The sequence below is a fragment of the Mchenga conophoros genome, linkage group LG1 (assembly GCF_057382185.1).
Source record: "Mchenga conophoros isolate Kocher_MC1m ecotype Shallow Benthic linkage group LG1, M_conophoros_male_GT1.1, whole genome shotgun sequence".
Taxonomy (NCBI): Eukaryota; Metazoa; Chordata; class Actinopteri; order Cichliformes; family Cichlidae; genus Mchenga; species Mchenga conophoros.
In genome coordinates, this window is record NC_140526.1 from 30884615 (window position 1) to 31012792 (window position 128178).

Sequence of the window (128178 nt, forward strand, 5' to 3'; positions counted from 1 at the left end):
CCTGACACGAAGTCGGAGCCACGGTGAACTGCAACAGATGAAAGTGCTGGCAGCAAATCATCCGGATTTTAAAGTGTCTGTAAAGTGTTTTTTCTCAAAGCATTTCTAAACATGCTAGTTTTCTCTAGAAAGCGTGACTTATTTCTATTTCCACACAATCACAAAACTATTTTAGTGGGTGGGGGGGTCAAGAACTGGAGAAAAGTATCATCAAGAAATTCAAAGAACAGACGAAACCAGACAGAAGCAAAAAGTTTCAAAGATCCTTGATAAAAAAAAAAAACTAATGATACCCCAGAACCCTGAACGGGACTGAACTGTGAGGTTGCATACCAAGAAAAACTTCTACAGAAGAGACCCCCTCAAGCAACTTGAACATAATTCAAAATACAAGTATGCTGAGGACAACCTGGAGAAAGATTTTGCGTACTGGAAGCTCATCCTTTGGTCAGATGAGACGACACTAGAGCTGTTTTGCCACAGAGAGGCTGTTTGTGTTTGAAATAAAAAGGGAGCGGTGAACAATGCAAAGAGCATCATCGAAGCGAAACGTGGTGGGGGTGTTATGATGTGGGAGTGTTTCAGTGCACCGGGAACTGGGAATCTCGTCAAGGTGGAAGGAATCATGAATAAAGAAGGATATGTGAGATTCTGAAAGAAAACCACAAGTTTCAGCAACAAAACTGTGTCTGTGTTGTCGCTTTGTCTTCCAACACGACACTGACCCCCAACATGTGTCACTCCTGGTCAAGAGCTACCACCAGAAAACCAAAGTGAATGTTATTGACCGGACTGTCAAAGACACAGGTTCATACCAGACCACTGAATTTGGAGGAGATTGAGAGATTCGCCAAATAAGAACGGGCTGGGATTGCACAGGAGATGTGTGTCTGACTTTTGTCACACATGCGTATCCTTGTGGTTGTTTCCTAGCTAAGAGGATACACAAATGACTGTTAGCATCAGGGGAGTTAATCATTTTGTCTCTGGTAGTTTTTGTGAAATTATTTTGTTTTCAAAGTAACATAATGTCAGTGATTCAGCTTCTTCATCACACACCAACCACCCTGCTGTTAATTCTGCTGGTGAACAAGGGAGAGGAACTAATCAGAGTAGATGAAGCAATATAACAAGCATGGCATCATCCAATTTTGAGCACCACCTGTTTCAGAAGCAGGAACTCCAAGTACAATTCCTGCCACCCTCCAACTTTGATCCGTTTAGCTGAAGTTATAAATTAAATTAGACATAAATAGGATAACCTGTTTATTTGTCATTAGGGCTGAAATGATGCCCAACTGAATTTTCTAAATGAAAAGAAATGTAATTGACTCCTTTCCAACAGCATGCCCTCCTCACCGTCGAGCCAAGTTTCCAGTTGTAGAAGCAGCAGGACCTTTGTGTGCTTGCTGAGAGACTGATTGGTCTGAGGGCACAGGGTCCCATCCTCCACCGCCACCCCCATCCCCACAGGCCTGGAAGAGGAATTAGTGCTTCGCAGCACTTCAGAAGAGGTGGTGGCAGGCTGGGGAACAATACAAACCCGGTAACAGCTTATGGCTCATCCATCTCATAATCTGTCATGGATCGCTGCCTGTCAAGCCATGGTGGTTGTACAAAAGGAAATTTTGAGGAATGAGTGGGTCAATATTTGCTCATTTAAGACAGCTTGACCGCAAAATCTGACGCAATGGTCGCTCGTTACTTCAAAAACATCCTGGGATTTAAGACGGTGTTTTCATCTCAAGCCATCAGGACTTTCAAATGGTTTGTGTGTGACTTGAGAAGCCAGATGCCACTTCTCATTTAACTCTTGGCATTTCCCAAACTGCTGCACTATTAATTTCTATAGCTCATACCCACTTGTTCACAGTCCTCACAGCTTTTTTTGTTGTTGCATGAAATCCCATTCCTTCATCACAACTGATGTTGATGCATAAACTAAAAGAGCACAATTGCTATCTTTTCCATTCAGTGTAGAATCTACATAGTCCACAGATCTAAGGTTGGGCCCCATTGGAGGAGGGAAGGCGCATGAGTCTTTTGAAAGCTTATATTCCCTCAAGGGCAGTGAGAAATACACACAGTGGGAGCGATAAGAAGTGGATCTCTTTATGTGACCACAGCTCAAGAAGAGCTATGACCTGCTTGCACCTTAAAAGATGGGCCACCGTAAATGTTCATATCAGATCTATAAATTACCTTCTCCACAAATAATCCTGATCGGAGAAATAAATAAATAAAAGAAACTATCTCAGATTCCGAAAGCCTGCTGACCTGACTTCCAGGATTCACAAAGGGAGTGCAGTTGCATCAGTTCAATTAAAAATGGATTTCCCATCACAAACGGCTTTCAATTGCTGGCCATTTCTAAAGATCCACTGATAAGAGGTCAATTTAATCCCTGACCTTTGACCTTGCTGTGCTCCTGAATGAGATGGTATCTGTAGTGACACAAATGGAGTAGGTGATACTTAAAATTATGGCCATGTTGATTTTTCTCAAAGTCAATCCGACAGAAGCGCCGAGGGAAATTGCTCCAAAACTCCAAACTAAACAGACTCTGGGGTCTTTAAATCAGAATAAAATGCCCACCTACAGAATCCCCCACCAAGAAGTCTTCACAGCTTTCGGGTCTTATTAATTCACATAATGCCACACTGTAGACATTACTGTAGACCATCTGTCTTCATGGCCTCCTCTGTCAGGAGGATTAAATCTCTGAACATAGTGATTTGTAAAGCCTTAGACTCTTGAATATGTAAAATAGTCCCTTCCAGGCTTCTGTTTTCTCAGGAGCAAGCACTGTAACAGATACATAACATGATTACTCTGGATTAACTATTTGCATATTGCTATATGATAGACAATAAATACAAACACTTTTTTTGCCAACAGCTTGTTTGTATAAAGAGTTGCAGATGTGTGAGAAAACTGCTGCCATTTGAGGACACGAAAGATTAAAACTTTTAGGAAGGGGGGGAAAAAAATCGACTGTCTTCTAATCACCAAACTGACAATAAAGCTTTTGTTCTCAGTCTCTTTCATGCAAAGATGTCTTTTGCAAATGCCTCATGACTGTGGTATGATTTCTGTTTGACTAATTGGGTCAAACCCCAAGTTTGTCCCAAATTAGATGCTTCATACAAATTTAGAACATGCAGTAAAAGATGTCATTGCTTTCATGCTTGATCTCATTTTGCTTGTCAGAGGAGGGGTGCGTTGCTATGAGCGCAATCTAGACAAAAGAGTACATCTTTAACAGTCTGAACCCCCACCCCACAGTTTCCTTTGATTGAGCCTTTTTATGCATTATTTAGGTCACGTATTTGACCTGAGATTAGTCTAGGAAGCAGATTGGTCTTACAACTTTGCTTTAAAATAATCTCCCCAGCATAATATATCCCATATTACTTTACTGACGTCTATGTTCATTATGTTGATTAATTCTTGGCTCTTAAGTGACCTTATATTCAACAAGGGTGATTTCTCCTCGTCTTAATGTACTTTGTTGTCTGCATGACTCCAATCCATTACACGACCTTCGCTGATGGCTACGACCAGACAAGTCAGGTCATCAAATCCCAACAACTGCAACTCATCTTCTGTCCGTCTCATTCTCTCGCAACGCGGGGTTCGCTCATTCACTGCTTCCTGTGAAAAAGAGGAGTGTACATAACGCTGTAACACTTTATAATACAGCCCCCAACTAAAAGCATAATTACCCTGTAATTCAATGGCATTTCAATGTACTTTATGTGAAATAAGAAAGTAAATATATTTACCTACAAACACTTAAAGGTAGGTAAACTAGAAAAAGAGTTTCACAAGTTTTACAGGAAACAAAGAAATGATTATACTGTAAATAATTTTAAGTACTGCCAAATTTCTTGGTAGTTTTGCTGAAAAACAAACTATATTTCCCCATCTTGTGTTGTTATAGTAATACTGTAATAGTGGTATTACAGAGGAAAAGAAACATTCCTTTCCTGTGCAGTCCTTTAAAAGTTATGTTTGAACTGTGAAAGGAAAAAATATACAGTTAGATTTACATAAGGTCACACAAGTCCGCAAAATGTGATGGCGTTTATTTTTTCATGTAACTTGGTGAGACTGAGAGTCCTTTTTCATATTTGGATTGTACAAAAGATTAATAACACAATATCCACCCTGCACATCAATATAATTAATATTAAATAAAGATGTAAAAGGGAAAGCTCCATAATACAGCCTGCCCCTTGAAAAGTACAGCGTATTTATAAAGTAAGGTGTCGAAATATAGTTTGTTTATATGTAAAGTTAGCATAGAAGGCACCTTAAGGACAAAGGTCAGTCTTTCAAGGACGCCCGTTTTGGACTGAGAAGACAGAAGGTTTGAAAGAGGAGTAAAGGAGACCATCTATGTCCACCGTGAACGACCATCATTAAACAGAGGTGTCGGCTTACGACATCAGCTATGAGCCACCTGCAATGCAGTCCTGAAATCCCTTCCCAGGGGTTTCAACCCCCATTCACACCTTGCCTCAGGTAACCTCAATAGTTTACGTGATAGTGGGGTGGGGTAAGGTCTAACAGAGGTTTCACCTGTCTGCCCGGGTGATGGGGATGACCCACGGCTTTTTTGACACCTCAGCTTACGTGACTACTCACAAGATCAATAGTAGGTTAACGACCCTCAGGACCACCTCCAAAGAAGACAGCCTCCTCTAGAGGTTTATTACACGGGACTGAAAAAGCCTCTTGGATTCCTCCTTTTCCAAGCTGTGAAGGCTACCACGACCTGGATGACCAAGCGCCTACACAGACAGAAAGAATGGATGGTTCTAAAGAGCTCGCTGAGTTGGAAGATGGTGCTGTAATAGGATATCACCATTACAGCAAGTCAATTTGTAACATTTCTTCACTTGTCGATGTTCCACCATCAGCTGTAAGTGGTGTAATTCCATACCGGAAGTGTTTAGGAACCACAGGAACTCGGACACAAAGTGGCACATCATGTAGGGTTACAGAGCGGGGTCACCAACTGCTAAGGCCCATTGTACATAAAAGTCACTAATACTCTGGTGACTCAGTAAGTGCAGGGTTTCAAATGTCATTAACATCAGCACAAAAACTGTGCACTGGGAGCTTCATGGCACTGGTTACTATGACGGGAGCAGATCCTGTAGGTGTAACATGCTTTTGTCCATATAGTTTATATGGGTACAGATAGAGAAAATATTATGCATACACTTAGAGGCATAAAACTGTGGACTAGAGCACTTTTTTGTAGTCTTGCCTATGGCTAATTACAGCCATTTTTACACTAGACCCAATCTCTGACCTTTGTGGGGCTAACATCCTCAAAGAAGAAGCTGGTGTGCTGATGGACGCAGCAGATTGCTGTCCCTCCCTGAGCCTGGGTCCTGTTTAAAGCACTTTCTCTATTATTGTTGGAATATAAAGAGCTTTGAGGTGACTGGTGTTGTGATTGGTGCTATCTAAATAAAACTGAATTGACTTGGATTAATAAAAACTCTCACCATTCCCGCCATCGCCATTTTCATTTGGTGCTAATATTTTTTAAGTGGTACTAAACACAAAGTACAGTCAAAGACGATGGGATTGTAATGGTTTCGTGAGGAATTTAATTGTAAACCAAATGAAAGATTTCAACAATGATGGCGCTGAGAAACAAGGTTATTACCCTTCATTCTCAAGGGGGGAACGAATGCCTGCATGTAACAGATTCTTGTAACATTTCAGTCAAAGAAAACAATAAACAAGTTAATGTCATGCACTAGAAAAAAAAAAATCAATCTGAGCAGATGTAAATGTAACAAGATTAAATCAGCAGTCTTAACAGTACATGTCACATTTGTATCTTTACATTTAGACTTAATCTGTTCAAAACACAAGATGTTATGTAAAAAACATTAAGCTGAGATACCTTGCAATTTAAAAGATGTATTGTTAGCACAAACATTAATGATGGGACATTTCAGTCTGGAGCAAAGTGAGGACTAAAATGTGAAAGCATTAATGTGTATGACAAAAACAGTCCATTCAGTAGGCTTTGCCTTTTTAATCTAGGTAAGGACGATACATTTTTATTTTCTGTGACTGTGTTATTTCATGTCATTTTATTCTGTTGCATCAGTTTCTTCAACAAGGCTGTTAGCTGATATGGATTTTCAAACATGTGCTAAAGAACAAGTTTCTTACAGATGGGCTTTGGGGCTTTACAGATTCTTTTATAGAGTAATGGAAAGATGATCACATGAATCAAGCCAGCCCCTCTGTGATTCCACATGGCTGGCTGATTAACCCCTCTTCACTGATGGAAAACACATGGCGTCCACACAGCTTGTTCATTTCAGGTTTTAGCTGGTGTGACGCTAAGCAGCGAGAGCACTTGGTTTGGAGCCATACAGCCTTGAAGGGCAGCCTTCATCAGAAAGCTGTCCCCCTCCGGTCCCCACTGGCCACTGACTGTTATTTAGCTTTCCAATGGAGGCTGGCTGTTCCCTCGGGAGAGCAAGAGTGTGCCTGCCAGCAGGAATGCATTGGAGGCAATAGAGGAAGATGGAGGATGGTAAGTAGCTGCTGCCGCTGTGTTTCCCTCTGTGTGAAAATGAGTCCATTAATTCAGCCCCCTCCCCTGCCTCTCTCCGAGCCCTCCCTGTGCCTGTTGTCTCTGTTTGTTAGCGAGATGATTCCTTCTGTCATGTCAAAGGCAACATTATCATATTCTTGTTGCCTGGGAAACCAGCACTGAGCGAGACAACGACTTAAAGCCTTCATGGTGTTTGAAGCTGGTACACATGAAAGGTTATCCGTGGAGCTGGGAGAACTGGATTCATGACATGTCCAAGGGTCTTATTGTTGGAATCTTTTCCTTTGCCAGCTTAATGTTTTCTGAGAAACTCCCCGTCAGTTGTTGTTATAGATTCACTTCAGCAAAATCTGAACCCAGCTGGCAGTCACTAAGGTAACATGTCCAATTTGCCTCAAGCGTGAAGATCAAGTTTTTGCCTCCGTGTTGCTTTCTTGTGTAGAATCACAGTTTTTACAGATTTAAAAGTGTTGTCATTCAACAAAATGCACATTTGGTTCCCCTTTTTTAAAACCGAGTTAGAGTACATTCATCATGATGCGTCAGTGCTGCCACTTTCTAACGACAAAACATCCCTATGGGCTTGTACAGGTTGAATAAGTCACATACTAAGTGTATTTGATCATTTATAAGCCAGTTACGTGAACATTTGGGTTGCCAGGTTGTGACAAATCCCTTTGGTCAGTGTTTACCCCTGTCCAGACTCCAGAGTAACACCTGCTTTATTGTTTTAGGTAAGCTCTTTAGTTCATCAGGTAGACCGCTCCACTGAACTGTTCAGCCACTTTCCTTCTGGAAAAGGCTGGTAGGGAAAATATGAACAATACTGCACTTTTTAAACATGTAACATTCCAGGGCAGACCAGGATTACTCTAAAAACCATTTATCAGTTTCCCCCCTGCAGATCTGATGGCTTATTACACGGTGATGAATCCATATGTGACTGCCTAATAATAATAATTACTAATTCCCTAATGAATTTTTTATACACAATTAATTCAGTTTTTTTTACATGGTCACTCCAAGCTCCGTTAATAAGTGTTGGTATGTGTATGTGTGTTATTACTCTTTAACAGGCTAAGTGTGATTTAGTAGTTTTTAGAACAACGTTTACCAGCAAAATCTTGAAGTAATAATTTTTTGAACTACTTAATCAGTGTCTCATATTGTTGTCAAGAAAGTTTGGTCCATTTTTCTCTACAATGTCCCTTTAATTCACTGAGTTTGTGGGCTTGTTTTCACCATGTGTTTGACAGTTAGTATGAGGTGTTTCTGTTGATTTGGTATTTGCTAAATATGCCGCTGTTCATTACTGAAAAACTCTGGTCTGGATACTGTTTGAAACATGTTTTACACATTTAACATGCTAACTGAGGTCTCTAGAGGCTAAAATGTACCACCTGGATCCCCCCCCCCCCCCTCCCCCGTTTTTACAATTTCCCTGAGCATTGTAGGGTCTGACCTTGTGATGAATTTGCTAGGACGTCATACTACTTAGAAAATCGTATCTACACACACCTGAACCCCTCAGACCAGCAAACTGCTAAAACATCTGCGCTTAAAGAGGCAGTCGGATTTGCTGATGATTACTTCAAGTACATTTGATTGGCAGTACTTGTTTGAGACTGACCCTCTTAATTCCTATGGAAGCAGTAAGGGGAGCTAGAGTCCTGTCACACGACTGATTTAAAAATATACCTATGATGTTGACCTTTTGATAGGCCAAGAGTAACTGGCATATTTTTCGGAGTGTACTGACAATATCATTAGTTGTGTCTTATAAACACATGATGAAGGCCAGACAATTTATGTCTGACTTCCCATTATCACACAGTCATCAACAAATCATCATCATCAGATTATTAGCATTTCTATCCCTGAACTGTAATGTAGCAAAAAAGTGGTCTATTGTCTACTGTTTGGTATTTTCTAATGTTTTAGACACTTTTATGTGAAGGCATTATTTAAAATATTTTTAATGTCAAATCACATCATTTTTAAAAAAAATGAAGAGTCACTTAAGTGAGTAAACTACAGACAATTTATGGAGGATTATTGGTGTCTTTTCTGGATCATGGAAGGCTGCATTTAACATTTTGATGTTTTGGGCTGCTAGTTGATTTTGGTAATTGTGCTCTGTCCTACATTTAACAATAAATCTGAAATCGGTGTTATTTATAGGAAAGCAGTATTATTTATAGATAGCTTAAAGAAGCCTTACTCCATTATAAGAACTGAGAGAGGAGAAGATTGAACCTATGACCTCAGTATTTTTTAAAATCCTGGCTACGGCCCTGTCTCTGTGTAAAAACCACAGCAGCGGCTAGAACTGAAAACTAACACACACACACACACACACACACACACACACACACACACACACACACACACACACACACACACACACACACACACAGACAGTCACAGTCCAGGCTGGTTAATCCAGTTCCATGCATTGTACCTGACGTATCCCAGTCCATTCCGAGAGGAACTTCTCTATCCTGGATTTCCTAATCGCTGCTGCTGGTTGGCTACATTGTATCAGTTCCCACACGAAGAACCAGCACGGCGCTCATCCAGAGACGGTGAATACGGAGGAATTAACCTGGATTGAAAGCTATTTGCTGTGGGAATAATTGACAGAGGGTCGCTGGAGAGGACCGGACTTGTGTCTGGCTTGAGACGGCACCGATAAAAATGCGCTCGGGACTCGGCTGTTTACGCTGTGGACGGTATCTCGAAGTGTGATGGCAGAAGTCCAGTGAATCGCTGGCCTCCCCTCCTCTCTTGTGTTGGATGTCTTGGGGAGTGCGCTGCCACTGCTTTCTGGTGCTTCAGATTTTTTTTAGAGGTTTTCTTATAAGTAAAGCATAATTACCGTTGATTTGTTCTTTTTATGGAGCATACACCACCATGGGCAGACCACGGTTTGGAATAGGAGTGTCTAGCTAAGTCGGTAAGTAAGTACATTTTTTTTCTTCTTTTTTTCTTCTTATTGTTGATAGTGCTACGAGTCGTTAGCCATTTAACGTTAGCCTTGTGTGCATGGCAAGCTGGCTAGCTTTACGTTATGTAGCCAACACAGCATGCAGCAGCAAGCAAGCTAGCCAAGGCTGACTGCACTCTGAGCTCATTGTTTGTCTGCCAGAGAGCTAACGTTACACTTAGATTAGCTCATTACACCGAGCTAAGTTAGCTCTATCTGCTTCTTGAACTTCAGCTAACGTGTGAAAGTGAAGCTGGTACCGTAACCGTTAAAGCACTGCTAACAGATTCTTTAAGTTGAGCTCACGGGTCGTGACAGTTACCCTCGGGGACTGCAATATTTATTAGCCCCAGAATACACTTGGCTGACTTCACTAATAGTTTTTGTTTTTAAACGACATGTTTGGAGATAAAATATGGATCTGGGCAGATTTGAAGCTGCAAATTCCGCCAGTGAAGTGACCACAGTGTTTCCCAATCTGGGTACCGGGGACTCCCAGGGGGTCTCGTTAGTGAATTGCGAGGGGCACTTAAGTAGACATGAAAATGAAAGCCTGATCTTTTAACGTGCTACTAGTGATGATTTAGAGCAGAGTGTGAGGATCTGTGTGAATCTGTTTGAAACCACACGTATACTGGTGTTAACACACACACACACACACACACACACACACACACACACACACACACAGAGCAGTGTAAACAAGTGCTACAACTCTTGTTACAGGTTGTGGCTTCAGACAAAGTGCTCTGTATTACAGCTAAAAATTTTACAAAATGGTGGATCATGTTAATATGTAGCTATGGTAAGGACTTCCATGGAAACCCCCCCCCCCCCCCCCCGAAAAAAACAACAAACTAAAACTAAAAAAACTAAACAAGTCACGTTTTGTCAGCTCATGTTCTTGGGGGTGTCCCATCTCAGTGAATTGAGTCATTCAGCTCAAGCACAAGATTTCCTTTTTAACAAGACCACTGTGGGCTAACCCTGTGCTCTACCCCATGGTCTGTGCTGCTCCATGGACTGTAACAGGACCACATTAAAGACTAGCAAAGTAGTCTCAGTCTAGTACTTAGCTGCAGGTTAAAGTGTTCAACATATTCATTAGTCAAGATACAAGACTGCAGTAGTGTTAAATGTATTTTTATTTATATATATCTCAAAAATGCTCCAGTGTGCAGAATTTTATTATTATTTTTTTAACAGTATGGGTTCATTGGGAAAAAGTGAGACATGGTTTTAATTGTTGTGCAAGCTTGCAACATAAACGTGTCACAGGCTTTGCACAATCCTGCTTAATGTGTACGATGACCTAGTGCTGGCAGTCAATTAAATATGATTTGTTGAGGACATTTGTCATTTGTATTGCACATTTCTGTTTTTGCAAGCACAACCGCTAAGTGCTTACAATACAACACTCAAGGTCTTCCATGTGGCATGCCTAAGTGTAAGGATATCTGGCGTGGGTGGATGATCTCGCAATGAGATATTTGCAAGCGGTTGCAGAACCCCAAACTTCAGATATTATTACAGAGTACTCGAGGTAGATGGATAAGTAGGTGAAGCTGATGTCATTTTCCAATAATAGGTTATGAGATTGAAGTACAGAAATGAAACAAACTACAATTTGTCCACCATGAAGCCTTAACAATTTAAATTTAGTGATAGAAGTAACTATCTTCTTACTTTAAGAGCGAAATGCTGTCTGAGCCATCGACTGTACCATCCACCCAAGCCGTAAATGAGGTGAAACCAATGCAAATGAGTGGAATGAGTGGTTCTTTTGTTAATGAAATGTATTTGTTTACACAAAACTACTATAGTTGACAGTAACTGAATACTCAATCATTAAACATGTCACTGGTTTCTCAAGAGCCTCAGGCATTCCTGGCTAATGCTTCATTTACTATTAAATCAGGTTGGATACATTGTCTCGCGAAAACTCTGGACACCATTTGAAGACACTTTTCTGCACTGTAATATTAAGCTACTTTGGAATAATGTGCATGAAGCGTTTGTTCCCTATTCGGCAATGTGGGACGTGTTGGAAGTTGTTTGAGTCCAGGCCAGTCTGCAGCAGACCTGTGGCTTTCTCATACCAGCTTTTTGGCATAGAGGTGTAAGAGTTCCTCATTTAAGACTTGGTATGCAGTCATTAAGGCCTGACGGGACTTAATGATTTCAAGTGACTTATGTGAAATAATGTCAAGTCAATAGAAATTCACGCACGTGACCCAAGGCAGCATAAAATGCATTCGTTCTGAGGTTTAGTGACGGTTCATATTATTTTCAGTGCAACTAGCCAAATAACCTATATCAGAGCGGGCAGCAAAAGGATCACCTTAACCAGACTAACATTAATTTGCTAGTGGTTCCAATAAATGATTGAGGTCTTTTACGCTTGCTGGAAGAGTGTTTGGTCACTACGTATTATTACCGACTTGTTTTGTATTGATTTCTTTTTGAACACTTTGTTTTACCTAGAGGTTTATTACTCATTCTTCTCATGTCTTTGTCACATTGAAATCAATACAAAAGACGGTAATATAACAGTGTTAAGCCCAGAGGATTTGCCCTGAAATTGAATTCATACATGTGAAAGCACTGGTGTCCCTTTTAATAATAGCAATGTTTCCACAGAGCAAACATGTCCTTTGCTATTTTTTTCTTTTGGTGGACAAAATTGAGCAATTTCACTGTAAGGCATAGAGCTGGCATAGCTTTCATTCCAGCTCAGTACCTTTTCAAAGGCAGTTCCTCTCCATCTGATTACCTTTTCTTTTTTTTTTAAGTAGTAATTTGTTTTAATCATTATAAGGGTGTTAGGATCCTTGTTATAGCATGGCAGATAGATTTTATACAGTCTGACAGACCATAGCTTGTGAAGTGACTGAACACGAGAGCAACGCCACTTGAGGAAATTCCCATTTCCTTATTCAACAGTATGATGTCCTTGATAACTCAGCTGCTGGTATGTAATGTTTTTAAAGGACAGCAACTGGCTGTAAAAGTTACTAATGTACGTGATGGCACTGGGCTTTGGCTCAGATTTGTTTTGCGTTAACTGTGACCAGCCTTTCACCTTTTTAAAAATCTGTTGTGCCTCAGACTATATACCAAAGAAACACTGTGCAAGAAGAGCATTAAAAGTGTTTGTTTTGAGGTCCAGGGCATTAGATTAGTCCAGGACAAGGGGATTATGTTGGCTTTGTAAGGCTGCCGTCATGTTGTGGCCACACACCAGCTGATAGCAAACTCAGAAAGGATTTAACCTATATCCTCAAAGGTAGCTGGTCATTTGAAGGCTTACGGTGCCTTTTATTTTCAAACCACTTGAATTAAGCCTTTTTTACAGGTGCACATATATCCACATATTCAATTATACTCCTGGGTTTTACATTAGCAATGAAATGGATCATGAGGAATGAGACTCATATGGATTCCAGTTCCCTTTGTGAAGTGGCGAGTGCTTTAATGCAGTTAGTGTCAATAGGCAGGTTGTGATTAGATGAAAATCTTTGTACTTTAAAACATACATGCAGCGTTTCTCCAAGGTTAAGATTCTTTTGAAGCGATCCACTCTGAGTGATGGGGGGATGGGCTTATTGAAGCACTGCAGGGAAGCTCTAACATGGAACGCTTGAGTGCCTTCAGAAAAACAGCATTACCTACATGACCTGACCTCCAAATTGTAGTCAGTAATTGTTAATGCAATATAGCACTTGGTTAAAATAGCTACTTACCTACCTACCATAGTGCATACTGTGTTCCATTGGAACAGCTAACCTGCAGAGGTGCAGCTTTCGCTATTTCCTTTGCATGTGCACACAGTTGAAAAGGAGTGAGGGAGACACCTGGGACTTCATTTCACACTTCTAGCATGAAGAGAAAGTAGCATAGGCTTTGGTAACCCAATATGTTCTGATGGCATATTTAAATCCTTTTTTTGGGGGGACAACAACTTAAGAAAACGGTTGATTGTTTATATTTTTAGCCTGTGCCGCTGTGTGTTGCACACTTGGCTACCTGTGAATTTTGACTATGCTGTATCTGCTTGTAACAGCTGACTAGGTCTGCAGTGAGTTCAGACTTTGATTAAACAGTTCCTGTAATCAATCAAGTGCTCCGTGGAGTGTCCTGTCTTGTTTTCGTAGCTTGTGGAAAGACAGGTGGGTGGACGGTTCAGAAGTGCTTATGTAATTTCCATCATCTTTCGATATGAACATGACTGTCGAGATTATAATGTAAAAGGCCGCGGCAAGGCTTAAAAGCTGCGCTACACCTGAAAACTGCGAAATATTACTGAAATGCGTAATTATGTAATGCAATTATTAAAATGGTGGGTTTTTTTGTGTTTTTGTTTATTTTTTTATTTGCTTGTTCAAGCATAGTAAATGCAGGACAATGGAAACTGACAGTCAGAATAGATGGCAATATTTATTGAGCCATCCATTGTGTGGGTGGGCTAGGGAAGCTTGTAGTGGGGGGAAAATGTGCCTCATCTGGCCCCCAAAATAGATTTTATATATGAAAACTGATTGTGTGGATGTTGCCGCCGTCTCTATTTCCTGAGGCTACCATTTTGTTGACAAAGTTGAGGATGTGACAATTGTCGTGCGGGCTGTAATGTTGTATCAGAATATGCAGCTCTGCTTCAGGTTTTGCAGCTTTCATTGGATTTCTCACTTGTGAATTGCCCATTACAGCGGGGGAGGGGGGGGGGGGGGCACTTTGAATGCTTGTTGCACAGCTGCTGTTTTGCCAGAAACCAGTGATCCATCTTTTCCTGGGATGTGAGCCCAGGTTACACTCAAGTCTCTCCCACACAGGCTATAAAGATATTGTCAGCTTTTGTGGCGCAGCACAGACTTGAGTGCTGCAGAAATGCTGTCTCATTTGCTTTTGGTTTGAAGTATCGTCCCGTGTGATTGTAGAAAGGAAAGCCACAGCAATTATGGGGGTCGATTCAAAAGGATAGTTGTGTTTCTGTTATTACAAAACCTTTGGGGTTTTTTACCACACCATTGCATTTAGTGCTGCCTTCACTCCTCCATTCATAAGCAGTGTGACCTCATTAATCAGTGGTGCATCACTTGTTCCTGACAGTGGTTATCTTTTCGCTGCTACATGCACATCTATAAATGGTTGATTAAAATAGTAAAGAAAATGCTACAATATAATATTATTTTTTTTCTAAGTTGCTCTACAGAACATACAGCGTATCCATTTTTTGACGCGAAGCAATTATGTCTTTCCCAGATATAAGCTCGCTTTTAGCTGTAGGAATGTCATGGTCTTTTATGAAGATATGTTTTTGAGTTGAGCTTAGTGTAGAGCAAGAAAGGTCTTTGAAGTAATGCGCGGGAATTCCTCAGAGCACATCAATAGTGTAGCGTGGTGGCAGTGAGTGGGAGGCTCTATCCCTGTTGCCCTAATCATACAGCAGAATCCACTGTCATCTGTAGAATCAAAGAGAAACTGTTGTCGCTCTCAGATGACACCAGCCTTGCTTGTTATATTGATGAGTAAATGAGAGAACATCCACAATTGCTGCAGTCTAATGTGAAAAACACGGATGATCAATTGGAACGGCAACCACTTTCAAAGAGCACCATTTCCTTCGTCAGTCTAAAACTGTGCAAGTGTTAACAGAGATCTACTATCCTGTTTCATCCCTCTGCCCGGGCATGCATGGAAACAGATGTATAGAGTTTTAATGTTGTTTTAGTTTGAAACGCATTCCCATCAAAGCGGCTTCGGTTTAAAGCCCACCAAAGGGTTGTCGTTCGAGGTGCACGGCGATCATGTCCAGTTCCTTTTTACTGTGCATGGATAAAGAATTAACTGGGATTAAAGGCTGTAGTTGTTTGATTTTTGCAGGGCTCAATATATCATGGGGCTAGTTTAGTAGGCATTATGTATTTTCAGCTGTTCAGTAGTGAAAACATCACTGAAGAATTTAGTGCTGGATCTTCGAGCAACAGTAATAGGCCAGGTTTTTATTTTTGCTTTAAATTGTACAGTGATTTGAGATGTGCTTTACACTTGCGTTATCGGATAGAACAAACTGGAAATGGATGTATTGCAGATTTATTGGTGTTGGTGTAAATGTTTAATGTGTTGATATGAATTGTTTTTTCTTTGATAGAATTTAATACAAAAAGATGTTGAGTTAATTTAGAAACGTTATTATTAGACAGCTTGTTGATTAGAAAAGTTTAATGTAGTAGTTAAAAATTTAAAAGGAGCTTTCTTGTGCTAATTGACCGATATCACTGTTGAAAACCTTTGTTGTCTAATGGCTCTGTAACACTAGAATAAAAAATTAGGAAAGCTGGCTTCTTGGTCAGTGGAGTCCAAAATCTTAGTGAATCCATTGACCTGGTTTGCTACTGGTGACGGATTTCAAGTACTTGTGGCGACCACTTTCTGCCAGGGTCGCCTTTGGGGAGGGAACCTGTTCACAAAAATTTGTGTTTTGATTCAGACTGACTGCAATCACTCTGAGATTAGCAGAGGTTTGGGAATAAATGCTGTCCAATTTATAGACACAAATCAATTGCCAAAAAATTCGCAATTGATCGGAGTCAGTCTGTGCCGATGAGTTGCTTATCTGTGATGCATTGTTTTGCAATAGGAGACGGCGCTCAACTGGTTGTCATCTAGTTGCGAAGTGGTTGTAATCTGGTTATATTCTCATATAAAAGCAAGGTTGCCAAACATCTATCATTTTGTAGTTAAGCCCCGCCCTGCCATAACTACTACATCATTATTCAGGGGGAATTTCCAGTCTTGACTGGACTTTGTTTAATGTGATTTCTTTGTGTATGTAAACAGCAACAGATTTGCGATTGTTACAGATTTCTTACAGTGAATCACTATATTATCGTAAAGAGATTTCATGTAATTGCCAGCTTCACCCTATTTAATCACAAACTGGTTCTGTTTCATTGCTGTTTTATCACCATCTTGACACACCAAAGTCGCTTTGAATAGTGGTTACAAACCTAGTCTCCATCTTTGAAGCAGTTCATTGCACAGAGACCCAGTCATTTTTATTTTTTGGTGCTACAGTCTCCCTCCACTGTTTTCTCTAGTGTCACTGTAGCATAAAAGTCAGTATCAGCATTGGTTCCAAAAACCCAGTATCAGATGGGCTTTACAAAAAAATCCCAATGAAATCAACCAATCTTCTATACAACAGTCAGCTTTGGCACGTAGTTACAGGAAATCTTATTTGGGGCCTCAGGCTTCAACAGTACTAGTTGTTTGGTTACCCTGGGTGACCACATTTGGATCACTTCCAACTATTTTGTGTAGTCTGCTGGCAGTTTTTGTTAACTGGCACACTGATTCTTATGTCCTTTTTCTACCTAGGCCAACCAGATTGGGGCTGTTGTGTGCTGTTGTCAAAATATGCTTAGGTCTATGATAATAATCAAAACACAAAACAAGTAATGAACAAACATCAAACAAAAACAAAGGGGAAATCAGATCTGCAACATTGTGTTGGTTAGCAACATTATTTTGCGCTATGGGAAATTTATAATGAGACTCTTTGGCTGATAATAAGTTTATCAAAAAGATAATCACCAGATTACTTTGTGTAACCAAAAAATCTGACGGAAAGCACCACAAAATGCAAATGAATTAAAATACTAAGGCCAGAAATCAGGAAATTTAAATCTAATCAGCCTGCAGGAAGTCATTATTATCTGTCCCTGTTCATTTTTCCAATTAATCTGACAAGACGCTGGAACAAATTCACTTATTTGGACAGCAAATGTAGGTCTTACCCCGATAAAACTGTGTTATGCGATTTCACAAACGATCAAGGAAGATCAGTGGAGAAACCCGGTTACTCTCAAGAGTAGAGATCCTATTTAAGGTCGAGATTGTGGGCAGAGAAAGCAGTTAATCAAAAACACGCAAATGGAGCAGCACTCGTGCATAGTCTCGCAAGTAGTAGCTCTTGTGGCTTTAACATTAGTGGTTTGAACTGTCCTGACTGGTTTGCAAAAAAATATGGGTGTGTAATGTTTCAGTCAGCTGCTTAGGGCAGATTTATGCCTTTGGATTAAGATGCAGCAGTGTGAGGTTAACACAGGCTGTAAAGGGTTCATGGGAGTAATGGAACAGCTTAGTCTTCACCATCATTTTCTATTTCTTTGAGAATGTAAACAACATGGACATATTTGCTCTTTTTTTTTTTTTTTTTTTTTTTTTAAATCACGTAAGCACAGCATAGCAAATACATGAAGGTAAATGATATTACTTGGTTGGGAAATAAATACACAGCATGGCACAAAAATGTACAACACATCCATCTAGTGAGGTAGCAATGCCACGACAGCCAACGGGTTAAAATCCTACGCTGAACCATAAATCACTTCCCACGCCGTAGGCATCTACAAACAGGAGCAGAGAAACAACTCGCCAGAGAAGCATAAATTCAGCTTTAGTGTTATTAGTAGCGAAATGAAATATTAGGATGCTCCAACGTGTGAATATATCGGACTAAATATACTGCAGCTAAAAAAGAGCACACATGGTCTGCATATTGTGTGATTGGTTGTTTTAGCTTTTACTTGTAACATACAGTAATCTGCCGGAGAAAGCCTGTTTGCTTTGCATTTTAATTTGGCAGCCGCTATAAAAGAAAATTGATGATGCTGGGGAAAAGGGAGAACAAACAGGCATGGGGAATAGGAGAGGTAGATGGAGAATTGAAGGAGAATCATTTGCATTGGTGACAACACGAGGACAAAGCAAGCAAACCTCAGCTCTTATACTTTTCTAAGTGATGGTGCGTTTGAGCTCCGACATAGCTGAGTTGCATTTTTGGAGGCGGAAACACATTTCCTTTAATGGATGACCAAGTGGTCACGGTGGCAGCAAATGTGTAAACAAGGATGTCAAATGTCCAAATAAGGCGAATGTATTTAAACTCGCGTTCTAAAGGAAAGCTGGTCTAGACCTCTGTCACATGGTCCAGCATGGAAGATGCACTGTAGCTCCAAATATTAAAAACTATATTAAACAGTATTGTTTAAGGTTAATACACAGTGAAAAGTGGGACCACTCGTTAGCTATAACCTATTATAGGTATTGTGTAATAGACAAGTCAAAGAAAATGATTTAATGTAGCTATTTTCCCCATTACAGAAATGCAGCATAGAATGCATTTCTTACCTCGCATACGATTTCCAGCACTGCAAACATTGGTGGTGATAGAGTGTGCACCTTAGGCCTTACTGTCAGATGTTACTGCCCACGTTTCTGTGTGTGTTTTTATGAGCAGTTGCGTTGTGAGTCTTTATGCTTCAAGTACAAAGTTAAAGTGCCCTTTAAAACAGAGGCAGCCTATTAATTTTCCCCAAGGAGCCACATGAAAAACTGGGACTGTTGTGGAGGGCCACGCCAATAAGCTTATAAGAGATACAATTAATATTAAGCAGAACTTAGTGTAGCCTGTTGGTCCCAGTTTCTCATTTGGCCCTTTGGGGAAATTGATTGCCCACTCCTGATTTAAGATGTGATTTTTACATAGTGTGCTGCAGATAATTTGTCAGCAATAGATTCCACGCTGTCAAAACCAGTTCTCTGATCGAGAGTGAATTGGGTCCAAATTATTGCTTACTCTTGATTCTTGTCATTTTTTGCACATGACACTTGTGTCTCTGAGGGACAGATCAGTGCAGCATTGATTGTGGGTAGCCACCATGTTAGAGTGACAATGCCATTTGAAGCCTCGCTTGTTGACTCGGCCCCTGTTAGGCAGCTGCTGGAAGAGAGGCAGGCAGTTATTTGAGGTTAATGGTTGTCCTCAGCCTTTCTCTAGTTGGACATTCACATGGCAACACCACAACTGTCTATGGTACAAACAGTAGTGCAGTGTATTAGTCACTCACCAGTGGCCTGCTGTTTTCTCATAGTTGGACTTTTGACACTCTGTAGGAGCGGTTATGCCAGTGTTCACTGTGGTGCTGTTGTTGCTTTATTACTGATTTCTATTGTTCAGTCATCCTCAGTGTAGTAGGTTAATAGAAGATTCCTCGTGGAATAAACTAGTATAAAAGCCTGAAAGGTCCAGAGAATTTGCGAGTAGATACCATTAACTTGACTGAATGCACTGTGTGCAGATGGGTATTTCACTTTTCACTAAGAATTTGTTGGAATCCTGCCTGGTGAGCTGCCCGTGCAGGAATGCATGTAATAAACAGTCGACAAAAGACTCTAGGGAAAAAAGTAGTGTCTTTATCTTTTCTGCTGCACACACACACAGACACAGAGAGCAGTGTTATTCAGGGACTTTCTGCTCTTTAGCCCGAGGCCATGTTCCTTTCACATCTCTTCCTTCTCCCTCATTTGTCAGTCAGTATTTAAGTTAATAAAACAAGCTTATTTTAGCTCGCACATTTCAGCTCCTTTTTCAGTTTACATTCTGGGTCGAGGAGGAAAACCTTAATATTGATTGATGGGGAAATATCATATATCGGCTATTCAAAATAATACTTTAACATTTCAGTCGGTGCAAAGCGCTTCAGCACTGTCTCTCACTGGTATGTGCATACTACACCTGATTTAAAAAAAAAAAAAAAAAAAAAGTAAGACATTATAATTTTGCATTCTTACTTGTGCACCTTTTCTCTTGTGCTTTTTTCCTAAAGTTTTCTCAGTTTCAACCTGAAACCTTGATTTTTATCTTTAAAATGTTGGGAAAATACACAATGTTCATTATTAGTGATCTGAAATTAGTGATCTCAGGCATCTCTGTGTAGAATTTGTGGATCGGTGTTTTGTGGATGGCTTCCAACTACTGCTCCGTCCTTACAGGCACCTCGCTTGACGTGTCAAACTAAGAAAGTCCAAAGTCCATGAGGCTCTGCTGCAGGAGTGTTCTTCCAGAATGATAATTGTGATATCTTAAAATGAGGGTCCAGATTCTCTCTTAAGTAGTAAACCACGTTGAGATCTGGTGACCATGATGGTCATAGCATGTCAATCACATCATTTTGCCACCTATTGAATATTCAGTGAGACCTCGTGCTCTCTCAGTGAGGCATTGTTATCTTGGAAGAGACCACTCCCATTTGCATAAAGTGTTTCATAACAGGATAAAAGGTAATGAGGGTTAGCCCACACGTCTACATTGTGATGAGTGACTCATCACTTTTTTCCTGTTCTCTATAAACCCTTCTCATGCCTATGGTTTTTGCAACACTAAACACACTTGTGTAATGAGAGGGTTAAGCCCTTCAACCCTCATCTTGAAATCCCTCTGTATGTAATTGTTATTCGACTGTTGTTACTGACAGTATGATTGTGCCCTGCATTGGAATTTTCAGCCAACTGAGAAAGAGTTAGTCCGTTGTTTTTTGGTACTTGCTGCATAGTCATCAGATATTCGCTGTTGGCAATATTTACCCAAACATATTTACCCAAGTTTTCCATAGATGTAAATGCAGATGCAATTTCCTGCCAGTCTGTGACTAAAGCTCCTCCCCGCCATTTTACTGAAACTGAAGTCTTGCAGATTAGCAATTGCAAGTTTACATGAAAGTGTTTGTGGTAGCTGTGATTTCTGTGTACTGACTGTCCTCTGATTTAAAAGTGTGAAAAAGGAAATGTGCAGCCTTAGTGCGTGCAGTATTGTCTAAGTCAAGAAATCAGTCAGTGATCTAAATTTGATGACTGACTAAAGCCTGACAGCAGATACTCGGAGTAAAGTCTCAAAGCGAGGAGGAGCTTGATCGTATCACTTTGACTAACCACCTCAAGCTTCAGCCCTGCTTTGTTTGATTAAATTAGCCATTCTTCTTTGCTTTACTACAGCTAAATAATCAAAAAGAATAAATTGTGTGTGTTTTCTGAAACACCTTTTCTTGAATTTAGTGGAAAATGTCATGATGTCAAGTAAATTTGTGAGGGAGAATTCGTGAGGTCATATGGAAAGATACCCAAGGTGCTAAGGGAATCCAGCTACACTAGGTTAAGTAATAATATGTTGAAGCTGGTCTCTGTTGATGTTCCAAACAAAGTTCTTATAAGGATGTCAGCCACTCTGTAGCCAACACTTAACAGGAAGTTATTTTAAGCTTAGAAGACAAAGACAATACCTTGACGTGTCTGTGAAGGTTCTCAGTCATCCAGGTCATCGTAGTCAAAGGAGCTTGCAAAAGAAAAGCGTCTGGACAATACCTTGACTTTCTCTTGTCAGTGGGACATAAAAAAGAATCACCAGACAAATTTGGTCAAAACAGATTAAAAGGTTTCGGTAGTGTGTACACAATGTTTAACCAGAGGTAAATGAAAAATACACTGGCCTTATTGTGACAGCATAGCTGGCACAAAGCTTTTGGGTAGTAGGGACCATCATCTGTGACATTACAGAGTTTTTATTGCGTATTTGTTTTGTAGTGTTTCTTATTCTCGCCTTAAAGGTTAGATTAATGTGTGGGGGTAGGTATTAGTTCATGTAGTTCACATCTGTGTATGCACTGTGATCATTTTATTTATAGAGCACTAACCACCATGGTTTGACTGTGGGTTTAACAACATATTTATAGTTTAGTATATGGAAACATTAAGTTTCCACAGGTCATGTGCATGACTTGTGTGCCTTATTGACATCACCCCACTTTGAAAGCTGCTGCTACAAGAAATTAAATATAGAATTAAGATGCTTTGTTGTCCTAAAGGATTGCTGGGTGTATCCAGTGTATATCCAATGCTAAAGGAGATGATAAAGAAAGCACTGAATGACCTCTCCTTGCATTTTGAGATTTCAGCCAGCTCTTAGAGATTTCACTTATATATTTCAGGGTCATTTCACTCAGTGGGCAGACTCCCTAAGCAAAATAAAAAAAAGAAGAAGATAAAAGGCTGATTTCCTACTGCTAAAGCCTGGGTTGTTTATTTTCAACAGCTCACTGACTCAAGTTTAAGACCATCTCTAAAAAGCCAACGAGGTGCTGAAAAGAAAATGCCCATTAAACAGAAATCATACCCCATCATGTCGAAAGCAACTGAGCACAAGTGAAAATGATATTGAGGAAAAGGGCTGATGTCTGTGTGCTTACCAGTAGATGTTATTAAGTTGTATGGACTAGTCCTCTTGATAAATGTTATTAAAATACTGAAATGCTGGTGCTCTTGGATACACTTTCTATCATTTGGCCTTGTGTGCATTTCTCTACTGAGCTCCTGTTTAAGTATTTATGGTATTTATGGTATTTGGATTAAAAACACTGCCAATCAGGAAGTTGCTTCCACTTAATGTTTGTTTACTTTTTTTTTGGTTTTGAATATGTCTATTTTTGAACCTCTGTTGATGGACGTGGATCTTTTGGTACCTAGTATGACAAAATGTCATCTTTTTCCACTTTGATTGTCATGTAGGAACACTATGTTGACAGCAAAGTAAGACAGATAGTCAAGACCAGACATTAAATTCAGCACAGCAAACACGTAACGCGAACATACCCTGAGGTTTTCATTTTACCAACATCGCATATCTTACTTTGGTGGGGTTGTAGATGTCAACCTAAAGTCAACACAAAGCACTTCAAGAGCTCTCTTATCTACACTTGTTATTCTCTTTCGTCTGAATAATTTAGTTTCGTTTAATGAGTTTGTGCTCTACCATTGCAATAAGCATTAGTAAACCAGTTTCATTTAGAAATTATTCAAGTGATAGCAGTCAAAAAAGATATGTCTAGATTGCACTTGATTTTGTCTAGTTTGTGTTTGATGTACTCGATAATGTTGCTAAGCAGCTCTTTGTAATGTACTACTTGATCCTTTTTATCTCACAGTCTTGCTGAGTGGTTGTCACTTGCCAACAGTCTGTCTGTAACCAAATTAGTTTAGGCTTGATAAGACTACCAGAGCTGTGGAATGAAATTTCATACTCTTTGTTGAATTATCTTGAACCCCTATAGAAAGAAGACCGTTTTGTGTCAAGGGGAACCTCTTCATCAGCTCTAACTGATATTACCACAGAAGTTATTGCTATGGTCCCTTCTGTTTCAGTGTTTAAACAGCTCAGATGCTAAATATACTGTTGCATTGTAATGCAGATGGCACCATCTTTTTTTTCTGTTTTGGCTTAAAGGGCTCCATCGAGTGTTTTAAGTCTCACTACCTTGTGGAGGAATGTAATGTTGTCGAAGTCAATCATCATTACCACAGAGGAGATGTTACTCTTAAACAAGGCAGTTTGTCCTGCAGTATTAACATTCTAATTTTACCGCTTTGTCCTTGTTCGTGCAGTCTGTGTAGCTCTTTGAAGACTGATAAACAAAGCTGTGATTGGTTTTATTTTTTATTTTTTCCACTGACATTTTAAGATATTGGAAACAATTCCACCATGAGTGTTGTGCACATTTTTAAAAAAAGGAGAAAATAGCCTAGATGTCTTTGTGCAGGTGTTCTCATTGACTTGTTAGTGTTGGGGATTGAACAGATATATCAGCTGTTGGTGATTCAGAGTTCGCAGCTGGTAGTTTTTAGGCGTTAGAAGATTTTACATGTGTGTTATAAAAAGAATTGAAAGTTGAATTGGGCTGCTTTATTTTATTAACTGTCTAGATTATATTGTTCTACCACAAAGTGCTGGTTAGTGGAACATATCACTCAACCCTGTTCTATATGAGGCTTAATGCTAAGTAGTTATTTTTAATGAAATGCAGAGTATTGGTTTAGTGTGTTCTTTTAAGTGATAAGATGTTCTTTCTATCTTTCACTGCTAAATAGGTGATAAAGCCCCTGGTGTGGTATTTGTGACGACGTTCCACTTTCATGTTGGTGTGCAGAGATGACAGGCTAGATGAATACTTGTCATCTTGAAGTGTTCCTGTGCCCCACGCGCAAACATATAGATGGATGCAGTAATGTATTACTAAAAATTCCTTAGCAATATCAACCCTAAAGTCTCTCCACTGGGAGATTGCGCAGTCAGTGTGCCTATTGTGCAGCTGGCCATGGATGCAAAGAAGAGTGCCATAGTAGATGCCGCGACTGCCGCTACATCAGCTTCCATTGAGACAGAGTGCCTCAATTATAGAACGGAGAGAGCAGAGATAATTAGAAGTGTTTTGAGAATCTTAGAGACTAGCGTTGGTAATTCAGAAATCATGGCATAGTGGAATGGCTCGGCATGTTAATGGAGTTGCTCTTGTTTCTGCTCGAGTCCTCTTTGAGCAGAGGAAAAATCAATATGGCTCTTTGTCAGTGTTTTAGGATTGGGGGTTTCTTACTCTCTTGCCAACGTGTGCGTGTTCTTTTCGCTCTCTGCATCAGCTCTAACCACAGACAAGCCACAGTGTGAGTATTTATTTCTTCTCTTAGGTGAGTCTAATTTCCTTTTAAAGTACCCACCACTCTTTGACTACTTGACAAAATTCAGATGATCTTTTAGTGCATTTTTATTGATGTTTTCTTTTCCATGAATAGCAGTGAATAGTGTTAACACTGTGCTGAGGTTATTTCTAAGAGCATTTCACTAATACTTTGTGACAGGCAGAAGAATTTGATTTACTGGGGCAAGCATTTCCGTTATCAAATGACCGTAAACGCACTTGATGTTCTGTAGCTTTGAATCATCTGAGGAGTATGTTTATTTCGAATAGTTCAAGCCTGATATTTATCTCAATTTGATTACAATTCACGCAGAGTTGCCTTAATCTGTCAAGTACTTAAACCTCCAGATCAAGGCTTTATTCTTTCTTTTAATCTATTGATATCACTATCAAAGGAGGGGGAGGGGCGTAAGCTGTAAAAATGCAGCACCTTATAAAAATTAAAGTAGTTGTTAGCCCCGTCTGTTGTGCCATTTTTCATTTCTTTAATCTGGCAGCTTTTGTTGTGCAGAGCGATCATCTCAAAATGCTTTGTTTAAGCATACAACATAATTACAGAGGCTTCACTAGGCAAGTAGATTTTTGTATAGCCCCCAGCTGAATCCGTTGGCAGTTACCATTTCCCCACTATTAGACATGTCACTTCAAGATGTCATCTTTTTCCATCCATGACATTTCCCCTATTACTGCAGTCATCTGCCTTAAATAGATACTACTAACAATAAGGTTTTATAATTAAGGAATTTGGTTTCTTCTTGTAACAGTTGCTTGAAACGTTTGTACTGTTACTGATATGAGTGATTGGCACTGAAGTTAGACTGATTTGTAAAGTTACAACAATGCAGAACTGGCATGATGTTCTGTTGGTTTGGTTATCAGCTGTGAGCTAGACACTCAGAAGTCCATTCACATTTCCTTCTGGAACAAAAATGCAAGAGCTTTAGCGAGGCACACGTTGGAACGGTTTGACAACGCACCAGTGCAGAGTTGGTCTTCAAAGCAGGGCGAACACTATGCCAATTTTATTAATCATGCAGGATGTATTAACTCGCTGCCAGAATCTGCTGTTTGTGTGGTCACAGAAAATTAAGCCTGCCACACATGGAACTTACAATGAGAGTGAACACTAAGCCTGGTCAGTTTTGTCCCAGTAATAATGGATCACTTAAGTTAATTATGAATGTGTTGCTCTTGTCGGTATATTTTGTGATATGCCAAATATTCAACTTTCCTCAAGTGCTTATTAACAAAGACTTAATCTGACTGGTGGCAACATATTTGCATGTCTGCATTCATCAATCAGACAGTAATTATTAGGAAACCTTCAAAATCTCTCTGGGAGTGATTGCAGTCAGTCCAAGTCAGACTGGGAAGGGTTGTCTCAGGTGACCTGTGCAATCATCTTGCAGAAGTGGTCATAAATAAAAGGTTCAATAGTTTTAAATGATTTTTTTCCTCCATGTTTTGCTCTGACATCTACAATAAGTCGCAGCAAAAATAAAATGTTGTCTCCTGGAATCTGCAAAGGCTTGTCTTGGTTTTTGTGCACGCTTTAATACACCTGCTCGGATACGGTGCTGAGAGGGTGTAATGTCAAGAAGTCAGTTTCCTAATGCATCCAACCTTTTCTGTGAGCAAATAGTTTAAATGTCAGTGTAGTTGATCACATAATAGATTTTATTTATTTAATATTCCAAAACAGTCTGTGGGGCAGCAGAGGTAAATATTTGTAGTCGAGTTTAACATTTACGTTGGCATTTCAGCTGTGATCAAATGATGACTGCGTTGCCTTATTTGTCCACCTTAGTGTTTATGTACTGATGTGACATTGATGCAAGATGTAAAAGAGTGTTACTTCTGTTCTGTCACCTAACCCATTTTACTGGAACACTACTGTGGACAATATACCTTTTAAAGCGGCGTTGTGTAAGAGCTTTAAGTTTTGCTGCCCAACAGCAGCTCTTCTACATCTGGTTTGGTCTGAGTCATTGTTCTGCCAGTCCAGAAATCGTGGAAGACTACTGCAGAAAAGACTGGAAGACTTTATATTAAGAGGTTATAGAGTGTTGAGTATAATGTATTAACTCATTCACTGCCAGCCATTTTCAAATCAGGTAACTCCCCACTGCCCCACTGGGTTTTTGAGCATTTTCACTCATTTTTGAAGAGCCACAGAAAACTGTGTGTTATGATCATATAAACGCTGAACCTACCAAAATGAAGAACAGACTCTCTTCTTTCATCCAAAAAAAAAGCTTGTTTCTACCATTTTCCATTCTTTAGTAATCAGCTGTAGAAGAGAGGTGGGTTCCACCAAAAATGCCTGTTTTGACCAAAAAAAGGGAGAAAACGAGCTTTTTGTGAAAAATACATTTCAAGCAGAAAAGTGCCTTTGACACTAATATTTCTTGCTTTGTGACACCTCTAACATATAAAATAGTTTTTCACTTCTATAAAACAGAAATAACACTGAGAAAGGTTATGTTTTATCAAAACAATTTATTTACAAATATATGAAAAAATCAAATTCACTGACAAGCTGCCCGAGGTTGTATTCTGGCCCCTCCCATTGAAAAACGTAATTGACGTCTATAGACGTCAATGGCAGTGAATGAGTTAATTAAAAAAAATCAACCTTTTAGAAATGGGAGATTGTAAAATTTATCTTCACTCATATGGAAGGCAGCTGTCTAGTGAGCCTCCATTTGCTTAGCATTGTGAGTTACTGTTGTTGGCCTCTTTACTGCTCAAGATGCTGGCTGACCCACAGACTCCTGATTCCCATCACTTTGATTGGCTGCTAGTGTTTATTTTTTGATAATCAGCTCAAGCACACAATCCAATTACACAGAGGTTAGTTTGTGAATGCGCGCCCTGAGTGAAATTAAGAAGATCTGAGAACATCTGTAGGCGTTGGGTTTTAACCCCCCCACCTCCACCCCTCTGCCCAAAGTATCCATAATGACATTTTACAAGACAAAGTAAGCATTCAAGTTGGTCTTCTTTTGTCATGTTGGGCTTCTACTAGCAGTTAAAGCCATAAGATTTGGGTTTTTTTTTAACACGCCGCAGACATCTAAACAAGGCATGTGAATATGTGACATATCACACCAATCAGGGCTGAATACATCCGGTTAAACGGTTGGGTTTCCCTACTATTATGACAACAGTTTTTTAAACAATTCCCAGATCAAATGGACAAACAAAACTGTGCTTGATGTTCTCTACTGTTTGTTACCACATTCGTTACAGCAAATGGTGGAGACAGCATAGTCAAGTCAAAAATCAAGTTTAACTCTGGTTAATAACAGTTACATTTGTTACTGTTACTGCTGTCTGAAGATCCTCGAGTAAAAAAATAAAAAGAGTCTTACACAACCACAGTGCACTAAATTGCCATCTGAACAAACTAGAATGAAGATCTGGCAGATCTTTCTGAACCTACCTGGATATTAAGAATTTATTATATTTATAGCTTTATATACCCGGCCAGTAGCTAAGCCTTGAATATGGAAAGATTAGAGAATGCCAATGCTGAAGTGGACTTTATATTCAGCATTGAATAATTAGTATTTGTTTATTTACACAAGGCAAACTGTCATTGCAATACTAAATTATGTTATTGCAAATCAAAGATTTTCCCTCGGATGTGAAGCTAGCCAGGAGCATCGACATCACTAATAAGTGGACCTATACATTCTGTGATATGGGGGGCAGCCAATTACCATTACCATTATTTTTGCACTGGATTTATGTGCCATTGTTTGGTTTAATAATAATTTAGAAGAAGTAAGCATGCAAATGAGTGTTTATTTGCTATACTCTGCTTCTGTGTTACAGTACAATCAATTTCAGCCATAAGCTAAACAGCACAGTGGTGTTGCTAGGCAGAATATTAGGAACAGATTCTAAGGGAGCCTTGTTACTGTTTATCTTATTTCCCAGTATTCTTTTTCTTTTCTTTTTTTTTCCTGTCATGGACAAATTATTTCTGCCTATTTCAGAGAATGGTCAGCTGTTTCCGAATATATGTAAACCTTGACACAGTTTTTGTTCAAATGTAACTGCAGTTACAATGTGTGGCCCATCCGTTTTGCTCTTTTGCCATCAGAATTATTGTCTAAAGGCGAAGAAAGATGCCCAACGGATTTACTTTACCAAATGGACCATCCCAGCCTTGCCATAATGGTCTATTTGATTCACCTTTTATTGTTTATTTTATTTTATTTTCACTTTGCTAAACACGGGACAGACTTGACTGGGGAAAAGGGTTGAGCCCTCCATGGAAGATGCTCCTGGAGGGCTCAACCTGAGGGCTCCCATTCTTCTTTTTTTTTTTCAAGAGCCAAATGTTGTTGGTTAGCTGACTCAGAACCTTTTTTGTGCACAGGTAGCGGTTATTCCTCCATTATATCTTGATCAGCTGGGCAGTGAGAGGGTCTGTAGTTTATTCCAGCTGTGGATTTTTCTGTGAGTCAGCATTGTGCAATCAAAGGAACTGCAAAACCCAAACTGCAGGCACAACATTAAAGATGACCAGTTAAAAGTTTGGGGGGTTTTTTCAGAGAGAGAGAGAGAGAGAGAGAGAGCTTGGGCTTGGCAGTATATAGAGACCTGGCCATTAGATGAAGGGAACAGTGGTGCATGATCACAGGAGCCTTTGCAAAGGAAACAAAATTGCTTTCATAGCATGCAGTCAGGTGAAGACAACTCTCCAGGAGGTTGGCATATCATTATCTAAGCATAGCATAAAGGGAAGACTTCACAAAAAGAACTGCAGAGGGCTTACCTTAAGGTACAAACCAAGAGCCGAAAGACCAGATTAGACTGGACATGGCTTCCAGCGGTACTGGGTCACTGGTGTTTATTGATGGTGTGACAGATGACAAAAGCAGTGGGATAATCCAGAGTGTACAAAGAAAATACTGTCTGTTTAGATTCAGCCAAACGTAGCAAAGTAGATGGGACGCTACTTCACAGTACAGATGGAAACTGACCCAAAACACTGTGTAAGCAATCCGGGTGCTTTTGAAGGTAATGAAGTGGAATATTCTTCAATAGGAAGTCAGTCACTTGATCACAATCTAGTGGAACATGCATCTCACCTGCTGGAGATAAATTAAATACAAAAAGACACCTGAACTAAAACACACAAAATAAAGGCAGTTAAAAGAAACCTCAGAATAATGTTGGTTTCAGAGTAAAGGCAGTCCTCAATTGTGATTCCTTCCATTTGTTTAATTATATTTGAGCAGCTAAAAGTGGGTTCAGCAGTCATTTTAAATGGAGCTAGTTGCTGGAGACTTTTTCCATTAAAGGAAACATCTTGTTATTGAACTACTGCTGCACAATAGAAGAAGCAGGCAAGAAGTTACAAACCATCAAATTAACGATAGCACAATTGGAAGACTGCAATCCAGAAACATATGGAGCAGCCAAAGCATGTGAAAGTCAAACAACGCTAAATGTAAAAGGGGAAAAGCAAAACATTGTGTTCAATCAATGGAAAAAAAGAGAGAGTTCTAATGTAATATAGATTAACACACTGTTACACACCCAGATCACTCAGATTCCTTCTCTTAATTCATTTTAGTTTCCACAATACTGTAAAAGTAATATGCATACACATTTTGATGCTCCCTTGTTTTGGGTCATTATGCTCACTGCATTTTGTTCACCTGTTATACAATTTGAAACTGAGAATTAAAGCGGCAATATGAGCAATTTTAGGATGTGGATAGTGGAGCTGAGTTTTTTTCAGTTTTGTTTGTTTTTTGTCAGCTACACGAATGAAATATGAAGTTAATGCGCATGGTGCATTTTCCTAGCACAAGTGCTACTGGATATCCCTCACTGTTCAAACATTCAGTGCTTGATATAGAGAGTCACAGCTATGCAGGGAATGCATTTGAGATTTTGCAGGTGTTCTTCTCTGTGAGATATGGTAAACCAAATCTCTCCTCCAGCCCTGCACGACAATTTAGAGCAACTCTGGAGAAACATCTTTCAGTCCTTAATAAGATGTGGTGCACTGAGTTCAGGATGAGGTAATAATCATTATGACTAAGTATGCACCTCAATAAAAAAAAGGAAAAGAAACCATTATAGCATTATATAAGCTTTTTTTTATTGTTATTATACCAGGAGCTGCAACAAACAATGCCCTGGGCCCCACTGGTAGTGCTATTAAATATGTGTTTATCATGGGATGCAATAATCTAAATGAATGGGTTTTCGTTGCCATGTGTCTCAAGGATCTCTGGGTTTGTGATAGTAGGATACAGTAAGAAGGTTCCTAGCAGAGATAATCATGCTTAATTTAAGGGCACGTCTCATTTATACCTTAGCTGAGTCCTTATCTGGCTGTCTGTGCTATCAAACAATAATTACCTGCTCTGACTTTTGATTTAAAATGTGTGACGTCCATTGCCGGCTATTTTTGTCAGATTTTGGAGAATTACCCTCATTTGAGCCCTTAATAGTGCAGTCATATTTTCTCTGTCAGGTACAGGTGGTAATAATAGAGTCACTTGTCATATTTCCCATTGTGTCTGTGTGTTATTTTTCACCTTTCCATTGTATTGCTTCTGTCTGCTACACTTGGTAAGCAAAAAAAGGGAAAATGAGGCTGGCCGGTGCCTCAGTAGTCATTTTCAGAGCCTTGTTTACAGACACATACTCTAGCAGTCACATGTAGAAAAACCACATTATGTCAAATCTGAATTAGCTGTGTTCCACATGAAATAATCCAGAAATCACAACCCGCTGTCCTTTTTCTACACTCTCAAGGCTAAATCACCCCTACATGGCCTCGAATAGATAGCTGAATGAAACTGGATCTGTGAAGAGAAGAGAAAAAAAAAAAGGGGGTGGGAGGAGGCTGGGGGTGCAAGCACTGTGGAAGTTACACAGCCTGCATGCCTTTCACTCAATGGGCCACTCTTTGGGACATTTCCTCAGTGCAGCTTTTTCAAAAGGGGCTTGCACTGCAGCTCCAGCAAAAGGGGCAGTACAGTGGGTCAACTGCCACTAGAGTTACAACCTCTCTTTTGTCGAGGTGTTGGACAAATTAGACCTCACAACTGTTTACCCAGTCATATAGGGACAGCTGCATCACTCCGCCCCTCCAAAACCTGCCACTGATGGTCGTTCCTTTGGGGAGCCATCTGTGAGGAGTAAGCAGCGATCAAATGATTGCTCAACAGTTTTACCTCCGTCACTGCTGGGGGTGATCATTTAACAGAACGAGATGTGTGTATTGTGTGATCCAGCTGTGATGTTTCCACTGTTTTTCTTGATGGAGCTAAGTCAGGGTACATGTTAAAATGAGCTGGTAGGTGTAAGTGTGCACCAGCATCTGTGCTGCATCCTTTAGATTTTTTTCCCCCCTGAGGAGGGTGTAACTGAACTTATAAATATAGTCTTGTGTGGGTATGTGTCATAACTGGATAATTTGGTATAAAGAATAATTCTTTGAGCTCTTCCATTATAGAAACATTTATTTCATTTAATTGTACTACCAGCAGTAATGAGGCAGAAAATATGCTAATATCTCCATGTAATCTCTTTGGGTGCTGTCACAGTTCTTGGTGGATGCCACAGGATTCAAATGAGCCAAATACACATGAGTAGAAGTCCAACATTCAGATGTGAATTTTAATTATATTGGTTTGTGGTTTTTAAAAAAAGTCTGCATTATAAATTTATAGGTTTTATGAATAAAGTAAAAGTAAAATGCTTTCTTGCCATTTATTTTTTTTAACTGGCAGAGTTTGATATCTCTAGTAACACACTGTGAATGATGTCCTTGATTTTCATCAGTTCTTGACTCACCTTTATAGAAGCACTGTTTAATACCAGTTGTTCATTTACGCATTGATTGATTGATTGTGAAAAAGGTTTGCTGAATCCGTATAGCAAATTTTATTCTGGATTTTAATCAAATTTTCTTTTTACATTTTTACTCCACTACTACTACTACTTGCATTTACAATATACATAAATTTTCACAGAACATCCCATGCAACATTTACATCTGTTTGCTACACGACATATTGCTGCCGACCAAACTGCAGTTGTTGCAGTTTGCATCTCAGCGACACATTTACATTTCTGAGAAGGTTAGGTCCAAGCTAATTTGACTGGCAGATAATTAGATGTAGCTGAAGCATAATTTTACTATGAAATGTAGCAGAAAATGAAAGCTAATCATTTTGTAGACCCACCTGACCGTAAATAGTTGTAGCAATAAGCATCAAATTTAAAGGAGCACTTTAAGCAGGAATAGATGTTTGGGACATAAGCATGAAATTCAACATTGTATTATAATGATTAGAATATTTGACTTCCTCTGAGGATATATTTTTATGTGATACAATACTAAGATATTTTAATAGCCTATAATATGTAAACACAATCTGTATGAACTCATCATTATTTACTTCTATTATTAGCATTGTTTTATTTCTGTTATTTTACACATATCTCCATTCATTACATTAGTATTACTACATAGCTTCAACTTCATGCTGACCTTAAGTTGTGTTTCTGCACCTTAGTTTTAGTCACTATTGTTAATCACCATTTTCATATAAATGTAGTCATACATAGCCCCTATATACCTGTTGCTAATACTGAGCTAATGGCAAGTTATTACTTTAGTGTCAAAATACAACTACCTAACTGTAAAACTGTGTGAAGCTGTGCATTGGTTAATTACACGGAAACATCGTTGTACTTTACAAAGCTCCTAGCAGACTTTCAGTGTTTCTTATAGTAAATAATAACCTCTTTTCACAGTCGCCCACTCACAACAAGCACGCTAACAGCTTGATTTTCACATTGAGCTCACATCTTTTTTTTTTCCTGAAACTCCAGAGGAAAAAACAAGAACCAAAAACTTGTATCTTTATACAAAAAGATTTATATAACTATCTTACCTTTTTCAAACCCAGATTTGAGTTCTGTTTTGAGAAAAGAATTTTTAAACATTCTTTTCTGACCATTTTGTTCTGCAGTATGTCCACAAATGGATACAGCTAAGATCTGTTCAAGAATGTCATATTTATTTGCCCAAAGATATATAAAAGTGATGACCTTTAGGCTACATTGTGTAAGCAAATACAACAAACTGGTGTTCTCCTGAGACGTACACTGGTTCATTCATGCTTTTAAGCTCCTCTGTTAGTTCAAGATTACCATTGTACTATTGAGTTGAAAAGGCACGGCTTCATAAACCATGCTGGGGAGTGTGAGGCCAGCTACTTCTTATTTATCAGCAGTGGCACTATCAGCAGTGGCTTGTGAAAAGAGAGCCAGTCATTCAGAACAGTGGGGCCACCTTGGCTGTCAAGGCAGGATTTAGGCTACATTTCCCATGGTTGCCATGACGACTGTGGGAAGTGATTATGAAGAGAGGGTTTCGAGCAGCGCTGTCACACCAGTGGGTATTACCATAGTGGTTTGCACGGTGATCATCAGAGAATTACTGGCTCATGATCAAACGATTTTTTTTTTTTTTTTTTTTTTTGTATCCACTGTTATTTTTGTGTCTGAAATATGAGATTAATGTATGTGTTTTCTTGCTTCTGTTTTTTCTAGGGTAAAATGTGGTTAAATGGGACAGGAACAAGTAGACCGTGAGGATTCTCTAACCCTTGCCCCTGTGTCCCAACCGTCTAAGAGGGTGTCGGACCTCACTGAGGCAATCCTGGGCCGTTGGCACTAAAATGTCCCTAAGTGGTGGCACTGCAGGCGGGAAAGGTGTGGACTCTAATGCGGTGGACACTTACGACAGCGGGGATGAGTGGGATATCGGTGTTGGAAATCTGATTATTGACCTTGACGCTGACTTAGAGAAGGACAAACTTGAGATGTCTGGCACCAAGGACGGTATGGCGGCACCACCAAGTGCAGTTGCGGCATTGCCTGACAACATCAGGTTTGTTAGTCCAGTGTCTGGCTCTCAAGGCAAGGAAAGTAAATCCAAATACAAGCGCAGTAAGAACTCTAAAGACAATAATAACAAAGCTTCAGCTGGAGATGGGGGTAAAAAAGAAACTACAGGGCGGACTCAAGGGGAGCCAACAGGCACAGCAGCAAGTGCAGCAGCTGCTGGCAACAATTCCACCTCTGGGAAGAACATGGAAAAAGTGGGAAAAGCCTCCAGAGGTGTTCTCGGCGGTAAAAAAGAGAAAGACGGGGCTAGTGGGAAAAGCAAGAAGGACAAAACAGATGGCGCCCCTGTCGTTGCAATAGGTGTCACAGAGAAGGACGTTGTCTCTCAAGCCCAGGTTGCTTTGGGAAATAGTCGTAACGCATCCTTTGAGAACACGCAATCAGCAGACTTGGCAGATGCCAATCAAATGGGGAATATTGCACTTGAACCTGTTGGGATAGTACCAGCACTGACTACAAAAACTGAACCAGAGGAGGTGGAGAATGGTAATGGAGAATGCAAGACGTTAAAGAAGGTAAAAAATGAAAAGGTACGTTTTCCTTTATTTTTGGTTTTAACTTTGCACATATCTGTTTGGCATCACTGGATTGGGTTATATTTGTCCTTGTGAAAAGAATTTTTTAATTTCTCGTTTTAGCGAAATGTACCTTTGACATTAAATAAGTTGTTTTTATTCATTAGTCTCCTAGAAAAAACAAACATATTGGCATACATGTTTTTTTTTATCCTAACTAAAGCCTGCTAAATTTGACAATATTTTCTATTTCTATCGAAATCTGTGTTGGCAAGAAGAATGCTCGCCTTGTTTATAAGGTGAAAAGTATCTTTGAAACAGCACTGGCTTTATTTATCATAGAGAAATAAAAACAGTAGTGCTTAATACTGTAGACTTCTGGAAATTGTGCTCATAAGGGCCTGTTGCTTTCTGCAGGCTTGGAAATGTACATTCCCCAAAGCAGTCTGACATGTGATGCAGAAGAAAAGACCAACTGCTGATTTCTCTTTTATTACCATGCGATGAGAAAGGGTACCCTTGATGTATAAGATGCTGAGTCCAGCTACAGGAAATGGCCCACACAGCAGTGTTTTTTTCCCCCCTGTTCTTGAAAGCAGGATTGATAATTGCCTGCTTATTTTAAATGGTTATTCCATGTTAAAAATAAATGCCAACAAGCCTCAGTTGAAATCAAAGGTATTATGTGCTTCACATGAGCCAGTAAAGTACCAGTGGCTGACTAAAATGTAATGCACACTGTCACGCAAAACCATAACATAATCCCTGTGAAGTGAAGTAAATGTCAAAATTTCTTCTTCGTTTTTTTATTATTCGCACAATTTCAACGCTGACATTGTCATACAGGAACAATATAAAGATCCGTGTAGCTATTCACCCACACTTATCTTGTTCACTCATAGAGTTGATCTATCACTGTCTCTATTGTATGCCTCATAGCAGCCTTTTCATGCTCTTGCAGTATAAAAGACAGCAGAGCAGGGAGGTGCTGAGGACTGTTTTTGTCTGTCATCGTGTTCCATTCTTAATCCCACAAGCCCCAGCAATGCCTGGTGGAGCAGTGTGTGGGGGAGGGAGCTGGTGCAAAGCACGCCTTCATCGTTTTTCCTGCTGCTCTGAAAGTGGCATGGGGGATGGGCTGTAAGGAAGCCTGTTTGATTCCTTAAATCCAGGACACCCAGACATGAGCACAAGCTGTAGAGCTGTCGAGTGCCGCGAAAGGAAATTTCAATGTGAATTCTGTAATTGCGATGTATTTCGAATGAAAAGGTTTCGTGAATTGGTTCACTGCGCTGAATAAAGGAGAGGGGTCACAACTGCTTTTAAATATCGATCTTGATTAAATGTATCCTTGAAAGTGTGATGGTGGAGGAAAGAAAGGGATGTGATTGCGTTGCTGCATTCATCAGTTTTGGCTTGAAGAGCTGTTTCATTTGGTGTCCAATGTTTAATGGATGTGTTTTTAAAAACCACACACATCAAAAGTGCATTTACCTCAAAGAATAAAATCAAACAAAAGCTGCTTTCAGCCCTGCTCTTCAGCCCCGAGCTTTTCTAGGACTTAACCGATAGAGACACAAATGTGTGACGCCGCCTGACTGGAAATTAGCCAGCCTTTAACCTGCTAGCTCTCTTAATACAAAGTTGTTTTGGATTGATGTGTGAATAGCACAGCTAATATAATAACTGTAAAATAACCATTAGTGATTACTAGTTCAAACACATTTGAAGTAGGCTACAACCTGCTGTTTGTTACATGTAAGTAAGGACCACTTCAAGGAATATTTTATTCGCTTTTTAAATATTTTTTTTAAATGTATTTATTTTATTGATTTCCTTTTGTTAAATAGCTCAAGTTTGCACTCACTGGTCAACTCATTAGGGACACCATCTGTTCCTAATGCCTGATTTACAGCTTTGCGTTAAATGTACATGTCGCAGTGATGCAGACCTCGACAGTTGCGATAGGTCTGTTTGGCAGTAGAAATGTTGCCATGGGCGGCATGATGGTGCAATGATTATCAGTGTTCTGCACAGCAAGGAAGTTCCTGATTCCTGCAGAGCTTGCGTGTTCTATTCAATTCAGTTTTATTTATACAGCGCCAAATCACAACAACAGTCGCCTCAAGGTGCTTTATATTGTATGGTAGACCCTACAGTAATACATATAGTGAAAACCCCAGCAATCATGTGACCCCCTATGAGCAAGCACTTTGGCGACAGTGAGAAGGAAAAACTCCCTTTTAACGGGAAGAAACCTCTGGCAGAATCAGGCTCAGAGAGGGGCGGGGCCAGCTGCGCGATCAGTTGGGGTTAGAGAAGGAATACAGGACAAAAGACATGCTGTGGAAGAGAGACAGAGATTAATAACAGGTATGATTCAATGCAGAGAGAGGTCTAATAACAGAGGTCTTCCTGTACCTACATGGATTTCCTTTGGGCAGTCTACCTAAAATCCAAAGGCATTCATTACCGTGTATGCGAGATAAATAAAGTGCTTAAAATATAAAGAAGAAAGCTGTGTATAAATGTATAATTAAATTTTAGTCTAAAGCACTTTGAGTGGGAAGATTAGAAAAGTGCTAGATAAATGCTAGTGCATTCCTTTCCATTGTATGTAGTGTAAACACCACAAGTATTGATTAGCACTAGGAGATCAAGCTTGAACATTATATTGTGCATTAGTTTTTATTCTGTTAGTGTAGACAATTATGCCTTTCTCATTTTCATGGCTCATAATCAATCCTTATGTAGACATAGAGTTGGTTTTGAAATCTTTTCTCCTTACTGGCTTTCAGTAAACATAACTGTTGATCAAGTACCTCAGAGATGTGTGGTTCGTGTGCAGTAACTTTTGTGTTGGTGGTACCTGTGAAAAAGTATCCACGCAGATGCCAGAATGCCAAATACCCCAGCAAACATTGCCCAGAGCGTTGCAACGCGTGTGCTGATTTTTCTTCTTCTCATAGCGCATCCTGCTCCATTTTTTTCCCCATGTAATTGAAACGCATGGTACAGGTCATCTACACAAAATCCTGCACGCAAATGCAAGTAAAAAAGGTTTACCACAGCATAGAAACCATTTGTAACACCCAGGAACTGAAAGACCTGATTAGACCTGACCTTTGCCACAAAATGACTCGTAATAGCCCAGGATCCGAAGCGTACATCCTCTCTCAAATATGGTGAATAACGTATTATAGCATGGGCAAATATAGCAGCTAATGGAAACTAATAGGACGGCACTTAACTGTACAGATGGATAATGACCTGAAACATAACAGCCAACGCAACCTGAGAGCTTCTTTGGCAGAGAAACTGAATGATATTAAATGGCTGCTCCAGTCCCCAGACCTCAGCCCAGATAAGCATGGTTTTCACTAACTGAAGACTAAACCAAAGGCAGGAAGTTGTAGAAACAAGCAGCGAGTGAAGCTGGATTCTGTAAATGTCTGGCAAAACGTTTTTTGGCAGTCACTGAGAAGTATTAAAAACAGTGCTTAGATTTATAATCACATTGGTTTGTCCATAATTCCATAAATCACATCTTGATTGCTTCATTTCAAATCCACTGTGGTGGTGCACAGAGGCAAAATTGGAAATAGTGTCAACTGTCCAAATATTTACGGACTTGAGTGAATTTTGGATGCTGTTTTTGTTTTTTCATCGTACACAAGCCAATTTCACCAGCTTTCAGCGTCCACTGACGACATTTGTTTTACTGCCTGTGAAATTGATACTAAATCTGATGGGGGGGGGAATATGTGAAAAACGACCACTGAACTGACTCACAACTCCCCTTAGTCATCACAAGTACTTGCTTATCCGCCTTCTGCACACTGTTATTTAATGCCTTCCCTTTTTACCTAATCACATCCAGAAGCTTTACAGGGTAATATGGCATTTGTATCAAAGTCTGAATGCTTTTTGTATATAAATGTTATGCTTGAATGTGTATATTATGTAGAGTTTAACCATAGAGCAGATTCTTAGGAAGCAAATTTGGATATTTGTCAGCCTAGTTACAGCTTGTCTGAAAGATCTAGTTTAAAAGATCTTGTATGGCTTATCCAAGCATTAATCAGTATCTGTCTCACTAGTAATCTTGTTCTCCATGGCAGAGGTGTAATAGCTTGGCTTCATTGCCTATGTCCTAAGTTAAAGGTCCCCAAAGCCTTCTCTTTGTCTACTTCCTTTGTACAAGCGCTAACTACCTCTGAGTGTGTCTCACTCTCCCACCTCTCATTATACAAACCTAGAGGAGTGAGGCATTCGTCAGCTTCCTCGATGTGCCACCGACCTTGATAAATGGAGCAGCTCTCATGGAAAATTACATAGGCAATGCTACTTTGAAACGTGGGCAGAAAAGGGAAAGACTGCACTTGAATGAAAGAGCCCTGAATACAGCTCTGCATTCCTGTTGATGTCCAGCTCGGTGAGTTCAGGGATATCATGAGAAGAAAGGCAGAGTTCTTTCTCTTTGCCTGTGCCTGATGGACTGTTGCTCTTGTGTTACGACTCATTCCTTTTGAGTAGTGCCAGGGATTTTAAAGGCTGTGGAACAGAAGGAGGACTGTGATTTATTTTGAGAAGGGGTACGAATTACACCAACAGGCTCATTGCAAAAAGAGCCTGTTAACTTACCCGTTAATGTTCTGGTAAAGCCAATTGTGTATGTATGAGGAGAATTAATCCTTTGTTAACAGAATAATTCCCTTTTCTGTCCTGTGAAAAAGTGCAACTGTGCATCGTGCTGTTCTTTATTTTCCCCGTTTTTTCAGAAGCGTTTTCACGTGCAGGATTGAATGCTACAGGAGCTTTAAATACTTCGATTTACAGTGTGGTTACGTGACAGATCTTGTGAACTAATTATTACCTTGCACTGCTCAGCTGACTAATCTGTCTCAACTTAAGATGTTTTCACACATGAACTACAGAGAATTTTGGGAGAATTGGGTCAGGGAATTGTCCACAGTCTTTACTAGCATGTAGCATATAATAGGAGATGGTCTGCTTTATTTGTGCCCTTATTACTGGAAATACTGTTTAGTTTAGGCAAGGGAGTTGCTTGTTTAAAGCCGGAGGAGACAGGACACCCACCCACTGTGAATTTACCAGACAATTACCTGCGACGTTCTCACTCGGGTGCTCTAAGACATCACAGACTTTGAACTAGGGAAGTGGCAGGTTAAAGATGGTTTAATTTCTACATTGACTGCATGATCTCAGTTGGGTAGTGTCTCAAGACGTTTATGGGTTCAGTCTATGTTTGTAAAGCAGTTACAGTAAAGAAAGCAGGAAGCAGCTAGCCAGAAACTTGGCATATCTCAACATGGCGTGCAATTTCATCTTAAAAATATGAGGAAACTGGATGGGGGACGGGCAGAGGCAGACCTAAAAAAAAAAAAACATTATCTGCTGCAGATGAAGAGTGTCTGAAAGTAATGTCCATAAGAAAAGGAAAAAAAATCCAGAATGAGTTCAAATTGCCATTTATATAGGGAGGAGGTCAGGAGAGGCGCACAGAAGTATCTCCAGCCATCTGTCATGGTTTCAGCCAGTGGTCTTGAGTGATCACGTCAAAGCTGATGGAATAGTGCCATCAGATTTTGATCTACCATGTGGAAAGAATCTAATAAGCAACAGCTTCATTTATCAGCATGACAGTGATCTAAAACATACTGCCAGTGCAGTTAAAAAGACCCATTTCCATTAGTACCTTCTTGGATCGACTTGCCACAACTCGCCACCACTTGACTCGGATCGAATGGTTTTCCATTACAATTGAATACCACCAAATTGTTTTTTGTATTCATTTCCCTCTTTGCCGGGTTTCAAAAATGGCGGTTTTGAGTTTCGTGAACGAGACAAACTCATTACTCAGCGAGCGACGCCACTGACCAGCCAATCGGTGGCATGCAGTCTAACAACATCACATTTTAGCACCTGCTCGTATCGCTTGGAACCCCGACCGAGCAGGTACTATATTAGCACCTGGTACCAGGTACTGTCACCTAATGAGAAACCCTGAAAACCGTGGTGAACCGTGCTCAGTCGATCCAATTAGGTACTAGTGAAAAAGGGGCTAAAGTATAGATGGAAAAACATTACTGAAGCAGTGTGAGAACAGAACAAAAAGGCAGCCAACATCCAAAGAAGAGCTCTGAATGTCCTTCAAGAAGCCTGGAGAACTGTTCCTGAAAGAAATCACAACAAAGCTGAATAAGAGAGTTCAGCCTGTATTGATAAATAAAGGTGGCCATGCCAAGTACTGACTATCAAACACTACATATTTCTATATATTGCTTAGCAAAATATAAAGAAATGACTCTGTTTAATCATCGGCCTTAACCGTGCCTTTGTTCTCAGTAAAATGATAGGTCATGTTTTTCCTCATCTATTTGAGTGATATATAAAATGTATGCTCTGGAAAAAAAAAAATCAAATTCACATTCAGACTCTGTAGTCACAACTGGTTTTACATCCAGCACAATCATATGAGTAATGTTGGAGTCTACAGAAACTTTCACAGTATGTCGTAGTATGGAGCAGCTTTAGTTCATTGTGCTGTGATTCCTGCTCACTCTCTTTGTCTGTCTCAAGCATGCAGCCTCAGGGAGTCCCTTGCTACAACAGGAAGAAACCATTTGACCATTAATTGTTTTCTGTGTGTGCCGTTAGCTGCGGCCTTCATTGTCACATGTAATGCTTTGAGCTTGTTGGCAAAACAAAGCACAAGACTGCCTAAAAAATCAAGGAAGTACATAATGAACTTGTAGAAGTTTTAAACTAGAATGAATGTTTGTTTTTTTGTTTTTTAAGAAATTGAAAGCCCCACAGATTTAATTTTACATAGTTTCACATCCATGTCCTGGGGAAATTCCTTTTTGCTGCAGACTATGATGAATACCAGGCATACCACACATGTTCAAGGCTTACTGTATACGATCCTTTTCTGACATACCAGTGAAAATTAAAAACCTAGTATATCTCAGAATGACTAGTGCAGTCACAGCAATGCAAAAAACTACAGCAAAACACACGTAATGTGTTTTTTGATGTGTAGGCATTCAATATTTTAACCTTAAAACACTGCAACAGGATTTTAAATGTATATTTACTTTTACACCTAACAGCTAGTATTTTACTGTTTCCTTTAGCATACTTATGAGATTAGCAGACTAGAGCAGTTGTTAGTAGATACTGAGGACGGATACTAAGATGAAAATAAATTTCCATCTCAAGCTGCCACAAAACTTCCACACAGCTTCCAAGATTGTTGGCTCACTCTTGTCATTTGATACGAACCCAAAAACCTGCCAAGCAATTTCAATCTTTTTAGGCGTCCAAATTGTTTGCACTTGTGGTATTTTTTTTTCTCCTTCTGCTGAAAAGTCTTCATCTTTCCAAATCACTTCAAGTGTCTTACATGATGTACATTGGACCTCAGTGTAATATGATTTATGTGGAGTGATTTTTAAAATATATTACACTGTTTTTTTTGGGAGTTGTTTAAGTGTTATCTCAAAAACCTCCTTGGAGTAGTTTCTTTATCGTATTTTCATCACAATGAGCATCTGTAGGGCCTGTCTGAGCAGATATAGTTTTACTTCTGCTATGCATCACTGAGTCTGAACATTGCTATATGTGTTGCTCATCATCTGTAACCCAAGAAGACTGCATTAGAGAATTGTCACTGCGCAAGCCAGCATGCATAAACGATTCTTCCACACCAGACCACTGATTCACATATTTAGCTAGGAGAAGAATGCTGTAGCCCACAAAGTTTATAGTCATGTTACACAGGAAATCCTTGTCGAGAGGGACCGCAGACTTTCTGTTTGGAAATATTTGATACTGGAAAGTCTTTTCCAATTCACAAAAACAGTCTGTGTTCACCTTGACCTTAGTGAGTGTTGAGTTTGATTTGTGTCCCATCTGTGTGCTTACTGAACGCTGTTGGGATTTGTTGTCACTTTTGATATTCAGGATGGGGAAAGACTGACTTTACCGTAAGCGCAATCAGGAGTAAAGAAGACTTTGAAAGAGTCGTGGTTGTTCTTTGTAGATCAGATTCTTTAAAAATGAGCCACACCGGCAGGTTTTCATCAGGTTTTTTCAGGTTCTTTTTCTGTCTGCAAAGTGCTCTGTTTGGGTCATTTGTATGGTCGTGTTGAACCAGGAGATTTATAGATACCTGTCCCAAAGGAATTATAGTAAGGTATACAAGTGCAGGGAGCAGTGGATAGTCTGGATAGACAAAAATGTACTTTCTGTACATTTCTGACCAGGAGATTGTTACAGTGTGTGCAGGCGAAAAGAGCTTTAGCTTTAGTTTGGGTAAATGTATTTAGCATCAGGTTAATTGGGGGAAAAAAGGTTCTGTTTGTTTGTTTTTTATTTTGTTTGTTTAAAAAGAGAACTCTTTCTCTCTGACACAGTGCAACACAACCTTAAAAACTTCATTAAGAATTAATGTGAATGTTTGCCACAGGGAGATGAAACATGTGAGGAGTACTTCAGCAAAAAGCAATCACAGATGTGTCAAACAAAGCCCCTATCACGCTTTGTCTCTTCTTTCCCTGTCTTTCTCTTCCCTAAGCTTTCTAAGAGGTGTGTTGTGCTGTGTCTGGATCAGCTTGCTGTGAGGGAAGTGTGTGTGTGTGTGTGTGTGTGTGTGTGTGTGTGTGTGTGTGTGTGTGTGTGTGTGTGTGTGTGTGTGTGTGTGTTGGGGGAGGGGGGGATGGGTAGCTAAGGCTTGTACAACTAATTCAGCTCATGAAAGACTTATGCAGCAAGAGCAGCTGTCTTCCATTGTCGGCCTGCAAATTTCCAGCGTGCCTCATTTCGCCTCTCAATGCGTGAGTAGCAAGAGAGAGCCCAGGAGGGGAGAACAGAGAGGAAATAAACCAAAATAAGAATTGGGGGGGGGAACACAAGCAGGCAAAGAGGAGGCAAAAAGTTTCATTGCACCGACTCGGTGTATACTCAGTTCTGGGTTTCTCTATTAAAATGTCGAGGGGTGAGCTGTGGTGCCATGGTCTAATAATAAACCATGAACCTATTCAGACCCAAGCGTGCAGTATGTAGACAGATAAAAAAAGGGCTCTGCTGTGGTGAAGAGGGCATATGAGGGGTAAGAGGAGGAGGCGTTGGTGGTGGTGGGGTTGAAGAACTGCCTGAGATTAGCAGAGGGGGGAGGGAGGGGGGGCTGAACGGTGTTATGAATGGATAGAGTCTTTAACTCCACAGCTCACTGAATACTTTGTCACAGGCTGCTGCGGCTGTATGTGGAATGAGAGGAACTGGCTGAGAGTTCTCGGATTCCTGAATCCTTGAGGCATGTGGTCTGATTAGCAGAACAAAACCCACACAGTGGGGAGGAGCAGACGTGGCTCCCCCACCACCGCCGCCCCATCTTCCCTCGACAGGAATTTTCTCCCAATGAGGAAAAAGGTGGCTCGCAAGTTTGTACCGACTCGCTGTGTTTGTGGAAGAGTTTGCAGACTATGTTTGGGGATTTCTCATTTGTTTCAGAAGGCTTTGTTTCTCTGCAGCCTCTATTGTTTTGACCACGTGAAAAGAATTTTCACCTTCAAGTCATTGTTCTATTGTCGTCCGCCCCTCATATTTGGTGAAGCTCGTTAAAATGATTATCAATAGCGAAACAGGTTTGACCATGAAGCACATTTGATGAGAAAGTAGTACAGGAGATTAGCTGCTTGTGGAACGTTTTTAGTGTGACAAAGAGGAAGTTAACAGCAAGGCAATGTTTGAGCAGGAGTGTTTATAGAGAGGATTACTTGCTTCTTGCCACCCCCCCTCCCCCTCCCCTTTACTCTCTTAAAGGGATTGTTTGCAGGCAGTTTGTTAAACGAAACGAGTGCAGGGGGTTCACGTTTTCTGCTGTGAAATTCTTCACCACATTGCATCATCCCCTTGTTGCCATGTCTCAGAAGTTCAGATTGCCCATGCAACCGTTAACTTTTCACTTAACCACTTTTTCCGACGGCAAGACGTTTAATAGCACATTGTGGTTACACATGAGATCCAGAAAAATCTAACGTTTATGAGGGTTTATCGATTTTTATATCGACTCTGACCGATATAGGATTTATAAGACAGATACTGATATTTAGTGATTTTAAAAGTTCAGTGTATTGGCTAACACATAAAATATAAACATGTTTCCCTGATATATATATAGTAATTTATGAGTCCTTACTAAGATAACATGACAGTGAGGTTTAAAAGTAATATTGTTTTATTGTCACAACAAGTTGCAGATGACCTGTTTTACACTCTGCGTGGATCAGCTTGTTGTTGCAACATAAATACTCAGAAAGTGCTTGAAAGACAGTCATAAATGCTATTATCAATAGATTGGCAGATGCATAATATTGGCTGTTATATAAGCCCTGCTAAGATATTAGTCGGGTTCTAGTTGAGAGGAATTAAGTATGCAGCGACCCATTTGAATAGACTGATGTTGCTGTGTTTTAAAATCATCACAATATGATGCCTCGCTCCCCTTCTTTTCGGGTTATCTTCTTCTGTTAGACTACATAAACCAACAGCCAGCTGTTACAGAGTAACTAGCACAGTCAGGAAGATACACTCGACCCAGAAAGTAGTGTAATTTCTTCCCATATTAAAAGCGATTTGGAAAGAAGAGACAGTCGGAATTTATTTATTTTTACATATTAAAGCTCGCTACTGTTTAGACAAGTCAGACTCATAACACAGCTCTCCATACTGATTGTGTGATTATCTGTAATTGTCCTAAAAATACCACTCGACTGGTTGAATAACCTTTTGGGAAAACAAGTATGCACGATTGGTATGGCATGCTTGTACTGTTTAAGTTTTGGGGTGCAGTTTTTTCAGAGTCTTATTTAGCGACGCAGAAGTATTCTCAGTTATTTCTGTCAATAAACCCCATAAAGCCATTAATACGATTTGTTCATAAAGCATTATTGTCTCAAACTCTGTTTCTGTCCAGCTCTGGTCAGAATAAGCCATTTTCTATCGCACTGACACAAGACACATGCCATTGGACTAAATGTTTATGTTTGGGTGTGTAAGATATTTATGTCGTTACAGTCTCTCCTCTTAGTGTCAACTCTGGTTGCGCTCACGTAGGCTTGTCGTTTTACATTCTGTTATAAACCCTCGCAGAGGTAGACAAGTGAGCAAATACACATAATGGCTAATCCATTTTCCTATCTGTCAGATGATGTTGTTTGGGGGCGTTGGATTGTTTTCTCACTGAGGAGCTTCTCCCGGTTTATCCGTCTCCTTACATTTTGCTGGATGTCAAAAGGCTATCTGCCCAAAATAGAGCAGCAGTTGACATTTCAGCACGAGAAATCGGAGAAGCCAGTCAGATCGTGTGCTTGCCCTCCTCTGTGCAACGTCGTGCCTGAGAGCCAAACGGAGAGGTCAGCCTCGAGAGCAAAGCTTTTATACGAGCCTTTCTCTAATCCAGTGACTGTCATGCCCATTTTAAGCATAATTGAATATGGTCTGTTTAAAATAACAGCTTCTTGTATATCAGTATAGAAGTCTTTTGATTTCATCTGCGAGAAGTATACTTTGGAGGTTTGGTGCGTTGTGCGTGCGAGTGTGCGTGCGTGCATGCTTCCAAGCTTGGAAGTACAGATCTGAGATGAAAGGATTTTCTTTCCCATTCTAATCCACACAGACAGCTAGGCCCTTGTGATTATTCCCGCCCCCTTCTCCACACTCATCTCTTTGAATACTGGGCCTTTCTAATTCACCCTAAAAAGGGTTTCAAAAGGGGATTATACTGCTGATAGAAATTAAAGGGAGAACACGTCCGTCCTTTAGGACCAATGTCAAACATTTAGGGGTTAACAGATTCCTTGCACCATACATATTGAAATGATTTTGGAACTGGTTTATATTTAGCATTGTTTTAAAATACTAAACTAATGATGTAATGTTTCAGTGTTACTAGCTGTTAGTGGAAAAATTCCCAGAATCTGGAAATACATGTACTTGTCTTTATAGGTGTAGAAGACTCAGTTGTACGGAGAAATAAGACTGTCAGTATAGTTGATTCAGGAGTCGTCGTTATGTTCTGGCAAATTTGAAGAGTATATTTTTGTTCAGCAACAAAAGGAGTACGATGTCAGTGTTGAACACATGAAGATTTAAATATGAGGTAAAGTATCTTGTGGCTCACTGACCTGGGTGTCACGCCAACAACTTAATCTATGTCACCTCTAAAGCTCTTAAATCCTCACCCTGGCCTAATGCTCTTTAAGAGAGAGCCATAAACAAACAAACTATATGTGCATTAATTGTGCAAACACGGCTGGGTTGTACTGTTCTCCTGCCCTAACTGTAGTCTTGCTTTGCTGCCAAGTCCATCCAACCTTGATGGCATGTAACTATTTGACTTTGGCATCAAATTGTCAGTCACTGTTTGTGTGACATTTTAAATTTATGTAGCTGGCAGAAGGGCCAGAGGAAGGGGCAAGGCCATTAAAATAACACTATATAGTATATATATATTTTAAAAGTTCTAATAAAGTTGTAACCATTTAAAAGCAGCTGTAAGTTACAAGTGACTCAAAAGTACATGTTCACCTCAGGGAATATTTAGTGTTATACAAGAGTTATAGTGACAAAGTCTGGCTTTACTGGATGGGGGACTATTTAAAAAGAATTTATAGACTGAAGTTTAAATAAATATTACATTTGGCACTTTATACCTTTTTAATATTTTCTGCAAGTTTACTCTTGCATTCGCATTCTTTCTCCAGAAAGTCTTCTCAATTTTGTGCACCTGCATTCCAGACTTCGGCAACCTTTGTCTTATAAATTACTTGAATGTCCATGATTTACTATATTAAAAACCTTAAATGCCATCAGTGATAAATGTAGGTTGTCCTCTGGTTATGCCTCTCTCCAACGACTGGCTGTGTGCCAGTGGCTTTTATAGTCTCCAGTGTATGATGGTTTGATTTTCTCATGCTGTTTCCTTTCCTTAAACAAGAGTACCACATGCATCAAAGTCACCCCTGCCACAGCAGAGTCCTCTTATGAATGCTGATACGCTCACTAGAGACTGCATCAGTGTCCTTGAATACAGAAGAATTGCATTATCTTTTGTAGGAAGAGAAAGGGTCCCCTGTCAAAACGTTGTTCATCCTATCTTGCCGTGCTCTTCTCCCATCCTTATTCCACATCTGTTTGGTTAGCAGTCTGTTTCATTCATATAATATATTTATACTTGAGTCACAGGTAAGACTGTGATACTGGTGGCGCGGTACGTCTGGAAATAATTCACCCACCATAAACAATGAACTTTTAGGAATCTTACCATTGGCTGATACACAGGAAAGCCTTATTCTGCCCGGGGTCAGCACACTCATTTATACAGAAAGGCATTTTATTGTCCCCAAAACACAAAAAAGGAATGTGTGTGGACAAGGAGGAAACAAGAACCACCTGGAAAAAACGCAGTCGGACGCAAGGGAAAACATGCAGCCTCCACAACTGCCCTGCGTGCTCGAAACCCTTATTTGTTTTGCTGGAAACCGTGGCGGTTCCACCATGTAACAACAAATGTAATGTCATCAGGCAAAACACAACTTTAATCTGATGCAACCATTTTTCAGCAATGAAATGCTGTGTCATTTGGCAGTTAATCAGATATGTGCACATGCAGACTACTAAACTGTACTTTTTACACAACTGAGCTGCATGATGAAATGTTGCATCGTTGAGATTCACTGAATACTTGATCGATCAAGTCACATTGTCTTTCTTGCAAACAGCTTCCTTTTAGATTAGTGTTGCACCATTTGAGGAGGAAACATTTGAGGAGGAAAACATAGACTTTGCTTGTCACTTGAAAACAGGTCACAGTAAAGATGTCTTGTTAATTTGTAGATCTCACAAGATCCTATATTAATAGGGATCTGAATTAGGGCTGCACGATTTTGCATAAAATGAGAATCACGATTTTTTTTTTGCTTAGAATTGAGATCACGATTCTCTTTTCCAGTATAAATATTTATTGCACTTATTAGCTGCACATCAACTTCATAACAGTTGAGACTGAACATAAAAACAATAAATGAACATAAAAACAACAAATGTCTCACGTTTTGTTGTTGCCGCAAAATGTTGTACTGCTTGAAATTCCGTCTCCACCGTTGCTCACACTGCGTGTATAGAGCAGGTAGTGCAACAATAGAAAAATAGTTGCGGGACGGCACTGTGTAGCGTTTGTCTAGGGTGTTGATCATTTTCCTAAATCCCTCGTTTTGCACAGTGTTGATGATATCTTTGGTCAGGTGATAAGTGATAGCCTCCGTAATTTCTTTGTGCCTGCGGGAGTTCGACGGGTATAGGGAAGCGCTGTATAAGGTTCCCGTTATTGATGTTTGGGTGGTTGACCGGGACGGATTTTCTCCTGTCACTTTCTCGTCATCCCTGACGTGTTCTCCGTTGTTTTTTCCCTGCTAATTTTAGCATCACACGGCACAGCTTCTGTATCACGTGGTATAAGGCTCCGCCCTTGTCATTTGTTGAGCAGGAAGAGTGAGCGCTTGTTTTCATGCAGATTACGTCCCGGATCAAAATGCGGTACAATCGTCGTCGTCTTTTCTCTCTCTCTCTCTTTTTTTTTTTTTTTTTTTTAAATCGTTGTCATTTGGAAATGAGATCGCACATAAGTATGAATCGAGATCGCGATTTTCTAACGATTAATCGTGCAGCCCTAATCTGAATGCAATGGAGCCATCGCTTTTCCACTATACCAGTTTCAATGCATTCTGGGAAGCCATGTTTATATCATCTTACAGCTTCTTTTGACATATTTGTGCTGTGGCACAGTGCTCTCAACTACCCTGCTCCTTTTTGTGTTTTTTCTTAGAGGATTTGGTGAGCACATTGGCAAACCATTGCAAATTTCATACATCTTAAGCATTTCTGTTTACCTGGTGAATACAAGAACAGCAACCTTTTTCTTTTTGGTCTGTTTTTGGTCTCTACCAAATCCTGTGGGAAATTCCTGGTTCCTTAGCTGCTAAATGCTCCACTATATCCACCAGATGGTTTCTACCTGTAGCTTTCTGTCTTCTGTTTGATGCTGAACAGCTACTGTACAGTAAGTTTTTAAAAGTGAAAACACCAGCCTGCTGGGGGAAAAAACAGTCTTATGACAGCTTTGTTAATGAGCTGCAAGTTATTAGAAAGCTAATCAAGCTACAGATTTAGGCGATGATCCATCTGTGTGGGTGATCCTTTTTTATAATTAATGTTGTTTTCAGTGTCAGTTGTTTCACTTCTAATAAAACAATGATTAAATGTAAAATCTCTTTATACATGGGGTATTTTTTGACCTCATCTGTAGTCCTCCTTGTTGCATATTAGGATGCCATAAATCAAGCCAGAAAGACATTTAGCTGGTTTCTCCATTTATCAAATGGTGCTTTATTGAGACACAGAGTTCGTGAGCCATTCAGGGCTTCTTGTGTTAAAAATGTATTATTATTCTACTCCATATTTTTCCATGGCACCAAATGGACAGCTGTCTAAATAAGCACAATTTATACGACAGTTAAACAATTCTAAGTGCATTTCTTCTACACCGCACAATCTTAAAAGGTCCTTAAAAGGTTTAAGTTTGTTGGTGTGGTAGCAAGAAAAGAGAATGTGTGATCGGATCAATAAAGGTAAAGTTAATATGGAAATGAGCTCCTGATTGTTGTGGAGGCTGGGGAGTTGTATAGTCCTTGACTCGCACATTCAATTATGTTTTGTCCATCTGGAAGTCTAATTACATTCAGTCCTGTCCATTAGCCTCATGTATCCTTGAAGAGTGACAGATTTTGATGTTAAATCCAGTTATTTATGTTGTCTTTCACAATTAATGTTGTTCTTTTTTTTAGTAGCTACATTTTTTTTGTAAAAGTCCTGGGAGTTTGTTTTGTGCTGAATGCGGCTTTTAATATACAAAAAATATAATGTCTGAATTGACTGACTTTGTACAAGCTGTGCATGACCATTAGACTACATGAGCTGGTGTGTTTCATGGTCTAATTTAGATGAATTCCAAATCTGTTACCTCAGTGTATCCATGTCATTTTGCAGACCAGTGTATATACAGTGTATTAGTTCTACAGTTGTTGGCTGCAGAGTTTTACTGTTCTTTGACGAGGTCCAAAGTTGGCATGGAAAAACCATCAGTGACTCGTCAGTGGAGGGTTTTTTCTTTTTGAAGAATTTTAAATATGTACTTTTGTTTAATTATTAATTTCGATCTCATCTCTCTCTGGTGTTGACCATGAAATATTAAGCATCAAAGATTCAAACTACATTAGAAATACTTGAAAAGCTTATAAAGGCCAAATATAGCATAAAAAACAGCACTTTGCCTGGTGTCCTTTGGCTGACATATGTAGGAAAAAGTAAAGTTTTCTGATTTTTATTAAATTACTCATTTAGATTAGAATCCAAACCCTTTTCCGACACAGGGTGCATCACATCCCAGACTTTATCTATTAAGTCCAGCTTTAGTCAGAATTAACTGGGGAGTGGTGCCTTCTTTATCTTTAGAATATCCTTGCAGTTCTTCAAAACAATCATCTTGTAGTGAGTTGAGCAACTTGTAAAGAGATGTGCACAGCCGTATCTTAGCTATGCTTCATGCAGGTCAGACTACATGTTGAAAGTGATTAGGGATGGGTATCGTTTAGGTTTTATCCGATACCGGTGCCAAATCGGTACTTTTGAAACTGTGCCGGTGCTCAAACCGGTGCTTAAAGAATGGAGAACACAAAATTGGTCCAAAAACCTCTCATGTTCAGCTGGTTTTTGTAAAAAGATAACAATGTTAGCCTTTTCTGCAGCTATGGGGCATATATGGTATCACTATTGGCTGGAAGCAGTGCTTAAACAATGGAAAAAACACAAACTTTGTCCAAAAACCTCTCATGTTTAGCTGTTTCCCTCTTTTTCTTTGGTCATTTTAGCCTTTTTGGCCAGGGTGAAGGGAGTATCTGCCATCAAACAAGAAGACAGCCGCATGTAGCTATGATGATGTTTGCTAGTTCACCTTACCTGCATTAATGTAATAACGTGGTTAGCCTACTCAACGTAAATTACACACGAACAACATTAAGCTACTCACACAGAGAAGAACGGCTGCTGCTGCCATCATCATCCTCATCATTTCTGCTACACTGGCAGGGCTAGGGGCCAGGACTCTCCTCTTCGTGTTTTTGGGGATGTTGCTAACTCCGGGTCTGATAACAGGCACCACACCCGCAGTAGATGCGCTCGGTGTGAGGTCTCGCAGCAAGCTATCAAATACAGCGCATTTCTTGGCTTTAAAAAAACCCAAAACGCTATGCATTGCCAGGTGTTTCATCGGATTTGAGGTGTTACCTCCTTTGACAGTATCACAGTATCACCTTAAAGCACTTGTTGCAGGCTGCTGAGTTTGCATATTTTGCTGTGAAGTACAGCCAGACTTTTGACCGCTTCGCCTTGGACATTTTTAATCTGTAGCTCTGCTCTAAAAGAACGTACGTACCTGGACCCGCCTACTATCCTCAGAAACGTAAAATGATTGGCTAGAAGTGTATCACAGCTCAGGAAAAAAAAGCACCGAAATAAAGCACCGAAATGTGCGCTGCTTTTCAGTCTGGTTACTACCGTTTATGTCAGAACCGGACACCGGTACCCATCCCTAAAAGTGATGCATAAATCTGTATGTAAAGTTACCGTAGCAACTTTTCCAGAAAAGTGACGAAGGTGGTTATTTGTAGGTTGAAGCCAACACATTCAGGTGCTACCAGATTAACTGGAAGGAACGTGCACAGATACATGGAGTACATAAGTCACACTGTGTTAAAAGGTATTTAACTCACGCCTCCGCCTCTTAAGATTGTCAGTATGAGAGCAAGTCCTCAGGATAAATAAAGATGGAGGTATCATCTGTGTTTATGGACAGCAGCTGCAGACAGGGCGGAGGGAGGGTGGAGGGGAGGACTACAATGATTGCACTGACTGTTTATTTTTATCAGGGCATTAGCAGATTAGGCACTCAAACTAACAAGGTCATCAAACTGATGGCTGAGAGTAGCAGACCTCTGCTAAGCGGCTGGCCGAGAGGGGAGATTTGGTGCGATATAGTGGGTTTCACTTTACTCGTGCTCTCTGGCCATCACCAGGGACTGACTTTATTAGTGCTTTTAATGATCTGAAGGGCACAGAGATATAATTTGTTTAGAGATTCCCTACAAGCAACCGTGGTGCAAAAGCTTTACTGTATTGTGCTGACACATTGCCACATGTTGTTAAGTGTCTTAGAAACATTCGAGGGGTCAGTCTGCTTTTGTTGTAATGTTATAGGGCATCTACTGAGTAGCTTTAAACCTTTTCAGACAGCTTTCTGAATGATTTGCTAAAGAAGATTTCATTTGGTGTTTAATTCCTGAAAAGGTTTCTCACTTAACTCTCTAGATAATACCAAAGGCTTTTCCGAACTATAAATATCAAAACAGCTCACAGACGTGCTGTGATAATAAACAGTCGGGGTAACCTCCCCTGCTATCCTCTTCCACTCGCCTGCATTTTCAGCAATTTCCCCCTCTCCCCAGTGCCGAAATGTTGTGTGATGCGAGCTATAACAGTCATTGTCCCTAAGGTGTATTAAGGTGCAGAAGTCTATAGGGTTCTGAGGCTGTGGTGCAGGAACTATTGGCACTCGGTTACAGTGCACATCATCGTCCATTAAGATAGACATGGTTCAATGGGGCAGCAAGCATTAGAGGTCAATCAGAGTAGCAAGCCCTTCTTAAAGTAGCAGCACGAGTGCAGTTTGAGCACTCTTTGCCAAGCAGAGCACAAAACACTCCTTCTGGTGTACAGATTCTTTCTACTCCTACAGTATGACCTTTTACACCTTTATTATCTACTTTTTTAGCTGAGCTCTCTATCCCAAAGGTGTATTAAGGCACTGTATTTTTTTTTAGAGAGCCAATGGATTTTAGGAGCGTGTTGATAAGCTCCCAAAGGTTCTCTACTGACTGCTGTGTAGCTACCTTGAGTATTTGTGTAGAATATTGCAAAATTCAGCCTAATGTATCACCTCGTATTGTAACTTTCTTTATGACAGGTCTGCGGTGTACCAAGTGTAATCTTCAATTGTTTTTGTTTGTCAGTATAAGTAGCATAAGATAATGGAAAGCAATTTAGCATATCCCCTATTGTTTTTCTTCTCTCTTTTTTTAACTGTAAAGTGTAGTTATTGATGTGTGGCTTAGGATTGTCTTTCTAGTGTTTGGGGAAGGCACCACCCACAGCAAAGCATCAACACAAGGGAAACAGAGACTAACAGAACATCTATAAATAGTTTGAGGTTAGGGGCTCTGGGGAAATCTCACAGCCTGAATAACAACTTGTTTTCCTTGTATAATATGTGGAACTAGTAGTATGCCTTTTGCTACTTAACTGGATTGTATGTCTAGGAGCATTTATTTTTGCTCAGCCTAATGCATGCTGCATTTGAGCATTTGAAAGCAGGATAGTAAGTACCCAAAGCTAGAGTTTTGGTCACAGCTTTCAACATTGTGCTGAGTTGTAAACATTATATTACAAGTACACTGCACAGGATGCTAGCTTCTCTTTCTTTTTTTCCTTTTTTTTCCCCTTTCTGGGCTGATCTCACAAGCTTGTGTTTGGCCAGAGGCTGACTCATTGGTATTTGGGTGGGAATCTCGGTGGCTGAGCTGTTGATGACAGCCTCTCAGTTTGTTGTCAGGTTTCCCTTTGCTGTGAGATAAGATTTATGACTATGGAGAGGGTTGGTGAGAGAGAAATCCTCGTAGGCTCAGCTTAGCTTATCTGGATTTCTGCTCCCAGCACAGCTTCTCTCGCTGTCGGGCGCAAGTGGATGACCTTGACAAGAATGTGGCTTATTTTTGTAATAGATACTGTTGTTGTCAATTGACCTATGGTCAGAACGAGGGGGATGGGAAAAGAGAAAAAGGAAAAAGAGATGATAGTTTTAATCTGCCCACATATTTACAGTGTTGCAACAGAAATGAATAGCAGTAGAGTTATTCATTTAATCAACTGTTAACAGAAACGGGAAATAAAAGGTGGATCAAAGAATAAAATGCTTGTTAGAAGTCATGCTGGTACAGTATGCGGCACTACAGAGAGCTTAAAACATCTTCCATTTACTAGGATAGCCTAATATCACATATCATTTATTTGCCTCAAGGAGCTTTCCACTTTGTAGAGGATACAACAACATTAATATCCTCAATAAGTTGAGTTATTAAGTGTTGCTCATAATCTAGCCACAAACGACTGATTTAGAAACCACAGATGATCTTATGAAACAACCAGCCTAACAAAGAGAATAGTTTTTGTTGTATAGTGGACAATAGTTGCATTTTACCCGGCCATAGGCATTCAAAACATTTGGCTGTAGTAAACATAAAGGGATATTCAGGTTACCCTGCCTCTACATGAGGGCTTTCATTCCTCATACCAGCCCGCCCCACTTATGCACATAACCCAACCCCCACCCCGTCCTCTAACAAACAATACCAGACCTAGGCTCAATGCAGCTAGCTGAACCAGAGAAGAGACGAAGGAATTAGGTTGACAAGGTCAAGCTGAACCAAGACAAGAGGATGTTAGCCATTCAATCAACTAAGCATCTGGCCCGCCTGAGAAATCTCTGAACTAAATGGGTACAAATGATTCCCCCACAGGGATGTAACAGTTCAGACAAAAAGATTGTGTCCTCATTACAGTGCAGTTGGACAATCGTTAGATCCTTAAAAGGTGGCTCCTCATTTTAATTTCCGCTTGTTATCCTAAATTGTTGTCCAAAGCATGACCCAAGGCTTTAATGTAGACTCGACATATTTAGACCACATGATCAACAGATCAGTTATATGTTTTTATATTTTCTGCCTGTTTAGACAATCGGATAGCATTTGGCTAGTCAACATAACACAGTCTTCAAGATAGCTTGTACTAAAGAAGTAAGGAGCCACAACCCTGTGGTGTTATACGGCAGCTGATCACAGTGTTAAATGGATAAGACTTTTTCCTCTGTGTGACTTTGCTTTTGTGAACAAATTAGGCCACTGCTTCATAAGTGAGCAAATTGGTAAGCTCTACTTATCCTGGCTCAGTCCTCTACCCTGCGGTCCCTATGTGCCTTCTGTCTTTTTATATCACTTTTACTTGCCGTCATGTAGCTGGTAGCAGTGGGAACAGTCTCCTGACTAATGTATGTTGTCCTTTCATCAGTGAGTGCAGATGTCTCCACAGGTAAGCCTCTCATGCTCTCACAAGAGGTTTCTCTCTGACAAAGCTTTGCATGCCTTTTTTTTTCAGTATAATCAAAGGCCTTGGTAAAATAGTAGCTCTGATTTGCAGCATACAGCTATAATTTGTCACACTGAAAAGATGTTAAATTTGATTACCACTGAAATTTATACAAATGCGAAAGCATTACATGTCATTCTAATAGCTGAGCTGTATTTCACAGCTGTGGACGAGGGCTTTGAGATGAAAGTCGACTCAGTGCTGCATATGAAGCTGGTGCCTTTAAAGACATTTTTCATGTTTATGACTCGTCTTTAACAGTTCCCAAATGTGGCAGCGTTGCATCATAAAAAACGAGCCGTAATATTAAGTGTTAAAATCTGGGCTTGCTTGGATCGGACCTCGAATCACATTTTCTTTGAGATGTTTACAAATAAAATGTTTGGAAAAAGGAGTCTGTTTTCTTTTTAGGCTTCTAAGCTGAAAACAAATGAAGTCCAGCTTCATTCCTCTAGTGTGCCGTATATTTAAAAAAATGATGTCACTTCTGTGCAAGGTGCAGGGCTGTAATGTTAAGGAGTCATATGGCAAGACAATAACTGTTTAGACTGAGTTCCTGGCTCACTCATTATAGCGCCAAAGAGCTTGTAGGTCATGGGTGACCGACTTCATCGCAGCTTTGTTTCCTCTCTGTATTATTTATGCGTGGTTAGTTTTTCCTGAAAGCGCAATTAGCAGCTAAAACTGAGAAGAGTTGCCTAGAAACTGAGTGGCTTTTGCCAGCTGGTGGTCTACAATAGATGTCAGGTGTTCCTGTTTGTGTTTTCTCTCTCAGTTTCTGCGATTCATCTGAGCTTCAAAGAGAATGACAGTGTGGTTTTAGAAAAGGAATTAGTCCAGTGTGCAGTGTTTGAAAACAATTGGATAGACCTTCAGGACTTGAAAGGGAATCCAGTCATTTTATGTGTCTTTTTCTTTTGTTGGTATGTGTGTCTCCTGGCTGTTTTTGAACAATTTAGTAATCTAATTAGATGAGGCTTGAGGATTTGTTTTCAATTGTGGCTTAATGCTGATAGCCATGTTACTTCAATGATCTCAGTAATGCAACTCGCTCTCTAAAAGCCGCCCAGCGACGGTATGCTGATCATTAGACTTCGTATACCCGTCGTCTTGATTGGTTAGAATTTAAATGCTGCTGTTCTTAAATTCATTATGTTTCGATTTGACAATGCTGCGCAGATTACATGTCCCAGTGGAGGAGCGTAATCTCGACTGGCCTTCGACCTCAGTAACTCACCAAAGATGTTGACAGGCTTTGCCCCTGGAGTCAAAAAGAATTACATAGTTGAAGCCGGCTCACTTAACTTCGCCAAGCTGAGAAGTCAGCAAAGACTCCTTTTTTTTTTTTTACTTAATGGTTCATTGTCAGAAAGAATTACATGTTCTTCTTTCAAGACAGATTTTTTTCTCTCCCTTTCTTTTGATGTCGAAAATGATGTTTTATTTCTACTGCTTTAGTAGGCTGGAAATTCTTGGGGGTTATATACATCAGTCACTGTTGGTGACTTTAGGTCTCAACGTATTCACCAACAGCATTTGTAACTATGCACACGTTATCTCACTTACTACTTTCCACTTTCAGAGAATAATTCAAGTTTCTAAAATGATACCCCAGTAATGATGCTATCATGTTATACCAGTTCAAAACTCAATATGTTGCTAGGATGCATCATGATATCTGCTAGAAGTGAAGAAGAGGGGGCAAAGTCCCAAAAGGCAAAAAGAACGTCTTGTGTATTTAGTCTGTGCTTCGAGATGTCAGCGTTTGTGTATTATCATTATTCTCAATTTTAATAACTTGTCATTTAAATTAATTAGCTCTCTGCTCTCCCCCACTGTCTGTGTGGTTCGCCAATTTCCCACTCTAGGTCAGTTAACTTAATTTGACTTTGCCCTCATTCATTTGGTAAAAATATCATCCCAAAGAGTCATAAAGTAGTGATTCTGATTGGTAAAGTTGGGGAGGTGGGCCGTGGGGGTCCCTTGACCATTAATAAAATAATGAGATTTGTCACCAGTGTACCAATCAGGTATCACAAGAGGAGGTGATGCTGTGTATTACCATATCAATATTTTTCTCCCGCCTTCACTTTTCGCACAACGGTCTCCTTGGGTTGGTGTAACACAGGCCAGCTGGCATAAACAAAATTGCAGCAGTGCGGCTTTCACTTCTTCTGAAGCACTGCTGCTAATGTTAGGACAGAGAATGAGAGACACTAGGGAGTTTGTTTCCCTCTTCCAGCATGAACAGAAAGTAATATCTACTTCACTAAGTCATTGTTAAGCTAGCTGACATACTATCTACTGTAATATACTGAACATAAGTGAATTTTTCCTAAATAACTACAGTACGTGGTAATAAAATTGACCACTTCCTTTTTCTTTTTTTTTAAACTTTAAAATTCTCCTAATGATTTCAGGTTGCTGCTTTGTGTAAAAACAGTTAATTACTAACAAGATATGTCAGCTGACTGTATGTTTACTGCTTATTTCTAAGAATTATGTAAAAAAATTTTTTTAAATCATCTACATTTCTGTCAATGTTAATCAACCTCCCACTGACACAATCTGCTTGCATTTCTTTCCTCTTTCTTTTGTTGTGTGCAGTACCTACTCATAAAGCTTTTATAAAGGTTTTTTTGTTTTTGTTTTTTTTTAAAGAGGGATACGATAACCCACTCCTGCCATCAGTCCACATGATTCAGTATTCACAATCTCGCCTGACTCAAAGACCCTGCTTCTAACGAGGGTTACGCTGCTTGTGTTTTCTCGCAGACACTTAGGAAGAAAAATCGCCAACAAAGTAAATTGTGTGATTTAGCTGTCAAGCACATTGAACTGTTGTTGCACACATGATTCTCTGTGACCTGCTTGTACAAGTGGGACAGTAATGGCAAAAAAACATTAACAGATGTTTTTGTGTGTACAAAGAGACATTTGACTAGGCTTATATTGATTGAGTATATTGACAATTAGCTAAAGTGTATGGATTTGAAGACGTCTTTTTTTATACACAACAGCCTGCAATCTGTAAAATCCTTCCCACGTCTTCTCCCAGCTGACTGTATATCATATTTAGCTTGGTCCGCTGTTACGATCTGCTGCCATTTATTCATTCCCGTGTGCATCAGCAGTGTCTGTGACCCTCATTTTAGCAAACTGCCTAACAGAATGGGGAAAAAGCATGTTAATGACAGCAGCTGCAACATGACAGCTTTATTGACCTTTTAAAGGAAATGTTAAAAGAGAAAGTTACCCATCGGCCCTATCTCCCACTGGAGCTGATCAGATCCTTTCTCACTGGCTGCTGTCAGTGATCATAAGTTAAAATGAAAATACAGGCTGTCCTTGTAGCAACTTTAACGTTACTGTCACTGGGGCATTTTAAAGGATCTCACAGTCGGGGGTTGTAGCTGTTTTACTTGCACTCAAGTGTCTACAGTTATAATAGTCAACTGTGTGTGTGTGTGTGTGTGTGTGTGTGTGTGTGTGTGTGTGTGTGTGTGTGCGCCTCATCACCGATTATAGCCAAGACAACTTAGTCACTATAATACTGCAGTGTAATCCTTTTAATAATCGCCGCCCAAGCTCAGTGCTCAGTTTTTTTAATCCCAACTCTAATAAACAAGTTAAAGCTGAAGTTAAATGCGTCCAGTTAAAAGTGCAGCAAGCATCCATCTGCCACAGCTGATTTATTGTGTGAACACTGGAAATCCAGGCAGAGTTCCCCTTAAGTCAGCACTCTTGAAATATGCACAAGAGCAGTCCTGGATTTTGGGGATTTTTGCCAGCGAGTTAAACATTATTATTGCCAGTTTTGGCTTTCTTGTAGAGCTGGCACAAGGTTTGAGTTAAGAAAAGGTTTGCGTGACACTTGAGCGTTGTGGTTTTTTTAGGAGAGATTTCCAAATCCTTCTGTGAAGTCTAGCAAGGAGGGAAGAAATCATAGAATTTAGCATTGGCTGAGAGTCGGGTAGAGCCTTGTAATCTGGCAAGTTATGTAGTTCGGTTGCATGTGGGGTTTTTTAAAAGGCTGGACACAGGGCATTTCAGTGTGTGGTTTTGCATTCTCCAGCCTCAGAGAGAAAGTACTTTTGTTCACTCATCCATAGACAGAACCTGGAAGTGGAGAATTATATTCATGCACTTTCAAAACTGCTCCAGTTTCCACTGTGATTCTGCTTTTTTTGTTTAAAAAAAATACAGTTACCTAGTAAATGTTTTTTTTTTTTTATTATATAGTTGCATTATACGGAGTGGCTCATCACCTGCTGTATGTTTCTGACAGTTGAAATGAAATACTTTCCCTCCCCTGCTTGGTAACAGAAAAAAATTAAGCCAAAACTCATCTCAGCAAGGTTTTACTTAATCTGAAAATATAGCACGAGACTGTGGAATTAGAGCAGGGCGATATGGCCAAAAATATTTATCACGATATATATTTGAAAATTTGCGATAACGATATAACCGACGATATAATTGATGCGAGACAAAATACAACTCCACAACATTACTAGCGCAAAAAGACAACCTTCCATTTATTTTCACTTAAACAAGAAGCTGGTTTTTATGTACATTAAAGCTTTATAAAAATGTAACAGTGCAAATGCAAATTCCTTGCTGAAAGTTTAACCAAAAGGCCTTTCCAGTAGAAATGGGCTGACATATCCTGAGCATAACCATGTATAATATCCACTGAAGTTAAAAAGAGGTGCTTTGCAACATTAAACTGCAGTGTGCAGTACGCATTTTTCGGACCATAAGGTGCACGGGATTATAAGGCACATTAAGCGAAACAAAGCAGTCAGATAAATCAAACTTTATTAAACTCATTCTTCTTGCTTCCTCCACTTCTGTACCATTGATTCATTAATATTGAATTCTCTGGCTGCTGCTCTATTCCCATGTTGTTGCAGTATATTAATGACTAACCTCGTATTGTGGATGGATTATCTCAGTTGTTCTCCTGACTGAAGTTTGGTCCGTTTACAGCATCCTGCCATGCGATTGCATTTGTCTCTAACCATGAAGAACCTTCACGTTAACTTTTATAAGTGGAAAAGTGTTAGTGTTCGTCCTCCAGCTTCACTGTTTATGTTATGCTAACATAGCTGTGTCGCTAGCGATCACGTAGCACATCATTATATACCAGCTAGCCCAACTTCAGTAACCCTACAAACGTCACTGCTGTTTAGTTTCCTGTCTTCATTTATGTTGGAAGTGATAGCAGAGCTGTACGTTTGATTTTTTTCAGAAATCTCTCAGTCAGAACATGCAATATCATGCTTAGGTAACTAGCGAAACTAGCGAGCTAACTTCCGCTAGCTTCCTGCTAACTTCTAACTCCGTTAAATGTAATAACTTTTGTTTTCATGGATGCCTGGAAGTTAAACTTTATAGTTACACCTGGTAAAGCAGCAATGCTGATCATTTTATTAAAGATGAAAGAATTTAGACAGTTTTTAACTCTCAGTGATGCTGCAGTGTTGTTTGACCTGAAGAATACGGAGTTTAGGACCCAGATTACTCCCAGATTTAAGAGCATCTTAGTCCGACAAATACGACAATAACAACGGCCGCTTGCATGTTCTGCAAAAAATGTGCTTTGTTGTGTATCTGACGGACAAACACCAAACCAGTTCCACATCACGGAAGTTGCACCATTTTTACAAACCAATTCTGGTTCATCTGTTTCACTCAACAATCGGCCATGTGCGTATGAAAACAAAGGCACTGCGCATGCGCGTTTTACTCCCATTCTATCGCGATATTTCATTTTCCTATCGTTGCCTAACATTATACCGGTATTACCGTGAACGGTATAATATGGCCCAGCCCTATGTGGAATTCAAGTTCATTAATGGAAATTATAATTGTTCTGGGAATCACCAGCAGTCAGTGTTCTTCATACAAATAATTAGAGAGGTACAATGATTAAAAGGCTTCTGATACTCCTAGAAACCAGGGGAATCCTTGAACCCCACTCTGCTGTGACACTCAACCTGCGTTTTCCATAATTCATTACTAGAGCCTTTCATTAGCCTCCTATAACTCAACACATGCACAAATGCACGTCGTTTTAGCTAAAATAATGTTGTTTTCAAATATGTAGAAAAATATGAAGAGAAGAAGGCTACAATCATTATTACTTGTTAAACTGAAAAGGATTAATTGGACATTTGTATTCCAGAATAATGGTTTGCAGGACTTGTATGCAATATAGCAAAGGTGGGTCAGTCTGTATGAGTAAATAATTAATAATGAAGTGGCTGATTAAAGCACATGTCCCACGAACTGTTTTATCAGTCATTTTTACTGCAGGTTTTAATTGTGTGGACCTCATAGTAGTTTCATTGCGATAAGCCGGTTATTGCCAGACCATAATGTGGTCGACTAGCTTTGGCCAGAAATGTATCCAAGATGTCAGCTCCTAAATTGTGGACACAGTTTAGGAGCAGTTTGAGAGTTGAGTCCGTAGGCCGTGCATGAACCTGTTTATCACCTTTCACCGTTTGCTGTCACTCTGAGGGAGGGTTTATTGTGCGGTCTTGTCTGCAGCCCTGTGCGTCTCCATAAGGCCTGAGAACAGCGTGCGGTGACAGCTTGGGTGATTACCTGTCCTGTCTCATTGTCTCAGTTGGCCTGCAGCTTGGCCACATCATGCATCAGAAACTGACACACAGTGATTACTATGTCGTTAGCCCTGAGAGTCTGTCGCTCTCTGCACTCATTAATTTGCTCTTCCTCTGAGCACTGGGAGAAATGGACTATCCACGCTGATTTCACTAAACCATGAAATATAAAGCTTCTATGATGACATGTCTTGAGCTAATGTTAGATTTCATTGAAGACTAATGTTTGGTTTTTAAAGCACTCGATTCACAACAGAGCGCGAGTCTTTATTTTGTGATTGATGCACTTCACACAGAATAATTCATAGTGTGCATTAGGGCTGGGCGATAGTCCTCAAATCAAAATCACGATTAATAGAATGTTTTACCCCGATTTCAATTAATAAACAGTTATTGTTACACACGCATCATAGTCCTCATAGTTCACTATGTTTGTACTGTATACTCAACTGCAAATGCTAGGATACTTTTTAGCTAATATGATGCACTCCTGGTGGTGGTATTACCTTCGGTCACTAAAGCAATTTTTAGCACAGCTTTCTGCTTTCTGTTTAATGTTGTCTTTATTGATGCCAAAAATGTATCCGAACAACAGACACAGCTTTTTTTTATTTGGCACAAACGGCTGGAGTTGTTCCAACTGGCTCAATGTTTGACTTTCATTCAATGATGTTTCCGTGTCGCGGACTGAATGGGAAAGAGTCACGTGACAACTCTTTGTAGTATGTTTTAAAGGGGATAGTATATAATGGGGCAAATATTAATAGAGTTTAAAAACAACGCCAGCAAGATTCCATCAATTTGAGGCTCTGAATGTTGGTTCATTTTCTATTAATTGTCCAGCCCTAGTTTATATTTTAAAAGTCCCCCTTAAAGGCACAGAGACATGGGGAAATGAAAATGCTAATGGTTTTAATTCATGTTTGGCACAGATTTTTCAGTGTTTTTTGTGAGGCGAGTTATAAAAGCAGTTCAACTGTGATAGCCCAAAATGCAAAAAAGCAGAAAAACATAGTGGCATTTGCAGTAATTGAGCATCATGGTGGTTTTGGATGTAACCCCCTCATTTCATGAAGCATTGCTGGCTGTGAAAAGTGGTGCTTTGAACAGCATTCAGAGTATGATCAGTGTTGAGAAGGCATTATATTGTTTACCGTGGTGAACACTGTTTAGCACGGTAATATTCGATTTGAACAAATGCAACATTTGCGTGGTACCATGGTAATATCAGCAGCAAATGTAACTGGATAAAAAGCATCGATGTGGCTCATGTCATTACTGTTGCGGGTACTTGTTTGAAAAATTACACTAAAGTAGGATTCATCATCTGGAAACGATAAATGTTGGTTTTGTGCTCGTCCCTTTAGTAGAGTTTAGTTTCCCAACACTTCAGCTGTTTCATTCTCAGATAAAATGGTGGACGGACATCCCTAAGATGTAAGCGGTAACTTCACCATCTGCAGCACCGACTTGTTGTAGTTCTCTACATCGTTTTCAGCTCGGAGCAGTAAGTAGATTAGAACAATTATTTAAAGGGTGTACAGGCTTATAATCCAACGTGTCAATTGTTGTTTTGTCTTCTAAGTCTAATAGGATCCAGCATTGGCAGCATATTCCCAAGCACTGAGTGGTTTATGCCCAATTAATAAATGTGCGGTGCTGGCTGCGGCGTGGCATTCCTCCTGCAGTTCAGTGCTAATGATTTGGAGCGCTTTAATGTCGACTACCTTGAATAAAGAGCGCTAAGCTTGGTGTCACTCCGGCCCTTAAATCACCATCACTCTTCCTCTGTGCCTCTTTCCCACCTACACATTTTTCAGCCTGCAGTTCTCTCTTCCCCTCAGATGTTCTCATCGGCTCCCTCCCTTGCTGTCCTTTTCATTTTCCTTCTCCGTGTCGGCCCACTGTCTCTTCATTACTGTCACAGAGTGTCAGAACAGGTGGAATCAATTACTGACCCCGAGCAGCCCACTCCTTTGCCACAACTAGCTCTTTAATTGAGGAAATTAATGAGTGATCAGTCTGCGAGATGATTTGGTGTCACGAGCGTCGCTTCGCAGTGTGCGAGGGAGGAAAGCTCGGGGAGGGATTGTTTGGCCGACCTCGTATAACAAATACGGTCCTTTTCAGATTTCCACTTCTGCCTTCCCTGCCTGCTAATCACCACTGAAGCGAGGAAAAACACAGCAGTGCATTGCTAACTGCTGCATCACGCTTTCTGTAACCAAGCTAGCTTTTAAAGTCCACTGAAATACCAGAATGTCCTCGATGCATTCAGCGCTTTGTTCACTTCCTCTCATTGTGGCATCCGCTGGTCTGAGACTCAACATCTGGCCCGTATCTGTTTAGAGAGTGGTTCTGAAGTGTGTTTCTATTTCTCTGAACCTCCACTTCTTCCTTCACAGATGGAATCTCCTGTCTCCACGCCAGCTCCACCCCCCCTCCACCTCCTGGCCACAGTAGGCAACAGTGAGATTGCCTCACCATGCGAGCAGATAATGGTGCGCACACGCTCGGTGGCGGTGAACACATCAGACGTGGCCCTGTCTACCGAACCGGAGTGCTTGGGGCCCTGTGAGCCTGGAACCAGTGTCAATCTTGAAGGCATAGTGTGGCAGGAAACTGAAGACGGTAAGTGGAGCAGTTTAACGTGCTGCTTTGTAAATCTCTTCCCTTTAAAACAAATAAGCTGTGGATTGTGGAGTTAAAGAAAATAGGTAAAAACATATGGGATAGGTTTTCTTTCTTCCTTTTATTTACAAAGCCAGAGCAGCTATGTGTTTGCATATTAACATCAAAGAGCTATTGGTTTTTCAAAGCTTTAGTGAATCTTCTGTCATTTAAAAAAAATCATCTTGCTGTCATTACTGTACATATTTGCCTCCTAAAATGTAATTGGATATGCTCAGACAGCCTCAGGAAATGGTTGTTGTTGGTGGTACTAATGCGTGCTTTACCAGCGCACATGCTGCGTAATATTGCCAAGAAGAATAGTAGTTGGCAGGCAGTTCTTAGGTGGCCTTGATTTCTTTGTTTTTGTTCGGGAGGGGGGGGGATATTTTTCTTTTTTTCTTAGTACGCAGACAGAAGTTTGTTGCACAGAGATATCTGTTCTGCAGCAACATGCCTCAAACACAAAGCACTTTTTCTTTTTTCCTTTGTTTTTTTTTTGTTTTCCGCAAGCCTGCCAGTTGGGAAAATAGTGGGCTCCTTTTCTGCAGTGCAGTCCGAGGGAAATCTTATACACTCTGAGTTTTCCTCCCTTTGATCGAAAACCTCATACAGCTCATTTAATTTTAAGATGTATCACTATCACACCATCAGGTTCTGCTGGTTCTGAAGAACTGCCCCCCCCACCCCCCACTTTATTTTTTTTCCTTTTGTGGATGTGAAATAATGCAAACACCTAATCTTCAAAGCAGCTTGCTCTCAGTCTCTCTGCGGGCATGCTGAGTACAAATCGCCCACACATCCACAGAGCTGTTTGTTGGTTCGCTTGGAGGAACCAAACAGGGAAAAAAAGGTCCCTGCCTCATCAACATTCCCAAAGCACAGTCCCTGCTATTGAGTGGCTTTTCTCCCCTCTCTTTCCTCTTTTTTTTTTTTTTTTGATTTTTGCTCTGTACTGCAGCTCTTTTCTGTTACCAAGCATCCAGCCAGTCGCCCCTTGACTCTTGTTTCCAAGCAAACTGAGAGAGAGCGAGTGCAAGGCAAGGGGGTTATGGCAGGGTGGGGGTGGTGGTGCGGCTGCGAGGGGGAGGGGTGGACAAGGCTACTTCTGTTAGTGACACAAACATGGCTCCGAGCCAGCACCAGTACTATGTTTGCGCTCCCTCATTCTCTGCCTCCCACGGAGCGGTTGAGCCTCCCTCTCTCGAGCGCGCACGCCCTGCCCCCTTCCCTTTCCCCAACCGAGCCTGTCCTTTGCCTGCACTCCGCTCTCTCAAAGCTGCTATTTTGGCTGAAAGAGGTAGTGGTTTGGCCTGATGGATCTGTGTTTTCTTCTGACTCTACTCTATCTGGCTCAGTGGGGAGGATGTTGGTGGGAGCTTTGAGTGGTTTTAAAAGCGGCGTGGTGGAGAGTAGCCGGTTGGAGGGCGGTTTGGGCAGACAGCAGGTGTAGCGCACAGGTTGTTGTGGCTATCAGAGCTGTAGACACCAGCAGGTTTTCGAGGCATCAACCCACTTCCTTTGCTTTGAAGCCATTTTTTTTAATTAAAAAAAGAAAACAAAAAAACTTAAAGGTAGAAGATCAGGTGAATATCATATAAAGGATAAAGCAACGAGTTTGATAAAAATAGAGTGGCCCTGTAGTTGTCTCTTGCGCACTCTTTTTGGTATTTTAGAAATGTATTACATTCTTTGAAGACAGCAGCTTGTTCACTGCTGACTGACTCGGCCCCAGCTGGTGTGTTTTTAAGAGAGAGCTGCGAGCTGTGGCTGAAATGCGCGCCGTTTCTGAACCTTTGCTTGGTGTTAAATTGACAGATATGCAGTAAACCTTCAGTGTAGCAGAGATAATAGGGGTGAATCTGGGCTGGGTCTTGCAATGAGACATTTCTCAATATCCCCCATTGTACTGTGCACACTACATTAAACGACACAAAGACGCGTGTTGCTTCTACATCATTTTAATGGTACGAGCCACCCTCACCCCCTCGACAGCCCACTGGCTAGTTTTAAAATGAAAGAGACCCAGATGCCGCTTACATCAAACTGCTGTTCAGCTGCGTTTCCCCTAAGAGAACGTGGACTTCTTGCACCGTGTGGCAGCCGAACAAATGAGAACCAAATGAGGGAATCAGGCGAATCCAGGCAGAGTACCAGGGAAGAGGCAACAAAACTGAGGCCCCAAAGACGTAGCAGAGGCATTCTGATTAGCAGTGAAGTTGAGCAGTCTCCCCCCACCCAACACACACACACACTTCTCTGCATGACAGAGAGCTGTTTAGGCATGCGCTGCGTGTGTGTGTGTGTGTGCATGCATGCGTGCACATTTCATTTGGCATGCCATCCAACAGCTGCTTCATCACCTCCGCCTTTCTGCCTTGTGGGAGTAAATGAACAACAGGCTCCCAGTAATTGTCTGTGCCTCACCCAAGTCAACATGTGCCAGTGAAAGAAACAGATGAGGAGGAAGCAAGCAACAAAATGTGATTACAGGAGCTGCACCTTTAGGTCAGCGGTGACAAGAATCTTGGCTGATGAGGGCCGGGTAAATTTTTCATCCCGCGTAATGTGAGCTCAGATGTAGCCGGATCTGGATTATGACTGGATCTAAACGGAAGCCTTAATGTAACTTGGATTTCAAAGTGACCAAAGTAACCCACTGTGGCTTTAAAAAAGCACCCTTTACTGCATTTAGGACACACAGGATGAAAATAAATGGATAATATGTGATAAAGTGAGTCTGTGTCATGCTGTCAGTCTGGGGGTGAGTGAAGTGTAGACAGGAGGAAGGCAGAAACGCAGAGCCGTGGTATTTTAAGGCCCGGCACTGACACAAATCCCCTCGGCGCAGACGAGGCAGTAGCAGCTCCCAGGGTCGTGTCGGCAGAGCAATGGGCCAACCCCTCCCAGGCTTAGCATGCTGATACCTCCAAATGCCATCTCTAAAATGCTGGAGAAGTTGCTCTTGAAACGCAGCCCAGAACGCCTTGGCTCCTGCCCCAGGGCAGAGGGAACACAGAAGGGGGGGCCCTTTGGCCAAACACCGCAGCTCCATGCCAGTGCCAGTGTGGCATTCAAACACACCAACCCTCCAGTACACAGCAGGCTATTCCCCAAGCTGGTCCCACAGCTTCTTGAGCTGCCTAATAGAGAAATAATACAGGCTGCTTGTGATAAATGTTTGTCTCTTGGATTATTTATGCAGCGCACATGATTGCAGCATTGCGAGCATTGGCTTTAGCACAGAAGTTAAAAGCCGTTTGGCATCTGCATGGAATGGAGGTCAGTGTGAAACGGAGATTTCTGTATAAACATTTGAGAGATGCCTTTTTTCCCCTCTCCTTTATTTCTCCGACCCTGTCAGAGAGTTGAAAAGGGGAATATTGTATGAAAGGAGTACTTGGCTCTATACTTAACTTGCCAGTTATGCTTCCTTGCTCCTTTGAAGACACCTGTCAGTGGCCTCATTGAAATGTTTTTACAAAGGCGAGCGGTGGCCGCTCTCCGTGAACCCACCTTAGAGGCTGTCCTTGAAATGAGAGCGAACGTTGTCAGGAGGCCTGTAGCTGTCTGCCAGGCCAATGAGCAAGAAGGACACGGAGTGAAAAATCAATCAGAGAAGACCAACTTCTGTTAGCACTAAAGGCTCCTTTCAGAGAAAAGTGTAGAAACGATACTTATTTTTCTTTCTGCAGCCCCCATGCAGTACATTTTCATTTGCCAGTTCCTTAGTCACTTCAGTTTCCAATCCACCCAGCCAATCTTTACCCTCATCAGTGTTCACTGTGCAGTAGTGGAAGTGGCCAATTTCCAGGGGAAAAAAGGGAAAGAAAATAACACTCCCATATTTAAAGAATTTGCCAGTTTTCCTAAATATGCTGTTGAAACAACACTCAGGGAACTTTAGCCATCGATGGCTCGTCATTGTCTGACGGAGCAGGCTCGTCTTGTTAGTCGCTAATTTAGTCCCCCGGTGGTGTTAACAAGATGGCGCCCACGTGTGAACCCAAATCTCTAAAGAGAGAGATGCTGGTAACGGCTCCTATTCTTACTGGCTGACAACTGCATTTTTTTAAGCACTTAAAACCGTCTTGAGTCGTAAATCGTGTGCCTGGAGGAATTGAAGGCTTCGCCACTGGCTGTCATAAGATATCATGTTTGCTATATACACATCAAGGAGAACTTGAGTAACACGCCTTTGGCAGGTCCGTATCTTAATCTCAACACCATCTCCTTTAAGGCAAAACACCAGAGGGGTTGTTTTAAGGGTGACTGTTTTTTAATGGTGGCATTTAAGGAAGCTGGGATTGTCTTCATACACATTATTTCCAGTAATAACTGCAGTTGGTAAAGATGTCAATTTTCTCCCTTCCTCTGGCTGTTACAAGCTTTGCTTGTTTGTGATCTGCTCATCTACTCCCTCTGCAAGAGTAAACATGCATAGCTGCTTGGTTTTTTCCCCCCCTTCTTAGGGAGGAAGAACCTGCTGCATGTGTCTGATAATGTCTAGCTGTGTGGAAAGCATACTAATGCAACCCTCCCTTGCCTCTCAGTGCTGTGAGAGAATTGACCTTCTCACAGGCTGTTATTCTTGTCTGTCGAGAGCGACTTCTCACTTTTACCTCTCGCGAACCGGAGGCTGAACTTTTCAGAGGACTCACTTGAATTCTCTGAAATCTAAAATAAAATCATCAAACGTAGCCTCGTCTGAACCGCTAGTCATCTGTAACTTTTTCTTCTCAGCTTAATGTCGGCAACTTTTTTTTCTCTCCCTTTTTCTTGTAACAGGGCTTACGACTGCAAAGTTTACAGTGTTCAGTTTCTTCTTTGCCAGGAACTTATTGCACAGAGGATAGTAGAGATGCACAGAATTGACATGAATGTGTTTATGGTGTTTGCTTGTTATGGACAAAATAGCAGATGTAAGAGGGTCAGTTCAACTGTGACTGCCACTGACCTCTCGCATTTCAGGAATGAGGAAGTGTCCCAACTCCTTTATTTAGTGTTTAAACTTCCTGTTTACAGTTGCATGGTTGTAGTCATTGCAGGTCAGACTGGGATAGCTGGATGGAAATGAGACTAAGGTCTCCCAGATCTGTACCGAGGTCAGATTATATTTACATATTGTATTCATGGTCACGTCTGGTTACAGCACATTAGGTTTTGTTTTTATTATGTCACACTGGACTGTGGGTGAAACAGGCCAGGAAAGTGAAAAGAGGCTGGTTCACTGGTTGTTGGTGAAGATTATAGATTAATATTCAGCTGAGGATGTGCTTACACAATGAAGCATTGCAATAGTTGTTAGTTGCCTTTAGAAATACTGGACAGTTAAAAAACTGGATCACTCGGTTGAAGAAAGCATGAATCTTTTCATAAGGAGAGGCTTCTGGCGGTGACCTTGTGACGAGATGCAAACTTTAATGCTGTCCCCTTCGGGAGAGTTGTAATATTAGCTATAGCTTCCAGTTTCTTTTGGTTGGCAGATGCAGTTCAGTAAAGAGAAAATGTTTCCTGCATGGAGTTGGCACACAACAGGGTTGGGGAAATGGTGATTTTTCAGAGAGACATGGCTGCTGAGTTGTTCTTCTCTTCTGTTTTTTTGATGTGTTGAGCACCACAAGGCAAGCATCATCGAGTTCCATTATATTCAAGAGAAGGCAGGCATCTCTACAGCCCAGTATGTCCCAAACTGGACAAGTCACCCCTAAATATTGATGGATTCTGGATGGATCAATTATACTGTAGCCCCCCCCCCCCCCAAAAGAATGTGTCAGTTTGTATGTTTCAGTGTTTCAGACAAATCCTACAGTTGTTCCCAAATTGCTGTTTGCCCAGCATTTAATGCAAAGGTCAGCCTTAGGAGATTTTGCTCTGACACTGACACAAATGGACAAGCTCGACTTCGTTTTATGAGCCGCACCATGAAAACGGGCTGTTGGAAATGCACTCCCGACACTTGAATGCTCAAACACTTAATTTGTCAAGGTTACAGTTATTGCTCGCGGCAGCACACAGCTATCTTTTATCTTCTCTCCGTAATGAACACTGGCATTTTCTCTCATTGTTCTCACTTTCTTGTCTTCATGCAACCTTGATAAATGGTGCTTTTACTGCACAGAAAATGGTGAATGTTCTTTTTTTTTCTTTGTTTTTTTTGAAGTTCTACATATTTGTATCCAACTGTTTGAAAAGGTGATAATTGCAAGTGCTGGTAATTGTTCACATAAGTATTATTATTTTTTTTTTTTTTAGGGATTGCCTGGCTTTTAAACTGAAATTCCTTTCACACACTTAGACAAACAGAACCCTTTAATTTGGTGTTTTGGGAGGGGAGTCGTATAACATCGCACCCAGTCATTACATTTTCAAAGATAACAAAGGCATTTTGACAAGGTCAGTCAGTGAAAATGCCGTTAACCCCATTGGATTCCTGTTGAGATGGGGCAAAGCAGGGGTCAGCCAGTGAACCCGTGGCCCTCGCAGATTTCACCAGCAGCAGAGGACCTGATATTTTGGCCCCACTGAGGCCTAATGAAATGTGTTAAGTGGTGAGGAAGGGAGTTTGAAGGCAGGGGTAGGGCATGGTGGACACCATTGCAGCACACAAGCTAAGCAAAGCAAACGGGAAAGTTTGGCGCTTCAGTCGGGGTTCTGTTTGTTGTTCAATAGCATTGAAAGGAAATGAGTGGTGAAATTACAGGTCAATTCCTCTCATTAATGTGGATTTCACTCTGCCATCCTGAGTGACCCTATTAAGGTTGACAGGGGGAGGGAGGGGAGTAAGAGGGGGAATTGCAGGAAACCATGTTTGCTCCACATAATTTCAGACCCTTTTCTTCCACCACACAGCAAGCCTCCCTTTGAAAACAAATCCCAAGTGAACTGCAGTTTCAAAGTGCAAGTTGTATTTTTTTGATCTTTGAACGCCAGTCTTGTTTCTTCCCTCGAGACAAATCCAGTGAAGGAAAGAAGGGGGGGGGGGGGGAATTGTTGGCCCACACAAACACTCATCTGTAACTCTGTGTGTGTAAACAAATGATCACGCATGGAAAGTTCTCCTTGTGTAATTTGCTTTCTGCCACAGGGAAATTTGTTTGGGTTGTTATGTCGAGGGCTTTCCGTGTTTAGACAGACATGACATTGACATCTTTGTCCTAACGGCTTCAAAATGATTCCAAGGATGAAAGTGTGCAGATAAATTCAAACAGCTTTTCAGTTCCAGCTTTGAAACCTGATCTTGTTACATACCCTTGGGCATATTTTTGATATGGCTAACAAATTCAGTGGATTTCGAAACCCCTGTCAAAACTTTGAGTAGCTGAGTTAAAATTACGCAATGTAAAGTGTAATAAATGTTAAGCATTAAAATGAAAGCATGAAGCATCAGATTTTTTTAATAACCTGCATAAATATTAATTTTCTCAAAGATGGAATAGTTGTGCAATCAGCTACTCATGCCATCAATATACAATAACGGTTGCTTAATGAAGTGTAAATGTCATCTACTCGGTAGTGCAGGAAGAATTTAGAGTGTTGCTCATAAAGTATCATCTACAGTAAATAATTACCAGGACGGAAGAAATTTTGAAACATTTGCAAGATGACAGTTGTGTAATAGAATTTTTAATCCTTGTTGCTTTTAGTATGGGGCAAACCAAGCTTTGTTTATCTCTGACACACTGATACTGTGGAGCTTGCAACTTTACTTACCAAGCTCTGATACAACTACTGAAGTGTCAGCACTGAAAACGTATACCAGTACTCCCCATGATGAGGAGTGAATTTTAATTACTTAGTAAGCAGGTAATACTGTGTCTAATTGATGCACAACATACACACGTAAAGTCTTTTTTTCCTCTTATTTTGATAAATGTTTCAGCACAACTTGTTTAAATGTCCTTGAGGTGTCCCAGATAACATTCAAGGAACTACGTTATTAGCATTCAGAGTAGGTTAGAAGCAGATATCTGAGCTGACCCAGAAGCCAAGGACCGCTGACAGGATTACAGGGTTGCTTGGCTTCAGCATGGGAAAGCAGCCAAAAGGAAGGTACCTCTGTGGGGGAAAAGAGACAACAGCAAACATGGATTATACAAAAGGTCACTGTCACTGACTCTGAACTATTGGAGTACAATACACTAATGTGCAGAAGTCTTAAGCCACCCTTCATTTCTTTATATTTTACTTCCAAGTAGCCAGATATAATTGTTTTGGTGTGATTTTGAGCAATAGATCTTTCAAAGTTTTTCTTTGGGCACTGGCTACTTTTTTATTCATTTTCAGTCTAGTCATTGTAACTAATCATTGTTAGAGGAATGTTTGTTTTTTTAGTTAGCCACTTAACAGTGACCTATTCAGGCAGTAAAAAGTCGCCTAACTAAAGGAATGACAGATAACTTGGCAAAGATTTTTTTTAATTTTAATATCCTTAGATACTTTGTAAGTAGCAGTCCGTAAAAATCAAACAAAACTTGTTTTCATTTCTTTTTAGAATGTATGAAAAATGTTAAAGATAACAGTGTACAATACATAAAATAGTACTTTTTGCACCAACAAGATGATTTTCAAAGAGCTATTAGCTGAAAACTTGGAATATCTCAATGTGGTGTTCAGTGAGTCCTTAAACAAATCTGAGGAAACGGACAAGAGGAGGACTAAATAAGCAGCAGGCCTAAAAAAATTATCTGCATGTTGTACAATATCTGAAAGCCATGTTTTTAAGAAATAGGGAGGAAAAATGCAGTAAAGACCTGACATAGGACTTGAGAGATGCATCTGGCCTTTCTACTGTTAACTGAAGTCTCATCAGAAATTATCCCAATTAGAGCTGGGCGATATGAGATTTTTTCATATCACGATATGTTTTTTTCATTTCAGGCGATAACGATATCTATCACGATATAAGCCAAATAACTATATTTGTAAGATTTAAATGTGCCGTTGCTCACAAGTAAAATGTGAAATAATCAGCAGCTTGTTTTTAAATATTTATTTCTCATAATAAGTTCAACAGGGTAGATGTACTTAAGGAACATGAGACTTTTTCAGATAAATAAAGGCAAATATTGCAAACTACACAAAAGGCAGCCGCTAAAGCGTTTAAGTTTCAAAATAGAACAAATGAAACAGACTAAATTGTCAATTCCACTTAGAAACAAAATATTAATTCTAAAAATAAATCTTAGTTTGTTTTACAGAAGAACAGACAAAACTGACTAACTTTTGTCAATATCAAATAAACTGAGAACTAAAAGGAAATTCTCAATCTCTCCTTGTTGTATAGCTGAGCTTTTCAAACAGTTTTAACAGTTACTTTAGTCTGACAAAAGCCGAATGACGAATTAGCGCTTCCAGTCAGAGACTGAGGCTACGTCCACACGTACACGGGTATTTTTGAAAACTGAGATTTTCCGTTTTCGTTTTAAAAAATAATCCCGTCCACACATAAAGGCAGAAATGAAGGAAAACGCTGCTATGAACATGCCAAAGCAGCAGGTGGCGCTAGATTCCTAACCGTGCCGAAATGCTGGCCAATCAGAAGTCTAGAAGCCTCGGTGGGAAAAAGTAAACAAAGCTGGGGCATAGAAGCAGAACCGAGTCGTATGTGTGGAGGGACAGTAACTGTGTGTATATGTAAGCATTTAAACACTGCAGAGAGTAGAATTAACAGTATTGTAGAAATTCATTTCACCGAAACAATAACGTGGCGCACAGTGTGACGCATGCACCAGTTTATTGTATTTCCAGACTTGCTTTCGGCACAATTTACAGTGCACGCTACTCTGTTTTTTGTCAGACTTGAAATAGCCGAAATACCTTCACACTACGGAACTTCTATGGCTCTTCCGTTCGACAATCTCTCCGGCATTGGAACCGTCATCTGTTTTCTCTTCGGTCACGCTCGGTTGATTTTTCTAGTCGGCACACTCATTTCCTCCATTACGCGCTGGCTCCATTACCCGCTGGCTGCTTCCCAAACAAACACACGTGCGGCTTGGCACTTGTGCTGTACGTAACAAGTCACGCGACGTGACGCTGCGGCTGTGATTGGTTCGGCTCTGCGCTACTGAATTTGGATTGGCTGACTTTTTTTTTTTTTTTTTTTTTTTAAGAGGAAAAGAGCGGCGAGGTCTATCGCGATAGCTTAATTTCTCTATCGAGTAAAAGTTATATCGCGATACATATCGTTATCGTTCTATCGCCCAGCTCTAATCCCAATGAAAGGGTGGCTGTCAAGAAGCCATTCTTTAGGAAGGGAAATAGGGAGAAACGGCCAGGTTATGCCAAATTACACAAGAACTCTACTGAAAATCTGTGTCAACAGGTCTAATGGAGTGATGAATGTAAATTTGGACATTTTTATTTCAAATCAGTGTTACTATGTACAGAGGAGGTCAGAAGAGAGGTGAGTGTCTACAGCCACACACAGAGGAACACCTCAACATTACTGAAGTAGTGTTGGATCATCTTGACAAAGAACTGAACAAAAGGCAGCCAATATCCAAAGTAGAGCTGGTATTAAGAAATACCAAGAAAGCTTGCCTAAGAGAGTTCAGGCTGTGTTGAAGAGTAAAGGCGCATACAAAATATCGGCTTACCAGGGTCATACAATTAAAACTATCAAGTACCTTAGGCTTGATGTAGACTTCTGTGGGAAATCTGCATCCTAACCTTCTTAGTAACCAGAAACTCCTTTTATCTGGTGCACGTCAGGTTAAATACAAGGTCGTGACGTAGGGTTAAAATGGGGTTCTGGTAGATCTGATGTAGAAGTATAGTTCACGTGTTGCTGTGATATTGTTAATGATGCTGTTTGTCATCACTGAAGGAAGCATACAATGATAAACACATTCTTTATGACCCTCTGACACTTCCTGTTGCATCCCCAATAGATTTCCAGAATGTTTTGCATTTTATAGTATAATTAAGGTATCAATTGACCCTTTGCTCTGACCGCTCATAATATTTCTTTCCAATCAAATCGGCAAGCTATTTAGACTGCAAATGCAAATTGATCACGCCATCTATTCTCATCACCCGTCCTCCACTTTGCCTACACGAGGTTAAACATTTGAAACCCTACGCTGTGATCTGCTTTTCACTGGCTGTCACATGATAGCTGTAGCTGAGGGAAAGATGGGGAAATTCCTGAAGAAAATCTCATGCAAAACAGCCAGTGTCAAATAGATTGTGGCTTAAGATTTATTTTCCAACAAGACAGCGATGCTTATCACAAGATAAAATGCGGCGTGGAATTTCTTCAGAACAAGATTGTCAAAGACCTTGATAACTGAGCTCAGACCTGAGTTGTGATGGAAAACCTTTGTAGTGGCTCAAAAATGGTTTAAGAGATACCACTCATTCACTTTGATTGAGCTCGAGTAAATCTGTGTAAAGCTTAATATATGTGTCGCTTTCTCTTCCAGGCGGTCGTGTCAAAATTCTTATTGACTCAAGCAAATGGCAAAGAAATGTGTATCTGAAAATGCTTTTTTTCCCTTTTAAGTGTCTCAATCAGTGCTGCTGGCATTACTAACACTTAATTCCCTCTTAAGCTCATGCATTGTTCCAGCGACTGAAGACACAGTCAAACATAAAGACCAAATGCTAATTTTAAATCATTTAACAACTCGTAGTGTAATTTCTAAACCCTTCTCTAGAGAACGCCGGGAAGGCTATATCCTGCAGATCATGAAAGGCCACTCATTCATTTGCCCTGCCTTGATTTACATCCTGCCACGACCAGCTGCCAGAGCCATTTTGTGCTGGAGTGTTTGGAGAGCTTAGGGGGGTGGGGAGAGGGTGCTGTTGAAGGCGTTTCAGAAAGGGTCTGGGTTCTTTTAATGTGACAGAAATCTGAACTGGAGAACCTCTTTACGCAACACACAGACACACACACAAATGACATTTGCAGTTGGATCTTGCCTGGACCCAACATTCATGCTTTTGAGCCATAGATTGAAGGAAGAGACTTGTAGCCAAGTGTCAGCAGGTTCCTGTAAACATATATAAATGCCTTATACACTCGCTGCTTTATGCCAGAGGCAGCAAGAGAAAAATGAGGTCTGAACTGTGACTTGAACTGTGTGTGTGTGTGGGAGGGGAAAAGATTGTAAGCCAGGGATGGTTATACCATTGAAAAGAGGAAATGAGGGTGAGGGTGAAGGAGAGAGGGAAAATGGGGTGAGCAAGAGAGGTTTCCTAAGCTAATAAAATGTTCGGAGGGATGGAAGCTGCCAGCCAGCATTCCTGTGCCATTAGATAAGTTAGCTCACTGCAGCCTCCAGTTTCTCTGCAGTGCTGAAGTGGCAAGCTGAGGTCACCAGCAGAGAGAGAGGGGGGATGGTGTGGGCAATAAATTCAGAATGTGTTTGTGCACAGTCGTTGCTCCTGAACCACTGTAGCCGTTTGGTTGATGATTCACTTCTGAATTTACGGGTCAAATCTTCGGATTATCCTTCGTTTGCCTGCCGTCGCAGCGTCCATTTAAAACGACCTTCAACAGGAGCCGCCGTGTGGAATGTGGCTTGAATTAATATGAAACGTACTCCCGCAGTTAAACATCCACGTACAAGGATTTTAGTTAATGCAATCTTAAACGAATCTTAATTTTATCTCTAATGTTAGAATCTCTCATTTTAGACTGTAAAACGTGAGCTCAGGTGTCACACTTAGCACAAGTGGGATCGTGTAGCTCACACCGAATGCTACAGTATTCACATGAGCCAAATAGGCAACGCAGAAGCTTCTAAGTGTGACAGATTGCTGGAATGCCACTGAAGTCAAGTAGCTTTCTTTGCACATTGTCAGAAAGAGCCATCCTCACTGAAATCTGTTGAGCCCAGGAGCTTGTTGCTTGTTTTTCATAAGCTGTGGTACTGCCTCTACATTCTCTCCAAGGTTGTAAATTTTTGGGCTACAAAGCGAGATAGAAGTTTTGCCGAAAATATTTGCATCTAAGTAATTGTCCCTCAGGGAACTCTCTTGTACTTTGAGATGGCTTATTTAAATCGAATGGGTGTTGTGTGAGTATTTCCCGGTAAAATCTATGCGATCGTTCTCAGCGAGACCTGCTGCAAGTGTCTATTTTTACAGGTTTTACAATACCGACTGCAGCTGAGTCTGTTCCAAGTCATTTAGAAGATATCAGTCAGTCTTGCCCCCACGGCTTTACTGTGTGAAGAAGATTAAAAAAAGGATCCTTTGAATTGTAAAACTGTCTTCCATATGACACCCTTTAGCGAAGATTAACACAGTGCATTATGGCTGTAGCATCATTTTCCTTACATTTTGCTGTTATGTAGGGACTTCGCAGTAAAATATTCTGTTTGGTATATGAGCTGTATTTTATCCACTTCCTTTAATATATTCTAATAGGTGGTGTAAGATAAATATGTAAATCTTTGATCCTTTGTTTTACAGGCATGCTAGTGGTCAATGTTACTTGGAGAAACAAGACATATGTGGGCACCCTGTTGGACTGTACACGGCATGACTGGGCTCCCCCGAGGTAAGATGCATGGCTCTGTGCAATTCTTTATTATTATTATTATTAGAGAAAGCAGGGTTTGCATACTATTACTTTTACTCTCCAACATTTGGTGCTCGGCCTCTTAACCCTTTCATATTCTGTTTGATATAAATGTGCTGTAGCAGAGTCAGGCTTGAGGATATAAAACCTAATGCATCAACTTGCCATTGGACCTACAAGTACATGTTAGTCCTTACGTTGAGCCTGGAGAAACAGGATTCATTAGCAAACAGCTGATGTCCCAGGAGGCAGTAGTAGAAGATACAAAGATACTCTAATTAGCCAGATTGCAGAATCCACTCAGTGAACTGACAGCTTTTCCTCAACGCTATAACGTTCTTTATCACAACGGCTGCAATTTCTTAGATCACTGTTATGTGGGTGGTAGCATGAGGTGTTGTTGTAATTTCTGGGTATTTGCCTTTGTTATGCAAAATACACAGTGTGTGGATTGTACCAGGCACACTCGCTTTCATTTGAAACACCCGCACTGTATCTAAATGTAAATATAAATCTATATTTGAAATGCATGGTTAAGTGCAACAGAAAAAAATCTAATGAAATCAAGGATAAACCAGTGCTAATGGAAAACAAGAAGAGGCTGTATAATACTAATGTATCACAGTATATTACAATAATGCTCAGTACATGTTGTTTGCTGTGCTGCATTTGGACTGAGATAATCTTGCATTTGCAGCACAACCACATTAGGGACAAGCCATGAATAAATCAGAAAGCCTTTAACAGACTGAATGTAAACTTGGGCTTGTAATGTGTCTAAATTCCAGTACCAGTCAGTCTACCGATATATTCACATCCCCTGCTGAGGTTGAAATTTTTTTGGAGAGACTTGCAGGGGAAGCTGTGAGTCATACCAGCCCTGTGTCTGACTTTGTCACAGACTGCTAACCTTCACTGCCGTGCTGAAGATAATTGCATTACTGTTATGGAGAGATAAGGCCAAACTGCTATTTTAAGTATTTGAATGACTGCGTGTTTTGATTACCAAAGCAGCTCGAATGTTCATGGCTGTCTTTTCCAATGTTGCTTACATGTCTTTCATTAGGAATGTCATGTTGCTTTGTTTAAAGTGCTTACTCACTTGTTCAGCACCAAATATCAAGTTTATTATGTTACAAGAGGAAAAAGAGGGGGACAATAGTGTATCTATTTTAGTATGAGTGACATTGTTTATTGTAACTTTAACTCTCCGCCATTATTGTCCGTGCCAATAAAGTTATTACCGATGGGACTAGATAACCTTGTATATGACATTGCAAGTGAAAATATAAACAAGTCATCCTCATAATAGTTTTAATATTGGTCTGGCCAAGCACAACCCTACAGCTTGTTTGTGGAGAGATTAAAAAAGAACAAAAAAGAAAGCTTTAAAACCATTGCTTTAAAGGTCCTTAGAGAGCATTACAGTTGCCAGAAACTGACCCTTTTTTCCTAGTAATGAGGGCAACAGCGGTTTGCCTTCCAGATACAAGTGTATTTATCATAAAATCATTTGTGACATCTTAATTACACACGGGTGATTTCCATTAAGCGAAAACAACTGACTGCACCGCTGATGAGATTTGTCATTTTTCTTGACAGGCTGTTCTTGTCATAAAGCCAATTATATTTAGAGTAATTTAATGGTGTGAAATAATAAAATGAAAGTTGAATGAGGTATTGATTGAAGTAGTATTATTAGGTTTCCACAATGTTAATTTTCAAAAATCATTAGTCAAATTTCCTCTATATTATGTACCATAATGTTGATAATTGGCACTTGACAATACAAATCTAAATGCGATCTTTTAACACTGTTGCAGGTTTTGTGAATCCCCTACAAGTGATCTGGAGATGAGGAATGGTCGCGGTCGGGGTAAACGAATGAGACCGAATAGCAACACTCCTCTCAACGAAAACAGCAACTCATCAGACAGCAAGGGCACCACCAATAATAAGACACGCGCAGCCTCTAACAGCAAGGGTCGGAGGGGCAGTCAGACACCATCAGAGCGCCGTACCCCACCAAACAGCAACACCGAGGACATCAAGGCCAGTCCCTCTTCAGCTGGAAAACGAAAGACCAAGCCAACCTCAGACATGGAACCCAATTCCAGTTCAGAGGACACAAAAGGCAACAAACGCATGCGGACAAATTCCAACAGTGGAGGGGTGGGACCTACAGGCCTTCCTATCCCTTCTATTAAGACTGAGCCACTTCCACCTCCCCTCGATCGTAGCTGCCCTTCCCCTGTTCTTATTGACTGCCCACACCCTAACTGCAACAAAAAGTACAAGCACATTAACGGTCTCAAGTACCACCAAGCCCGCGCTCACAATGATGATGACATTAAGTTGGACTTAGATGGTGACAGCGAATATGGGGAGGACTCAACTCTCCATCCTGAACCAGGAAACTGTAATGGAGCATCTATCTCTCAGAAAGGATGCCTGTCTCCAGCACGTTCAGCCACTCCAAAAGGCAGGAACTTTGATGCTCAAAGTCCTTCTCCATCTCCTGGCAAGTTTGGTTCAAAACAGAGTAAAAAGAAAATTGCTGAAACGGATGCTGAAACAGGCGGTACACCGATGGATGGGTGTGAGGATGGGCCTTGCCTCACAGATGAGGCTAGTAACGATGGTATAGATGATAAGAGAGGATCGGAGAAGTCTAAAAAGGCTAACACAAGTGCAAAAACAGATAAGAAAAACTTGAAGTCACCACGGCCAATTGGCCCTGGCCCAACAGCAACCCAGCAGATTTACTCTTTTCCTCCTGGAAACCCAAATTCTTCCCCGGGGCTTACCCAAATGATGCAAGGAATCCCTAAGAGTCCCCAAATGAAAGGCACACAGCCTAAACCCCCTGCCATTGGAGATCCTGCCTCCAGTAGCTCCAAAGACAAGAAGAAGAAAGACAAAAAGAAAAAAGATGGTGGAAAGGAAGCTGATAGCCCCAAGCCTCCAGGAAAGGGAGGAAAACTGGAGGAAGGAAAGCTTCCGTACTCAGAGCCTTGCGATCAGGGGAGTAAGGGGGAAGGGCTTCTTAACGGCTCGTCAGAAACTCATCAAAGTCGCTTGGCCAGTATAAAGGCTGAAGCTGACAAGATTTACAGCTTTTCTGACAACGCCCCAAGCCCATCCATTGGTGTTGCCAGTCGAATAGATGGTAGTGGGATTCCACAGACTCTCACGCCACTTCACGTAGTGAACCAGAATGGTGCTGACAACTCTTCAGTCAAAACCAACAGCCCAGCATATTCAGACATTTCAGATGCTGGTGAAGATGGTGAAGGGAAACTAGAAGCTGTTAAAGTCAGGACAGAGGACCAAGCCATCAGGGAAAGTGTCAAAAAGGCACTGTTTCCAAATCAGACACCCAACAAAGATTCTCCTTACTATCCTGGGTATGACACTTATTACTCACCCAATTATGTCAACCCCAGTCCTGGTGGGCCCAATCCAGGTACAACAGCTGCCGAAGGTCAGGTAAAGATTAAAAGGGATGATGAGCAGGATCAAGTTGAGGAAAAAGTCAAGGTTGAGGTTCATGAAGATCGCAAACCTGACAGCACTGCTCCTGCACAACAGCAGCAGCAACCCTCAGTCATCCAACAGCGATCTAACATGTACATGCAGCCTCTGTACTACAACCAGTATGCTTACGTCCCTCCGTACGCATACCATCCTGATCAAGCCTACCTGATGAGCACCAACCCAGCCTACCGGCAACCGTATGAGGAACGCCAGCGACAGATGGCTGAGCAGCATCGTGCTGCTGAGAAGAAGTCAGATGTGGCCATGAAAGAGCGAGAATCTTCCATGAAGGATGAGTGGAAACAAAAAAGCCTGATGCCGCCAAGCCTTTCCAAAACCCCAAGTCAGTCAGACCTTGGAAAGGCGCAGCAGCAACCAAGCAAATCCAGGGATTCCCCCTCTGAGCCGACCTCCAAATCCATGGGAACCATAAAGGGGGAGGACTCAAAGTCCCAACAACCCGAGGGACTAAAGATGAAGCTGACTGAAGGAGGTCACCATGGAAAGGAAGATCCCAAGCAAGCACTTGAATCCAGAGGTCAGGCAGGGCTGGAGCAGGCCATGTGGTTCAGACAGGTAAGTAGCAGTCCAGTTCAACAGTGCTACAATATGTTTGTAAAACTGTTTTGATAATGCTTTGTGAGGTATGCACCACTCTAGTATGGTGATAGTGATTTTAGATGACTTGGAGCTTCTTTTCTGCCCCTAGCAGTACCCTGAGAGCCAGAAGTCTCAAGCAGAAGATGAGCACCAGCAACAACATGCTCGATGGAAAGACCGGGAACATGATCGTAAATTGAAGGATGAAAGGCCCAGGCCCAAGGACAGTCAAAGTGGGCCCAAGGAGGACAGCAAAGAGAGCAGTGATCCCAGAATCACTTCTGAAGATCATCGTGCTATGAGCAAAGACTCTCGTTCTAATCCCCACATGCAGTTCTCATCACCACTAGCACAGCACCAAGGCTACATGCCCTACATGCATGGTTACCCCTACGGACAAGGCTATGACCCCAACCACCCTGGATACAGGGGAATGCCTTCGGTCATGATGCCGAATTACCCAGGTATGACCTTGGATTTCTTCCAAATACAAGCAATTATGAAATGTAGCATGAAAAAATGAGAATTTTTGCTCGTTTACTTTGTGATAATGCAGTTTATATAAAGATTGTTGGCTGAATCTGTGAGGGTTTCTGATTAGTTTATTCTTCTTCTTTTCCATCATAAAAACAGCACTTTTTGTGTTGTTTCACTGGTAATTGTGGTAATATTTAATAGCTTCATGAAATAATTGCAGTCCTTTGGTACAGTTTGTTAGAAATGAAGCATGGCAATGGAGTAATTTTCAAGGCAATTACATGATTTAAGTCAAAGAATGATTCTACTCCCTAAGAGGCTATCAATAAAATTACATGTGTTGAAAATGGTGTAGAGTGGGGAAAAATTGCATTCACTTGATTTTGCAGGATTGCTTGCACTTATAAATACTAGTAGCATGGTTGAATTTGTGTTAATCCACACATTCCTGGAGGATCTGATGTAAATAGCCCAAATATTAGTCTTTATGTAGAGTAAATAAGAGTAGTGTTTTTATACCAACCTGGATGTCAGTGAAGAATACGGATGAGAATTGATAAGAATTTAGCGATTCTGATTCTATTATTGATTGTCTTTTGGGTTCTCATTCGCTCTGTTTTTAGAGTCGCCACCAAAATTACATTCATGCAAATGTATTGCATGCTGTGGGTCAAATGTTTGTGCGTTTTTGTTGAAGCTTTTACCCTCATTGCTGTGATCAGTGTTGGAGTCGTGACTCAAAGTCATTATTACATTTTATTTCTTAAAAGTAATGCACTACATTACTTAATTACTCCCAGAGAAAAAGTAATTTGTTATACTATTCGTTACATTACTTTAATGTCACTCTGTAAAATAGTTGAAACCCACCGTTTTATAATCACCATTTAACAAAATAAACCTGAGGCTACAACCCCACACACCAATGAGAACATGGACCTCTAAGACCTTTCTCTTAGTAAAAAAACAAAGCTGACCGCACAAAGCACAGAGGAAAACCAGCACAAAAAGCAATCACCGCACTGATTCTGCTTTGGCAAGTGCAAGAACCAATAACTGGGATCGATAGGGAATAGCCAGACTAACAATTCCAAGGAATTGGTCTACTGAGAACTAGTTTTCTATGAAAACCGGTTCTCGATTCCCATCCCTAGTGAAGAGATATGTGAGCTGTGCAACTAAGTGGTTAGTTACCAATGTGTAACTATTACTTTGTAATCTTAACAGTATTTATCTTAATTTTGTATTCCATATAAACCTGAATATGTGGATCACTAATCTTCTTTGTCACTCTCAGGTTCTTATCTACCTGGAGGTTATCCCTTTTCCCCATATGGGAGTAAAATTGCCGGAACCGAGGAAGGCAGTGACAAATCTCGTGCTAGCCCTACTGTCACCAAAACGGCAACAGACTCGAAAGCCCTGGACAACCTACATCTGCATACCAGCCAGTACAAGAGCAAATCCCCCACAGTAGGTGACAAGCCACCCCACGACAGGGAAAGAGAGCAGGACAGGGGAGCTTCGGGAGACAGGGATCGGGAGAGGGAGCGAGATGTGGACCGACCGCGATCCTCACCCTCCCAGCGGATCATGCCCTCTCACCACCACCTGGGATATCCCCTGCAATATGACCTGTCCTACGCCACAGGTAAATCAGTCATCCCATTTCACTGTAGATACAATGTTCACTTCTTTCAGATGCAGCAGACTGTTAGAGTAAATTAAACATGTGACCATCGGGTCTTCTAAAAACGAGCATAAGAAGGAAATATACTTTAACTGCTTGTCAGCCATCAAGCAGCAACCCCTTCCTTGTACCCACCACCAGCAACCGACAGGGAGGCAAAACACAAGCCTACCGAGAGCAGCATTTTCAAACAAATGCAGGTGGCAGATAATGTGCGTCACACAGCAGCTCATCTTAAAAAAGCTCAGGCAGCAAGTTAGGAGTACATGCAGAGATGTAGAATGTCATTTAAAAGTAAAACTGTATGTTTCTTTGTCATGGCTTTATATGTCATGGCTTCCAGAAAGATGCAGCAACCTGTAAAAAAAACAAAACAAAAAAAACAAAGCCCTCACTTCTCTGTTGCAATCTAGTCAAATATGCAGCACTTTTAGCCTCTCAGCTCATCCATTCCTAAGTAGGTCCTCTGAGGACAACTGGATCATGGTGTTGATAATAGAGATGTTGAATGAGCCCAAGACACAAGTCCACTGCAGACTGCACTGACATCTAGTGGCAGCTCAGTCAAATTACAGTGAATTTGACAAATGCCTCTGTTCTTCCATTGCAAATGTGTTGCCTGTATTAACATTAAGTACAGTTTTAACAAAAAGTTTTGATGTTAAATGTTTGTATCAAGCTTCTTTAGGATGGAGTCACTGTTAAATGGGCGACCGTGGCTCAGGGGGTTGGGAATCGCATCTGTAACCGGAAGGTCGCCGGTTCAATCCCTGGGCCCTCTGTCCTGGTCGTTGTGTCCTTGGGCAAGACACTTTACCCTACTTGCCTACTGGTGTTGGCCAGAGGGGCCGATGGCGCGATATGGCAGCCTCGCTTCTGTCAGTCTGCCCCAGGGCAGCTGTGGCTACAACCGTAGCTTGCCTCCACCAGTGTATGAATGTGAGAGTGAATGAATAGTGGTATTGTAAAGCGCTTTGGGTGCCTAGAAAAGCGCTATATAAATCCAATCCATTATCATTATTATTATTAAATTGTATCACATTAACTCATAAGTGTTTCTACTATTTTGTCCACCTCACTTATATAAATAAGATACCTAATGCATAATGCACCAGAGTTAAACAGCACCACAAATTACAGCCTTTGTGATCAGCAAAACCTCAAGTAGAACTGAGTTACAGATGCGTGTAAAGTATTTTCTCCACACACTTTTTTTTAAATTGAAATATGTGTAAATAAATAATTCTTTTCTTTGTATCCTTCACAGGAAAACCTGACCGTCACACCTCAACCCTGCAAAGATTCATATGACTGGATCACATGAGAACAAGATCTCCCGGGTGTTACCTTTTAGACATCAGTTGAATGGTGTTTCTATCTATATTTTTTAGTTCTTCTGTCCCAAGGAAAGGCAGACTGTTGTTGCTGTTGTTGTTGTTTTTTTTCTCCCTCCCCCCCCTCTCGTTAAAGACCCCAAATTCTCCAAACCTTGGTCTGTACCAGAACTGATAATATAACCCAGGTTCAAAGCCATCACTCTGCCCTGTCACGCAGAGGAAACACCAACCCGCTGATTATCTAGTCTTTGCACTGTCAACAAATGCAATGCAAAAAGAGACTATTGGACTGCCAGAACAGCTTTTTGTTGTTGTTTTTTGTTGTTGTTGTATTTTTCTCCTTGGACTGCATTGTTTCTTGTTTTGTTCTTGTTTTCTTTTTTTTGTCACATGCAGAAAGAAATTGGCAGGGGATTTTAGGAAGTTGGGTGGCTGATGGGAAAGAGGGGTCAAACTAAATTAAAGACTGTTTAAAAAGAAAAGAAAAAAAGAAAAATGATTTAACGTTGAAATTGTTTTCAACTCTGTCTTTGGCTTCTCGTATGCCATGAAACAACAGTATATCCTTAACTTGACAAATTGTTGGCTATATTTCGTGGGGAGAGGGAATATGGCAGAAGCTGCTTTCATCAGAGACTTGAGAGCCTGAGACTGAAGTTTTTGTTTTTTTGTTTTCAACTTTCTATCATCGTTTCCCCATCCTCCTCGAACCCTCACGTCGTGTTTCAGGGATGATGTCGTCATGTTCTGCGAAGGGACCGCGTACACCTCAACGGAGAATAAACACTATTCATGTTTCCTTCACTTCTGCTCCATATCATTGCGTTCATCTTCGAATGTGTCTGATGCTGGTATCGGTCCGTCATCTTTTCCTCACACCGCAAAGGGGTCGCCTCCGTTTTTGCCACTCACTCAAACAGTGAAGCCACATTAGCGAGCAATCCGTTCACGGGACGCTCCGTCGTCACGCTCATCGGGCTGCCGGTGTGTGTTCTGGTGTTTTTGGTTTTTTTTGTTTTACTGTAAGATTGTGCTTCTTCAAGCTTGTCAAGTTTTGATTGTTTCCTGTAAACAATGTGAAAGTTCACCCATGTATTTTTCTGCTGTAATATAGACTTTTATCCTACTTTTATGTGCATAAATGTTTATATTTATCCCAGCACGCAACTGCTTAAAAAACTGTTAAATAGCTTTCACTGCTGCGTTTACCATTATGCGCTCAGATGGTCACTGTTGCTGTGGAGTTCCTGAACGTCTTGTGTGCTTCTTTATTTGCCCCCACAGGCTTTGCTTGACCTTAAACTTGGTTCACATCTCCACTCATCCTAACCGAGCAATGCGCAGGTTGATTCATTATAGACTTCTGAATTGCTGTCTTCCAGCTCCAAAAACAACAGTTCACGAGTTATTTCCGGGACTTCTTCAAATTTGGCCGCTCTCCCCTTCAGGGTCATTCCCTGGTGCACTTCTGGGCTGCTTTCTGCAATGCTTCTGATTTTACAACATTTAACATTAGGACACCATGAATTCCTGTCTCAGTAAGGAGTTCTACTGTAGCATGCTGAGGTGGAAATAGCATAACCTGCTCTGGCACCCAGCGCAATCCCTTGTTGAGAAGATTTGGCTCCCTGCAGCTTTTTCTACTTCCCCCAAAATAAAAATCAAGTCAAAGGGTGACTATTTTAACACATCGGTGAAGACCGCACGGGCACAAGTCTGAGCAGGAAATAAAGAAATGAATAAAAAGCAGCCATGCTAAAAGCCCTGCAGTGCTGTACAACAACATGACCTTGATGGGGAGATCAGGCAGAGTTTCACAGGTGAAGTCTTCAAACTCTGTGGTTGTACGTTGCAGTGACAACAAACTGGAACAAAATCAAATGTCATTTTTAGGTTAATATCCAGTGTGAAAAGGCTTAAAATTTCTCTTGGTGCTTCGCTTGCTCATGTGGCTTCACCTTAACACACATCCACCTCAGATTCTTTTTTAGCTTGTGTGTATATATATACACACACACACACACACACACGGTTTTTTGTTTTGTTTTTTTAACTAGCAGCTAGCTTTGGATTAGTCTAAAAGTGAGCAAATGAGTCTGATGCCTCTGACAGTAGTTTTAATTGTTACGTTGTTGCCTATGCTGGAAGGTCAGTTTATTAGCACATTAAACAGAAGAAAACTATTAAAAATCCAGCTGTTACTCTTACAAGCATGAACCAATCAGATGTTCCACAAAACAAAACCAGAAGTGTGAGCCAGTCAAAATGTGGAGCAACACGAACATCGTAAACTAAAGCGAAACGGGAGTCGGGAGGCTCAAAGCTGCCCAATGAGCTCTCTGCTTTCCTTTCAACCTCTTAACACGTGGTCCCCTTCTTCTTTTTAATTTGCAGACGTGTCCTCTTGTACCAGAGTTCCCTCTTGGCTTTATAGTACAGTTCTCTTATACCTCAGGGGTTGTAAGTGAAATTCTATACACATGCTACTTGCATAGATTTGAGAGGGATTCGGTTTCTCTGTGTTGGGGGAGGGGCACATTATCCACTCTAGGCTGGATTTGATGTGCTGGTTCATTCAGGATAGGGCATTGTTAAAGGTTCAATGTGGGCTGTGGCTTATGAGCAGTCTTAATGTTCCTCTAAAGGATTATAATCTGAGTGGAATATTGACCATGTTGTCATTAAATCTAATTTTATTGATTTTTTTCTTCCTATTTTTTTTTTTTGGGGGGGGGGGGGTCTATACTTTTAATGTTCCTATTGTTGTCGTTTCTGTTTCTCTCAGTAAATACTCTACATGGTCAAATCCCTAAACCACCAGTTAACGTTGTGTCTAACACCCTCTGACGTCGGATGTTAGCTGCTTGTTGAGACACTATTCAGTTACCAAACTGCATCACTTCATTCTGAGGTTCTTGGACATTCCAAGTAAATAAGTTGCCAGTGCCCCGTCTAATGGAGGCTTGCGAGGACGGTATATATTTTGACTTTTTACGCATTTTCAAGAAGAATGGCTGACATGAGTAAGCTGAATGTGGTGGTGTTTGACGTGTACTTAAATCTGTAAGGGTAATCTAGGCAGCTGTGATGTTGTCATTAAAAGTCAGTGGGTTTTTAGTACCAGCAGGCTGCATACAGTACATATAGTTTTATCAAACAATGGTTGTGACAAGTGCATTTGTTCTCTCTCTGAGAGTAGTAATGTTATCTCAGTAGTAAGCAAAGCCCAGTGAAAATCATATATACTAAAGTGTATGAAAAAGCCAGAAAAGTAATGTTTTGCTATCAACATATTGGAAAGTGCTTGGCTCTTGTATTTTGCAGGACTGTATTTGTTTCATGGTGAAGAGTATATTTATTGGCCAGCAGTTGTCTCAATTGGTGCCTAGTTGAACATTCTCCTGTGAAAATGCAGAGACACTCGCTCGTTTGTCCTTTCCCGACCCCGCCCACTGTCACGCAAACCGCCGCCAACCCGAACCCCATTCCCACACACCCCTTTTCCCAAAAGTACCACTTCTGGTGCTTGCAAGGATGTTTACAATGTCTTCATTTTCTTTCTGTTTGAGAAATTCAGATCTCTGTCCCCTCTCCTCATTTCTCCCTCCCTTCAGGAGTTTGTGTAAAGTGTACATTACCATGGTTCTTTTTTATACAATACTCTGTAACTTGCCTTTGTAAATTTGGGCTGGAAAAAAATAAATCTTTTTATGAGACAATCTGTCTTGGGAACTGTTTAATGGCTCGTGCTTGGTGGGTGCTGTAGATTTAAGCTGATAATACAGTTAAAATGGTTTTGTATTTATTGTTTACCGCCCAGGGACAAGGTTGACTGTAACGCAGCGTTCCAGCAAAATTCCTTTTCAACCTTGAAAGTCACATCATCGGAACAGGTTTCCTTTTGTCATTTTTACCAAGTCTTATTTCAGATGAGAGTCAACCCAATAGGTCACGTAATATTTATATCCCATCACAAAACACAGAAAGCCCCCAGCATGTGTATGGCAAGTGTTTGAATTTGCACGTAAATTGATTTTCCCATCCTGGGAGAAAGAAGTCTAAAAGTCTGAAAAACCTCTTAGCCTGCAGAAACTGCACCATGGCACACAGCCACATGAGTGCAGTGTCTCTAAAGAGACCACAGTCTGTCTCAGTGGGATCAAATGTCAGATTTTTGCCTCTTTCTGAGTTTTACAGCTGACTCGCTTGCACTGCATGCTTGAGGAGCATACATACATTTAACTGGAATATATGTTATGCTCCTCTGGGAAACACTTGCAAGCTGTCAACAGTTGAGTCTGTTGAGAGCGTCACTTTGCATATGTGCACACAGTGCTCAAACTTTATCTGCATCTGGTGCGACATCCATTCGTATCAGGCAGTTGGGATATTTTTAGCTGCCCCTAATGCCCCTGAACTGACAGTACACTCTATGCAATAGCATAATGCAACATCAGTGACAGAGAGTGATTAGGCCGGGGATGATTTTGGTGAGTGTAAATGTGAAATCTGATTATCCTCCATGCTCTCAGCTCTGCAGAGGGAGGAGGGCTGGAACTAGAGAGAGTGAGGCTGGAGGAGAGATTCAGAGGGAAGGAGGGGTTAAGTTACCAATGTGCTGAGCCAATGGCTTTTCCACAGAGCAGCTGGCTGGCATCAGGGCAGGACAGGCCGCTCAGAGGAAGGATACTTTGAGGACGACTCACACCCGCTAACTGTAGGACATTAAAGGTGACTTCTAGGAGGTGTTCATGGGATGCACTATCTACGCAGCCAGCCCTAAGGCCCTGCCAGCCGAAGAGGCCCCAGGCCAGGACAGATACTATCCGGTCCCCCACTACCGCCACCCTCATGGTAACTGCAGTCAGAGGATAGCAGCCAGCAGAGCCAGGTCAGTGAACAGCACACAGGAAGTGTTTTTAGGATGGTTACACATTCAAGAACGCATCCCATCCATACATACATGACAAAAAGAAAAAAAAGATCACTGTTTTAAACAGCAGTAGGAAATCAGTTTTCAATTTAGGTGTTTTTGCTTCTGCTTTGAAACGTGAATGGCAGAGGAGAAGCAGGGATGAAGGGATCACCACAAATGTGTCAGCAGTTCAAGTTATGACATGTCTATGATAAGTCAATTAGTCATCACTGACACCACAAAATGTGTGATTCAGGGTTTATTTGTGCGGCACTGTCAACTTAAAACGACCCAACTCAGTAGCAGTGTTTGGACTGCGATTTCAAAAGTTAAACTCCTCAGTGCAACATCCTCTCTGGAAAGTGTCTCAGTTTGACCTTAGAGCTCGGACTCAGAGCACTTAATGCACACAGACAGCTTGATGCTTGAACCTTTACTGTTTGTACATGTGGACAGAAAGACGAGGGACAGCGGCTAAACCCCTTCAAACATCCTTAAACGATTCTCCTTTAAATCTTCCACTTGATGGTTTTGCACCAGATGACACATTTGTTGCTTCCATATGAGTGCAAAACATCTGCAATGTAACAAGGCAGCCATTACATGTCAGTTATTGGTCGTTTACTATGAATGTAAGTCTGAAACAGCAGTCTGATAATTTGCAGATGATACAATGATACGCTGAATAATCTTTACAAAGTTATTTAAAAATACTTCTGAGATGTAATTATCTTTTTATTTTATTCCATGGATAACGTGGCCAATAACTAAGAGCTGAGACATTGCCTCTGAGTAACGCTTTATAATGACATTATACACTTTTAAACTCCTCAGCTGGAAACGGAAACATGTTGTTAACGTATAAAAGATAGAATGAAAGTCACGACCCCTCCCCCAGTTAAAAAAAACAATCTAACTAGTTTGATCTTTTACGTCATGTTTTTAATTTCCGTTATCTCTGCACGTGCAAATGAACGAGCCGCGCTGTTCTGAGCGTCTGCGAGGGGAAAAAATAGCCACCGTGTAATCCCCCGGCTGCTGTAAACAGTTAGCTAATAGGTAAGCTCAACCCACCTCACACTCGGACTCACTTGTGAAGACGCTGCAGCTCAGCCCTATTTCCCTGCTTAAGCTTTAATTATTGTGGCGGGAAACTGGGTGCTCTTGTTAGTTTGTCGTGGAAAAGCATAAAATAAAAAAATGAATTTGACGAGAAACACCACTAAGACCTGAAGAATTTATTGGAGCTACTGGAAAACAACAGAGGAAAAAGCGACAGCAGCCTCTGAGCTACAGGTAGGAAACCTTATGTAAATCAAGCTAGCGAGAAAAAAACAGCAATGCTTCCGGAAATGACTTTAAAAAAAAATGCACCCGTGATGCCTTTAGGGATTTACTGAGGAATTTAGAGATGTCGATGGTCTGTATGAATAGTTGCTGGTCGTGGAGTTTACCAAAATTTACTTTTTTTGTTGTGTTTTAGTGCCCCTTATAGCCTACTGCATGTCTATTTGTATTCTAAATTTGAACGCTTTCTGCTTTTATTTTGAAGGGCCCCGGTTATTCAGATATTGTCTTGTTTAGCTTCACGTCGTTGCTGCTTTCGGGAATACTGTAAAAGCGGCGTTTATTCCAAGTCAGGCGCTGAACATGCGGATATACTTCACGAATATAATGTGAAATCCTTGAAGTAGCCACTTAAATTGAAAAATATAAGTAAAATATGAAGTTATTTTCAAAACGTGTTTACAAGCCCATAATCATCATGTTTATTACTACTAAAACTGAAGGTGCTAGTGGCCTATCGATTTGCCACGACATACCTACACTAAACAAATAAATTATTAAATGGGCTACTAACTAGAAGTAACTAGAAACCTTTCAACAAAGCTATTAATTTCCCCTTCCTCCTCTAATCCCATTAAACCAATCACTCTGCTCCATTAAGTCTTCGGTAAGATGGACTTTTGAAGGGTTGTACTGCTTTAAAAACATACTTCTGTCATCAAAGGTTGTTTTGAGGTACTTGCACAATGGGGAGGGTTTCTTTTTTCTTTGTCTGGTCTCAAGCAGTGTAGGCCAGAGTCCAAAGGCTGTACATGTGTTTCATAGACGGACTGATTCAAGGACACAAAGAAAACGAAAGAAAATAATAATTATCCCGTGCCATGTGATGCACCAAAGCGCTGCAAACAAATATCCCTTGGGTTAGCGTTTTTCATGAGTAAACTCTTGGTTGACTTGCTGTACATGAGAGAAAGCTCCTGCTGGCAGCTTCAATGTCCCTATAAGAGGAAGTCACCTTCAGCGTTTGTAGACACATTAAACCTTTTCTCCTGCATATCCACTGTAAACAACCCAGATGGTTTATTACTGACGCATCTAATCAGAGACAAAGTTCTTGGTTTAGTAGCCTCAAAAATGAACGTGACTTTAGATTGTAAAAGAAATTTGGAGGTATTTTCCTTGGTGCACTGGTCTACAAGGAAGCGAGAGGTGGAGAGAGCGCAGGGACGACCTCGGTGATGAGCAACCTTAACAAGATTAGAGTTTATTGGATTGAGGGATGTCTTGTGACAGCAAAAAATGTCCAGACACAAAGAAGGACATGGAAGAGGAGAGGTGAAGAGAAGAATGGCTTTCAACTGAAAAACATTCATGCAAGAAACAAAGAAAGTGAGACAGAAGGAATGAAAGTTGGCCTAAAGAAAGGCCAAAGGTTAGAAGAGACCCCAACCTTTAGTTTATACATGTGTGTATTGTCTTTATGAGCACTGGCGTAAGATGATAGGTGGGACGCTGCTTTGTTAGCTAAGTTTGAGGCTCAGTGTGTTTAATGAATGGGCCATGTATTGTTTGGCCTCATAATCGTGGTACAAACTCTAAGTTACAGCAGCGTTGACTCCCTGCCCAGCTCCAACAGCAGACTGAAGTATTCATCACAATGCATCACCCTGTTTTGTTGAGAAAAATGCAAAACTTATACTGTTGGAATATTTAGCCAGCTCTGTATTAATTATGTATTCATTCGTGGCTCCATGGGGACATCCAGCCATCTTTGTGGAGGCAGAGCACGGGTAGAAGAGGAAGCCTATTAAATCATTTTATATGAACTGATTCTTATCTGAACCGCATCATATAAAACTGAAAAGCAGCAAATTCGCTTTGTCATTATCTCATGAATTATGAGCTTTGAGAGCGTGTTCCTTCACATAAACAGACTACGTATTGAACTTTCTCATCAAAAACAGGAAGGATTCATTATCAGATAGCTTCGAATGATGCGCCTAGTCTTGAAATACTGTGACAGAGCTCACCAGGCTGCTTCTTTTTTCCAGCAGCATTGGAGTTCAACATAATGAATGAGTGTCTCACCTCTTATTTACCTAAGAAACTGGTCAGCCTGGTATATTTTGTTTCAGTTTGCTCTCCTGGATGACATGAACAGTCCAACTTTAATCAGAGGTTTAAGTGCGGGCAATAATTTTCCAGACAGACATGCTAATATAGCCAGATGACTGTGAGAAAATCACAGGTTGTGGTGTATTTGACGCAGCATTCATCGTCTACTTCCCACTCAGACTAAATAAAACCTATTTTAGATGGCCTAAACATCCTCACGGTCAAACTCACAGCGATATAAAGTTGGTTTATCTCAGGGCTGTTTGTCTTGGTCATTATGATGCATTTCTATAGATGTTTTATACAATGTCTAGACTGTAAGCCCGCAGCTTGTGAATGAGTTAGTCTTACCTCATGTGAAAAGCAAATGTGAAAAAGAATTGCAGCTGTTAGGTAAAAGGTCCATTTATCTATGTATCCACTGAGTCAAGTTTATCTCTTTGCAAGCTGATTTTCAGACTACAGCAAAATGAATTGAAACAATAACAGTGTGTATTTCTTTTCAAAGTAGGCCAAATAATATATAAAAACATTTAAATAAAGATGCAGAAACCTTCACTTTTTGCATTAAACTTCTTTGGGTTTTCACAGCACCATATCTCTTTGGAGTAACATTTACCCATATTTTGTAAAAAGCCTCTGTTCTGCAAATGCACAAGTCTCACACATTGGTTTTTTTCTTTTTAATTATTAAAATAAACACTGTTAAGTAAGCACTAATTCAAGTCCTTTATATGTTGATTCTGAAGGCAAGGCAAGGCAAATTTATTTGTATAGCACAATTCAACAACAAGGTGATTCAAAGTGCTTTACAGAGACATTAGAAACAAAAACAAATAAAAAGCATGATTTAAAATTGATTAAAACAAACAAACTAACTAACTAAACACACACATTTCACACCTGTTCGCGCGATCTGAACCCTTATCGTAAGGGGAGCTACCAGTCCTTCTGTGGACGAGCTAAAGAGGAAAAAGTGTACAAAAAGAAGTGAGCTTTATGCAAATTCACGGTAATACAGCATCTGGGATCAAATACTGCTCCTGAATCCTTTAAACTCTGCTTAAAGACCCCACATATCCTATACTTATGTATTCAGCCTTTCACCTCCCATTTAGTCCTCTGTGATCACAGACAACAAGTCAGATGTAACCTCAAGCACCAGACAGACAGCTATTGTTTGAACAGGTCAGCGGCTGACGCAAAACTTCTGCCTTCTGGCCAATTAGAGATAATATACTGGAAACTGCATGCAGGAGCCATATCCATCAGCACCTGTAATTAAACCAGAGCAGGTGGTAAAGACTTCCCCTCTCCCAGAGGTATAGCACAGGGCAAGCATGTGTTTGTGTGTGCATGTGTGAAAAAAAAGATGTGCAGGTGAGGGAGGAAACAAAATAGATGGGCTAGAGCTTTTCAGGTGAAGCTGTTATGTAGGAAAAGCACAAACACTACAAGGGTAAAACCTTTTTTTGTGTACCCAAAGACTACCAGACAGACTGTGGACTACTAGGACAATTAAAAAATGAATTACAATTTTATTTAAAAATATATCCAAATTGGGGAAAAAGGAAGTGAACACATTTCAAATGAATGTGATGTTGAACTTTGAGGCAAAGCAAACTGCAATCAAAATGAGTGAGATATAGTTACAGAGATCTTTATTCAGTCGGTGGGAATGAGAGCAAGGCAGTGCTGAAATTTCAAATTATACAATAGGTGTATAAAATAGGTGGGGGAATACATAAACACCCATTTCGACAAATATATATGTAAAGGTATATTAAAAAAATTATGATTCTACAATTATGCTGGTCATAGATAGACATAGGAACCTAGTGAATACACAAACTGGAAAAAAGTCAAACGTAAAGGATAAAAAGTATTAATAAATAAAAGCTAAAATCTTTAAAAGTAACTAAAAGGTAAAATTTGTAGCTAAAAGTAGACCACTGACTTAATGGAAAGGATTAACAAATCAGCGGTGTCAGCTAAAAGTAGACAAATGTTAGGAGACAAACTATTGTGTGAATGCCTTTCAGCATTCACACAATTACGTTAGAGGCTGACGTAGCTCCCATGAAGCCATCCACTGGTTTCTGAAGTCCCACGCTGGAGCTGTAAGAAGGTTTTCACAGAAAAATACATTTGAAAAGATGCGCAGACTATGAAACCGCTAGTGGGGTTGTGAATTCCCCCACTGTACGACCAGGTTTTCACAAACCAGACATCATTTTTCATTCAATGTGATCCAAAATGAGTGACTGAGCCCATTAATTCAGGAGGAAAGTGTTTATCAAGGTCAAATCAGAAAGTTGCTTTCCTGTACACTTCTATGGGTCCGCAAGTCCACAGCAATTGCCATCTGGTGGTCTTCAGATAAAATGTAGGTTAAAGGCACTAATGCATTTTCTTAATTTGTCAGACCTCGAAGCTACTTCCATGTTTTATAGTGTCTATGGAAGTAATGTTTACCTGAAAGTCAGAGATAGTCACAGTCAGAACTGCTAACTGCTAAGGACTGTTATACTGTTGATGCACTGTTTTGTTATCACCTATTTAAAGTACTGGATAAACCCTTGGACTAGATGAAAGCCACTAGATGCTACTTTAAGTAGATTGCACCCTTAGTCACATGGTAGCTGCACATGTTTGATTTAGCAGTTTTTAATGCTAGAGGCCCTTCCTGACACAAAGCCTTGCAAGATGCAACACCCCCCCCGCCCCCCCCAAAAACAAACAAACAAAACAAACAAAAAAAAAAACCCCACAGATTAACAAATCAAACTGTGAACCACTTGAAAGTCTGTAGTTTTAAAAGGTTGGGAATATTTAACAGGTGAAGTCAACCAGATATGTGCAACAGATTTAAAGTTGAAATTGTAACTAAAAAGATTACATATGCAGGTAGGCATATAACAGCTGAAAGTTGATCAGACATTTTACTAAAAAGTTCTCTTTGTATGAACAGTTGTGTTAAATCCCATGCAGCATCAAATGAAATATTACAGGTCACACTTTTTAAGGGTACTTATTCATCTCAAAATGCTGTGACGAATGAAGTTTTTCTAGTTTATTTTAAGTGGTCTGATGAATCATCTATATTCATTTGCCTTTGGAGCCTCATTATAGATGGAGATTGTGAGGCGTGTTTGATTGTTTAAAGCCATTTGCTGCCATCTATTCTGAACTGCGTGCACACCAATCTCAACGAGCCGTTAAAATGACTCGAGCCTCATTATACATCACAGTAAACACTGAGCTGAGATTTGGTTCTCTCAGCGTTTCTGCTGAATCCACGCTTTACCGAGCCTGGTGTGAATCACGCTTTGCCCGGCTTGCTGTCAATCACAGCCTGCGAGGAGATATTGTTCTGAGCAGCTCACGCACAACCAATGGTCATATTCATGGCTTCTTCTTCTCCTTTTCTCATCCGAGAAAAATTAATTTCACGTCGCACGTGGCGCTGAAAAGTGTATAAAGTGTATTTTTAAAAATGTTTGAGTCAGCTCACAGCAGCAGATCAGGTCAGCCATCTGCACAACCTCTGGGGTGCTCTGCTTCATTGTAGACATCTGGGAGAGGGTACAAACTGACCCAGTTTACACAAGCACAAGCACACAGATTTATTTCGCTAAGTAGATATTTTTAATGTAGTGCCAGTGGGCTGCGTCAGACTTTGAATGTTGCATCACCTCTGTGTTGATTTTGAAGACAGAGTCCACTTGTTTGGCCCATAAAGTTTTTGGGAATAGCTCACTTTAAAGTCAAACACGGAGGCAAAAAGAAACCATTTCTTTTACACGTCTACATGGAGATCGAGCAGAGAGGTTACCCGCTGTTAACACAGAGCTGTGTGTTTGTGTATCCAGGGCCAGGAGCATGACTGAGCAGCAGGAGCAGAGTGAAGAAATAGGCCTGCTTTCAACGCAGGACCTGGACCCCTCCAAGGACGACGACACACACGGCCACTTCAGGCAAAGCTTGCACACACAAACACACGCTGCTCCGCCACACTCTTTCCATGTTTTTTTTTTTTCATCCCACACACCATCTGTATCCTGTGCACGGTCACGGGTGTCAGCCCTAGGAGATTTATTTTCACAGCACTTATTTTGTGCTTTTATTTCAGCTGTATTTGATGTCAAACAATGGTCAAACACGCATACATAAGGATAAAGAGACTGCAGACAGGATGTTTTTTCTCTTCTCCCTTTAGGGTCTTTAAGAAGATATATGTGCTTGGGAGGCATGCTATAGTTATACTCGTAATAAAGTGCTTTAATCTAATGCATCATGCTTTTTGTGAGTATTCATATGGACATGTGTGTGCGTGCATCTGCAGATATACTGCATGTGTGTGTTGGTGTGTTATATAAGAAGGATTGAAGGCAGGAGCAATGTAATCTTGGGGGAATCTGCTCTGGGATGGGATTTAGCCCTGAGGTACGGACTCAGGGACTTGAACACTTTATGCACGTTAGCTTAAACTTGTAGCACCTCAATGAGCGGTGCGTCTATATTTGATCCACTTCCTGTGTGTAGCTCACTTCAATGCAGCTCTGTTCCAGCATGCAAATATTTACAGACTGTTTCTAAAAGATAGACTTACGCCGTGGCTCTAAAGTAAAGCCAGTGCAGAAGAGCCTCTGACTTCTCAGAATTTATAGAAATGTATGAGAAAATGACCTGAATTCCCCCTTCAATTAATACCTCAGTAGATACTAATGAGTTTATGAGCTCTGTTGCTGACTTTGAGACTTATTTAATACAACATGATATTAATTTAGTAAAACACAGTCCCATAAAGAATCAAATACTTGATAAAGCATGATTTTAGGCATGGCTACTTTTCGTTGTTGTTGTTTTGTTGTTAGTCCAACAGCTCTTTTGGTCTCAACTATAACTTTCATTTAGTGCCTAGCTCCGAACTGTTAAATGTTCGTGGTGCTAGACATTACCTGGTGTTTATCATTGTAAGTTGATTAAAAGTTAATAATAATTTAATGTAACTAAAGAAGTAATTGAACTTCTTTAGTTACATTCTGTAAAACCAAACGTTCAAAGGGGCTAAAAATCCATGAATTAGTAGATATTTACCCATCTAACCTCTTTTATTGTACAGAATCATTTGTTTGAATGCTCATACAGCTCATACAGATATATATTTTTAGTCATTTCAGTAATTGCTGCACCAGTAGTTTTTCTATTTCAGTTAAAATTAGCAAAAGCAAAAAAGGATTCAATTGAAAGCAAAGGATGAGTTATTTTATTATTTTATTACTGCACTATTGTAAAGCAGTGAGAATTCTTATTGATTGTAGTGTGCTCTACTGATTTCTGTGTGAAATATTTCAAATGAACGCAGATTTTCTCAGGACACACAGGCAAAAAAATTCACGCGTTCTTTACTTTTCCCACTTGTGTGACCTTATTCATTTCCCACTCAGAACACTTTGATTTTAAACTCCCGATCATTCTCGTGGACACGTGTCATTTAGAGACGTATTCTCTCAGTGCTCCCAGTCCCAGTTTCCACTCCTCCAGCTAAATTATTGACTGCGAGTCCACTGCCACACTGGCCACCGATGGGAGGTGTTCGCCTTCTAATTTTAGGATTCAATTTAGGATTCTTTGAGCTTGTAATTAGTTTCACCATTTCGCCTCGCAGCCAAGGGCACTGTGACAGTCTAGTGCATGCATATACACACACGAACCCACGTGCCACAGGCAGCATTTTACTTTGTTTTTATTTCCAAACTTCAGAGGTGATGGTCGGGATCAGTCTTCTACCCCTGATCTATGAGAAAGTTGTTGCTGCTCAGTATATGTTGTGTGCAGGACAAATCCAACACATTTTGCTGCTGTTATTACTCTTTGTTTTTCCTGTATTCAGCACACACTGAACATTTGATGATTTCCTCCCGAGCCTGTGCATTTCAAACCCTCTGAACAATGCCCAAAATAAACACGAAGCAAAACTTTAGTGGAGCTGTCCATATCTGTATCATTCCAACGTGACCTTGTTTGTACTGTAAAAAATGCTTTATCTCAACACAAACCACATTCACAGCTATCCTGCAGTCATGTGGGAATGCCCAAAGCACTTTTGTCCCGATTTTTGCCCAAATGCACCTGCAGTATTGATTAAAAGCTGGATCTGGTGGAAAAGAGAGAGTGAGAGGGAGACAGATGGAGATAGAATACTAGAGAGCTTACTAGTCCCCACAGACCCGCCTGTGTTTTTAATAATCACTCTCTTCTCTCCACCTGAGAGTGCAGAGCCACTGTGTAGCCTATTTATAGGCGGGAACCAGCAGGCAGGGAGGCAGAGCAGCACACATGCTCTGTTGTTCATAATGTGGTCACAAGATGATGGGGTGCCTGGAGGGGGAGGGGGCTTAATGAGGAAAACTGTGAATTTCACATCTAGTGCAAGCTACATTAAATAATGAAACATTTGAAAGGTTGAACAGAGGTTAGTTTGCTCATCTAATGGCCAAATTATGGCTCTTATTTAGCTTGGTTATGGTTTACTTATTATTTATTTTGGTCTCTACGTTTGTATTAATGACACTTAATTTTCACATATTTGGGTCATTAATTTCTTATGAAATTCACAGCATGTAACATTTTGTAAGTTAATGTACCTCACAATACAAGTAGATACTACAAAACAACACAATATATTAGTATAAATTCATTACATTTAAAATACAGATTATAAAGAGACAGTCTGGCTACTTGGATTCATTGTCAAAGACTGTATATAAAAGATGTGTGTCACAGACTGCTGTTTTTGAGCCTCAGCTTAGAGATTTCACCCGTAGGTGAAGCTTAGCATTTGGAGTTAAGAGATGCATTGGACACAGAATAATTAAACTTGATAATTTAATGCTATCAGAAAAATTCTTACTGTGGGATTCAACCACAGGGGAAGCTACTAACAGTCTTCTATGCAATCTAAAATTCATTTTGAAGCCAGTGAAGTCTATCCTCACTGGCCCTCAGAGAGAGTGCAGGTTAAAGACCCTTCTACAATAATCAACAATTATTTGGGTCACCTTTCATACAGTCTATGTACATGATTGGATGATGTCAATGTCTTGTTTTGTTTTTAAGCAGACACATAATATAAGTTGGCTGGTATTCAATTCAATTTTATTGATACAGTGCCAAATCAAAACAACAGTCACCTCAAGGCGCTTTATATTGTAAGGTAGACCCTAGAATAATACAACAGATATATCACTTTAAGGTCTGTGAGGTTTACAGGAGTACCAGCAGGAGACCTGGCAGTGCTGGAACAGCTTTGCTCTTGTGTAAACAACAGTGACAAGCTCGCACACACAAAGTCACACAGCCAGTAGGCTGACATAGCATTTATCAGACCCTCTGCTCTCTTATACTTTAAGCCTTCTTGGATATATAGGATTCATCTTTTCAACAACATTAATTTATCACCTTCTTACTCAGAACTTTAAGCAAACACTGAAGAAAGGTGCAAACGATTACTGAGCTCACATTTCAGCATATCTGTCACCAAGACAACCGAGCAATCTGCCCACGGAGCAAGATCATGTCATGTGTGTCGAGTGGACTTTGACTTTTTCAAACCCCTGTAGGTTTATTTACAAATTTGAAGTTACATAACATGTGACCACCTTACATTTAAGCGAAGGAGTCATCACTTTGGTCCTTTAGCATTATTTTAGAGGCATCTTTCTGTCCTTTTTAAATCTCCCGTTCTTTCTCCAAACGATTTTATTGCTTTTTAAAAGTCTCACTCTCTAACATTTCAGTTGGTAGCGGCTAGCTTTAGCTTTGACATACACCTTAGCTATAATGATATTAAGATAAGATAAGAGGATAAGATAAAACTTTATTAATCCCTCGGGTGGGTTCCTCTGGGAAATTCGGTATCCAAAAGCACAGCACCGACAGAAGTTACAGAGTTACAGAATATTATATATACACACACACACACATATATAAATACTAGAGATGGCACGATACCACTTTTTTATGTCCGATACCGATACCGATATCATAAATTTGGATATCTGCCGATACCGATATGAATCCGATATAGTGTTTTTTAATCAACAAAACTGTTTTTTAAATATCTTGCTGCATTTTGTATAAGTTCATACTCAAGTTTAAAACAACAACTACACTAAAGCTATTCTGTTATACCTGTATGCAAAAAAAAATATTTCATAGTTCAGCAATACTGATCAATCTAATAAACTTGAACCTACACCATCCTCCCTATAAGATAAGATAAGATAAGATAAGATAAGATAAGATAAGATAACCTTTATTAGTCCCACACGTGGGAAATTTGTTTTGTCACAGCAGGAAGTGGACAGTGCAAAAGTTATGACGCAAAAATTTCTATTCTGGTATTTTAAAGAGTACTTAGCATAAATATTAAGCAACCTAACTAATAGGGTTCCAACTCCCAGCAACAACAAAAATAAATAAATAAAAAATAGGGAACCACCCCTCACGCTCCACCTCATGATGCTTAATCGACGTAATCAACCTTAATTTGATGCAGTGTGAAAAAAAAGGCACAGAAATCAATTATTTTTCAAGAAATATTAAATAGATTCAACATCTTTCTTCAACAAAATTGCAGACTGCACAGATGGTACCTTCCCAAAGGAAAAAGTACTATAGCTTACTAGGGTATTTATATTAGACTTAATAGTCACTATATACAGTAATTGACTTCTATTCATTTTACATCAAATTAAAACTTTGGGTGTCAGATAATCATTTATTAAAAGCTCGACATTTTAAATGAGAATAAGAAAGAAAAGTATGTCTTTGTGCCCCCTTTTCCCTGTTAATGCCCTATCGGCCCCCCTGGCTAAACTTTGCTAGATCCGCCCCTGCACAGTTACCAGCGTCAGCTACGTAGAAAAAGATCCTCGAGTAGAAAGTAATATTAAATAAATTCTAACAACAGCTGATCAAGCTTAAACGTGCTGCTGTTGTTCAGCCGCTGGTTTCCTCTTTCTGGTGCAAAGTGGGCCAAAAACAAACTAGAGACACTGACTCGCGACAGAAAAGCTGATCAGCTGATCGTTAAGCAGTTTCATGATTGAAGTAGCAGCAGGAGAGGCAGTCGCTCCATATATCGCTTGTTAAGCTTAACGCAGGAATGCTTTACAAACATTCAGAGATGGACTTACACACTTGCTTTACTTCTCTCGGGATAACTTTGTCGGAGATGAAATGCCGGGTTGCTAGCGAAGCTCCACATGCTATCCAGACCACCGACAGGTCCCGCATGCCACAGCCGCTCTATCACGTGATGCATACTGCTCCGAGTGCTAACGTTCTGAGGTGAGTTACGGCGTGTTGCAAGTTTTGTGAGGTGCTTTCGTGATATTTAATGGATCGGATTACATTTTTTATTTTTCTCCGATATCCGATCCAGTAATTTAGGTCAGTATCGGACCGATACCGATACGTAATATCGGATCGGTCCATCTCTAATAAATACAGAGACATATAATATAAATAAAATATACGAAGGGGATGAATAGGAATAAAAATAAAAATACAAGTGAATTGCACATTTCAAGTATTGAAATTGACTATTAACAAAAGTATTTCACAGTGGGGTGAAGAGGCACTACAGCTTAGTTGTTCCCCCCTCCTTTGTCCTCCTGTTTCCCCTCCCTCTCCCCTCCAGAGAGGAGTTAAACAGTTTGATGGCGTGTGGGACAAAGGAGTTTTTAAGTCTGTTAGTTCTTGTCTTGGGGAGAAGCAACCTGTCACTGAACAGACTCTTCTGGTTGTTAATGGCCGTGTGCAGAGGATGCCCAGCATTGTCCATAATGTCCAGCAGTCTTTTTTAGTGTCCTTTTCTCTGCCACTGACACCAGAGTGTCCAGCTTCATGCCGACCACAGAGCTAGCCTTCCTGATCAGTTTCTCCAGCCTGGATGAGTCCCTCTTTGCTGTGCTGCTCCCCCAGCACACCACAGCATAGAAAAGTACTCCAGCAACCACTGACTGGTAAAACATCCTCAGGAGCTTCCTGCAGATGTTAAAAGACCTCAGTTGGCTTTGGGCTTTTTTACACAGGTGCTCTGTGTTGCATGACCAGTCCAGTTTGTTGTCCACCCACAGCCCGAGGTACTTGTACTTGTTGACCACCTCCTCCCCCTCTATCTGAACCGGCAGTGGACCTTCTCTGGACCTCCCGAAGTCCACAACCAGTTCCTTAGTCTTTGAGGTGTTGAGTTGCAGGTGGTTTGTGTGATTATATTGTATTCTAATATTTTTTTTTTAAAAAGTCACATGAGAAACATCTTTAAATACTCATTTTAGCAAATATTGAATCATACTGATAATCAGATTGATTTCTCGTGGTCTCATGGCTTTTTTCACATTACTTCGAGTACATAATATAATATTTAGTACTGCATTTTTCAGTTTTATCGAATATTTTTTCTGATGCTGGTGATTTTTAAATAAAGCTGTTTAACCTTAAATTGAACGGTGATGTAATTATCTTGGCGTCATCGTGACACGCACCCCGGCGGTCAGACTTTGTCATTCTCATCTCCACGGTGACAAAGAGCTGCATGGAAAAAACTACCAGAGTCAGAGAGAGTTGTTTAGGACAGAGGTCATGCTATCTTCTTACCCAGAGGAGCGTTTCTCCTCTGGGGGAGAGACGGGACACTGACAGCCCTGCTGCTATAAGGGCAACAGAGAGGGGGATTTTACATAAAAGCATCTCATTGTATAAAGTATAGGACGCTTCTCAAGGAGAATACAAAATGTGATGCTGAAGAAGTCATGTTGAGAAGTAGATTTTGTGTGTACGTAAAAAAGGTAAATAAGGCTGTTGGTAAAAGTAGTTAAAATACAGTTATAAATACAGTGACATCTATAAATATTTTGTGATCAGCCTGAAAATGATGGATTTGTACTGTATTTGTGTAAAAATAAGATTGACTAATAATTTATCTGACACTTGAAGGCTTCTTCATATTTTTAACAGTATGTTTTTACTCGTAATGTGAGAGCAATGACTTTGAGATGATGCAACAGACTTGTGCTCTATATGATGGAATATACCAAGTTTCACTTTCTGCCCTTCGTTTGAAGCCTCTTACTCTCGCACAGTGCAAGAAGTGGCTTCCACGGAGTGTGATAACTCATCACAGAGCACGCGAAGCTTCAATTTGGTTTGGCCAGAGCTCCTGATTTATCAGTATCTCCTTCAGCAGCGCTCTTTTCGTATCAGCGCTGCGTTACATCTTGCTGTGCTCGCTGTCAATCACCCAGCGCTCTCAGAAAATAGAGGAAGAAAGGCAAGTCTCTCAGAAAAGAAACCATCGAGAACACCCTGCCTTTTACTCTTTATTGTTGCATACATATCTTCTCCTTTTAAACCTCTTAACTGGAACAGCAGTATGTTTCAATGACATTTTCCTTAAAGGTCTGATTATACTGGATTTTATCTGCTGCGGGGAGGGTGTGTGTGTCTGCTTTAGCAAAAGATATGAGTATCATGCTGTGACATCTGCTGCAACACTCTGACTATTCCTCTTGAGGCAAGTTGGATGCCAGTTATATGTGTGTGTGCGTGTGTGCTCATCTACTATTAAAAGAGTGACACAGATAATCTCCTGACATGGCCACTTTTTGTGTTTGAACAGCTCAGTGTTTATCTTTATGTTGTTTTTTATGGCAGCCCACATCTCCCTCCATTTATGCTGATGATTAACTAACCATTTGTCACAATGACGATTTTTGCCTTGTTTAGCTCACGTGACATCAATCTGTCTTCAAGTGTTCTTATATTTTTTAAAACGAATGTTTTTAAACAGCACATTGAGATGAGCTGGCAATAGATGGCATGTCGGTATAACTAAGTGTATTTTTTATTTTTTTTATCACAGGTTTCAGCTGATTGAAGACCTGTCCTATGAAGATTTGAAGAAGTGTTACAGGGGCTCGGTGAGTCTGATCTCTTCTTTTTGCTCCTAACTGTGTCTGTGACTCAAGTCCAGTTAATTGTATTTTACTTTAAATACTCAATAAAAGTGGAACATCCTTTAAAACATTATTTTCTTTCTCTGTACTGCTAAATTAAATCTGAAAGCAGATAAATGCGCTCAGTCATTGAATCCTTTTTATTTCCTGTGGTTAAGATGATAAAGTTGAGAAACATTTGGACTCCTTCATTTTACGTTTGTACCAGATTCTTGCCCCATTAAAAGAGAATTTACAGCAACGTTGTCATCAGTGAGTAGAAATAATACAACCGCACCACAAACTAAACCCCGTAATACCATTTGAACTACAAATTTGTCAACAAATCATCCCCCAGTAATGGTTGCAGCTTTCACGCAGTGGCATTTGAGCCCTCTGAATTACTGTAACCTACTGTAAGCTCCATAGTCCTGACGACAGGAGCTGCTCTAGCGTGAGCTATTAATAGAAAGACAAAAACAGGAGCAGCAGATAATAACAAACAGAGCACCTACAAGTTGAAGGAAAGATAGATGAGCTACAACGGGACACAAAAAAAGAAGAAACTTAATCTTGTGCTGGAGATAGCTAGAGGTGGAAGTGAGTCGAGCTGCGAGAGAGGAGGGTGGGGAATGAATGAGCTCTGTCGTGCATTCGGGGGAGGAAAATGGACGTTTTTTTCTTTGAACAAGGGAAGAATTTTAGGTGTGAGACACTGGCACTACAGACAAGATGCTGACAGAGGAGAAGAGGAAAGGTAAAGGCAGAAAAAGAGCAGACTTCAAGTGAGAGCAGTGAGGAGTACCAGTGTTTTTTTATAGATGAGGGCAGAGTGTGTGTATGTGTGTAAAGGAGAAGAGGGAGGGTGTCAGCTGGGTGCTGTAAAGTGTAGTGTCACTGGTGTATCTGAGGAAGAGAAAGACAACCTTGTAGTTGTGAAAGAGCTCAGTGGCTGTAAAAACCGAGGCGTCTGCAGCGCGTGTGTGTTGTGTGTGTGTAGGTCCGCACATTAGAGCCACGTGTGTGTTTGTAGGACGTGTTGACTAGAGGTAGTTGCACAGAGGCAGTCCTCTGTCACAGTACTGACCGACGACAGGGGAACAGTGTGTGTCTTGCAGCAGCTTGCTCCAGGCCTTGGATGTTCGCGAGTGTGTGTGTGAGTATGGTGCCAACGTGCTGAGCCTGGTGCAGAACTCGCGTCCTTTGAGGGAGAGGGTGGCGTCTGCGCCGAGCGGAGCCGGAGTGGCCGGTGGCGGCGGTGGTTCCGGTGCTGTGCAGGCAGGCCGGTCCGCCAAGGAGCTGCTCATGACTCTGCCCTGTCCCTCTGCACAGACTGTCAGCAAGTACAACTCGCAGTACCACAAACTGTTCCAGTGCGTGCCCAAGGATGAGATCCTCATGAAAGGTACTGTGTTTTTTACTCTGTTTGGCTCAAGCTGCTCATCTATAGTAACTGAAGTGAGTCAGTTAAGCAATCATCAGAATGAAAAAGATTAGTTTAATTGGTGGCTGTTATCACGTAAATGAATTGGAAATAAAATGTTTGGCGACCTTGAAGTTGCAACGAATGAGTCATTACGTGTTATTCATTAAAAAGGTAACTTAATCCATTTTATATTGTTCTTTTCTTTTATGTAACTCAACCTCGGGCTTTTCAGGTGCCTTTAAACATCTCCAACTCCTCCCTAACCACACCTTTAATCTTTTGTATATCGGGTAGAAAATAAGAAAATAGAAAATAAGATGTTTAGCGAGACGTAGCCGTACAGTTTGAAGGGATTTACTGACCGCCCAGCAGTCACGGCGTAGCCTCGGTGGCATCACACGCCTCTGCTCAGTCCTGACCAGAGCTGCAGCTTCACCCATCCGTCACCTCACAAACTAGAGCTGCATCAGAAGTCACTCATCCGTTCTTTCATTCATAGCTCCCTCTACTGAAACTCGATAGTGAGAATTAAATGGAGCTTCTTTTTTTTTTGCATTGTGTTTTTGCATGCAGAGGGCGTGTACTTTACTTTTCAGGTTTTTAAGTAAAAATATTTTTAGTAGAACTATTTTTTTTTACTATTAAGCTTTTTAAGGTTTTCTTCATCAAGTTTTACTGTTGTTAGAAGAGCTTTTGTCTCTTCTGTCCTCAGTGTACTCCTGCGCTCTTCTTAGAGATATCCTCCTACAAGGCCGGCTATACATTTCCAGAAACTGGCTGTGTTTCTATGCCAACCTCTTCGGCAAGGACATCAAGGTACGAATGACTGGCAGACAGCTTAATAAATTTAAACCGACTGAGAAACTTGAACCGGGTTACTCCCTGTCAGAGTCTGACAAGCGGATCTGAAAAACGTACAAACTGATTGGACAAATTATTTGTCTGAAAGTCAGTCAGGCTTACAGACTGAGGTGAAGTTTCACAGTCTTCTATAAAATACCTCTGTCTGTCTGTATGTGCGGTGAATTTATATACGAGGGCCAGTTAGACTTACTGAACCTTTAACCTTAATCAGCTATGTTATTCTCTCTTTGATGTTGTGCAGTGTACCTTTTCCTTCATTTCCTTGAAACCAAACCTCTCGTAACATTTCAGTGACAATAAGCTACTTATTCAGACTGCATTCCTCACATTCTGACTGAAATAAGACACGCTTCGTGTCCACTTTGAGCTTTCTCTGAGGGCTTTTCGTAGATGGATATTAGCTCTAACTTCCCTGCTACCATCTACTGAAATCACAAGGGTGTTATTTCCTTATCACCCCTGCTTTAAAAATCTATTTTTTTCCTTAGGTGGCCATCCCTGTCGTTTCTGTGAGGCTGGTGAAGAAGCACAAAACAGCAGGCCTCGTACCCAATGGCTTGGCTATCACCACAGACACCGGCCAGAAGGTAAACATTACAGTCACCATAAACTGAAATGCTCATGCTGATTAGCTCAGCAAGGGCGTTTTTTCCACTGAAGCTGAGATGGAAAAAAATAGAACGGTGCTATAGTTAGAAGCAGAGTGAAGTCCCAGCTTGCTAACACAAGAGAGCGAAAGGTTTTTCCACCATTACAGCAATGTTAAGATGAGCCTCTTAACTTCCTGTCACACCAGATTTAACCTCTCATCAGGTGGTGCTTTCAAGGACAATTTGCACCTTTCAGCTCTTGCCCTGGCCCCAACAATGCGTGAATAATAATAGCTACATTAGCATCTAGTTAAATCTGGGTAATTCATCTTCAACTGCCAATTAGTACTGTGCAAAAAAAAGACCTATAAACACACTGAAGTCAGTGTGGCCCAGAGGGTGAAAAATGTTTTAATGAATTGTTCCACCAAATTAATTATTTGTGTGCACCGCGCATCGTGCTGAGGGAGAGAAGAGGGGCAAATTAACTCATTTTTAAAAGCATGATTTGCTCACTCGAAAGGAATGATAAAAAAAAATGGTGAACGCAAAAAATTCAAAGTTGTGATTCATAAAAAACCCACAGAAGTGGCAGCACTCTAGTAATTTACAACTGAACTCTATCATGTTGCCCTATATTTATAGAGTAATGTGGTCAAACATTAACTGTGCTGCGTTACATATAAACTACATATCAAGGTTAGAAATACTGTCAGCTGACAAGATAGAACGGAGATCGTTGTTTTCATTGTTGTCCTGTTTTAAAATGTTCTGCTATAAACCTAAATAGATAAAGACAGAGACAGATGTTTTGTTTGTTTGTTTGTTTGTTTTACAAGGAAATATTTTACTGAATATTCTTTCTAATTGGAGCAGACATATGTCCGCACACATATAGACAAAAGAGCAGCTTCCTCAGCATTATGAGAATCAAAAAGGTTAAAGCCATTCTGTCATTATACGACCTATATAATGCACCAAATCACAGAAGTATTCATTAAATATTCTAACAATGGATCTTCCCACTGTAAAAATCTGCCTACCAGGATATACAACCTCTGTCTTTACCTTCAGTTTCTTTCATTCTTTCTTTATTTCTCCTTACACTAACTCAGCTGATCAAATATATGTTTACATTCTTTGCGTGCTAAAATCCATTCCTACCAACTAAATGACCTCAGAAGATAAATCGTTGTTATATTTACATCACGTAGTGTGACTCACCGGACAGCACGTTAGTTTATAGCATCATCTTATTTAAGGAATTAAAGACACGCCTCTGTTGAAGCATGTGACAGACATAACATAATTAGTCGTGACTGTTTATCATCTTAAAAGCGACTGATAACGCACGCACGCACAGTGATTCAAATTTCCATCCAGGTCAAAGGAATATTGGTACGTGAGCCAAAATGAGATCAGAAAAGTCCAGGTGACTTCTAACAGATTTTTTACAATTCAGTAAAATCAGAATCGAAATATTTTTATGCTTGTCTGCAGCCATAAATGTACTGCATGCGGACTAACATCATAAGCATTAGTGTTATGGGGGAGGCAGGGGGAATGTGAAACAGAAATAATCTCTTATCTAAACTGAGGGTCTTCTCAAAATTGTAAATAGAAACCTTAACTGGCTGCATGGGTATACGCTGCTGTGTTGTTCTCAGGTGTTTACTGCACAGTAAAAATTATAATGATAAAGTTAACTGAATGTTTATTTCCCTGTTTCTCTTTTTTATGTTCTCAGTATGTATTTGTGTCTCTGCTATCAAGAGACAGTGTATATGACGTCCTCCGCAGGATCTGCACACACCTGCAGGTGACAGATGGAGGACACACACACACACACACACATATAGGGCTACACTGCTAATTTAATTTGTCGTGGTGTACATGTTAGTTACAGAAGTGATCTGCTTTTCCTCTTCAGGTCAATGGGAAGAGTCTGAGCTTGAAGCAGTTCATGGAGGAGCCAACCTTATCCCTGGTCAGTGAGGACATGTCTTCCGCTGAGAGAAACCACTTAAAAAAAAACTGTTAAAAATCTTAAAACTGGAAAAATTAAAGCAAGTGTACCCCTGAAGTAGCTTGAAACACTGATCAGAGGGCTGACTAACCTTCCTACACAGACAGGATCAATACATCATTTTGTTGCAGCTGCAGCCTCACAGTGCATTATTCCCCGAGTCTGCAAGATGCTATCAAAGAGCTCTCTGAAGTCACCTTGTGTGTTTGTGTGCATGAACACACACACACACCACAGGTTACACTGCGACAGAACAGCTTTTGCATGAAGGAATAATTAAGTTGTGTTAACGTACTTGTCCTTGATCATACTCTAACCTGGACTGATAATAATCATGGAAACAGGGTGTTTGATTATCATGTCATCATACTATGGCAAAAGTGAAACATCCAAGAGCTTTTAAAAGTTTATACCTGCATTATTACCAAAACAAAATTATTTACACCCAGATTTCTTTCCCTTGCAACCTTACAGGCTTTGATCTAATTTAAGGCTTTTTACTTTCAAAGAGGCTTTACTATTAATAATATAATAACCATTTATTTAAAACCAGACGTGTGCTGACAGCTCATGTGTTGATCTGTTGTTCTCTTCCTCCTGTGCCACAGGATGACTTCCCAGCTCCAGACGTGTTCCCAGTGGTTGATGAATTCCCATCAGTGTTAAAGTGGAGAAGGAAACCCTCGGTCGTGTCTGTGTCCTCCTCCCTCCCCGACCTCCTGGGGAACTCAACCAGCAGCCTGAGTGCCACGGACACACCCTTCAAATCAGAGCAGCAACTCGAAGGTGATAAAACTAGATAATGATGCAGCGTTACATCATAGATACAAAGGTCAAGGCTTCACGCAAGGCCACGTAATCGCAGGGTCTTGTGAGTTTTGACTAATTGAGTTTTATGACGCAAAAAGAGGGAAGTAATCTCACAAGCGGGTTTTCAGTCTCCGTTTAAAAATAATAAATTATCTTTCTGTATAACACGTCCCAGTGGTAAAGGTACAGATTTTCACAGGAGTGCAGCATGGAAAGAAAATCTACTCCCAGCAGGGCAGTGGAATAAAGTGCCTGCATTATGCACTCTAAGAGTGAGTAATGTATTGTATCTTTATTTTAAACATTTTTAATTTGGGGGGAGTATAAAATTTTTAAGATGTAAGGAGGTGTTAATCTGTGAGGTTTAAGGGTAGGAGGAAGTCATTTTTAGTATGAGGTAAATTAACTTTGGAGAGACTGAAGACATGTTGTTACTGTGTGTTTTCTAAATGTCATTGATTTAGTAGAAGAAGACTAATCGATTAAACATTAATAGACACTGCTCAAAAAAATGAAAGCAACACTTTGAAAACATATCAGATCTCGATGGGGAAAAAGAATCTTCATGCTGGATATCTATAAAGATGGACTGGATGCCACATTGTTTGATGGGAATGAAAATGATCAGCCTATGGACGGCTGAATTCAAATATAACCCAAAAATCAAAGTGGAAAAAAATGTTGAAATTGATCTTGGATCTGGACCCGGGCATCACTGAGTTCCTGGACAGTCTGAGGTGCAACCTGGACAGAAACACAATGCCCCCGAGGTGCTTTATTGGATTTAGGCTTCCAAGAGTGGAAGCCAGTCAGCGTTATCAATTCCTGCATCCTCTTGCCAGGAGGAACCCAGGACCCACTGCACCAGTGTAGGGTCTGACAGTGGGTCTAAGGATTTCATGCGATACCTAATGGCAGTCAGGTTGCCGTTGTCTGGCCAGTAGAAATCTGTGTGTCCCTTCATGGATATGCCTCCCCAGACCATCACTGACCCACCACCAATCAGTAATCCTGAACCATGTTACCATGTTTGCCAAATGCAAAACTAATGAAAAAACAGTCAGAAAAGATGAGTAGGGAAAAGAATCAATAAATATCCCAGAAGTTCGATTAAATTGATGCTATACTCTTATTAAATTGTTTTTTTTTTTTGAGCCACACTTATTTGCTGTTTAACATTTTAATTGTTATAGGTTTACATAAATCATCCCTTTGGATTTCAGTAACTTTAGGTAAATTTAGTCCTAAGAAGAAGTGATGCATACCTTGTTCCAATGTTGGTTTAAACTGGGAGGTATATAACTGCTTATAAAAAGTTTTAAAAGTATCATTAATAATTAAATTGTCATATTTAGGTAAACCAGATGAGTCTCTAACACATGGGATATTACAACCAGCACCCTTATTATGAAGAAGATTGGCCAGATAGCGGTTAGGTTTATTAGCAAACTCATATAACCTCTGCCTCATGAAGAAAAGAGATTTCTCAGCCTTTCTTGTCAATAGTGCCTCCAAAGCTGTTTTAACCACCTGAATTTCATTCCTTAATTGCTCTGAAGGTGATTCATTATGTTTAGCTTGCAGTTCGTGCAATTCCAGTTCCAATTTCCGTTGTTCCATCTGATTTTTCCGCTTCAGGCCTGCTGAATATGATATAATCAGTCCACGGGTGTAAGCCTTCAGGGTGTCCCAAAGCAGGCCTGGAGAAACTTCAGGGGTTGCATTGACCTTTAAAAAATGTTCAAGCTGATCATTTAAAAATATTTCGAATTTTGGGTCGTGAATCAAAAAAACATTTTAATTGTTAGTTGAATGCTGTGCAGACAGAACATGTGTGTGAGAGGGGGGCATTGAGAGAGTAATTGCTTTTGGATTGCAACGTTCCTCTTATGCAACAACACATTAAGCCTCAAATGGAGATTAAATCATTTGAGGGGCTTGTATTAAAAAGCTTTGGGCGGGTGCAGATTAAGTAGAGATTATGACGAGCAATGTCTGCCGTCCAAGTTGTGTGAGGACAGCTTCCGCGTTATCTGCTGAATATTGTTTCTGCATACTCTCCTCCAATAATGCTGCTCTCTATTAAATGTCAGATCAGCGTGAGCTTTTGTGTACGTTATTGTCACAGCTCGTCTGTGGAGTGGAAAGCTGGGATGTAAGTCAACACCTATATTACAATTGTTTTATCTCACTACAAAAACACACCACAGTGTAAAGAAGAAGAATGCACATAATAACAGAGCAGTATGGAGGCTGTGGTTCTGTATGACACAGACTGTTTGCACTGTTTACAGTGAATGAAGAAAAAGGTAGAAACAGAATTAGAGTATCTATTTATGACTCCTCAACTCTGGATATCGTTTTCAGGGAATATATGAAAGCACTGTAATTGCATATGAGTGGTAGACAGGCAGCAATATTTAAAGGGGACTATGTGGTACAGTCAACCACTATTAATGGTTTTATTATACTGTGTGTGTGTGTGTGTGTGTGTGTGTGTGTGTGTGTGTGTGTGTGTGTGTGTGTGTGTTACAGAGCGAGCTCTGCAGACAGACAGAGGTCTTTTATCTGAGCCAGTGGCAGAGTTGGGCCAGATGGAGTACCAGCTGCTCAAGTTCTTCACCCTGCTGTGAGTATACTGAGGAACATACAGACACCAACAACACCACCTTCATCTCCTCCAGGAGCTGACTCACAGCTACGCACACACACACACACACACACACTAATGCAGAAATATAAATAGTGGATGATTGACTCATAGTGAACACAGGGGGTCAGAGCTGATAAAACACCTTTTATTTTGTATTTGTTCCACACAACAAGTTTCCTCCCATTAAACTTTTCTAAGATTTGTCTCTTATATAAATAAATCATTTATCTTTAGGACAGTATGTGCTCCTTCCTCCACCTGGGAGACTGTGCATTATCCAGAAAGCATTAGGTCAATCTGCTAGCTGTTTATTATGTTGCTGACCCCTGTCCCCTGTCTGAATAAGAGGAAGAGACTAATCTCTCTGAGATATAACAGACTTATTCAGAAGTAGATAAATAGGTAAATCATCATGTTATTATCACTATGTAACAATGCAGAGTATATTTTAAAAACTACAGCTAAGTTATATTATATAAAAGTCCCAACATTTCATTTTATTATTATTATTATTATTATTATTATTGTATATGAATGACTGTGGCTGCATAATAAGAAAGAAAAGACATGATTTGTTACAGAATCAGTTCTTACTCTTCTTTAGGCTGAGTTGTTGCAGGACAGTGTAGCCAAATGCCGCCACCCAGTGTTCATCAAAAGCCATTACAGCCCTCATACTTTGTTACAAGACTCATTACTATCAGCAAAGATGACATACACTTTTAATTAGACCAACGGGTGCATCTTTTCTTCTGTCTTCAGTATTATTCTCCTCATCTTGTCATCGTGCTACTTGGCCTTCCGTGTGTGCAGTCTGGAGCAGCAGCTGTCTTTCCTTGGTAACCCAAATCTACCCCTGAGAGAAAGGTAAGTAACGTGGTGTCAGTGGCATCATCAGTGATTTAAATAATGTTAAACTGTGTAATATGGGTGCTGGTATGGCTCACCTGGTTAAATTTGCAACCACACTGCAGAGGACTGGGTTTAGCCCGACCTGTTATTCCCTGTTGCTCTATCCCTGCTGTTCTGTCTACGATTACAAACAAAAATAAAGGCTAAAAAAGTATAATCTGAATAATTATAACTGGAATTTGCAGAAATAAATAAAAAATATCAGCAATATTATTAAGTTATGATTATTATATTGTATTATTTTATGATATTCTTGTATTTTGTTAATTCTGTTTAGCAGGAACAGTACTGATTAATGCTGTGCAGTACTGCTGTATGTGGGAGCAGGTGTAAAGACTGATAAATAACAGCACATTTCTGGTGTCGGAGTCCACTACCAGGCTGCTTTCTCCTCATCTAGATAACCAACCGCTGTCTGCTGTGAGCCTCCAGACTGGCTGCTGTTTGCTCTCCTCCCGCCTCAGAGTCGACGATGCCCTTCTGCACAGATCCAGGACCTGCTTAGAGCCCAGAACAGACCAACCTCCGCACCAGCTGCACCGTGCAAAGGTGCAACAACAACCCAACTCCGGGCTCCTTATGGACTTTCCCACCAGGGAACGAGTTCCCAATCAGTGATCACTTCCAGACTATGCAAACAGACTGTCTATTTTTTTCTAAATATAAAGTAGCTTTTTACTTTAGATTATGATTGTCTCCCAGGATCTGTCCCTCTCTCCGGCATTTCATCTTTAACCTGGTGACGCCTCAGTGTAAGGCGATCCTGAAATAGTGAGTAGATTACTGTTGAATCTGCTGTTTGTGGCACTCATCTTTTTTTTTTAGTAGCTGAGCGATAATTCAACACATTAATTACTTGAAAAAAGACTGAGAATGAAGACGTCAGGCACGTTATGGGTGTAGCTTGCACATCTCACCATACTGTGACTGACAAAAACTGGACTGAACCAGATGTATTCTTCTTATTTAACCTCATTTTAAAGGATAAAACTAGTTACCACTATGCACTTTCTCTTAGTACAGGTCCACGTGATTTCAGACGTATGTGACTATTTGAATCATTTTTCATGATATTTATGAAAAAAGGTAATGTTGCAAGCACAGACTGTTGACTGAATGAAGTTATACGTCATATAATTTGATAAAGTGGACACATCCCTTGTGGGTGTTAACTGTAATGTGAATGGGACGATTAGATGACATGCATCTCCTTTGTTTTTCATTGTATCACTAGTCAGCTGTGTGGCAGGTGTTCCCCAGGTTCTTTTATACGTTTCAAATGAAGAGTTAAGACTTAAAATAACACTGATGTGTCATATTGTTGGCTGATGATGAGTTTTCAGACATGTGACATGTAACCCTCAAGTCCTATTTTGTGAAATCCCTGTGAATTAAATTGGAAAACAGTGTAAATAAGCAAAAGAGAGAGAAAAAGTCTGTGGCTTTTACTTGTTTTCCCGTCAATTTGGGTGCCAAGACTTTTACTGTCTGGTTTTCCATGCTGTCATATTGGCACGGCATACACGACCACAAAAAGGCTGGACTCCAAGACCACTGCAAATTTCAGTAACCTCCACAGCTCAGGCTAAATTATAAAACTGGCCCACGATGTTGGCAGAAGCACTCGGCGCTTAATAAATTACATACGGTACGTTGGCCGAACATCACTGGCACGGGTTTTCTTTCTGATGAAATCAGTTTAAATTTAATAAATTGTCGCCGTTTTTCATGCGCTGAAAATGTCTACTTTGTAACATTTTAACTATGAAAAACAACCATGACTTTAGAAAAGAATACATGCCACATAGACATCCTCACTGAAAATCACGTGGTGCTCAATAAACTCAAGAAAGAGGTTTGTCATCCCGCACAGGAACCGTATGACCTTAGGGATGACGTGGGGCTCGATTCAGCCTTTAACTAAACCCAGAGCCAAACAGCAATGCGACAAATGTGTTGTTGATTAATGACGTGGAGCCCTCGTTACATGTTACCCTGAGGGTAAAGATTTGCTTATTTAAATACAAATATTCACTAAAGCTAGTCTGAGGAAGCAGAAAATCACAGGTGAGTAATTCAATTAGATTAAATTAATAAAAACAAAAACAGATAATAGATCTGCTTCTCTGGAGGAGCGCATTAAATGACAAATTCATCCATACAACAATCGGAGGGTTGGAGTCGATCCCAGGTAGTCCATTAAACTGAACCCTCGCATTCACACCTACAGTTGGTGATATCCAAGCTTCGTGCCTTTGGATTGTGGGAGGAAGCTGGAGCTCTGGAACAAACCCACAAACATGCATGGAGAACAAACTCCGCACGGAAACGTTCCAGTCGACTCGAGAAGCTTCTTGCTGTGAGGTGACGTCCAAACCACTGCAGCATCGTTCAGTTTGATTTCAAAGGCCATCTGCAGCCCAGACTGTCCTCTTAATGAGTCAGATCACAGTGCCCACAGAGTCGTACAGACATAATAAAAACATGTCAGTTGAATTGAGAAAAGTGAATAAGAGGGACTCGTTGCCTATGGGACTAATTGACCTTGTTGTACACTCAGAGTATAGTTAATATTTAAACCCAGCAATATTCAATGGCATGCTACATCATCAACAAAAAAACTACAGACCTCCTGTACACTGCTTTATGCACATGTCCCTCCTTAACAGCCTCACATTTGAAATTATGAATACTTGAACGCTGCAGTCGATGCTATTTTGTTTGTTGGTGCTGTTGTGGGTTTATACAGATCATAGACTGTATATAAAAGAAGGACGGATCCATGCCTCCAGACCAACTTTTGCCTCTGTAAGTAATATGAAGTTCATAGTAGGCAACAAGAGGCATCCTTCATCAATCATTTGTAATAGCACATTTAACAGGCTAATCATCAACATCTGTGTGTGTGTGTTACAGAGCAAGCTGTCGGTTTGAATTTTAAATAAAATCTCATGTTACTGCTCAAAGATGTGCATATGTGATTTAGGCAGAATTAGCAGAACTTTATCACAAGAAACTACACTGACATCTAGTGAACAAACAGAACAGAGCCCTAAACTCCACTCAGTGTCTGAAATTAAATACAGCCGCTCAGCAAAGAGTGAAAGCAGCATGAATTATTCAGTGCAAAACTTACTGATTTCATTTGGCGGACAACGTCTGTATTGACTCATTTTTGCTCCAGAATCACCCAAGAGTCAGTATAAATCACGGTAGAGCAAAATTCTCCCTGTCTTATAATGACAGTTTTCTGTAATATGGCTGGCACTCACATTACTGTGCAGTCACATTTCTTTCTGAGTAATTCTGGTGTGTGTCTGTGTGTCTGTGTTTCATGTAATAAGACCAAACTTAATATCTCAGTTCTTGAAAGTAAGACTGTCCTGTCCTATATTTTTAGTCAGTATATTTACACACCACACATGAAGTTTATGTTTTAATCAAGTAATATCTCAGATTTTTGGATTTAACAAGACTTTTTAAGGATCATAGATGAAAATAAATGTTTAAAAAGGCTGCAAGGCTCACTGTGACAGCTTGAAAAGGCAGATGAAAGTGATGTAACTGAAGAATTAACTTAAGGGGTGAAAAATAGAGAAAGACCTTCACAGATTTAGTCAATTACTTTAAAGCATTTTGCCTTCAGGCGAGGCCTTGCCCCAGGTGACTGCAACTACAGCCTAACTTAAAATATACTAGAATTCATGCCATTGAATTACATTTAAAGTTGTCCTGCTGTATGGATCAATGCCATGAACTACCAAAGTGAGCTTGGTATAACATACCTGCTTTGTGCAGCACTCAGTCTTCTGGAGATCTCAAGAGGCACAAAGAGCAGGAGTCAACCACTGTGTCACACCAGTGTGTGTGAGAGTGTGAAGACAGCTGGAGTAATGGGGGCAGGTTGAAGCAGATGGCTAGACAAGCTGTAGCTTCATCCATACCTCCAGGGAGCCATATTGTCTGTCCTGAAATGCTCTTCTGTTGACCTCTGACCTGTGCGGTGTGAAGGAGTGGGCTGACTGCGACGTCACGCTGATGTCCTCTGTTACACACGGCAAAATAGTCACATTGCTGGAAGTTTTCCAAGAAAATTACCTCAGTGGAGCATTGAATGCGTCTGTGTCTGCTGAAAGCATAAGTCTGTTACAGCTGCTATTTATGAAGTGAGAGGTGCTATATTTTAACTCCAAGACACCACAAATATTTCTTCTCCTCTCCTGGTACGAAATCTCTATGCAGCAGATAATTACAAGAGGCATTCATCTTATCAAAACAATCTACAGTGAAACAATAAAATTATCTAGTTTGACAATTTTCATTGAAATGTTGTGCAAATGGTCTGCAAATAATGTAAAAAGTCTGCTAGGAAATTGCAGTGGAGGGAAATATTTACTCATGGTTGCATGGCTAGAGTTAAGCCTTATGTAAAATGCTTATTTACAAGTTTTTTTGTGGATTTAGAGCTCTACTTGAGAGCCTAAAATCAGTGCTTCCTCTGTGCCACAACATTTCATAGAGGTGTATTGGAAAACCTCTGATTAAAGCTTCCCTGCCAGTAAGCTACATGATAAACTATGTTTTGATTAAATGAGGTTGGCTGAGACCAAAGACACGCCTCTATGCTCTCAAACAGTTGGATAGCTTCACTATATTTATATATATGTATATGTATATTTTGATTGAGTGCTAAATATTCACACCCAGCAGCACAGCCACCAAGTCAGACTATAGATAGATAGATAGATAGATAGATAGATAGATAGATAGATAGATAGATAGATAGATAGATAGATAGATAGATAGATAGATAGATAGATAGATAGATAGATGATAGACTTGGCATATCTCAGCATGCTGTGCAGTGTGTCTTTAGCAAATCTGAGGAAACTGCATGAGGGGAAGACAAAAAGAAGAAGAAAGAAAAAACTGTCTACAGCAGATGAACAGTATGTGAAAGTCATGTCCTTAAGAAATATGGAAAAAAAATCGAGCAAGACCTGAAACAGGACCTGAGGGATACATCTGGCCCTTCAGTTGATTATTGTTCACTGAAATGTCATCAGAAATGGTCTCAGTGGAAGGGCGGCTGTCAAGAAGCCAAATTTGTGGTTCAACTCATTGTCATTGTGTACATAGGAGGTCAACAGTGCAACAGTGAGTGTCTACAGTGTAAAACACAGTGGAGGCTCTGTCATTATATATCTACCTGGCAAAAGCTTCATTTTTTTTAGCATGACAAAGTATACAGCCCAGCCATGTAAAGCAAACATGGCTTTCCAAGAAGCCGGTATGAAAAGGGGAAAAGAACTACAATGCTTGGACACTGCTAGCATGGGCGCCCACACAAACGCAAAGCAGGAGATGAAGCATCGCTGAATATGTTTCCAAACCAACTTCATTCTAAGCCAAAGACTAGAAAATATGGTGAAGCATATCTTCCCTTTGGCTTCACCTGCACAAGTGCCAAGGTAGGTCTCCCCTGCATAATTGCTTTTCCCTTCGTCGGGAGCACGCGCTGGGCTGTCCAAATGACGAAGCGCGAACATTTTTCTTGTAAAACAAAGGGGAGCCCAGCAGCAAAAAGAGTTTGGGAACCACTGGCTTAGCCAGTCCCGGTGTCTCTCATCAGCTGGCAGCTGGTTCATTTGTGCTGCCAGACGCTCGTGGAGTGCAGTCAGCTTCTTCAGCCAGTAGGCGTGAACCATGTCAGGTCCTGGTGCTGTCCAACTCTTCATACTGGAGACCCTTTCTTGGATGTCTGCCGCTGTGATGGTTACTGGACCCTGTTCAGGGAGGTCGCTGTGGTCTGCCCTCAGATCCACTAGCCACTGAGCATTGCCGTTATGGGTTGCGTCCTTCTCCCATATGCTCTTCCAGTATTCCTCAGTCTCCAGCCTTGGTGGTGCTCTTCTCATATTGTTCCCCTGCCACTGAGAGTACACCTTGGCTGGTTCTGTGCAGAACAGCTGGTTTATTCTCCTGCCTTCGATCTCTCTGGTGTACCTCTTCAAGCGGCTGGCCAAGTCTGTGAGTCATTGCTTGGCATTTTCCAAGGCCTCAGGTATGGACAGGTTCCTGTACTTCTTAGGCACCTTCTTCATTGCACCTTTCTGCAACTCCGATAGTTGGCTAACCTCCCTCCGTGCTACCTTGATCTTAGCCTCTAGCCTCCTTCTCCATAGAGGGTACTGCCTCTTGTGACTGTTCAACTTGTAGCCAAGCATCTCACTCATCACTGCTGCCATATTGTAGATCAGCTTGTTAGTCTGTTAGTTAATGGAGACTGTAGGTATCGTCTGTAGTGCTGCATTAACATCATCTAGTAGATCTTCTGAGGGTACTTCACGTAGTCTTGGCTACAGGGGATGCAGGTTTCAAGCTTGGCTATGATTTTATCTTTCAGGTCAGTTCCTCTCGCACTCAACGATCCTTCTCTTTGCACACTTGGGGCTTGGTACCCAATCTTGGGTGGGGGTGATGATATCTCCCCCCTAACCTGGCGTCCTGGTTCCCCCTTGCCCTAAGGATTTTAGTTCAAGTCCATTTTAACTACTTAACTACTACTCAGCACTTGCAGAGGATGAGAAATGACGGTCTGAATCTTCACGGATGGATTAACTGTAGTCTGTGAAAACTACCATGGTAGTACATGACATGTACATTTTCATTTCCCTCTCTGCTCTCATCCTTTAGTCTGCTTCTCTCTCTCCACATAAGCATCTGTGCTTCATTAGCTCTTTGGATTCTTTCATTTTCCTCCCAGCAATAACAAATTGAACCCAGCGAGCCGACCGCTGAAAGATCTGGCGTCCCACAAAACGCAGTGTCCATATATTACCACGGCCAGCGTGGTTAACAGTGTCCACCGAGTGACACAGGCCACAATATTTTCAAGCGCACGCATGTGGTGAAACTAAGAAAAATTGCTTTTCATGTTTGCATTTTTTTCTTTTAGCTTGAGCCAAATAAAGAGCCAAATGATGAGGCTGCTGTAATTTGCTGAGAGTTCAGAGTCAGAGTTTGGCATTTTGTGGTAAAAAGGCATTTTTTCTTTCTAGGACAGAGCTAATTAAAAAAAGTGATACCAGTCTCATTTTTGTACAGCACATGTAAGGTCACTACCAACGGTTAGTTAGTTTAGCTTAGCACAAACGCACTGGTAATGTGTTTTTTAAGGTTGAAAGAAGCCACGTGTAGCTGCAGCTCTAAAGGTCACAAATCAGCTCATTGTGTCTTGTTGCTATACTTCTTTTTTTTAACTTGTGGTGTAGAATCTCAGTGAGCTTTAAATAATATCTATTATAAATGTTAGTTTTTAGTTCATTTACCTCACATGTTAAAAACATATTGTTCCAATTGTCTAGTTTCCAAAGGATGCTGGTAAGAGTCATCAACCGTTCTCAGAGCCATCAATCTGTTCTTAATTGTGTTTCTGTTGCACACCAGATTTTAAATACTTGAAGCTGGAGTTTTGTTTTTTTCTTTTTCATTCTTTCTTTGTTACAAAAGACAGCTGGAAAAGTACAAGTCATAAATCTGTAATTCTCCAGCAGTTTTTCTGCTCATACAATGACTGTCCCACATAAAAACTACCTGACCCAGGGGGTGTGAGCCTGGCCTGCCCGTCTGCATTTCACTAGTACACGCTGTTAACACCGAGCACAATGCTGAGCTTTATCTCAGGGGGATGTGTGTTGCTCTTGCAGTGGAGCATCCAGTTTTTTCCTCTCTTTTTTAAAATTTCTGATGTGACATTGCGATAGAGACTTGGCCTACTTGCACCTCCTCAACAAAACGCATTGCCACGCAGGGCACACCTGCAAACTGTGCTGTTCAGGATGTAACTGAGCAGGTTTAGGCCTCTCTTTGGGATGCTGCTTGTTTTAATCAAGCCTTTTCTCACACATGCTGCTGCTTATGAAGCTCCACGTTGTTTAAGTTGGCTGCAGATGTGTTGTGACAGGATATGATGTCATTTGCAAGAGCCAACACTCCCCAAGTATGTTTTTTCTGAGAGCTCGGGGACAGTTTTGAGCTTCCATCATGAAACTATATGTTTCATTCGTAAGTACTTGTTTGCATTGGTTTGCATACATGTTCCTGAGGAGACACTGAGACATGAGGTGAGAGGAAACCTTGGCTGAGGCTCCTGAAATTAATTGCAAATGTTGTGTAGTGTGTACATTGAAGGTTTCTGAAATGAATTAAAACCAAAATACTTGCTGGAATAAATTTGGAGATGCAGGAACACAAGTACAGCTTGAAGACTAAGGCAAGCCTCAAATTCTCAAACACAGATGTCAGCTGTGTGAGAGCACTGAATGTTTTCTTTTATGACCTATGTATTACACTTCATTTTTCAGTATGATGAGCCAAAATATCTAAATCATTGGAAAAAATCCCAGGAACAACATAAAGTAAAACACAGCAACAAAGAAGTCTTGAGACATTTATCGATGCCTTTCTTTGAATGTGTGTGTTTTTTTTCTTGTTTTGCTGCAGTTTTATGGAGCTGGTGACTGCTGTGAAAAACAAAGCATTTGCAGGACTCAGAAAATTAAGTACACAAATGCACAGGATTACCTGATATATAAAAACAGGTTTTAGCAGTTGGAGCATTCAGATGTGTGTTTGCATGATGTCACACTTGTTGCAGGAATGAATGTCCAAGCAAAATCACTCCGAGGTTAGAGCATGCAGCACACAGAGAAACACAAACCAACCTACATTTCAGATTCTACAGGCCTCAGTTAGTATGTTAGCTGTTAAAGTTAATGACAGTGCAATTAGAAAAAGACTGAACGAGTACGACTTGTTTGGGAGCATTCGCAGGAGAGAGAGAAAAGACAGCTTCGGTTTGCAAAGCTGACAAACCACAAACAAACAAACAAACCACAAGATGTCTGTAGCAATATTATTTGGATAGTTAACACTGAAATAGAGATGTTTGGCCAAAATGCAAAACCCCATGTCTGAAGAAAATCAAACACAGCACATCAGGATAAGCGTTTCAACTATCACCAACCTTTAAGCACGGTGGTGGAGGGGGGATGATTGGGGCTTGTGTTGCAACCACAGGACCTGGGCACCTTGCAGTCACTCAGTTGACCATGTAATACCATCTAGTCAAATTTGAGGCCGCCAGCTAAAGCTTGGCCCAAACACGGCAGAAACTCTACAACAGAAAGGCAGAAAAAAAATAAAGTTAAATTTAAAATAATAAAGGTGGCGCGATGGGCCAGTTAGAGAGCCCAGCCTGATTGAAAGCTGTAACACGGATATTAACTGTACTCATAGATACCCACTGTTGCAGTAATAGTGTTTCATTTACTTCTGCTTTTCTCTGAAGTGCTCACCTGTTATTCCCTTGATCCAGACGGTCCTGTTTTCCTTCATTTACGACTCCATTGCAACCAGCCAAAATGTTATCAGCACCTCATTTACACAAAGTGTCATTTTCACAGCTGCTATTTCATTTTATTGGAGCTAGTTCATTATAACTGCTTTATCAGTTTTACCGCACTGCCAGCCTAACTGCTGTTTGTCAGTATTGTTTGCAGTGTTTCACGTGCGCTTCCAAATGCCAGCTGCTGCTATTATTATTACTGGATGCGTTCAGCTCACTTTGCATAGTCAGGTGCACAAGCCGGGGTCCAGCAGGTGAGATATGGCCTGGAATAAGTGGAGATTATCAATAAACCCATGGCGGATTTACAGCGCAGTAAAACCACAAACACTAAGAAGCTTTGTTTTAGGCCACAGAAAGCAGGGCGTCGTTTGCCAAAAGAACAAACAGCATGTTACTGGATTTTGTAGGATTTAAATTGATCCATTTCTGTGTAGGTTATTTGGTATGTAATAAGTTCATATTCCTTGAAACTATGACAAATAGTCCTGGCATACTACACCAGGCTGAGAGTACCGGGAGATGACAACAGACAGAGAGCCGAGCTCTGTTTCCCTGTAAACACTCTTGGAGTGGACTTGACAAATTGGCCATTTAGAAGCAAATCTGTCTAAATGAATGTGTGTTTCTTTCCCTGGGCACTTTGTCTCTCTAATGCAGTGTGCTGCCAGGGCGGAGAATGCCCCAGCTTTGTGGCATTTTATGAGGACAATAGTAAACCTCGATGGCTCGTCTGACTGGTTACTCCGGATGAAATACGCCTGTGGGCTGTAGATGCGCACGGAATGCCAACGGAAGGAGAGAGGAGGGTGAACACAGTCTGAGCAGTGTGAATTTAAGAGGAGAGCAGGGCAGCCAGCCAGAGGAGTTGAATGCTCTTTGTTCTGCCACATGGTTACCGATGAGTATTCCTAACTATAATCTATGTGGCGTACTGATTTGGTGATGACTCTTCATTACAAAATTTCCGAGAGCCAACAGATGAAACTATGCTTACACGTCCAGCTTGTATTTAATCCTGACTTTACACAAGCTGTTTCTGTATAAAGGATCTAATACAAAACTGGACAATGATTTTTTAATTGATACACTCCCTCTTTCTAAAATCCAAATGACACGTTTGTGTGTCCCACCCCATCTCTAGGTATAGGCTGTGAAACTCTTTAATCCTGAATCTAAACTCGCTTTAGCTGTGTCAGTAGGGAGTATGTAAAACAGAACAATGCAGGGATCTTTTAATTGATCCACACTCCCTCCTTCTGAAATCTAAAAGAAATGGGTGCATGCCCTTCCTGTGCGCCTTCCTAATTTCAACTACAATACGAGCTGACAGCTTACAACAGTTACCCACCCATCCTGCATCGGGACGTCCATGGAAACATTGTGGGACATTTCTGATGTTTCTAAAAATTACAGCCATTTCATTTATTTTGAGCTAGTGAAGTGAAAAAGTCTTCACTATTGTTCTTATTTCCAGCTCCTTCTCTTCTCTATTTTTACTTGATTAGAGTAGCTGTGCATGATTCGCAGTTCAAACTGACCTCTCTTCATTTTCTATCGGACCCTGGTGCAGTTCCTCAAATTCCCTTGTCTGAAACAAGCTGTTTTGCGTGCTCTGCCTTTAAGCTAACATTCTTCTGATTGGTTGCCCCTTACAAACAGAAGGTTTAAAGAGCAGATGGCCGGGACTTATTTGCTGACAGCCAGAGCTGTTTGTCTGAGATGTCATCAGTAATATCTTGTCTCACTGACAACACAGGAAGCTAAAAATTGTTTTGTCGCATGCAAAGCAGTCTGAAGTCTGAGTGTTTGGCTCATTACACGTATACTGACGTCATGATTTGAAACTGAAGCTCGTGTTTACCATTGTAACAGTGT

At 40.6% G+C, this 128178-nt stretch overlaps 2 protein-coding genes across 10 annotated transcripts; both read left to right on the forward strand.

The window, feature by feature from the left end:
- The first annotated feature begins 9078 nt into the window (after window positions 1–9078).
- Window positions 9079–91007, forward strand: znf609b (zinc finger protein 609b). 5 transcript variants are annotated; one of them, XM_085274734.1, is made up of 8 exons: window positions 9079–9551; window positions 34544–35415; window positions 65849–66074; window positions 79539–79626; window positions 81471–83760; window positions 83894–84248; window positions 85559–85912; window positions 87219–91007. In XM_085274734.1, the coding sequence occupies exons 2-8, from the start codon at window positions 34672–34674 to the stop codon at window positions 87260–87262; spliced, it is 4101 nt and encodes a 1366-aa protein (XP_085130860.1). In that variant the 5' UTR covers window positions 9079–9551; window positions 34544–34671; the 3' UTR covers window positions 87263–91007. The 5 variants fall into 5 exon arrangements, with proteins under 5 accessions (XP_085130860.1, XP_085130843.1, XP_085130833.1 ...); XM_085274717.1 differs by having other exon boundaries at window positions 9081–9555; window positions 34544–35430; XM_085274707.1 differs by having other exon boundaries at window positions 9082–9551; window positions 34544–35430.
- Window positions 91008–91866: 859 nt separating this feature from the next.
- On the forward strand, window positions 91867–118325 carry gramd2aa (GRAM domain containing 2Aa). Of its 5 annotated transcripts, none has more exons than XM_085274752.1 (12): window positions 91870–92179; window positions 99478–99582; window positions 107538–107595; window positions 108715–109015; window positions 109749–109852; window positions 110389–110487; window positions 112238–112309; window positions 112421–112477; window positions 113125–113302; window positions 115862–115955; window positions 116742–116846; window positions 117292–118325. In XM_085274752.1, the coding sequence occupies exons 1-12, from the start codon at window positions 92040–92042 to the stop codon at window positions 117293–117295; spliced, it is 1317 nt and encodes a 438-aa protein (XP_085130878.1). In that variant the 5' UTR covers window positions 91870–92039; the 3' UTR covers window positions 117296–118325. The 5 variants fall into 5 exon arrangements, with proteins under 5 accessions (XP_085130886.1, XP_085130912.1, XP_085130878.1 ...); XM_085274778.1 differs by having other exon boundaries at window positions 91872–92179; window positions 108943–109015; XM_085274769.1 differs by lacking the exon at window positions 91870–92179 and adding an exon at window positions 93269–93499.
- Window positions 118326–128178: the final 9853 nt, after the last annotated feature.

Bases quoted from the DNA above. Each gene is read 5' to 3' on its own strand.
- znf609b (XM_085274717.1), top strand. From the start codon at position 34,672: ATGTCCCTAAGTGGTGGCACTGCAGGCGGGAAAGGTGTGGACTCTAAT. The intron at 83,761-83,893 runs GTAAGTAGCAGT...TTCTGCCCCTAG, and splicing joins AGGCCATGTGGTTCAGACAG to CAGTACCCTGAGAGCCAGAA. The intron at 84,249-85,558 runs GTATGACCTTGG...TGTCACTCTCAG, and splicing joins CATGATGCCGAATTACCCAG to GTTCTTATCTACCTGGAGGT.
- gramd2aa (XM_085274760.1), top strand. From the start codon at position 92,040: ATGGGATGCACTATCTACGCAGCCAGCCCTAAGGCCCTGCCAGCCGAA. The intron at 99,583-107,537 runs GCAAAGCTTGCA...TTTTTATCACAG, and splicing joins GACACACACGGCCACTTCAG to GTTTCAGCTGATTGAAGACC. The intron at 112,478-113,124 runs GTCAGTGAGGAC...CCTGTGCCACAG, and splicing joins AGGAGCCAACCTTATCCCTG to GATGACTTCCCAGCTCCAGA.